A 116,613-nucleotide genomic window follows, 5' to 3' on the forward strand; every position below is an offset into this window, starting at 1 on the left:
TCTGTGGTCGACAGATAAACCCCATTATCGTTTTAAAGAGACAGAGACTAAAATAATCCTAGGACAGAGTTTTTATTTACTTTGCAAAGGGCCTTTCTCTCTGGAGTAGAGAAAGACGGAAATAAAACAATTTACACAAGTTTTTATAGTCTTCAGGAACATCAGAATACACGTCAATAAAGTACCTTGGGAATCAGTTTCAGATCTTACATAACATCTTATATAACATATGTAGTACATAATTCCAGGGTACTTACAGGACCGCCTTCTGCCACCAATAGCCTCCCACCGGCCAGTTCGCTCCCACAGAGAGGGCCTCCTCAGGGTGCCGTCGGCTAGACAATGCCGGCTGGCGACCCCCAGGAGGAGAGCCTTCTCTGTGGTGGCACCTACCCTTTGGAACAATCTACCCCCAGAGATACGAGTGATCTCCGACCTCCGGACCTTTCGTCGGGCCCTAAAAACTCATCTCTTTCAGTTAGCTGGTCTCTCTTGATTTTATGATTTTATGGTTGGTTTTAAATTTTGATATGGACTTTAAATTGATAAATTTTAAACTATGGGCCAAATTTAATTATTTTAAATCTATTTTTAATCGTATTTATGTATAAATGTTTTTATTTTGGCTGTTCACCGCCCTGAGTCCGAAAGGAGAAGGGCGGTATAGAAATTCGAATAATAAATAAATAAATAAATAAATAAATAAATAAATAAATAAATAAATAAATAAATAAATAAATAAATAAATAAATAAATAATTCCACCCTGGAAATTCCCCAATTCTCAACAGAAATACCCCTCAAAAACATCAATTGCGTACTTCCTTTAATTAATGAGGGCAAGTTAACCCAAGAACATATTTCCTGCAAGATAAACATCCTCTAAAAAACACAGGAATTACACACTTCCTTTCTCATGTTCTTAAATGTCAGCTAAATTATATAATCAGGTTATACAAGGTAAAACAAAGCCTTAACATGATTTTAAAATGGCGTAACTCAGGTTATGCTTTTACAGGAATAATTCTTATTTTTCTCACATTTTCCATTGCCAAACAGTTTGTAATATATTTTGTAAAGAAACATAGTACAGTAAACACTTCAACTCACTATCCAATCAAAGACCCACAAACAGTTGCTTGTGCTGTTGTTGCTCTGAAGTTAGCATAATCAAACTTGATGTTCATAATCAGAAGGAGGTTCAGCCAAACAGATTTATGCCTATTAACATCTAAGATGGGAAACAAGGCTTTATTTTTCTTTTCTTTTTTTCCCTTTCTTTTTCTTTTTGACAGTTGTTATTGTTAGTTGAGAAGTCGTGTCTGACCCATCGCGACCCCAAGGGTAACATTCGTTCGTCCTGGCCTTCATGTCCTCTACCATCCTCTGAAGTCCATTTAAGCTCACGCTTACTGCTTCAGTGCCTCCATCCAGCCATCTCATTCTCTGTTGTCCCCTTCTTCTTTTGCCCTCAATCTTTCCCAGCATTAGGCTCTTCTCTAGTGAGTCCTTCCTTCCCATTAGGTGGCCAAAATATTTGAGTTTCATCTTCAGGATCTGGCCTTCTAAAGAGCAGTCAGGGTTGATCTCCTTTAGGACTGAGTGGCTTAGTGCTTTTCCCTACTTTCTTCAATTTAAGCCTACATTTTGCAACAATCAACTCCTGGTGTTGTTTTTACTGACTGTATAGAGCTTCTCCATCTTTGACTGCAGAGCATATAGTCAATCTGATTTCTGTGTTGACCGTCTGGTGATGTCCATGTGTAGAGTCATCTCTTGGGTTGTTGGAAAAGAGTGTTTGTTTTGACCATGGTTTTTTGGTGATAATTCTATAAAGTGCTGTAGGGCTTCATAGAACTGGTCAATTTCATCCTCTTCAGTACCAGTGGTTGGGGCATAGACTTGGACTACTGTGATATTGAATAGTTTGCCTTGGATTCGAACTGAGATCATTCTGTCATTTTGGGGATTGTATCCCAGTATTGCTTTTCCTATTCTTTTATTGAACATGAAGGCTACTCCATTTCTTCTGAGGGTTTCTTGCCCGCAGTAGTATACCTGATGGTCATCTGAATTAAATTCACCCATTCCTGTCCATTTTAGTTTGCTGATCCCTAAAATGTCAATATTCAGTCTTGTTATCTCTTGTTTGACCACGTCTAGTTTGCCTTGATTCATGGATCTTACATTCCAGGATCCTATGGAGAAAAAATATTTGCAGCATCAGACTTTCCTTTTACCACCAGATGCATCCACAGCTGAATTCCTTTTGGCTTTTGCCCAGTTGCTTCATTCTTTCTGGCGCTACTAGTACTAGTCCTCTGCTCCTCCCCAGTAGCATATTGGACACCTTCTGACCTAAGGGGATCATCCTCTGGCATCATATCTTCTTTCTTTTTGGTACTGTCCATTGGGTTTTCATGGCAAAGATACTGGAGTGGATTGCCATTTCCTTCTCCAGTGGATCACATTTTGTCAGAGGTCTCTGCTATGACCTGTCCATCTTGGGTGGCCCTGCAGGGCATAGCTTATAGTTTCATTGAGTTACACTAGCCCCTTCGCCACGACAAGGCAGTAATCCATGAAGGGGAGGAGGGAAATAAGGGACATTTTTTTTTAAAAAAATGTTCTGTTTTCTAGATTGTGTGAGGAAAGCTAATCAATGGCCAGTAAACAGGTTTCTCTTAGCAGAATGCATTGAATGGGTTTCTCACATCTTCATTTATATATATATGCAACATACAGCAGAATTGTATTCTTAAATTGTGAATAGAAAATGTTTATATGAATAGTAATATTAATTGTTTTTCAGGTTTTTGAAAAATATTTTAGAGGCAATGGGATTATTTCTTTTACATTATATTAATAGGATTTTGAATGTACTTTTAATATAACCAAGCAAAAAAAGAAATCAGATAGCAGAATTACGAGCCTATTGTAATATACTGTCTTGACACTCTCAATACAGATGTTTATTAGGCTTAAACAGACAGCCTACTCAAAACCGAAAATGTATATTGAAAAAAGAAAGAAATGGCAGTTCTCCTGTGTTGACAAGTAACAGCTGTATTTGCAGTCTGCTTTTTATTGTAATCATTAAACAACACACCATTTTTATTAAACTTTATACATTAAAGATACAAAGTTAAAAAAAAGAGAAAGGAATGGCAGAAAAGAATGAAAAAAGAACCAGAAACAGAAAAAAATACTGTGTTTCCCTGAAAATAAGACCCTGTCTTATATTTTTTGAACCCCAAAATAAGCGCTTGGCCTTATTTTTGGGGAGGTCTTATTATTATTTTGTGTTGCATGGAGCAAGATGCGGTTCCTCTTGCTGTCTTACCTGATTTCCAACTCTGCATTTAAATATTTTCAGGGAGGGCTTATTTTTGGGAGGAGGCTTATTTTAGCACATGCACTCAAAAGCCCAATTGGGGTTATTATTAGGGAATGTCTTATTTTCAGGGAAACAGAGTATATTAAGAATATCATAAAGAAAAAAGACAGTATATAAAGATGTAACAGAATAACAGAATTGGAAGGGAACATGGATGTCTCCTGGTATAACCCTATGCTCAAGAAGAAGCATCGGAAAAAAATCATCAACAAATACTAAGAAAAAACACACATTCTATTTACACCTTCTAAGAAAATAAAATGGTGATAAGAAATTAATCATCTGGTTCAGGTTTTCCTGACCAAAAAAAGGGCCAAGGAGAGATCCTAGCTGTTTTTCTAAAGGTCTTTAAGGTGTGGACCAATGTTAATATTAAAAATGCCTTGTAAACCTTCTTAAAGTTTATTGTATGTTATTGTGTCAATAATTATTTATTAAAAAGGAAGAATTGCTCAGTGATAGTATGGTCTACAATTTTTGTGTCACTTGAATAATTTTAGCCATTTACTAGAAGTAGCATGCTATAGAACCCATCAGTCAAGGAACTTCAACTAAGAGGTTCTAGGAAAAGAGCCTTCTTTGCCATGGTTACAATCTTGCTGCTGGAGATGATATATGACCCCACCCCCTAGGCCTTCTGGATTGACCTCAAAACTTGTCTCACACAATTGGCTTGGGACCATGATGGGCAGTGGTGGGTTGCCCCTACTTTGCACCGGTTTTATAGAACTGGTAGTAAAACCGGCGGGAGGCTCTGCCCACCGACCCAACATCATCAAAATGCATCTGCACATGCGCAGAAGGGCACATGGCCCCACTGTGAACTGGTAGTAAAGGTAAGTAGAACCCACCCCTGATGATGGGGGTGCTTTACACTATTGTGTGAGCTTTTGTGTGAGGGGAGCTATAGTGATTTAATTCCCTTTTTCAGGAGGGAAGGGAACTTGGTAAAAACCAAGTTTTTATAGCTCTTATACACAGGTATAAAAATGAGGTAAGAAGAAAAAGGTAGATCTTGTATCTTTCTGATAAGGAGGCAATATCTTTCTTATTTTCTCTGTTCTTATATCCACTGGGAGTTGATATCATTTTGACTTCCTAGATATTTGTAAAAGTTAAATCCAACCCTAGCTCTCCAGAATCGGAGGGGGAAGGGGGAAAAAAAGGTATCAAAGGGTACAGTCTCCCATGGGATTGCCAATGATTAACTGTATTTGACTGAAGATTGTAAAACTACAGTTTTTTTTAAAAAAAGAAAGATATTGGATATCTACAACGTGTGGTTCCTATACATCATAAATGCAAAATAGATCTGTCAGATTCATAAATGTCATGTATAATAATTTTGCTGATAGCTGCTGCTGCTGAAGACGTTGGACAGATTCTTGAATGCAAGTGGTGTTTTTTTTTCCCTTCGTAAGAATTGAAAGCACTGCCTGAAAAGCCAAAGTATTGTTTTATTTGTTTATGGTAATCATTGCAACACAAAGTTCAAAAATTTCTCGTGGAATCCTCTCTTAGCTCTTGGCAAGATCATATTCTTATTCCCGTAATACTGTCTTCTCCCAGAATCCTTGACAACAAACAAATATAAAATGAGGAAGGGATGGTAGTAGTTGGGAGAAATCCACTGAGATTGCCAAATTGCCGAACTGAGGTTTGGTAGTTCAGACATTGCCTGAACAGCTATGAAGAGCTGGCTACTCTTGGTTGCTGCTGTTCTTCTCTGGCCAGGCGGCTCTTCTCAAAATGGTAAGTTAAGAAGAAAAGAAATCAAGGGGTTACTAAGGAAAGCAGCTTCTGCTGCGTTCATCAAAGAAGCAATTTCTTTTAGCAAAAGCAAAGAGTTCCATTTTCCACCTGTGGCTTTCTGGAAATTTGTAATGGCAGATTCTTTAAGGATATCATAGACTTACAGTATAATTCTAATCCCCTTCTTAAATGCAAGATTTTTGAGCAACTGATTTGTGTATAGCAAAATACCTTGCATCAGTATTGTAAATTCACACCTGTTGTGAGGGACTTTGCTTCAGTTAATAAAAAAGAGGATAGGATGATAACCAAATGATAACTATGTCTAATAATGCTACTTTATGTTTAATGGTTTATTTTGCTTATAAACAAAAAAGATCCTCAAAAGTTGAAATGAACAGATGTAAAAATGAAATATTTATTTATTTTATTTATTTATAAAATTTGTAAAATTGTATATATTTATATTATATAAATATAATTTATATATCTACCATATTTCTACCATAATTTAACTAAGTACATGCTGTCAGTACGAATCTACATTTCCCCCCCAATTTTTCTCTCGTCTTCCTTCTAGATGAGGTGATTTTATGAGAGCCTCCATTATGCCTCGGGCTGCCCCTATAGTACATGATACATGCATAAAAACATTGATCATCTAGGAACCATAACCTGTTCCAAGGAGACAAGTCAGAAGTTTGAAATTTTAGAGATGTATTTCAGTTGTGTTTGCATCAGGATACATACAAAAGTAATTAGTATATATCTTAATTCACAGTGATGATATGAAGAAAAAGAGGGAAATATTCACATCTCAAGACATTGAAGCTAAGATTACATTTGCTTACATTCACACTAATTGAACCTTTGAGCAAATAATAATTAAATAAATAATTAATTATTTATCACTGTTTTTGGTTGCCTGACAGTTGCCTGGGCCGGGCTTTCTTCTTTTCCCTTTTTTAATCAATTGATTTATGTTTCTTATGTAGGGGGAAAAGTAAGAAAAGTATTGACCCTGTAAACGTAGATCGCAGAAGGTGTTCCTTTCCCAATAATTGTAAAATTAATAAACCATTTGTACAATAGGTAATGATTGCCATCTCGTATCAAGCTGTTACTTTCAAATTCGATAGCTGAAGGGTTAGAGATATTCTACAATTATTTTCTTCCCTGCTTCTGCCCGCCATTGCTGTTTTGAATGAATATTTGTGCTCTCTACACTGTATAAACTCTCTCCCTCCCTCTCCCTCCCCCCTCTCTGCCCCTCAATATCTCACAATTGTATTCTACTATGCTCTATCTCTAAAAAAGATAAGGAAAGGGAAGGGAAGAACAAGGTGAGAGAATTATAGCCTATAGAATAAATTCTCAGCTGGCACCATTTAAACTTGATAAAAAGAAAGAAACTATAGGTAATAGACATTGAAAAATTAATAATAAGAAATGGATTTATTTCTCTGGGGAAAGAACTGTTGCCAGCTTTAACATTTTTGAGTCAGATATTGCTGAGGAAGTATATAGGGAAAGATGAGAGGGTGATTACAATTAACAAAAATTTATTGTTGAAAATCTAATATGTACAATATCAGAAAGATTCCTTCAGGACCACCCATGTTTAGCCACGGTAAGTACCGGCAAGGAGGAAATTCCAAAGAAAAACTTACAAAGAAGTTGCTTTGGGGGGGGGCAAGTTTGCTAGCCCTTCAACCTCTCTCTATCTCCCCATCCACAGAGTTGCTTAGGTTACGCTTCAGCAAGGGAAGGTTACATATTACAGGCAGTCCTTGAGTTATATCTTAATGGAGACTTTCCATCACAGTTATGCAACATGTTATGATCATAAAGTGGATCAGTCATGAGAGTGACTAGATTTTATAAATATTTTTGTGGTGGCCATTAAATGAATTATCACAGTCATTAAGTGAATATGTATTTCTTAAGTATACCAGTGGTTCGCCATTGGTGTGGTTTTGCAGTAAACCAGAAGTAAATGCTTTTTACTTACTTAGGTTTTCAGCAAAACTGTCATAAAACAGGGTCATGTGTATACGGGATGCTTCAATTGGCTGTAAATACAACCCAGTTGCCCAGCACCAATTTAATTTAATTTAATTTAATTTAATAATTTAATTTAATTTAATTTAATTTAATTTAATTTAATTTAATTTAATTTAATTTAATTTAATTTAATTTAATTTAATTTAATTTAATTTAATTTAATTTAATTTAATTTAATTTAATTTAATTTAATTTAATTTAATTTAATTTAATTTATTCCATTTCTATGCCGCCCAACTCCCAAGGGACTCTGGGTGGCTTACAGCAAAAATAATGCGAACAAGGAACATAGAAAAATTATTTAAAAACATTATAAAAACATTTTAAAAACATTAAAAGCCCATGCACACAATTCATGGCTGGATCTCGCAAGATTGCAACAGCGAGATCAACAGCTCCAGGCCTGCTGGAAAAGCCAGGTCTTCACCACTTTCCAGAAGGCCAATAGGGTGGGGGCAGTCCAGATCTCAGGAGGTAACTGATTCCAGAGAGCTGGGGCAGCGACAGAGAAGGACCTCCCCTGCGGGCCCGCCAGCCAGCACTATTTAGCTGACGGGACCCGAAGGAGACCAACTCTGTGGGATCTTATCAGTCACTGGGAGCTATGCGGTAGAAGGCGGTCTCGAAGATAGCCTGGCGCTGAGCCATGTACGGCTTTCAAAGTTAATAACCAACACCTTGAATTGAAACCAACACCAAAGTGTACTCATCTGACTGAAGCAGGGGGTGAGTGTTGACATTTTGAATCTGGATCATAAGCACTCCACAACTAAGTTCCTTGGCATTTCAAATGATCACTAAATTGAGGATTACTTATAGTTAAGTGTCCAGCAAGCATTGGTTTCTTAGTTAAGACAAAAGTGGGAAATAATTATCTAACTTGGGTTTGTTATCTCCAGTTCATGGGAAGTTCATGAGAGTAAATAGAAAAAGTGAGCTTGTCTAAGCAAATAAGATAATTTTATGTAAATATAATTTCAGCATGTGAAGAACCAGATGAGATTGACTTTGGGGAAATTGTGAGTGCTGAGAAAGCCAAGTATCTGGAAAATGACCGAGTGCAATACAGGTGCAACCCTAGCTATGTCTTGGAAGGACCTGAATGGATTCAATGTAAGGGACAAAAATGGACACCTCATCTACCAAAATGCTTGGGTAAGGCATCATGCTTTTTTTTTTTTTACTAGTGTAGACCTGGGAGAAAATGCTGAATTCATCCAGTAGGAGAAGAATTGTAGCTGCCAAATTCTTTGAGAATTGGATTGAATTTGCATCCAGGTTTTCCCTCTGAAGATACAAACTGTGCTGGTGTCATCTTCTTCCATTTGAAAGCTAAAAAAAAAATTAAACTGTTCCAAACTGTTGAATGAGCAAGCAAAATAGTGGATATAACTAAATGATATTCAATTGGAAGCTTATTCAAGGATGCTGAGTAACTGCGGGATACAGTTACATCTGGTAACAGACTCAGTGGTTAATAAAATAGGAAAGTGAATTCTTTTGCTATGGAATTCAGCCAGCTAGAATGCTGTAGAAGGAAAACTTTTCAGTCTAGTAATTACAATTTATTCAGAATATTTACTCAGTTTCCTCCATGATCGTTCCATCTCTATTAATAATACAAAACTAGATCCCATCATCCTTGTAGCTGGTACAGTTGGGTAAATCATCACATTCTTACATCCTTTGTGCAAAAACTGTCTAGGAAATAACAAAAGCTCAGACAATTCAGCACAGTTTGTCAAGAGGTTATTCAGAGGACAAAATACTTCACTGAAACATTTCTGGCCAGGACTCAGATTTCTTTTATCTGACTGGTGCCTTGGTAGTGACTTTTCCTCCAGTTCCCCAAAGTTATTTCTTATGCTTGTTATGAATATTAGGATGTCATTAATTCAACAAACCCCTTCATGAATTACTGCCATGTCATGGCAAAGCGGCTTGTAAAGCTCAAAAGCTATGAGCTAAGCCTTGTGGGGTCACCCAAGATGGACAGGTCATAGGAGAGTTCTGCCAAAATGTGGTCTACTTGAGAAGGAAATTGCCACCCACTCTGGTATCCTTGCCAATAAAACCACATGAACAGTATCAAAAGGCTAAACAATATGATGCTGGTAGTTGAGCTCTTCCGGTTGGATTGTGTCCAATATGCTACTGGGGAAGAGAGGAGGGCAATTGCAAGTGGCACAAGAAAGAATGAAGCAGCTGGGCCAAAGCTGAAATGACACTTAGCTGTGGATGTGTCTGGTGGTGAAAAGAAAGTCCAGTGCTGTAAGAACAATATTCCATAGGAATCTGGAGTGTAAGATCTGTGAATCAAAGTAACATGGTTCTGGTTGAACATGAAATGGGAAGATTGAAAGCAACATCTTGGAAATCAGTGCAATTAAAGCGGATGAGAATCAGCAATTTTAATGGAAAAACAATACAGAGATATAATCTCAAAAATTACAGAACGATCTTGGTTAGAATTCAAGGCAAAGCATTCAACATCATAGTAATTCAAATCTATGCCCCAAACACTGACGCTATAGAGCAGGGTGTCAAACTGGATTTCTTTGAGGGCCAGATCAGCATTGTAGTTTTCTGCGGGCCAGCAAGGGGTGGGTGGGAAGTGGGGGAGATGGGATGGACTTCTCCTGCAGCACTTTGTTGGCCAAAATAGGTTGTGGGGGGTGCATGCCCCCCCAGCACATTTTTGGCTGGCAGAGTGCTGCTGGAGGCCAGGGAGGCCAAAAACAGGCTACACGGGGGGCTTGTGGGGCCTCCATGCAGTCCATTTTTAGCCAGCAGAGGCACTGCGGGCCAGTTCTTTGCTATTTCCAGGCCAGTCCCATGGGCCAGGTTTAAGCACCCCATCGGCTGGATCTGGCCCGCGGGCCTTAAGTTTGACACCCGTGCTATAAAGGCTGAAGATCTACCATACCTTATAGAACTAACACCAAAAAAAGATGTCATTTTCATCATAGTGGATTGGAATTCAAAAAATAGGAAATCAAGATAACCGAAATAATAGCAATAAGAAGTTTGCCCATGAAGTTACAAATGAAGCAGGGCAAAGACCCTGATGTTGAGAACGATTGAAGGCAAAAGGACAAGGGGACAGCAGAGGATGAGGTGGATAGATAGTGTCATTGATCAATGAACATGAATTTGGGCAAACTCCAGGAGACAATTAAGGATAGGGTGCTGGTTTGCTATGGTCTATGCGGTTGTGAAGAGTAAGACATGACTTAGCAACTAAACAATGACATCACAATTCAATAAGGGGCATTATAATATTTACTGGAGAGCTAAAAGAATGCTTTAAAAGTATTGTCTATCTAACCTGTAATGCTGGAAATGTTAAATGGGTAGAAGAACATTGACTGATAGGATATTGACTTGCCCCACTATTAATAACAATAATCTCATTAATGTGAGCAAAAAGACAAAACTAGAAATTGTCCCATTACAACTCGGTTAACTCAAGACATCTTTGCAGAACATTCTGAATTGCGCTGTCTGTTCTTAACTTAAAACAAACAGAACAACATCCATTTGGCATGCTTCTACAAGCCAGTCCTCTAGCATAGGTCTAAAAACTATAGCAGAATCATAACTTGTTTATCATTAATACTGTGATCTAACTTGGTTTATTTGTATTTGGCCTAGAATTATCCATTGCGACTTGTAAATCTGTCTTATTTTCTTAGGGTGGAATAGAGGAGAAACCAATGGACAATTATCTCCCTTGAGAAGATCTATTTTCTTTTCTTTTCTGTTTTATTTTTAGCACCCTGCAGTATCACAAGGCAACAGCTAGCAACAAAAAACTTGTTTGTATTTGGGAGTCAAAGAAAAGCTCAACTTATTCAGAGTAATCATAGCCTGCAATTTCAATGTAATGAAGGATATGTCATTGTGGTTCCATCAGTCAGAAAGTGTGTTGACGGTTACATGGAGTTGCCTTTATGTATCTCTGGTAAGCATGCTGTCAGTATCATGGATTCTGTCAGTGATTTAATCTTCACTGAACTCTCTCACATCTTGGCTTAGAATTTTACTAGTGTAATCTAAATTTTAAAAAATTTGAAGCACATCAGATAGGAGAAAGATGTTCTGGCAATTCCCCAAACATATAAATTGTCTCTAAGGTTCAGTCTTAATTGAACTTCAGTTAAGAATTATGTTTCCTTGTAGTTGAAAATATGCATAATATTGGTAGGAATTTGTATCACAAATTGCAAAGGTTGTATCAAAATATGTTGATGTCATATTATTAAAAGAGAATTTAACTTGGAAAGTATTTGATGGTTAAATTAGCCTATAAATAGAAAGTATACTGTGCTATGCTCACAGAGCTAATGGATTATTTTTATGCTGATCAAGTTGAAGAGTTTAAAATTAAAATATTGGGTGCTTCATGAATTAAGAGGTAAATTGTTAGCATGTTGTTTAAAGCAAGTGAGACAGCAACATAAAGTTTAAAATATCTACATATGATGGTATGAGAATTACAAATGCAATAGAATATACAATAGAACAGATACAATTACAGATCCAACAGAATGAGCGATAATACAACACTGATATTACTATTCAGTTATTTAATCATATCTATGTGTAATAATTTAAATGAAAGACCTTTACAGTCTTTATTAGAACATGATTATGTGTCAGCCTTGCAAAGTAGATCATAGAGGATGTACCATCAGATGAGCTAATTCTACTGTTAAGGTAGGGTTACTTTAACAGAATCTTGCAATCCAAAAGTACATTCCTTCGTCCTGTGCCTTTTAGAGCCCATGAAACTGGGAGGGTCTCTTCTGAACCTCTTGCCCTGTCTATTCCTGGCATGGACTGAGTTGCCTTTTAAACTGATGGTTCCCTTGGTTGCATTTCTTCCCCTTTTCTCCCAAGGTCATTCCCACATACCATTACTTCATATATTTCTGTAGAGATCTTGGCAGTTATCTGAGTCAATATAAAGCAAAAAGTATTTTAACTTATAGCAAAACAAGAGAGAGAGAGAGAGAGAGAGAGAGAGAGAGAGAGGGAGGGAGGGAGGGAGGGAGAGGGAGGGAGAGAGAGATTGTTCTAATAGGTTGTACCTGATTTTATTTGAAAAGTTGGACAGAATGTATAATAATGTTAAACCAATTTCTTTATAATTATTATTTTAAGGAATGTCAACAGTTTCAGCTTCAATTTCCTGCCCCAAAATTTAACAGTGTCAATATAATCAATTTAATCATATTTTATTGTTAATCAAATTGAATTTGAAACATATCAGAAATTTTAAAATACCTTTAAAGTTGAAAATGCTGATATTTCTGATTTATGGGATGAAGACTTGAAATATTTGATAATGGAGTATCAATTTATTTAAGACTTTAAAACATGATAAGTGTTTGTGTTAAGTGTAACTTGAGTTTGAAATGAATTTATGAAAGGATTTTCTTCTGAGCTTAGTGGAACATCTGAAAGACTATTTCAGGACGATTTCTGATTGTAGCTGAAATAGATTTTCTTTGTTGCTGGTGTAAGAAAGGTAAGGGCACATCAATTAATTTGATTTGATCACGGCCAATTTTGGTTTTCTTTTGGAAGAATCTTGTAATAAATCGCCTGATCTGCTGGGAGTTTTTTAGTTTTTCTAAGGGTTTTAATTGGAGTATTTTAATTAACTAAAATTAATTTATTATTTTATTGTGCGATTATTTTATTTTTGTGAGCCGCCCGGAGTCCTTTGGGCTAAGGGAGGCATATAAATTTGATTAAATAAATAAATAAATAAATAAATAAATAAATAAATAAATAAATAAATAGAAATACTGTATATGCAAATGTTTTCATGTTAAAGATGTGAATGCTATTTTACTATTTTGAATTACATTCTAAAATGAAGGCATCTAATACTTTCTTAGGAACTTGGGGTTATATCATGCGTAGCCAAGAAAGTTTGGAAAACTGCTATTACTTTAAATATCAAGAAGTGGATATGTATAACATCAATTTTTAGAAAGACCATTCTTTTCTGTAAAGAAAAATTGATATTGTAAAATTTTGTCATAGATTCCATAATAATGACAGATTTTGTTTAAGTATAATTTGGAATTATATAATACATATAAGGGGTGTGTGTGTATTATATAAATTACATACATACATACACACACATTACACACACACATATACACACACACATTTAAATTATTTAGATCAGTTTAACCTGTTAATTCTTAGAGAAGAAATTCTAAGTTTATTTATTTATTCATCTTCATGCTTTCATATTTGATAGAAAGAGGGCAAAATTGCAGTGGTCCACCAAGAACTGAGAACGGAGACATTACTACTTTATCTGAGAAGCAGTACAAATCTGGCTCTTCAGTAGAATTCAAATGCCAAAGTTATTATGCCATGGAAGGCCAAAAAATATCTTTTTGTGATGATGGGACCTGGACAAAAGTACCCATTTGCCTTGGTAAGCGGAAAAGAAAGTCTTCATCTAATTTTTATGAGCATTTCTAATAATTAAGAATAATGGCTTTCTCTCTTTCTCTCATATAAAGAAGATTTAATTGATGTTTCCTGCAGCAGCCCTCCTTTATATACGATTTCAATTCTGTTAACTTGGGTGAAGTAGCTACTAGATGAAAGCTAAATCTAGGTAAATCTTGCAATAAGATAATATGATGCATTTCGATCCCGACAGCCTTCTCGAATAGGATTTGCTTTCTTTTTCACCTCAGATCCCTGTGTGATCTCCAGGACTGAATTGGAAAGCCAGAAGATAGAAGTTAAAGATGGAATAGAGGTGCCTGACAATATATTTGTTCAACGTGGTCTTTCCATTGAGCTGACCTGTAGAACAGGATATGTCCTGGAAGCAAATTCTTCCCAATCAGCTTTTGTAATCCAGTGTGATGGGACACCACCCGTGATTCCTAAATGCAAAGGTGACTCAAAAAGTTTAATTTTACAATTCTGCTATCACCAATCCAGGGCCAAAACACTTCGGTTTGAGTCTATTTATGATTAGAGCTAAAATAAGCTGCAATTATTTATGTGTTTTACTGGTAATTTTTATCCCATCTTGATGCATTCCCAGCTGGGCTACATTTTTCTATTCTGAAAAGGCCCATTGGAAATTATTGGGATGTAATTGAAATAGGACAATGTGAAAAATTTCAGATTGCTGAAGAGGAGTGGTGCAATGAAAGACACATCCATTGGTGGTTTAATGGCCAAGTTAGTGCAAAAACTGCACTCTTCAGATCCTCCCCCAAAGGTCTGTTGTATCATCAATGTAGGGGTAATCTGCACCAGTGGTGGGTTTCTACCGCTTCACCCCGGTTCCACCCACCCAGACGTCATCATGGATGCTCTGTGCATGCGCAGAAGCACCGCACGTGAGCGAAACAAGTTCACAGTTCTGAACCAGTAGCGAAGGTATGTGAAAACCACTACTTATCTGCATGTCAATATTTTTATATCATTAAAAGATACAGTAATTGCTTTTGCTGATGATAGACTCCATAGCTGAGCTATTGTTTCCATTTTTAAAGAATTTATAAACTACTAGCTGTACTTGGCCACGTGTTGCTGTGGCCCAGTTTGGTGCTTCTGCTGGGCTAAAAGAGTGAGGCTGAAGTTCCAAACTCTCCATGAACATTTGGTGGGCATGGCCCATTCGACGTCACTCACTTTCATCAGTCACATGACAGCCCCTGATGATTAGGGCAGAGAACCGGTTGCTAAAAAACAATGGGAACCACAAATTCCTCCCTCTCTGTCTCCCCCCCTTTATCTTTCTATGTCTCTCTCTCTCCCTGTCTGTATCTCTCTATGTGTGTCTCTCTCTCCCTCTCTCTGTATCTCTATGTCTCTCTCTCTCTCCCCTCTCTCTCTGTATCTCTCTCTGTCTCTTTCTCTGTCCCACCCTCTCTCTCTGTATCTCTGTATGTGTGTCTCTCTCTCTCCCCGTCTCTCTGTATTTCTCTATCTCTCTCTCTCTCCCTCTTTCTCTGTTTATCTCTGTCTCTGGCCCAGCCTCTTCTGTATCCCCCGCCATCACCCTTACCTTTTCAGGCCAGGCCTTCACAGCTCTCCGCACTAGAGCAGAATCTTGGGGGCCCCCTTCATCCTCCCTACACAGATGCTCTCTGAGGGCTCGATGGGGAGACACATAGCAGGGAAGGGAAGGGAAGGGAGGGAGGGAAGGGGTGCGGCAGGGGTTGGAGGCTGTTTTGGGGCTTCCGCCCGAAGGAAGAAAGTGGCAAAGCCAGGAGCCATGTACACTCCACTGGATTCCTGCTGCGCAGTTCTCCTCCCCCACCTGCCAAGGGCAGGGGAATGATTAAATCCCCCCCTCTTCCAGGCAAAATGAAGGAGGGCCGGCCATTCTCCCTCCTGGCCATTTCCGCCCCCGAAGCCTCCCCGGAGCCCCTTTTCTGCCAGAGGCCGAAATTTTCATGTAGGCTCCATGAACTGCCAGAGCACCCACCTGGGAATCAAAGACAGCACTGGTCAAAAGTGACCCCGAGGCTCCACTTGCCTCCATCTCCCACTCACCGACCGGATTCGCATAGCGCCAGTTAGCGGCTGGTCTTTCTGACCTCGGGGCCTGTGGTAGCGTTGGGCCAGACATGATTCGAGCCAGGTGAGGGATGGAGGGTTCCTGCTTAGTGGACCCAGGCAGCCTGGTTGCCAGGTGTTCTTTGGAGGGAGCCCCGAGAGCGGCTGGCGAGAGGGATGGGCAGCAGCAGCGGGCGAGGCTAGTTTGCGGGGTGGCCGGGGGATGGGGAGGTCAGAGCCAGGCTCGGGCAGGTCCCGGCCAGCCCTAGAAGTGCCAGCTGTGAGGGCTTCCTGGTGGGGAGCCAGCTGCCTACCTGCCGAGCCTGGTGGCAGGATATGGCCCTCGGGCATCTCTGCCTTCCAAATGCGCAGTTTCTTGGAAGCAATATGGAGAGTCTAAATATAAGGAGCAGAAATCTGTTGAGCGTAATCAGGGCTGGGAGGCTGCCATATTGGTTTTATGTCCAGCAGATGGCGCTGTCTTTCAATGTTTTCCAAAGTTTTTCATGTTTTTACCTGTCACAGGTGTGACATGTATATAATATAGGTATAGAAAAACATGCCCGTAGTCGAATGCAACGTTGTGTCAAAATTTGAAAGCAATCAGAGAAGAACTTTAGGAGATGTGCGGTTATGTACAAACGGACATTTACATTTTTATTTATATAGATTACCATACCAAAATCTAAATATCAATACCAATAGAAATTCCAACTCCATTTCTAACAAGACTATAGGGAATTCTTTAATTAGTGGGGGGAAATATTGCTGTGCTTCTAATTTTAGCACTAGCAGATATGGGGATGTCTAGTGAAAGACAACTCACAATTTTAGTGGCCCAACCTCTCCCAGAACCAGTTATTCCACCACAGGCATTAGAAGAACTTCATGGAGATGTTTCTTTGTTTATTCATGCATGTTATTTCTGTACCATGTTGATTCTTATGGATTCTAGGCAGTTTACAGATATTAAAATAGCAATAAAATAATCAAAAATTTTAAATTTTAAAAATAGAGCCTTGGTAGTACAGTGGTCTAAAGCATCCTGTTATTAAGACCAGCGGCCTGCAATTACTGCAGGTTCGAATCTCGCCAGGCTCAAGGTTGACTCAGCCTTCCATCCTTTTTAAGATAGGTAAATTGAGGACCCAGTTGTGGGGGCAATAAGCTGACTTTGTATAAATGTACAAAAGGATGAAGGCTATTGCTTAGCACATTGCTTAGCCCTGAGTCTCCGGAGAAGGGCGGCATATAAATCAAATTTAAAAAAAAAATTCAATAACATAATGACTAAGAATAAATCATAAGAAAAATGCACACATGTAGACCTAAATCTCTGTGGTCCTACACTCACTACTAGCTTCAAGAAAACCAGGAGAGTGACTGCCATTCTCTACTTAGGGCAGCTGTTCCTAAGGAGGGGAGCTGCAAGGAGAAGATGTGATATCACTCCCTGACTAACTGAAAGTTGGGGACTCTTGCAATCCAGGTTAGACAAACCATGGTCATCTGGAAAACTCAATGTCATAGATGCCCCATACTCAAGCTATAAATAAGTAATCATGACCAGAGGGACATTGGTAGCCACTGCAACTTTTGCAGCAATGATGTAATGTAGCAGATCTAAGAGTATATATTGAGCATACAGATATTGAATTCTAGACCAGTTGATGTTTTGATGGTATCCCTGGGGCAATGCCAGGAGGAGCTAATTAATTGTTTAATTACATGCCAAGAAGGCGGTATCCACTCTCAGAAATCACATAGATTGATTTTCTCCAGGAAATCTGCCCCAATCTTCAAATCTTCTAGCAATGCATCCATTGCCACAGTAACTGAATTGTTGTTGGTGATACTCTACCTCAGAGTTATCATTATAGATAGAGGGCCGCTTCTAATTCTGAACAGAATTTGAACATAAATGGGACTAGGAACAAGCCCTGCGGGCTCCATCACAGCCTTTGAAAGCCTGACCTCTTTCCTTTGTCGCCATGATCGACAACGTCAGGCAGAAGTGGAACCACTGCCATGTGTAGCTCTTAATTTTACAACCTTGCAGGTGGTTGAAAATGCTAGTGAAATTGACAACAGGACTGAATAGCAAGAAGAGGGGTATCAAATTGTAGTTTTATGTTTCAACTCAAAGCAAAGTAAAGAATAATTATAGGAACTGGCTGAATTTATTTATGATGTTCCAAATAAATAATAGCCAAGAACTACTAAAAGTAATAAAAGCTCCATTACAAAGAATTTGAAGGCCTGACCTCTTTTCCCTGTCACCATTAACTGAAAGTGTAACCTCAGACAGGAGAGGGACTACTACAATGTGGAGCCCCTGATTTGTAACCTTGCAGGTGGCTAAAAATCCTACCAGGCTCAACAGTGGGACTAAAAAGTAAGAATGATGGTATCAAGTATGGGGGTATAGGGGTATCAAATTGTAGCTTTTTATTTCAATTGGAAACCAAAGTGAAGGAGGAGAATAATTACAACAACTTTCTGAATTTATTTATGATCTTTCAAATAAATACAAGGCTACTAAAAGCACTTTTAATCAAGATGACTATTTTCACAGTATATTTTAGAACCTAACTGGCAGTTTTAAATTAGTTGTGCCCATCAGTAAGTATGTCTATTGATTAATATGTTCTTGTGGTGCTATATAGATATTTAAAATAGTAATATTGTTTTCTGTGCTTATAGAAATCAATGCCTACAATCTGATATGAGTGCACGTTTTCCTTTTTTCATATAATATATGATTTATTTTCTCTAGAAATTACATGCAACTCTCCAAGAATATCTAATGGTACTTTCCGACCTCAAAGAACTATATATCATGATGGGGATCTAATTCGAATTCAGTGTGACAGTGGATTTACTTTTGATCCAGATAATGGAGAAAAGGTGGTTGAATGCACAAAGAATGGATGGTCACCTCCACCAAAATGTATCAGTAAGTAGAACTAGTGTACATTACTATGATTGTAGAATGGCATATATATTGAACTTTGTACAAGTGTACTTTTTAATACAATTTTATATGATTTTCTAGTTTTCTGCCAAAGGGACATATTTCATCCAGAGCATTTTAACAGTATTTACATATATATAATGTACTTTTCAGAGTATAAGATGCACCTTTTTACCCCAAAAAAGAGGGTGAAAATCTGGGTGTGTCTTATAGTCCGAATCAGAGGTGGGTTTCAGCAGGTTCTGACCAGAGAACAGTTCTGGAGAATTGGTCATAGCGAAAATTTTGAGTAGTTCAAAGAACCAGTGGTAAAAATTCTGACTGGCCCCGCCTCCATCTATTCTCTGCTTCCCAAATCCCAGCTGATCAGGAGGAAGTGGGGATTTTGTAGTAACCTTCCCCTGGATTGGGGGCGGAATGGAGATTTTACAGTATACTTCCCCTGCCATGCCTACCAAGCCATGCCCACCAAGCCATGCCATGCCAACCAAGCCATACCCATAGAACTGGTAGTAAAACATTTGAAACCCACCATCGGTCTGAATGTAGCTCTGCCCACCCACCTTCGGATATTTTTGGGCTCCGTGTGTCATATTTTTATGTGGTTCCAGGTGGCAGGGATCTGGGTCAGGGCACAGCCTGAGGAATGACCCTCTTTGGGATGGCTTGGGGGGGGGTAGCTTCGGCAAACAAGATGGGCCCCATGGTTCGCAGCTGGTCCGCCCTCTGGCTGCCCAGTGGGCAGCTCAGGGCAAACAATGGCCATGATGACTTCACTCCCCAGCAATGTAAGGAGATGCTGAGCTCTCTCTGTGCCCGGGAGCCGAACTGAGCGGGAGCCCCTAAAGTGAAATGTCCCTCCTTTCCAGCCACTGCCACCCGTTGGCCCAATTCCCCAATGCAATTCACAGAGCTATGTTTCAGGCAGCGGCTGGTTCCCCTGCAATGTGCATCAGGGAACAGGGAATCATTTTTGGATTCGGGGACGGAATTGCAGCACTGCCACGTGAAAATGCTTTTCTCCCCAATGCACATTGCAGAGCTGTGCGCCCTCCTCCTCCTTCTCAGCAGACTCACTTCTCTTTCCTCCTGGCCAGACCCATTGCCTTAAACGCGATGCACTTTTTTTGCTTCTGCGTGCCCCATTTTTGGAATCAGGAAGGAAAGCATTTTTGGGTGGCAGACTCGTGATCCCCTTTCTGATTCCAAAAATGGGGCGTGGAATATCGTGGACCCTACAATCTGAGTCTAGGGCCTGGCAATTATAGTCCCAATCTTCTTCTTCTTCTTCTTCTTCTTCTTCTTCTTCTTCTTCTTCTTCTTCTTCTTCTTCTTCTTCTTCTTCTTCTTCTTCTTCTTCTTCTTCTTCTTCTTCTTCTTCTTCTTCTTCTTCTTCTTCTTCTTCTTCTTCTTCTTCTTCTTCTTCTTCTTCTCCTTCTCCTTCTCCTTCTCCTTCTCCTTCTCCTTCTCCTTCTCCTTCTCCTTCTCCTTCTTCTCCTCCTCCTCCTCCTCCTCCTCAAAATGTTCAAAATCCATATATACAATATATTCTCTGGTTACAGTTCTTTACAGTAATATTCATCATAATCATAATAGTATTTTCTAATGGTAGTTTCATAATAACAGTTCTTTTTCCTCATAACATTGATACATACTAATTAGTAATACTAATCAAAATTAATAAATTACAGTAAACAACCATAATAGTGAGATTAATCTTTCTCTTGTAATCTTCAAGATTCTAACTCCAGTTTCTCTTATTTAACTATTATCTATCATAGTTTGTTTTACTTGTTCCTCTTCCATTCTAATAGTTAATAAATAATTATAAAAAAATTCAATCAGTTTATCCTCTGGTCCTGTTAAAATTTGATCCAACTCTGTTGGTTCTTTTAAAAAACCATACATTTTGGCATCTTTACGGTATCTAGATTGTATCTGTGGATGCGGCCACCATGCTAAATTTATCCCTTGGTTATTCAATTCCTATTTGTTTTTCAATTCCCCCTTCTCATTTAAAATATCTCTATACCTTACAATTTTTCCATGTCCATCACATTTGGATATGCTAGTGCCTCCATCGTGGAGAGCCAGACTGGCATTTTCAAGAAATGTTTTTCCTTGATTTTTGCCCATACTGAGAGTAGGGCATTTCTAATGTAGTGTCCCTGAAAGTATTTATGTGCTATATATTTCTCATGCCATAGAAAGGCATGCCAGTTGTAAATCGTGTCCCTACAGTACACCTAATTGTCTACATCTCAGGATTATCCATTCTTTTAGCCAGGTAAGGGAAGCTGTTTGATAGTATAGTTCCCAGTTTGGCAGCCCAAAACCTCCTGTATTGATAGAGTCTTGCATTAATTTCAACCTAATCCTTGCCTTTCTGCCTTGCCATATAAATTTGGTTACCATTCTATTTAATTCCTTGAAGTATTTCCTTTCTAGCTTTATTGGAATTGTTTGGAACAAGTACAACAGTCTCGGTAAGATATTCATTTTGTCCCAGTCTTTAAGAAAGGAAAAGAGATGAAGGAAGCTGGTTTTAAAGAAGATAGCACTGATTGAAAAATATTCAGTCAACAATGTATCATTGTATGCTGCCCTCATTAATCTTGAAGCAGCTTTTGACTCTGTATTCAGGACCAAATTATGGGAGTAGCTGGAAGTTGCATCAATTGATTATCTCCATTTAGAGGTGTGGAAGTGCACTGATTAGAATTTTCACTGCTCGCTGCCAGGTGTTTGAATCTGATCAGCTCGAGGTTAACTCAGCCTTCTGAGGTCAGTAAAAAAATTTTTGAAAAGTTTTTCAGATTTCCAGTTTTATTTCTTATACAGATAATATAAATTGTACATTTTCTTATACATAATTAATCATACATATACATGCTTTCCTTAAAGAAAGCATTAAATAAGGCATTTTAATTACATTCGGAATTGCTCTTCTACCCTTTCTTCCCTCATTTCACAACAAACCTTCTTCTTCTCCTCCTCTTTCCCTTCCCTCCCTCCCTCCTCTCCTCTCCTACTGTCTCCTTCCTCTTCTCCTACCTCATCCTACTTCCCCTTCCTTTCCTCCATTACTCTCTTCTTTTCCCCTTCTCACCTTCTCTCCTACTCCTGTCCCCTACCCTTCCTTCCTCTCCTTTTCCCTTTCTTCCATTCCTCTCTGTCCCTCTCCTCTTCCTACCCTCTACTCCTCTACTCCTCTCTCCTTTCTATCTTCTTTGCTGTGGAATATTCTTCTTGTTTGGTATCCGAGCAACTTCTGTATTCTAATAGTATACACTTTCTTTCAATTTCTTTTCAGATTTATTCTATCAGTGCTATCATCATAATTGTACATTTATTCTTATTATCTTCTTTCTTTCCCCCCCATCCCCCTTTATCATTTACTCAGGTGTCATCTGGGTTTCTATTTCTTTTTTATCCTGTCCCTCATTTAACTTTCTATTATCTAAATAATTTATCTATCCTCTTAACTTCATATTTTTTTTCTAACAGGGGTGAAATGCTCCTGGTTCAGACCGGATCACCCGATCTAGTAGCGATGGAGGCGGGTGGTTTGGAGAACCGGTAGCAAAAATCCCTCCCCTCCACCATTGCCCAGCTGAGCCACGCAATCATCAGAGGCTTTTTTAAAATTTATTTTTAAAAGCATTTTTTCTACAACCTCTTTGGTCTTTAAAAGTTAAAAAAAAAGCCTCTGATCATCGGGCGGCTCAGCTGGGATCATCAGAGACTTTTAAAAGCATTTTTTCTACAACCTCTTTGGCCGAAGAGGTTATAGAAAAAATGTTTTTAAAAGGAAAAAAAGGCTCTGCTGATCAGGCAAGTCAGCTGGGATTGTCAGAGGCTTTAAAAAAGAGAGAGAGAAAGCCTCTGCCGATCAGACAAGTCACCTGGGATCGTCAGAGGCTTTAAAAGCATTTTTTTACAACCTCTTCAGCTGAAGAGGTTGTAGAAAAAGTGGTTTTAAAAGTAAAAAAAAAGTTGGCCATGCCCACTCAGTCATATTACACCCCCCACCAAGCCACATCCACAGAAGCTGTAGTAACAAATTTTACATTTCACCACTGTTTTCTAACCATATATAAAATCTTCCCCATGTCTTGAAATACACTGATTCCTCTTTATCTCTTATTCTTAAAGTTAATTTATTCATTTTCGCACAGTCTAAAATCTTTTTACTCTTTCCCATACTACCAACAAACCATTCCTTACACAATGTCTCTGGAAGTATCCATGGATCCATTTTTTTTCCATACCATAAGAAAGGATGCCATCCTAGTTGTAAATCATGTCCTTCCAAAGTCAACAGTCTTGTATTTCTCAATAAGATTCATTCTTTAATCCAAGTTAACATCGCCACTTGGCGATACAATTCCCAATTTGGAAGACCAAATCCTCCTCTAATTCTGGAATCTTGAAGCAATTTAAGGTTAATTCTCACTTTTTTCCCTATATTTGTTTGGATTGTATTGTCTGTTTGATGTAAAATGCTACTCCTCTTTTGCTTTGACAAGCCAAAGTTATATACGATGTCTCTAATTTTATTCGCTCCAAAAGTTTTTTATGTTGCTTTCTAATATGCACTTCTTGTAAGCATATAATTTCTAATTTTAGCTTGTCTATTTTATTGAATATTTTCCTTCTCTTTGTTGCTAAGTTTAATCCATTTATATTCAAAGATATTATTTTAATTTCTTCTTCCATTTCTTATTTATTTATTTGTTTTGTCCATCTAGTCATTCTTATCTCCCTTAGTTCCTTAACTTCTTTCACCCTCACTCCTTCTCTTAATGCTCTCTCTTGTTCTTTCATTGTCTCTCTTGGTTGTTCTTTCTTCTCCTCCTGTTGTTCATCCCCTTTTTCTTTCCACAACCTTCCTTCCTCTTGGACATCTATATATTGTTTATAAAATAACTCTGCTTTCTCTACTGAATCTAATCTGTATCTTTGTTCTTGCCAGTTCACCAATATCCTTTCTGGAATCAACCATCTAAAATTTATTTTTCTCTTTATTAAACATTTCATGAGAAATTGATATTCTTTTCTCAGATCTCTCACTCTTCTTGGAATTTGTTTCAGTGCCACTACTTCTCTCCCTTTGTATTTTATCGTCGTGTTTCTCATCAATTGCAATATCCCTGTTCTCAGTGTTTTCTTGGTGAATCTGACATGAATTTCTCTAGGAAGATTATTCTCATCACATATCTTGTGTGCACTCTGTATATCTCATCGATTCTACTTAATATCCCTTCCTTACTTTCTTCCATTGCTTCTGCTATTATCTCTGCAATTTTCTCTGCTAAATTTTCTCCCTTTTCTTCTTCAATGTTTTGAAATCTTAAATAAAAATCAGCTTTATCCATTTCCAGGGTTATAATTGTTTTTTCCTGATTTTTATCAGTAATTGTAAGTCTATAGTCCATCTCTTCAATTTTTTTGTTGCTTTTTCTTTTTCTTCCATTTGCTGTAATCATTGTTCATTTTTCCCTATCATTTCTTTAACTTCTTTCAATTCTCCTACCATTTTTTCCATATTTCCTTCCATTTTTTTCCATTCTCCCATCTACCTTGTCTAATCTTGTCTTAAGATCTTGTCATAGTCTGTAGCATATTTTTTTTAATTCTGTGTTGACTTTGTCTTGATGTGATGCAATTTCTGTTGTCTTTTGCCCTGTAGTACCAGGTGTTGTTGATATTGATGGTAATGATAAATATGTTTTTTCTTCACCTTATATTTTTTCAAATATTACTACCCAATTTTATAATCCAAATACTTGATTTCTTTAAATTCAAAATGCCCTATCAGACTCTTCAGGTTCTTGATACTCTAATCCACATAGATTTTATCCGTAAACCATACAAAAAGCCAAGAACAATCAAACAGCCCAAAAGGGCGAAAAGAGAAGAAAAAAAGAGAAAGAAGAGAAAGAAAGAAAAAAAGGAAGGAAGGAAGGAAAGAAAGAAAGAAAGAAAGAGAAAGAAAGAATGAAAGAAAAGGTAAAACCAGTGCAAAAATAAAAATTCACTAGTCCAAAGCCCAGCTGTTTGCCCAAAATATCCAACCAGGCAATAAAAAGATGAAAAAACATATCTCCCCCCAAAAATATTAAAAAATAGAAAAAACAAAAACCCTGCCAATGAACTCTTTTAAGTCCAGGAAGAGGGAATTTCTACATGAAAAAAGGAAAAGGAAAAGGCATAAAAAGAGAAAAACCAGAAAGAAAAAATAATATTCTAAAATACCACAATTCCAAAATCTTCCAAAATTTATAACTCCATCAAGTGAAAGGAAAAAACGAATAGCTTTCTTTCTTTTTTCCCCCTGCTATATATTCCCCCTTCTGTTACAAAGTCACAAGACTACTTCTTATCAAAATCTTCTTGCCAGTTTCCAAAACATCCCAAGGTCACTCCCTTCTCATCTTTTTATTTATTTATTTATTTATTTATTTATTTATTTATTTATTTATTTATTTATTTATTTATTTATTTATTATCCGCATTTCTATGCCACCCAACTCTCCGAGGACTCTGGGCGGCTTACAACAAGGACAATATGAACAATATACAATAAGAGATGTTAAAAAAAACCATACACACCACTCATGGCCGGATCTGGCAAGATCGCAGCGGCGAGATCAACGGCCCCAAGCCTGCTGGAAAAGCCAGGTTTTCACCATTTTCCGGAAGGCCAGTAGGGTGGGAGCAGTCCGGGCCTCAGGAGGTAGCTGGTTCCAGAGAGCCGGGGCAGCCACAGAGAAGGCCCTCCCCTGCGGACCTGCCAGCCGACATTGTTTAGCTGATGGGACCCAGAGGAGGCTAACTCTGTGGGATCTTACCGGTCACTGGGAACTATGCAGTAGAAGACGGTCTCGAAGATAGCCTGGCCCTAAGCCATATAGTGCTTTAACGATAATAACAACACCTTGAATTGTGACATGAGACCGATAGGAAGCCAGTGCAGCTCACGGAGGAGTGGTGTAATGTGGGAGTACCTAGGTGCACCCCCGACCACTTGAGCGGCTGCATTCTGGACCAACTGTAATCTCCGAACACTTTTCAGAGGTAGCCCTATGTAGAGCACGTTGCAATAATCCAACTGTGAGGTGACAAGGGCATGAGTGACTGTGAGAAGAGCCTCCCGATCCAGGTAGGGTCGCAATTAGTGTACAAGGCGAACCTGTACAAATGTCCCCTTAGCCACAGCTGCCAGGTGTTGCTCTAATCTCAGCTGTGGGTCAAGGAGGACACCCAAATTGTGAACCCATTCTGAGGGGGACAGCTTCTCCCCCCCCGGGTTAAGGATGGACAATCGACATGGTCCTTGGGAGGCAATACCCACAGCCACTCGATCTTGTCTGGGTTAAGTCTGAGCCTGTTGACTCCCATCCAGACTCTCACAGCTGCCAGGCACTGGCACATCACATCCACTGCTTCACTGAAATGATGCGGAGTGGAGATATACAGCTGGGTATCATTGGCATACTGCTGATATCCCACCCCGTATTGTCAGATGATCTCCCCTAGCAGTTTCATCTAGATGTTGAATAGAAGGGGAGAGAGGATTGGGCCCTGAGGCACCCCACAAACGAGGGGCCTAGGGGTCGACTTTTGTCCTCCTATCAACACCGACTGAGACCAACCAGAGAGATAAGAGGAGAACCACCGTAATACGGTGCCTCCCACTCCCAACTCCCTTAGTCAGCCTAGTAGGATACCATGGTCGATGGTGTCAAAAGCTGCTGAGAGGTCAAGTAGCACCACGATAGAGGAATGACCCCCATCACTGGCTCACCAAAGATCATCCATCAGCGCAACCAAAACAGTTTCCGTGCTGTAGCCAGGTCTGAAGCCAGATTGAAAAGGGTCCAGATAATCCGTTTCATCCAATGTCCATAGGAGCTGAAGTGCCACCACTTTCTCTACAACCTTCCCCACAAAGGGTAAATTGGAGACTGGATGAAAGTTTTTTAATTCTGCTGGGTCTAAGGAAGGCTTCTTGAGGAGGGGCCTTACAACTGCTTCCTTTAATGGTTGCAGAAAAGACCCCTCCCTTAAGGAAGCATTAACTACAGTCAGCAGCCAGCCTCGTGTCGCCAGCCAGGAGGGGCATGGGTCCAACAAACAAGTGGAGGAATTCATTGCACCCACAGCCTTGTCCACTTCCTCAGGTGTCACAGGCTCAAACTCATCCCACACAATATGACTAAGACCTGCCCTGGTCATCTCGGTCAGAATTGCCCAATCAGAGTCCAGGTCCATCCGAATCTGAGCGACTTTATCCAACAGAAACTGCACAAATTCCTCAGCTCTACCCTGTAAGGGCTCCTCCATTCCCCCTACATTAAGGAGAGAGCCTTTGTCCAATATATCTCTTTAATTTCCTCTGCAATCCAAAATAGTCTTAAAAGAGAGAAAAAATAAACCCCCAGCTTCGAAACTCCAAACTCAAATTTTCAAATTATATTTCTTTAACCAAAAATGCCTCTTTTCCCAATCTGCTTTCAATTTGTTAAATTACTTTTTCAGCTTTTGTTAATTAGCTTTTATTAAAGGCTTCAGCTTCTTCACAGCTGTTCTGGAGGTGGGGAGGTAGTCTTTTTCCACTCCCTCCCCTCTCTCTTTGCCAAGTTTCTCAAGTAAAATAGTTTTAAAAGTTCAGGAGTTAAATATATAAAGGAATCTTGTTTCCAAGACCACAGTTTCTCACCCAGATGATCACCTCGTTCTTTTTTCCTTCTCTTCTTGTGTTTGGCCACCCGGCTTTTGACAGCTCCTAATGACTGTATTCCCTTGCTGCTGGGTCGGAGGCTGATGCAGACACTTCAGGGAACTTGCGACTTCCCTGTTTGTGCCTGTCTGTGCCTCCGTTCTTCACTGTCCCTACAGGACAGCTATGATCCCTGGGGATCTCCTAAAGCAGCTGAGATATCAGCATTTTCCAGGAGCCCCGGAATTTGCTGTACCGCTGCTGGCACTGGCCACACCCCCTCTGATGTGAGGACCCAGAGTGTTGGGGGCAATATATTGACTCTGTAATCTGCTTAGAGAGGACTGTAAAGCACTATGAAGCAATATATAAGTCTAAGAGCTATTATTATTGCTATTTAATTTGTGCCTTGCACATCAATAAGACATTTACGGTCAGGTACAATATGCAAGAATTTCACTCAAAACCACTTACAACTCAAATGGGAGTTAAAACATATTTATTTTGGTTCCCCTGCTTTTCAATTCTATATCAATGGTATAGTGAGGTGTCCAAATGATATTTCCATCCCCCTAAAGTAGGAGATTAAAGTACTGCCCTGCTGCTCTATACAGATGATGCTATAGTTCTTTCCAGAATAGCAATACACCTCAAAAGTGTTATGAGAAATCTGGTCTCATATTTTGGTCATTTCTGTTTCAGTCTGAAATTGTGGCTTCACTATTGACCCATCATTTCTATTTGAAGGTCTTTGTATTTTTTCTCTAGTTCTTTCTCTTCTTTTTTTCTGTCAGAAGAGAACCAGCCAGAGTTCTTTGTCTTTCTTACCAACAATTGTTAAGTGTGGGTGTTATATAGCAGGTCTTGTCTGTTTGAATTCTAAAGTCCCAGAGAAGTTTAGCTTCTTCTTCTATTTTGTGATGCCACCAGTTCTTGTTTGCAGGCAAGTAGTATATCTTGCAGATCTTCCAATGCATCATTATGGGTATTTTGTCATAACTTTGCTGTAATCCATTTGTGCAATCTTCTTGCAGCAGCTAACTAGGTGATTCGCTGTTTCTTCAGCTTTTTGCCAAGGCAGCACTTGCTGTGTGATGCTGTCTTCCCAACTCTGCCTTTGTTTGTATTTGTTCTTATTATCAGTAGTATGGTTTACTGCTGTCTACCAGATATTTGGCATTTTTATCCACCTAATCCTTATTTTTTGCAGTTGTATTTGTTATTATAGCAGTAGTAATAGTGCTGTTAGTTATATATTTAAGTATCAGTAAGCAGTTGAAAATTTCACAAAGGTTTGATGAACTGAACTGTTGGGGACCCTTTCTTTAGACATTAGCCTTCCTCAGCCAAATTTCTTCTAGGCTTGATATACCTCTGCCTGCCTTCCTATCTTAGGGCAATTGCTCGATTGCTACTGCTTCAACCACTTACCTTCCAGGTGATATTGTTCTCTGGCATCTTCCCCATATACTTGTGTTTTGTTTTTGTTTATTTGTAAAACGTTTTTCTTTATTTTTTACACATACACACATACAAACATACAATGTATTTTTGTTGATCAGAGTATTTGGCCAGTTAACAAATTAAAACAATTTTTAATTTTTACAACTAAGATTACCATTTCTATACCTTCTTTTTGCCATAGTGTTCACTTTCATCTTTTCCCCCCCCAATTTTACCCTTTATTTTCATCTCTAATTTTAACCAAATTCTAATTTTCCTTCTATTCTATATTAAACCCCAATCCATCCTCAGAATAATTAATTTTGTGATGTTACAATTGTTCAGTTCTTACAAGAATAGTGAGCCCACTTATTTTATGACTTACATTTTCTTAAGTAATACAGTCCAACATTTTAATATAATTGGTTATTTCTACCAGTAACTTTTATATTTATATATTCAAACACTTAATGAAAAAGGAAAAAAGAAAAACGAATATAGGCATGGCTGTTCCAATTAGTTCCATTTTCATACATCAAATAATTTCCCCATATGTTCCTCCAAACCACATCTTAATCATTTCTACTTCATCACAATATATCATTAAAACTATTTCATCTATTACAATTTCCTTAATTAAATTTTAAAAATATTCTGATTGTTATCCTCTACTTGCTTCCCCTATGAATTATTTCAAATCCTCACTTAATCATTTTTATACACACCACCATAAACCATTAACAATATTTCAATTATTACATTTTAAACTTATTCATATTTCTCAAAAAAGAAAACAAAACAAAGCTCATCATTATCTAGATTTCAAAAATATAAATGATAATATTCCAATTATTATACAGTTCATTTTCACCATCATATACTTTACCGTTATTACTTGCTACAATTCACATTTCAGTTCTAAATGTATACCACAAATTCCTCTTTCATTTCATTTCCTTTTCTCCCTTTTCAATTTTATATTTATCTTTTTCTTTCCCCTTCTTTCCTGCACTTTAAAATCCTGATCTCTCCTATGTTGCCTTATGTTGCCCATTGTTCCCTCTCTCTTTTTTCTTTTTTTATTTCACCACTGTTTAGCCCGCTGTTTAACCCAATATTGTCATTCTGTATATCAAAGTTCTGAATTCTTCTCTTCTGCCCTATATTTCCTCTTTCTCTCTTTTGTGTTTTTTCACTGTAAATCCCAGTGTAATCATTTAAATTCTTTATATCCTTTCTATTCCACTCTTCTTTCCATGTTTGTCTTTTTCTATCCTCCCTATTTCTTTCATTGTTAATCCCAATGTAATCTTTAAAAACCCCTTTTTTATTATTACTATCCACATATTCAAATACATTTTCACATTTGGTCTCATTTTCTTTATCTTCTTTATCTTCAGCCTTTGTGTCTCGCTTCCTCCTCTTTCTCGTTTTTTATGTCCTCAGATTTTGTTTCCCCATGTATAATTGTAATTATTTCTCTTATTTCCATTTTCTTTTTTTCCCAAAACCAAACATAAAAATAAAATCATCCATTACAATTACAGAAAGTGTATCGACCGGTTACAAATCTTTTATGCTTAATCCCATATTCATCATTTACAAGTTGTCTCATGTTTATCAATCTATTGTATTTCTTTGTATTATTATTCTCATTTGTCATTTAACAACGGCATTTTCATCCCATTAAAAAAAAGAGCTCTTTTCATATATTATATTATTGCCTTTGTTCCATACTTCATAATTCATTTCCATTTTTTATTATCTAACCATTGATAAAACAAATCCCATATCATATAATATTGTTTGTCTTCTTGTTCTCTAATTTCAAATGTCAATTTACTCATTTCAGCACATTCCATAATTTTCTTAATAACCTCATCATCAGTAAGTAGCTTCTCTCCTTTCCAATTTTTAGCAAATACAATTCTAGTTGCTGTTAAAACATTCACAATTAAATATTGCAGTTCTTTGCTATATGTTTCTGGTAAGATCCCCAATAAAAATATCTCTGGTTTAAAGTCAATGTGTTTCTTTATCATTTTTTCCAACCACGTCTGTATCTTAGTCCAATATCTCTTGGCTTCTACACATGTCCACCACATATGGTAGTATGATCCTGGAGTCTGATGGCACTTCCAACATTTTTCTGATTTATTCTTGGACATTCTGGCTATCCTCGTCGGGGGTAGATACCACCTGTAAAACATCTTATACAAATTCTCCTTATATGCTGTTGACATTGTCATTTTATAATTTTGCAACCACAATTTTTGCCATTTCTCTAAATCAATCCCATGATCAAAATTTTTCCCCCAGGCAATCATTGTTTCATTAACTTGTTCTTCTTCCAGTTTTACTTCTAATAGATAACCATACAGTTTTTTAATTACATAGTCATCAGAACTTGTTAAAATTTTATCTAAATTCATCAAATTACTGTAAAAACCCTCTGTCTTAGAATCTTTGTCGTATCTAGACTGTATTTGCATATATCAAAACCAATCCATTTTTATCTCTTGTTCTTCTAATTCTTGCTTCGATTTAAGTTCACCCTTTTCATTCAATAATTCACAATCTCTAACAATTTGTTCCTTTCTAAATGTTATTGAGTGTTAGAATGCTTCAATATTCAATACTTCAATGCTCCGGACGGCTCCTGATCTCCGCTCCTTCTGTCGGGACCTGAAGACTTGGCTGTTCAAGTAAATAGGCTGACTCTGATTCTGGGTTTTATTATTTATTATTTATTAGTTAATTTGGTTTAAAATGGGATTTTGTTGTACATGTTTTTAACTTGTGTTCGCCGTCCTGAGTCCTTCTGGAGAAGAGCGGCATATAAATACATGAAATAAATAAATAAATAAATAAATAAATAAATAAATAAATAGTAGATAACCAGACTGGAATTTTTAAATAATGATATTTTTTGATCTTCTCCCAATTTGATAACAAAGATTCTCGTATAACATGTCTTCTAAAATAACCCTGTGTTTTTGTACTCTTATACCACAAAAAAGCATGCCAGCCCAACAGCAAATCATGTTCTTCTAAGGTCAACAATCTAGCATTTCTTAACGTTATCCATTCTTTAATCCACATCAAATTACTAGCTTGATAGTATAATTCCCAATCCGGCAAACCAAAACCTCCTCTTGTTCTAACATCTTGCAACAATTTTAGTTTTATCCTCGCCTTTTTACCCTGCCAAATATATTTTAACACAATTTTATTTAAATCTTCAAAATACTCTTTTCCCAACCTAATTGGGATTGTCTGGAACAAATATAAAATTCTAGGCAATATATTCATTTTGATAGTTGATATCCTTCGTATCAATGATAATTGCAAGTTCTCCCATTTTGCCAAATCTGTCACTATCTGCTGTTTAAGCTTATTATAATTATTCTTCTTAAGTGTACTACACCTTGCTGTCAAATGTATCCCCAAATACTTTACCTTGCTCGTGACCTGCATCCTTGATACTTCCACCAGCTTTTCTTTTTGTTTTTTAACATATTTTTTGTCAAGATCTTTGTTTTATCTTTCTTTATTTTCAAACCTGCCACCTTACCAAATTCTCCTATTTTGTCTATCAGTTTGTTTATTGATTCAAATGGATCTTCCAAAATAAACACCAGAGCCAGCAGAGCCTTGGTAGTACAGTGGTTTAATGCACCCTGTTATTAACACAGCTGCCTGCAATTACTGCAGGTTCGAATCTTACCAGGCTCAAGGTTGACTCAGCCTTCCATCCTTTCTAAGGTAGGTTAAATGAGGACCCAGTTTGTGGGGGCAATAAGCTGACTTTGTATAAATATACAAAAGTATGAAGGCTATTGCTTAACGCATTGTAAGCCGCCCTGAGTCTCCGGAGAAGGGCGGCATATAAATCAAATTTAAAAAAAAATGCTTGCAGGTTATATTCTTGATTTCAAATTTTCATTCCTTTTATTTCTTTTTCTTCTCTAATATTTCTATTTAGTACTTCTAATGTTAACACAAACAACAGTGGTGACAATGGGCAGCCTTGTCTCGTTCCTTTTTGTATTTCAATAGCTTCTGTCAATTCTCCATTTATCATTATTTTTGCTATTTGTTTATGGTATATAGCTTCTATGGCTTGAATGAATTTTCTCCCAAAGCCCATCTGTTCCAATTGTAATAACATAAATCGCCAATTCACATTGTCAAAGGCTTTCTGTGCATCTAAAAACATCAAAGCCGTTTGCTTTTCCGGGTGTGCCTCATAATATTCCAAAGTGTCCAATATTATCCTCAAATTGTCTCTGATGTGTCTTTTTGGTAAAAATCCATTTTGATCCGAGTGTATAAAGTTATTTAAATATCTTTTAAGCCTTTCTGCCAATATTGTAGCAAAGATTTTATAGTCTGAATTTAGCAGAGATATAGGCCTATAGTTCTTGATTTGTTGTGTGTCAGCATCCTCCTTTGGGATAAGTGTAATATATGCTTCTAACCATGTTTTGGGTATTTCCTTCTTTAACATTACTTCATTCATAACTTCTAGTAATGGGAGACTCAGTGTTTCCTGGAGAGTCTTATAATACTCCGCAGGCAATCCATCCGGACCTGGCGCCTTCCCAATCTTTTGTTTTTTAAGTGCTTCAGTCAGTTCCATCATTGTTATATTTCCTTCTAACATCATCTCAGTATCTTTTGAAATCTGGGGTAAATTTGCCTTATGTAGATATTGTTTAACACATTCTTCCTCTATAATTTCTTTTTCATATAATTTTTTATAATAGTCTTATATAATATTTTTCTTCTCATCTTTCCCAAATCTCATTTGTCCATGTTCATCTAATAATTGGGCTTAGGCTGGTCTATTTTAATGCTAGGTCTGTGGTCAATAAAGCTCCCCTCATTCGAGATTTGATTGAGGAGGAAACCACAGACCTGGCATGCATTACGGAAACCTGGTTGCGCTCAGAGGGGGGGTGTCCCTCTGACTGAATTGTGCCCACCAGGTTTCTGGGTGCTGCACCAGCCAAGGGCCCAGGGGAGGGGAGGGGGAGTGGCAGTGGTTATTAGGGAGGTCCTTAGTCCGCGGGAGGTCACTGCTCCTAAGATTGATGGATGTGAGGCCCTCCTCATGAGGTGGGGCCAGTATGGTCAGTTGGGTCTGTTAATTGCATACCTGTCTCCCAGCTGTGTTTCAACAGCCCTGCCCGCGCTGCTCGACGCCCTCTCGGGGCTGGTGGTGGAGTTTCCCAGACTTATTGTTCTGGGAGACTTCAATCTGCTGTCCTTGGGTGTGGCGTCGGGTGTGGCTCAGGAGTTCATGGCTTCCATGGCAGCTATGGACCTGACTCAGATTATCCAAGGCCCGACTCATGGGGGGGGGCACACGCCCGATCTGGTTTTCGTCTCGGAGCAGTGCTGAGATGAGTTTGGTGGGGGATCTCCTACTATTTATCCCCTGTCATGGACCGACCATTATCTCCTTTGGCTAGGCTTCCATTACGCCGCCCCTCCTCGCTGGGAGGTGGAACCGACCATCTGGTTCCGCCCCAGGTGCCTGATGGACCCTAAGAGGTTCCAGAAGGAGCTTGGGATGATCCATCTCTCTCTCTCCCATGCCCTGGTCATGACCCTGGTGGAGGCCTGGGAAGAGGCTGCTGCTGGGGCTCTGGACTGGGTTGTTCCTTTGCGGCCTCTGACTCGTCGCAGACCCCAATTGGCTCCCTGGTTTACCGAGGAGCTCCGGGGGATGAAGTGGCATAGACAAGGCCTAGAGAGCTGTTGGAGAGCCAGCCGTTCCGAATCTGACCAATTTCAATTAAGGTCGGCCACACGGGCCTACCTGGCGGAGTTGGCGGTGGCAAAGCGCCGCTACTTCGCCGATGTCATCGTCTCCACAGAGAATCGCCTGGCTGCCCTGTTTAAGGTGTCCCGCTCCCTCTTAAATCAGAGGGTGAGGAACGATCCTTTACAGGGATGAGCCAAGGAGTTTGGTCAGCACCTGTCGGACAAAATCGCTCAGATTCGGGACGGCTTGGACTCTGACTGGACAGAGTCAGACGGGGGTGAAACAGCGGGTCCTGTGTTTTGGGAAGAGTTCGATTCTGTTACCCCAGAGGAAGTGGACAGGATCATGGGGAAGCTGAGTGCTGCCACCTGTGTGTTGGACCCGTGTCCCTCCTGGCTGGTCTATTCGGCCCGGGAGGTGACATGAGGCTGGATCCAGGTGGTGATAGCGGCTTCGTTGAGGGAGGGAAACTTCCCAACCATCTTGAAGGAGGCGGTGGTAAGGCCCCTCCTTAAGAAGCCGGCCTTGGACCCAGCTGTATTAAGTCATTTTCGTCCAGTCTCCAACCTTCGCTTTTTAGTGAAGGTTGTTGAGAATGTGGTCGCACGTCAGCTCCCACAGGTCCTGGATGAAGCGGATTACCTCAACCCCTACCAATCGGGTTTCAGGCCCAGGTACAGCACGGAGACGGCACACTGGTGGATGATCTCTGGAGGGCCCGGGACAGAGGTCACTCCTCTGTTCTGGTCCTATTGGATCTTTCGGCGGCATTTGATACCGTTGACCACGGTATCTTGCTGCGCTGCCTCGAGGGGCTGGGAGTGGGAGGCACTGTTCTACGGTGGTTCTCCTCCTACCTCTCGGGTCGAATGCAAGCGGTGTTGGCAGGGGGGCAGAGATCGACATTGAGGCCCCTCACTTATGGGGTGCCTCAGGGGTCAGTTCTCTCGCCCCTCCTGTTCAACATCTATATGAAACCGCTAGGGGAGATCATCCGTGGTTTCGGGGTGAGGTATCATCAGTACGCTGATGATACTCAGATTTATATTTCCACTCCGAACCAACCCAGTGATGCCCTCGACGTGATGGCCCGGTGCCTGGAAGCGGTGTGGGTCTGGATGGGTAGAAACAGATTGCAACTCAACCCGGCCAAGACCGAGTGGCTGTGGGTACCGGCATCTCGGTTCAGGTGAGAGGTACCATCGCTGACTATAGGGGGTGAAGTTTTGCCCCCTGTAGACAGGGTGCACAACTTGGGCGTCCTTCTGGATTCACGGTTGAGTTTAGAAGACCAGATAATGACTGTGACCAGGGGGGCATTTGCCCAGATACGTCTGGTGCACCAGTTGCGTCCCTACTTGGTCACCTCATGGATTGACTACTGCAATACTCTCTACATGGGGCTGCCCTTGAGGACCACTCGGAGGCTTCAGCTGGTGCAAAATGCAGCCGCGCGGGTTGTGATGGGAGAATCCCGATACTCCCATGTTACACCCCTCCTGCGCGGTTTGCATTGGCTACCAGTTGCCCTCCGGGTGAGATTCAAGGTGCTGGTGATGACCTATAAAGCCCAACATGGCTTAGGACCAGGATATTTGGCGGACCACTTACAGCCAGCAATGATATCCCATCGCCCAGTTCGCGCCCATAGAGAGGGCCTACTCAGGGTGCCGTCGGCTAGACAGTGGTGGCTGGCGGCCCCCAGGGGTAGAGCCTTCTCAGTCGGTGCGCCCACCCTCTGGAATCAACTCCCCTTGGAGCTCTGATTAGCTCCTGACCTTCGCACCTTCCGCCGGGAATTAAAAACTTGGCTTTTCAAATCCCTTGACCTGGACTGATGATGGGGTTTTAATTGGTTTTAAGGGTTAATTTTAAATTTTTTTAGATTTTGGTCTTTATTTTATATTGTGGCTTGTGTTTTATTGTTGTGAGCCGCCCTGAGTCCATTGTGAGATAGGGCGGCATATAAACCGAATAAAATAAATAAAATAAAATAAATAAAAAAATTTTTTATTCTCTGTTATTTCAATTTATATGCTAGCCACCTGCCTGGTTTATTAGCATCTTCAAAGTAGTTCTGTCTAGCACTTCTAATTTTTTGTGCTAAATCTTCTTTTTCTTTTAATCCCATTTTATGTTTAATTATGTCTATTCTCATTTTAATATCCTTTTTTGTGGGAATTTTTGTAATTCTTTTTCGTATTCCTTATAATCATCCTCTAATGTTTTATAAGCTTGTCTTTTCCTAATATTTTTTTTTCTTATATAGTCGATTATCAGGCCTCTGGCATAAGCTTTCATAGTATTCCACCGATTTTGCAATGATGTATCCTCCGTTCTATTTTCTTTGAAGAAAAAAGCCAATTCTTTCACCATTTTCTGTACAAAGTCCTTTTCTTTTAGTACTGTAGTATTTAAAGTCCATCTGGATCTTTTCCTTTGTCCTTTCCATCTCACCATCATTGGATTGTGGTCTGCCCAAGTATTAGCTTCTATGTCAATTTCTTCTATGTTCGAGGTCAATTCCTTTGTCATCCATATCATCTCTACTCTAGACCATGATAGGTGTCTATTAGAATAAAATGTATATTGTCTATTTTTAGCATTTCTTTCTCTCTATACATCTTTTAAATTTATTTCCTCTATCATCTTGAAAAAAGATTTCGGTAGAATTCTCCTACTTTGTTTTGTTATCTTTTGTGTATTATAGTCCATTTTCCCATCCACTATTCCATTAAAGTCTCCCATTATGCAGATGTTATCATAGTCCAGTTCAATTAATTTCATATGTAATTTTCTGTAAAAATCATCTTGATTGTCGCTTGGAGCATATATCACTATTAACAGTATTTCCTGTTGTTATCTATTATTTCCACCATCAAAATTCTTCCTTTTTCATCTGTATAAATTTTTTCCGTTGGTATTATATCTTTAATATACAAAACCACTCCTCTTTTCGTACAGTATGGCAATGAGGCAAATAATTTCCCTAGTTTAGGCTGTACCAAAAGTTGTTCCTGTTGCTTTTTAATATGCACTTCTTGTAAACAAATTATGTCCAATATTAATTTCTCCAATTTATGAAATACTTTTCTTCTTTTTGTTCCTATATTGAATCCATTTATATTCATTGTAATCAATTTTTCCTCTTCCATACTTATACTTTATATAAGGGCTTTGCTGCTCTAGTGGATCTCAGTTCACATTGTTCTTTATATTCTACAGTACCTCCTACTGCACCTTCTAGTATACCCTCCACCTTTTCAATCATCACTAGGTCCTCCTCTTGCAGTGGCTCTTCCCTTCTAGGTTCAGCATCCTTTTCTTTTAAGTATTCTGCATAAAATGCTTTAGCTTTATCAATTGAATCTATTTTGAATCTTTGCAATTGCCATGTAAACACCAAACCTTCTGGTGTCAGTCATCTGTAATTCACACCTTTCTGGAGCAGTATTTTTGTTAAAAATTGATATTCTCTTCTCATCTCTCTCAGTCTTCTTGGTATTTGCTTCAGAACCACAATTTCCCTGCCCTTGTACTGCAGTGTTTTTTCTTTTGTAATCTGCAATATTTGTGTTCTAATTGATTTCTTGGTAAATCTTATAAGGACTTCTCTTGGTAATTTATTACTCATTGCATATCTAGTATATACTCGATATGTCTCATCAATGCCATCAAACATTTTTTCTTTAGTAATTTCTAACACTTTTGACACGATTTCGGTCATTTTTTCCATTAAATTTTCTCCTTTTTCTTCTTCTACATTTTGAAATCTTAAGTAAAATTCTGATTTATCCATGTCCCAACCTAATCCACTCTTATCACGTTCAACCTCTTCTAATCTGCTATCCATATCTCTAATTTTTTTATCTCTTTGTTCCTCCTTTTTTTCAATTTTTCCAAGTCTGTCCTCATATTTCTTCATCATCTGTTGTATATCTCTACTTTTCCATCTGTTTCCCCTGTTCTTTGTTCAATTTTCTCTACTTTTAGTTTTATATCTTGTATTCCTTGTAGAATCATCTGCATTGTAGTATCCTTGTCTTTTTCACGTTCCTTCTCTCTTTCCTGCTGCAACATTGCCTGTATTGATTGTTGTCCTTCCGCTGGTGATGAAGAGTGGGTTGATCCAGCAGAGCTAACAACTGCTGCTTTTTTACTCATTTCCATAGGTAATCCAAACCAAAGCAGTAAAATAAAAAAAATCTTCAGGTTCTTCTCAACCCTAATCCATTTTTATGGATAGCAAGTATTATCCCAAATAACCATAGGCAAAAAAGGAAGAAAAAGAAAAAGAAAAGAAAGAAGGCAAGAAGAAAAAGAAAAAAAACCAAGAAAAAAATCAATTTTTAGGCTCTTGTGTGCCCTAATCCAATCGAGTAATAAGGTTAAAAAAAACAAAAACAAAATTAAATAGCAATCTCCAGTCAATAGGGGGGGAAAAGAAGAAGGAAAAAAAAATCTTCAGGCTCTTGTGTGCCTTAATCCAATTGAACAATAATATATTGTAAAGAAAAGTGAAAAAGAAAAAAAGTACTATTTCAAAAACTTAAAAGTACTAAAAGTCTACAATCACAGACCTGATCTATTAAAAATAATCAGAGAGTGAAGAAGTGGAATAATAAAAAGAAAACTTTCTATCAGATTTATAATTTCAAATTTAATTTAAGAGTCCACAACTGTGTAGCATTTAAAGGCTTTCATATAACTCATTCAATTCTTCTTTCAAATTTTAGCCGCCTGCCAACAATATTTTCTCCAAAGAGCATCTGTATAAACAATCCTGCAAACGCTCTTTAATGCTCTTCTATGTTTTGTCTATAAACAGGCTTAGTGACCTTGAAAAAATAATACAGTTGCTACTCTCTCTTATCAGTAAGAAGAAAAAACAAAAAGAAATACAATGTTTCAATCCACTAGATGGCAATGTTTCTTACTTCTTCCACTCTCCCTTTTTGCAGTAAAGCCAATATAAAAGAGTAAAAAAATGATTTAAAATGTGAAAGTTAACCAAATTAATCAAAAGAGTAGATAACAAAACTAGTCCAAAATCTTATAGGCTCAATAGGCACCAAAAATTTAATATTTAAATGAATAAAAGAGGGAATCTTATTTCAAACCAGTCCAGTCAAAGTTAAAAATAAAACTCTCCACAAGCATCCACAAATAAAAATAGTTCACAGTTTTGGAAAATTAATTTAAGTTCAGGCTCAATTCTGCCGCTAAATGTCTCTTATCTTCAATTTCTAATCATATTTGCACTTCAGGGTGTTCTTAAAGTCTAGGTTTAAAAAAAAACAACCTCTCACCAGATCATAACACTTTCACTCATCCTTTTCCGTTTGGAGCTATTCCGACTTCAGCAGTTTGATGGCTTCCTCTTCAGAAACAGAAAAAGGGGCTTCTCCTGGATCAAACCAGGACTTTGCGGTGTCCCTGGGATCAGCAGGATGTGCCCTCCTCTATCACTGTCTCTACGGGACAGTGAGGTGCAATTTGGACCATCCAGAGATGGAGATATCGGTGGTGGTCTCGGAGTGTAGAAACCTACCATTGTCTCGTCGCATCAGCCCTGCCCCTCTCCTCTTATTTCCATTTTCCATGACAAGTACATCGCTTTAATCATTTCTCTAATTTCCTGTACCATTTTATTCTTTTTAAGTTGATATTGTTCCAATTTTAAAAGTTCAGTAGTATTCCTTCCCCCCCCCCACTCAAAGTCAAGCCGCTTGCAAACAAAGGGTTCCTCCCCAAAAGTTCTCACAGCTGTTATCTGTAAAGTTCACAATTTTCCAAAACACAGACCAAGTTACAATGTTCCTTTTTGCTCCTGATGGTGTCTCTCTGCAATCCACAATTTCTGGTTATCTAACAAGTATCCATTTTGTTTCAGTATGTTAACGATCTTAACTAGTTTCTCTTTTTCTTTTTTGGCTTTAAGAATACCAAGTCCATTTTGTAGTTCAGTCCAAATTTAAACAGCTCTTTTCATTTCTTTTTCCCTGTTTACTTTTGTTTTTTTTTTTTATTGCAAAAGTTTTACAATTACATTTTCACCCCTTTTTTCACCCCCCCACCTCCCTCCCCAAACTTCCCGTCCTCCCTAACCCTCCCTAACCCTCCCCCCCCAGACTTCCCTATTATGTACTCATAACTAATAACACTGATATATATACCTGAACCCATCCCTCCCCCTATATAATTTTCCCTCTTTGTCTCTTTACATTAAGATATTTCTAATACATTGTTTTCAAATAAAAGCTATTTGATACTTTCTAGTTTGGTATTTGTTCTGAACATATTCTATCCATCTTTTCCATTCCCATTCATAAGTCTCTTGTGAACAATCTTTTAAATATGCTGAAATCTTCGCCATCTCTGCAAAACTGGCCATCTTCAAAGTCCATTCCTCGATAGTAGGCAAAGCTTCATTCTTCCAATATTTACCTATCAACAATCTTGCTGCTGTTATCATATACAATATTAATTTTATTTCACCCCGTGTAAAACCCTTAACTATACCCAATAAAAACAATTGTGGAGAAAATTGAATTTTTTTCTTCAAAACATTCTGCATGACCCACCATATTTTTATCCAAAAAGCCTTAACTTTCCTACAGGTCCACCAAACATGATAATACGTAGCATCCAAACATTCGCATCTCCAACATTTTGGCTGAACATTAGGGTACATACATGACAACTTTTTAGGATCTAAATGCCATCTATAAAACATTTTATAAAAATTTTCCCTCAGATTCTGCGACTGTGTAAATTTAACATTCTGAACCCAAATTTTTTCCCATGTTTCCAACATCACTGGTTCTTCAAAATTTTGTGCCCACTTAATCATGCAATCTTTAACTAATTCCGTTTCTGAATCCCTTTCTAGCAAAACATTATAAAGCCTTTTAATATGCATTGGACCTTTCTCTCTTATATGTCTAACCAATTCTTCCTCATGCAACATAATACCAGTTTTTTGGTCCTCTTTCCATCTCAATTGTAATTGATTATATTGTAACCAGGTTAAATTAATCCCTTTGTCCAACAGTGTCTGCAATGTCTTCAGCTGCCATCTGCCCGCATCTGTAAAAAGAACCTCTTTATATAAAAACCCCCCGAGTGACATTATATTTGTATTCCACAAGGTATGACCAAGATCCAGCCATAGCGGTATTTTATAATCCCATTTGAGTCGGTGCTTCTTCCAAACTCTCATCAAAGAGTCTCTAAGTATATGACTTTTAAATACTTTATCAACTTTGTCATCATAAAATAGGTAAGCATGCCATCCAAATTCAAGATCAAAACTTTCTGCATTCAATATTCCAGCCTTTTTACTTCCAAACCAATCACTTGTTAAAGTTAAAGCTGCTGCATCATAATATAACTGTAGGTTTGGAAGTTTAAGGCCTCCTCTTTCTGGAACATCTTGCATAATTTTCAATTTCACTCTCGGCTTTTTCTCGTTCCAGACAAACTTATTAAGTCCAGTTTGCCAAACTTTCAGTTGTTTATCACTTTTAAGCACCGGAATCATTTGAAACAAAAACAGAAATCTTGGCAAAATATTCATCTTAACTGCTGCTATTCTTCCAAGTAAAGACAGTTGCAGCTTTTTCCAAGTCTCCATATCTTTCTGAACCTCTCGCCACAACACCTCATAGTTATTTTGAAACAATTTCATGTTTGATTCTGCAACCTGAACTCCAAGATATTTTACCTTAGGTACAATTTCAAAACCTGCCCTCCTTTCAAGCTCATGTTTACGATCTTGTGTCATATTTTTGACTATCATTTTAGTCTTTTTTGAATTCAGTCTAAAACCTGAAACTCTACCATAGTCTTGTATAATGTCGTTCATCAGGATTGTTGATTCCATTGGTTGTGATAGGGTAACCACCAGATCATCTGCAAATGCCTTTATTCTATAATCCTCTTGCCTTATCATTATGCCTTTCAAAATTTTAGAGTCCCGTATTGTATTTAGCAAGACTTCCAATGTTAAAATAAATAAAAGTGGGGACAACGGACATCCCTGTCTTGTTCCTTTTTCAATTTTAAACTCTGTCGTCAAACTTCCATTAATAATAATCTGTGCTTTTTGCTCTTGATAAATTGCTGAGATCGCCTGTATAAATTGGTCCCCAAAGCCCATCTTTTTTAAAGTCTTTAGTAGAAAATTCCAATCCACTCTATCAAAGGCCTTCTCCGCATCCAAAAAAAATCAGCACTGCAGAAATCTGTTTATTCTTATCAAGATATTCCAATAAGTCTATTACTTGCCTTACATTGTCCTTCATATATCTGCCCTCAATAAATCCCACTTGGTCCGCATGAATCACCTTTTGGATTACTGGCATCAACCTGTTGGCTAATACCTTCGCATAAATTTTATAGTCTGTGTTCAAAAGAGATATTGGTCTGTAGTTCTCTGGTTTTTTAGGACCAACTTGTTCTTTTGGTATCAAAGATATATAAGCAGTTGTCCAAGATGGGGGTATTTTGCCCCCTTGTTGAATATTGCAAAATAAATCTCTAAGTTGTCCCACCATTTCAGCTTGTAAAGTTTTGTAATACACTGCGGTCAAACCATCCGTGCCAGGAGCTTTGGCTGTTTTTAGCTGTTTAATTGCTGCTGTTATCTCCTCCTCTGTTATAGGATAATTCATTCTTTCCTTTTGTTGATCAGTAATTTTTGTAACTCTCTTATCCTTTAAATATTTTTCTATAAGTCCATTCTGCACCTCTTCTTTGGCATATAGTTTAGTATAATAATCCACAAAAGCTTCTTTAATTAGTTTTTGTTGAAAGATTTCTTTCCCTCCAATATCAATACTATCAATAGTCCGTATACTTTGTTTTTTCCTCAATGTGTAAGCCAACCATCTGCCCGGTTTGTTAGCGTTGCAAAATGTATTATGCTTCGCATATTGTAAACTTGTTGCAACTTGTTCCGCCATAAGCATTTGAAATTGGTCTTTCAAAAGTTTTATAGCACTTCGTATTCTTTCATCTGTTGGGTTTTTAATAAGTAACTGTTCTTTATTCTTTATTTCCATTTCCAACTCAAATCTTTTCTTTTGTCGGAACAGTCTATGTTTAGAATTCATGTAGATGAGTACCCCTCTCATATAAGCTTTACTTGCATCCCAAACAATTTCAATTGGGGTACCTTTATTCAAATTTATTTCAAAAAATTCTTTCAAATGCTTTTTAAGTTCTATTGTATTTTTTTCATATCTAAACAAGTTCTCATTTAATCTCCAAGAACGTCTCTCAACCTTATCCATCTCAATTTCTATCCATACAGGGCTATGGTCAGTCAGAGTTCTTGGAAAAATCTTTGTTCTTTTTGTCTTAACAAGTAGATCATTTGACAACAGGATAAAATCAATCCTAGAAAAAGATCTATGTCTATCCGAAAAAAAGTGTAGTCCAATTCACTTGGATTATGTATTCTCCAAACATCTTTTAATTCCATATCTTCTTTCATATCAAAAAAAGTCTGTGGTAGTCTAATTCTAGACTTTGCCAAGCTCTTTTTATCTAGTTTAGAATCAATTACTCCATTCCAGTCTCCCATAATTAAAATAGATCTATAGTCCCATTGCAATATTTTAGTATGTAACATCTTATAAAAATAATCCTGTTGTTGGTTGGGAGCATAAATTCCAATCAAAAGAATTTGACCATTTGCTGTGAGCAATTCAATTGCTACAAACCTACCATCTTGATCTGCTTCTATAACTTTCGCTGTTAATTTTTTATTTACATAAATAACCACACCATTCTTTTTCTGCGAAGTTGAAGATATATAATGTGCTCCTAGTTTTGAGTTTATCAAATATTTTTGATCTTGAGTTGTGATATGCGTTTCTTGTAAACATATTATATCATTATTAAATTGTTTCAAATATGTAAATAATTTCTTCCTTTTCTGTGCTGAATTCAACCCATTGACATTCCAAGATAGACACTTAAAGGTCATCAGCCTCTTTCTGGAGCACAGAGCAGAATATTTGAAGTTCATCCGAGAGCTTCGATCTCGCTCCTCCCATAGCTCCACTCTCTTGTACGGTACTCTTAACTGCCTTCTTGTCTTGTCTTTCCTGTTGTTGTTGTTGCTTTTGTTTAAGTAGCTTGGATTGGGCTCTAGTTATACGTTGATCTTTAACTTCTGTCAACTGAATCAAATCCAAAATTGGAGAAGAATCCAACAAGGGCTCACTCAGAAAACCTCCTTCTGCACCTTGCACGTTTTCTAATTCCTGCTTAGACTGTTCTTTCAATTGCCTCTCTTCACTCTCCTTAATCTCCAAAACTGTAGATGTACGTGGAGATGGTGTTCTTTCCTTAAGAATAGTACTGTAAAAGTGTTGTGCCTTCTCCACGGTATTCAACCGATATCCTTCTCCCTTATATCTAAAAATTATCCCAGCTGGTGCGTCCCACCGGAAGGGTATCTGTAAATTTTTCAATTCCTTAACAAGAAAACCAAATTCTTTTCTAGCTTTCAGCATTTTAGGAGGTAATTCTTTAAAAATTTCAAGTCGTGAGCCCCCCACTTGTACAGAAGTGTGAAAAGATTTTTGCAGGATATCATTTCTAATTTCTCTCTCAGTAAAGTATATGACCACATCTCTAGGCAATTGTCTTTGTCTGGCCACCCAAGAGTTCACTCTGTAAATTTTATCTATTTTATGAAATACCAAATCAGGATTAGCTTGTAAAATCTTAGCCAAGGCTTCAGAGCAAACCTGTCTCAAGTCCTGTCTCTCCTCCTCTCGAATTCCCCGAAGCCGTATGGCAAATTCCATCGCCCGGAATTGTATCATAACAATCTCATCTTCAATTCTCTGCATTTTATTGTCAACTTCATCAATTTTATAATCATTGTCTTTCATCTTAACATTAACTTCTGATTTGAATTCTTCAACTTTAAAATCAACTTTCCCAATAAATTCTGCCAGGCCAGACGCCACTTCTGATATTTTTTTGGTCACCTTATTTTGATTCTGTTTCACCATGTCTTTAACTTCATTAATTTCCTGCATAAGTTCCTGATGTGATTTTTGAAATTTATCATCTATCTCCTGTTGAGATTTTTGAAATTTGTCATCCAGAGTTTTAGAAATAAATTCTTTTAAATCTCCCACATCAAATTCTTTTTTCTGGGTTTGTAGCTGTTGAGCAGGGGGAAGTTGCGTTTGATGTTTGTGTGTGGGGGATCCCCCCCCAATGCCTTCCCTTCCTGCTTCTTTGACGCCATCCTGGCTCGTGATCTAGTTTTTCTAAAGAGGAAAGTTCCTTTTCCTTTCCCTCCTGCACAAAGACTTCTAAAAAAGTCCCCCAGATTTGATCAAACAAGGGTTAAAATAAAGCAAAGTCCAATATTGAAAAGGGAAAAAATTTCCCAGTTATTTCTCTTATAACAAGCAAGGCAGCTTAGTAGCAACTTGGAAACTTTGTAGCAAAACAAAGTAACTTCACCAATCCACACTCGCTGGCTCGTTAACTCTGAAGCTAGGCGCCATGTTTTTTCAAAGCACTTTCACTCATTCGCATTTTCTCAGATTGAAAAGTCAACAAAGTGCTAATACTTGCGTTTCCAAATTTCAGGATTCAGGTAGTTTCGCTGTTTATTAAAACTGGTTCTTTCGCTTTAAGTTTCCTGCAGCCGGCTTGTTCTGCAAGAGCAGAATCGTCCCACGTCGCCCGGAGTTCCAGCAGGTTGGGAGGGAGCCACACCTGTTCTCTCCCCAGAAACTTCCCTGGGGGGTTACAGGGGCTCAACCTGTGCCCTGCGATCTCTCCTTCTTCAATCCTGTGGATTTAGAAGTTTTCGAGCCGCTTCTTCGTCTCGAAGCGGCTCTACAGGCGGCGGGGCTGGCGGAGCTTCAAAGAGCGCCGCCGTCGCCGAAGACAAGGAAACCGGAAGTCCCTGTTTACTTTTGTTTATACAGCACTTCTGTTACAAGGCTTATTATCTATTCTCTTTTTATTTTACTTGAAGTTCACAAGAAAGAGGAGAGAAAAAGGATCTAATTATTCCTTTTGGATCCTTTAATCAATCTTGAGGTAATTTCTTACATTTTAAAGATTTTCCACATTATTTCCAAATCGTTTTGTTCAAAGATCAATTTTCTATTCGGGTTCTTTTTTTGTCTCTTTAAAAATATGCTCCAATGTCCTCTTTTCTTCTCCCCATGCTTATTAGCCGCCGTTTTCTCACTAGGGGTCTTCAGGTTTTAAATTTTTTCCCCTTATTATGAATTGGCTAACACTCAACCAGCTCCAAAAACTCTGTCCAATTCACCACTCCTGCTCCATGCTTAGTCCGGTTGCCCCAGCTTCGTGACAGCCGCAATGGCTGCCGCCCCTGCCGCCAAGTCATAGAGAGCTAGCTCTGACCATCAAGGAATTTGCCTGTTCCTCTTGGTCTCCCGAGGTGCCTCTCCTTCACCCCCGTCCCTACAGGATGGTTCCAGTCCAAAGACCCCTTGGCAGCAGTTCGTCAGTCCAGTTTTTGCGGAGCTCATCAGAGCCCACAAATTCCCAGACTGTCTCGCCGCGATGCTTCCAGTCGAAAAACTCCCCCCACCCCCCCATCTAATGATATCCTTTTACCTGAAGGGCACATGTTTCAGGATCTTAAGCTTAGAACTGGAAAGAGAAGAAAGGAGTAAAGGCTTAGGGAAAAAGTTGCACAAATTTTCTTGATGTCAAAGTTTTTGGTGTTTTTTTTTTAACTGTAAAGAGTCATTTCGTAAAATATTAGCTGAGGAAAGCATTTTCTTTTAGGACCAAAGCAATATAAATTAGTCCTCAGCTTGTTATTGATGCAAACCTTGTTAAAAGTTCCTTGGTGATGAATATTTATTTTTATTTATTTATTTTATTTGTCAAGCATGTATAAGATAACAGATATAAATATAAACATCATTATGAATACAGGAAATGGATACGAATAAATGGGGACAGTAGGACAGGGACAGTAGGCACATTGGTGCGCTTATGCATGCCCCTTACAGATCTCTTAGGAATGGGGTGAGGTCAACAGTAGACAGTCTAAGGTTAAAGTTATGGGGGTTTAGGGATGAAACCACGGAGTCAGATAGTGAATTCCAGAATATATCTTGATGTATCAGAATATATCAGAACTCTTGATTATTTAGTATCGTGGGATTCAGCAGACCAGTTAAAAGGTTGCTGTATGAATGAACCTAATCCCTCTGGAATATGAAAACCACACTTGTGCAAGTTTCATCAAAAGCAATACCTGTATGCATCAGCTGAGCTCCTAGGAAGGGATTTGCTGCCTATATACCATTCTACTGTAATTATTCACCACTACTAATCACTAGTTAGCAGCAACAAAATATTTAAAAAACAAAGAGGTACACTTTTAAACTAGAGTGCAGGAGAACATAAGAAAACAGCTAATCATGAGAGACAGATTGAGTGGGAAGAACCTTAGAGGTTTAATTTTAGAAATCTTAGTGATGCTAGGCCCAGGATTACTGAGGAGAAGCCATTCATGCAGGAAAGCACAGAAAATCCTGCACGTTATGATGAAGCTCTTTTGGAAGTATTGCGGATCTCCCACAAGGAAAGAACTGTTACTTTACCTGTGTCTCCAGGAAGGTTAAAAATGTACTTCTTTCTTACTTCTCACTTAGCTTTTCATTAAATATATACTCTAGAGCCAGTTTGTTATAATTGTGAAGGTGCCAATCTTGAAACCAGGAGACTGTGAGTTGTAGTCCTACCTTGTATGAAAGCCACTGGGTAATACGGTGCCAGTCACTCTCTCAGCCCAATTCACCTCATAGGTGATAGAGAAAATAGAAGCTAGAAGTATAACTATGTTTGCTGCCTTGACTCATTTATGAAAAGGCAGGATGAAAATATAATAATCACAATAACAGCAAGAATCATAATAGTTGAATAAGTCACTGTGCAGTGATAAAAAGAAGATAGAAAGAAGTTCAGTCCCATTTTACAGTGTAAGATTGAAGATGTCAAATCAACATCATTTCATTCTCCTTACAGTCCTCACAGATTGTAAACAGAAGAAATAAGGGCCTTTGATTTCCCCTTCAGTCACTGTCATTCTCTGTTCTTTCTTAGATGCAGGGCAGAAATCCAGATCAGATTCTGGTATTGCAACAACATTTAATAAGAAGTTCGTCTCTGATGCCAGTACAAATTAAAGCAAAGCAAATGAACCAATAGAATATTCTGAATTATGGGGGTGCCTTACTTTTTTTTCTATCCCTTTTCTTCAGGAAAGGGCTGTGACTATATCCGTATCGAAAATGGAAGAATGGCTGATCATTTTGAATGGTATAAACCATTTCCAATATGGGAGGGACAATCAATTCAGTTTTATTGTTATGGTGGTTATCTGCCTAAAAACAAGCAAACATGGCAAACAGCAAAGTGCATCAGTTCCCGCTATGACCCAGAACCAAAGTGTTTCAGTAAGTAATTCTTCCTCTTTGCAGTAGATATTGCCAAGTACAAACAAAACAGATCAGATGCTGTCCTGACCTTTCTTTAACTTGGAAGAAGTAGCATCCTATAGAGCTGTGATGGTGAGCCTATGGCATGTGTGTCCGAGGTGACACACAGAGCCATCTTTATGGGCATGCGAGCTGTCACCCAACTCACCTGCAGCTGCGCATGTGTGTGCCCCCCATCTAGTGTCCGGGCCTTCGGTGCACATGCGTGCAATTCAGGGGACCCACCTCATTTTCGGAACTTCCTGCGCATGTGTGTGTGTTTGCACAAGTGTGAGTACTTGTGTGCAGTGTGTGCATGTGCACACACACATGCACAGATGGTGTGATTGCGCACACAGTGCATGGGGGAACCGCGCAAAACCTGTGCATATGTGCAGATGGTGTAGTTGCATGCACAGTGCATGGGGGCGTGCTGTCCGGTTGCATGCGCAGCACACAGAGGAGCCACACATTAGGGTGGATAGCACGCACATGCGCAAAGCGCACAAAGCGTGCAAAGCACTTACCTGTTCAGCACTTGATGAGTAAAAGCTTCGCCACCACTGCTATAGAGATTTCAGCTTGTTTGGTTCTTCTGCCTGCTGGGGTGATGCTTCCACTGCTGTCTCATCTCAAGGGACCCTAAAATTTGTTTTGGAGCCTACAGTTTGTGTACTAAAACCTTAAATGAGAGAGGCAAAAGCTGAGTTTTTTATAAAATATAAATAGCAAAATAGGGATCTTCCTCATCAGCTTCCTCCTCTCTTCACATCTTGTCTGTGAATTAGATACCATGCATAGCATGAATAGCCTTCCAAGAACCATAAATGATGAAACCAATTTGCTCTCTTTTGCTTTTAGAAATCTGTGATCCTGCTCAACGTTTTTATTATGGTCGCATCATTTATCACTACTGGAGCAATTACATAGAAGGTGACGACGTTACATTTGTTTGTGATATGGGATATTCTCCTGCAAACCAGCAATCATCAATAACTTGCACAAAAAAGGGATGGTCACCTGCTCCAAGATGTATCCAGCCAGGTAAGCTTTAGGAAACTCTGCTAAAATTGCCTGACCTGAAATTGCTTATCATGCTGTGTGTGTGAGTGTGTGTGTGTTCATATAAGATTCATATTTCCACAGGGAATTGTGCTCTGACTGGGGTAAAGATATGTATAGGTGTTTATGTATATGCACATAGTTGTGCCTATCATTTATTTATTAAACTTAATGCCCTCTACTACTTAGATCTATTGAATATTTGCAATAAAAAGCTACCTTTTGATTAGAAGAAAAATATTTCAGTTGATGTTTGTTTCCAATTAAAAATTGTTTTCATTATATTTATTATTTTTAAAGAGGGTGTGATGTGTTTTGATGTGTAAAGGGGATTTAAGTTTGTCTCCAATGAAGATCTGAGGCCCAGTATCAATTGTATTGGGCAGTATACAAATATAAAAATAAATGAATAGGTAAATGGCAATTATTAAGGAACAGTAAACTAAAGAAAAGGGTAGTAAACATCAAAATTGCATGATAATACCTTTTAATATATATTTTGCAACTAAAACAATTCACTGCATCTAACACATTTTAAAAACTTAATGTGTGTGAGTGTGTGTGTGTGTGTGTGTGTGTGTGAATGATAATATTTGCATAAAAAGAATTAGTGCTTTCACAATTGTATAATGCTACAGAAGTCTTAAAATATGACTATCCTCTAATTGTTGTCAGTTAAGTTGTATTGTGTCTAAAGGTTGAATTGTGGCAAGTGGACAAAACTTTGTTAATCTAAGACATTTAGTTGCTAATCTGATATTGTCACCCATTAAACTCCAAAAGATTTGGACCAGAATACAGGACATTCAAAACACAAGTGAGAATCTTCGGCCCATGATGCACATGTAGGAATTCCAATACAGACTCAGATCAGGCCACTAAACTATGGAATACATATAGCTTATGTATCAGGCGACCCTGATAAAAGGCCCCCCTGGCCACAGCCATCAGATGTTCTTCCAAGGACAGCTGTGCATCCAGGAGGACACCCAAGTTGTGGACCCTCTCTGTGGGGGCCAAAGACTCACCCCCAATAGTCAGTGATGGCATCAGGTGACTATATCGGATGCCGGGAGCCACAGCCACTCGGTCTTGGAGGGGTTGAGTCTGAGCATGTTCCTCCCCATCCAGATCCGCACGGCCTCCAGGCACAGGGACATCATGTTAAGGGCATCATTGGGGTGGTCCGGGGTGGAGATGTACAGCTGAGTGTCGTCAGCATACTGATGGAACCTCACCCCAAAACCACAGATGATCTCGCTCAGCGGCTTCACATAAATGTTGAACAGGAGGGGCGAGAGGACCGACCCTTGCAGCACCCCACAAACAAGGCGCCTTGAGGTCGACCTCTGCCCCCCTGCCAACACAAACTGCGACCGGTTGGAGGGAAAGGAGGAGAACCACCGCAACACGGTGCCCCCCACCCCCAACCCCTCCAACCGGCACAGCATGATACCATGGTCGATGGTATCAAAAGCCGCTGAGAGATCTAATAGGACCAGGACAGAGGAGCAACCTCCATCCCAAGCCCTCCAGAGATCATCAACCAAAGCGACCAATGCCATTTCCGTGCTGTACCCAGGCCTGAAGCCTGACTGGAATGGATCTAGATAGACAGCTTCATCCAGGTGCTGGGAGAACTGTCACGCCACCACACTCTCAACAATCTTCGCCACAAAGTGAAGGTTGGAGACTGGACGATAATTAGCTAAAACAGCTGGGTCCAGGAAAGGCTTCTTGAGGAGGGGCCTCACCACCGCCTCTTTCAAGGCAGAGGGGAAGAAACCCTCACTCAAAGAAGCGTTAACAATCCCCTGGAGCCAGCTTCGTGTAACCTCCCGGGAGGCCAGTACGAACCAGGAGGGACACGGGTCCAATAAACACGTGGCCGTGCTAAGCCTATCCAGAATCCTGTCCATGTCCTCGGGAGTCACCAGGTCAAACTCCTCCCAGATAACATTCTCAAGACCCCCCTCCATCACTCCGCCTGCACTTACCCAGTCAGAGTCCAAGCCCTCCCGAATCTGAGCGATTTTGTTGTGCAGATATTGCACAAAATCCTCAGCCCTACCCTGCAAGGGGTCTTCCCATGCTCCCAGATGAAGCAGGGAGTGGGTCACCTTAAACAGGGCGGCCGGGCGATTATCTGCCAACGTGATAAGAGCGGAAAAATAATTAGATTTTGCCGCTCTTATCGCCACTAGGTAGATCTTAATATGAGACCTCACCAGTGTTCAGTCGGATTCAGAAAGGATGGTCCTCCAACCGCTCTCCAGGCATCTTTTTCGGTGCTTCATCTCCCTCAGCTCCTTGGAGAACCAGAGAGCTAAATGGGATCGGCGCCGGGTCAGAGGCTGCAAAGGCACAATGCAATCCAAAGCCCCAGCGGCCGCCCTATCCCAGGCGGCCACCAGGTCTTCAGTCGAGTCGTGAGCCAGAGTCTCAGGGAGTGGCCCAAGCTCCATCCGGAACCTATCTGGGTCCATCAGGCGCCTGGGGTGGAACCACCTAATCGGTTCCGCCTCCCTGCAGCAGGGTGTAGCAGTTTGAAGGTCCTTTCAAAGGAGAGAATGATCCGACCATGACAAGGACTCAATGACTACATCCCCTATGTCCAGACCATTTAGCCACTGACCAGAAACAAAAATCAAGTCCAGAGTGTGTCCCCCCATGTGAGTTGGGCCATGCACTAACTGGGTTAGGTCCATGGCCGCCATGGAAGCCATGAGCTCCTGATCCGCTTCTGACGTTTCACCGATGGATGGCAGGTTGAAATCCCCCAGGACCATAAGCCTGGGAGTATCAACCACCACCCCGGTTATTACGTTGAGCAATTCGGGCAGGGCCGCCGCCATGCAGCAGGGAGCCAGGTACGCAACCAGCAGGCCCATCTGCACCCCACGACCCCACTTCACAAGGAGGGATTCACAGCCGGCTATCTGAGGAACAGTGGCCTCCCTCGGATCAAGACCTTCCTTTATCACAACCGCCACCCCCCCGCCCCTACCCTGGGCCCTTGGCTGATGGAATGCACGGAAACCTGGTAGGCACATTTCAACGAGAGGCACCCCCCTCCTCCCCCAACCAGGTCTCCGTAATACCCGCCAGGTCCGCTCCCCCCTCCTGTAACTCTAAATGTATCTCTTCAAGAAGTCTAACTATAGGCTCATAGTATAAAATTATTGTTTTTGTTCATGATTTGAAAAAATAACTTGCAGTCTAAATCTGTGTACCCTTTTATTCAGTGGTGGGATTCATGTAATTTAACAACCGGTTCTCTGACCTAATGATTTCTTCCAACAACCAGTTTGCCAAACTGCTCAGAAAGTTAACAATCGGTTCTCCCAAAGTGGTGTGAACTGGCTATATCCCACCACTGCTTTTATTGTAAACATACAATTTGCATTTTATTTCCTGTCCTCCCAAGAGCTTATGCCACAAATATCCTATAGATGCAAACAGAAAACATATATTATGGATTTTCCCTTTACAGAGAGTTAAATATCCTTAAACTTGCAAAAGGGCAAGAAAACTTGTTGAACATCTGCCATGTTCTCTACACAACATATAATAAGCACAAAATTTACTTCAGATTCAAAAACAAAAACTGTTGAAAGACACAAAGTGCTCACATAGCGACTTGTCTGCAGGGTAGGTAGCCACAACTACAGCACAATCCTGAATAACTATGTATATGTGTTCAGATGCTAGAATCATGAAAGGGTCAGTGAAGCAGTCTGCAAGACCAGATTGTCTAATGTGACCCACTAACCTGGTTAAAAAGCAACTAACTATGTTTGCCAAAATCACTAGCGTGAAGCAGTGAGAGTTTATTTATAGCAACTCATCATTTGCTTTGTGCATGTGCCTATACCTAAGAGGTCATTCCTTGGTGAGAATTGTTGAGCTTAGACTCATGAGAAAAGAATAGTGAGACATTGATAATATTCACTCTTTGATTCCACAGAGACATGCTTAAAGCCACCTGAAGGTGATTTTATTTTCAACACAACTAAGTCTGTTTTCTTTCCTGGAGACAAACTTCACTATGAATGTAAAGAGGGTTTTGAAATCACTAAAAATACCATCGATGACACCGTAGCATGCACTGAAAAAGGATGGGAACCTACTCCTAGCTGTGTGGGTAAGTTAATGAAACACCAGTCTAATTACCCAGTTTTGGGAAATTATAGTTCATCAAGAATATTTTCCTGATGATTTCCATAATGTTGCATTTATATTTATATATACTTAAAAGTATTGTAATCCTAAATTATTTTTCAGAAATTGGCTTTTCAAATAGAAACTAAAAAAAGGAGAATAATTAAATTGTTTATTTAATTTTCTCCCATTTGTTCTTCCAGTAATTTCTAAATATTAGCTATAACTTTCTCAATAATAATCTATTTATCATATATTCACAGATGTTAAATAAATAATATAAATATTAAAATGGATAACCATATCTCATTATAATCATCCATCCATAGTTTATGCCTGGGAGATTCAGCAAGGTGTAATGGTACTGGACTAAATGCAGGGAAATCCAGTTTTAAGTCTTCCCCTCAATTCAGAAAACAGCTGGGTAACCTTGGACCAATAAACATCAGGCTGTGAGACAAGCTGACTGAAAAATAAAAATCCTCATCACCTTATGCATTGACAGTTTTACTGTGTGACTAGGCAAGCACAATGCAAAACAAGAAACACTAGGAAAAATCCTAAAAAGGAAGATACCATCAATAACATGGCCTAATTTAACGATTTTAGGCATTGCCAAAACATGTTTGATTGAAACATAGTCTGATTTAATATCTGATAATAGGTTAATTTACCCATTTCTTTTGCAATTTGGTCCAATGTCCAAGATATCATTTTTATTGAATAATGCAAAGTTTAATATCTATTGAAATATTGTTAAAACAGCTTTTATTGTTTAGATAAAATGGGGATCTCGAATTCCTTATTTGACCTATTCTACTTGACATTGACATTTATTTTCATGGGTAAAAAGGTAAAGGTAAAGGTTCCCCTCGCACATATGTGCTAGTCGTTCCTAACTCTAGGGGGCGGTGCTCATCTCCGTTTCAAAGCCAAAGAGCCAGTGCTGTCCAAAGACGTCTCTGTGATCATGTGGCCGGTATGACTAAATGCCAAAGGTGCACAGAACGCTGTTATTTTGATGGGTATATATGTACAAATCCAATTGATTGATTGAGAAATATTTTTAAAGATTAATCACAAGATTGTTAGTTTCATAAGACTTGATAATCATAATAATTAGGTGCTGCTAAAGCGGAAAATGCTGAATTGTGGCAGTTTTGAAATGGTCCCACTTCTGGAATGTCATTACCCTGTCCCCCACTCTATAAGGAGCCCAAAGGGCAGAGCAGCTGGCTCTATTTCCCAAACACAAGGTCATCTGAAGCTCTGTACAACAACTTTCTCAACCACCTTTCCAAAACAAGGTTAAATACTGGACTAAAATTGTCCAATGTTTAGCAGTGGCTAAAGTCTCATACAGGCTTCTTTAATGAGACAGAAGGGACATGTATCTATAGAGAAGATGGCTGAACTCCCATTCCTAGGTACCCGATCCACTTTGTCAGGTCCAACAGTTCAAACTGCTTCCAAATAAGAGACTTCTTCCCAGGCATCTACTCTGGACCTGCAACAAGGCTGGCATCTAATTGTGAACTTATCTGAGCATTTTTTTTCTAACAGATTCTGAGCAAATTTCTCCATATGCTCCTACAAAACATTTTTCAAACTCCCCTTTATTCAAAAGGACTTGTGTCACCCTAGACAGGGCCATGGAGCAACTATCCTAGTGCATGCAGTAGGGGTATAGAAGCATTGAAGCTTCATCATCCTTATGGCCACACGATAAACCTTAATAGAGGCTCTAACCCATATTTGGTCACATTTGTCCTTTGCTGAGTGCCAGAAATACTCTATACATCTCTCTCTCTCTCTTTTTTTTTTTTTAAAATGATTTATATGCCACCCTTCTCCGGAGACTCAGGGCGGCTTACAATGCGTTAAGCAATAGCCTTCATACTTTTGTATACTTATACAAAGTCAGCTTATTGCCCCCACAAACTGGGTCCTCATTTCACCTACCTTAGAAAGGATGGAAGGCTGAGTCAACCTTGAGCCTTGGAGAAATTCGAACCAGCAGTAAATTGCAGGCAGCTGTGTTAATAACAGGGTGCGTAGACCACTGTATTATCAAGGCTCTCTTCTGTCCGATCATCTCCCTCAGCTTTTTCATAAGCCATGAGAAATGGCAGGATTCTTGAGAGGAAAGATTGCATGGTTGCTATCTGATACAATGCCTTAGCCCCCCTCCCCCACCTCTTATTCCAACCAGTGACCAAGTCTTTGGATGGACCGTAAAGCAGATGAGCAGGAATAACCACCCAGCTCTCCTGAAACCTATGTATCCATCATCTAAGACACCAATCTAATGGACCCATAGAGGCACTTGAGAATCCCATAGTAATCAGGGTGTGATCTAAAACACTAGAAGCTCTCCCAATTCCAGATCACACAGCCACTACTCCAAAGGAAACCAGATCTGGAGTGTGATAATTATCCCATGTTGGGCTCTGGGTGATCCGAGATAAGCCCATGACCATCAAGATTGGCATGAACTCCTGAGCCATCTGATCCCACTCCCAGAGAAGGCAAATTGAAGTCCTCTAAAGTCTGGGGAACCACACTTTCATCCTAGAAATGGAATGAAGGAGCTCAGGTAGGGAGTTTATTGTACAGTAGGAACTACAGCAACAATCCCAGTTAATCACTAGAGTGCAATTTACTGAACAGGGTCTCACATCTGGTGACATGTAGAATAGTGCCATCAGAAGCCATAAGGGATTCCTGGATGACAATCTACTGGGAAACTCTGAGGAATATATAGTCGAACTCATATTGCACTTAAGGAATATAAAATATTGTTTATTTTATATATAAGCATGAGTGTCTCAAACTTTCTGGCAAGCAGTTTCATTCTGAAATAACTTTATTCTATTTTGTTCAAATTTGTATAGCCATAGTATGTAATATTCCATTTTTGGAAAGTGGCACAATTGAACCAAGAGAGGACATTTTTCAGCATAAAATGGTGGCACATTTTAAATGTAATGAAGAATTCACAAGAGTTGGCTCTGAATCTGCACAATGTTATCACTTTGGATGGTCTCCACAGCCTCCAATATGTAAAGGTAAAAATGGGCAATTTAAGAATTATTACTGTATTTGAGGTGGGAGGAGGGAAATTAGGGGATAGGTTTTTCTAAAAATATGGTCTGTTTCTTAGATTGTGTGAGGAAAGCTAATCAGTGGCCAGTAAACAGATTTCTCTTAGCAGGATGCATTAAATGGGTCTCTCACATCTTCATTTATACATATACAACTGTATTCTTAAATTGTGAAAACAAAATGCTTATATGAATAGTAATATTAATTGTTTTTCAGGTTTTTTTATATTTTAGAGGCAATGGGGTTATTTCTTCTTCATTGGCTTCATTGGCTCCCCTTGGGGTACACCCGGAGGCTCCAACTGGTGCAGAATGCGGCCGCGCGGGGGATTATGGGAGTGACGGGGCGCTCCCATGTGGCTCCTCTCCTGCGTGAGCTGCATTGGCTTCCGGTGGACTTCCGGGTGCGCTTCAAGGTGTTGGTGATCACCTTTAAAGCGCTCCATGGCTTAGGGCCAGGGTACTTACGGGACCGCCTTCTGCCACCAATAGCCTCCCACCGGCCAGTTTGCTTCCACAGAGAGGGCCTCCTCAGGGTGCCGTCGGCCAGACAATGTCAGCTGGCGACCCCCAGGAGGAGAGCCTTCTCTGTGGTGGCACCTACCCTTTGGAACAATCTACCCCCAGAGATACGAGTGATCTCCGACCTCCGGACTTTTTGTCGGGCCCTAAAAACTTATTTTTTTCAGTTAGCCGGTCTGTCCTGATTTTATGGTTGGTTTTAAAATTTGATACGGATTTTTAAATTGATAAGTCTTAAATTACGGGCCAAATTTATTTAATTATTTTAAATCTATTTTTAACTTTATGTATAAATGTTTTTTATCTTGGCTGTTCACCGCCCTGAGTCCGGAAGGAGAAGGGCGGTATAGAAGTTTGAATGAATAAATAAATAAATAAATAAATAAATAAATAAATAAATAAATAAATAAATAATATTAATAGGACTTTTGAATGTAATTTTAACATAACCAAGCACAAAAAGAAGTCAGATAGCAGAATTACAAATCTATTGTAATATTAAACTGACCAGCTACACAAAATCAGAAATGTATATTGCAAAAGGAAAGAAATGGCAATTCTCCTGTATTGACAAGTAGCAGCTGTATTTGAAGTCCATTTCTTTATTGTAATCATTAAATAACATACAATTTTTTATCGAACTTTATAAAAGATTACAATTACGACAGTAAAAATACAAACTAAAAAAGGAAAATAGAAAGTGCAGGAAAAAATGAAAAAAGAAACAGATATAGAAAAGAAAAAATATTAAGAATATCATAAAGAAAAATATATAAAGTAGTAACAGAATAACAGAGTTGGAAGGGAACTTGGAGGTCTTCTAGTATAACCCCCTGCTCAAGAAGAAGGATACAAAAAGAGATAAAATGATCAACAAATAATAAAAACATTCCATTAACACCTTATTACGAAAATAAAATGGTGGTAAGAAACTCGTCATTTGAGAAATCTGGTTTTCCTGACCAAAAGGCAGAAAGGAAAGATCTTAGCTGCTTTTCTAAAGGTGTTTAAGGTGAGGATCAATTTTACATTGGGGGAAAATGTTTCAAAAAGGCTGGCGCATCCCTCAGAAAAGCAGACAACCTGGGTGCCATAAGATGACATTATTCATTGAGGGAAATCAGATCAATATATACACTTGGGAGCAGTTGGCCCTGCAAGTAGCCAATCCTATCCCATGTAGGGCTTTATAGATTGTAACTAGCACTTTCAATTGCACTTTGAAGCCTATTGGGAGCCATGACAGCTCACAGAGTATATATGTCATATGGGCAAAATGAGAGACGTACATAATTACCCGCATCATTGCATTCAGGACCAAGTGAATTTTCCAGAATTTTCATAGTCCCATGTACAGCACATTGCAATAATTCAATCAGAAGGTTACTAAGGCATTAATGACTGTGAGAATTACCCCTATAAAAACTAAAGAAGTTGACCTTGATAGAGAGAGAGAAGAGCTGTTACTAAGTCAGCGAGGAAATAAAAATTGCAGAAGCCCAAATGAGGGGGCAGATGTACAAAAACCAGTTTAATTTACACAACATATAAAAGAAGGAGGAGGGGAAAGACATTCAAATCTGCAAGTTAGCTATATGCAATATTAATAAAATGCATTCTAGCCTTCTATGATGTCTCTTTCTTGGTCTGAGTCAGGATCAGTGGTGGGTTGCCCCTGGTTCAGACCGATTCACAAGAATTGGTAGTAAAACCGGTGGGAGGCCCGGCCCACTGCCCCGGATGTCATCATGCGCATGTGCAAAAGCTTCTGCGCATGCGCATAAGCAAAGCATGCACACAAGTGAAGTGAGCGCGCACACACGTGTGATCCTGTTGTGAATCGGTAGTAAAGGTAAGTAGAAACCACCCCTGGTCAGGATCAAGCACAATTGGTATGCAAGATGAAGCTTTGCAAAGCTCCCCAGCCACAGTTGCCACTTCAAACATGAGCCATGTGTGCAAGAAGTATGAACTGAACCCAAGCAAAGAGGTGCAATTCCACTCAGAGTCAAGGTTGATATCTTTCCAGGTCTAAGACTGATAAGGTAAATAACCCATAGCCACTTGATCTTGTTTAGGCTGGATCTAAAATCTGTTCTTCCCTATTCAGACCCTCACATCCATCTGAACACTGTGACAAAACTGTGACAGTTTCACTTGAACAACTAGGGACAGAAATGTACAACTAGGTATAATTAAAATAGGATAATATTGCATAGAAATTGGTGAATGACCTCCCCCAACAGCTTCATAAAGATCTTTAGAAAGGGATGGGGCTAAGGCTTTAGTCACCCAACTAAGCAAGAGGTTCAGACTACACTGTTCCACCTTACATTGACTGGAACAAGCCCTGGAATAAGAAGAAACATCTCAATAAGTGCCCCACTTCCCAAGTTCCTAAACTAGTCCAGAATGTTACTGTGATTGAAGGTATCAAAGGTTCCTTTTCTTTCAGCCATGGATGACTCAACAACAAAAGCTACTTACTTCTGAGTTTTGTTCAGTATTTAATCTGAAAGAGAAAATTGTCTTTGCTCTGATATTTAGCCAACCGGCCCTCTTGGGATTCCTTCTAGGCATTTAAGATAAATGTTTGACCATGTACAGCATTAATTTTCTTAAAATGGAACACTTGGTTCTAAATATAACTTTCCTCAACTTTCTAATACATTGTTCATTCCCATGTTTTATTCATTCATTTTTCCCCTGTTGGTTAGTACCAAGTCAGGAGAGTTGATCCTCTTCTAACTTTCCACATGCTTTGAAGACGACAATTATTGAAAACTCACATGTAGACTTTGCTGAAAAGCGTTTCTAGCTATTACTACAACTTTATATGTCTTTGTTCACCTGTCTTTGCACCTTTTTGAGGGTAAGGGAGGAAATGAGTAACAGATAGCAATAGTAGACACAAAAAATCTACTTAGTTATGTTTTTAAAGTTATTTCTAATATATACTCTTGGACACCAGATCTATATTGACATTTTTAACAAACATTGTCTACTACTGTTCTTCTACTGCTTTTGGTCCTGAGTTGTTGTAATAGTTGCAATAGATATAACAATAATAAAATTCAAGCATATCCCTGTGGGACTTGAATAAACACTCAAAATAAAAGTGATATTCTCTTTTTTTAAGAAAATGTTAAACCTTGTCCGGCATTACCTATCATTTCACATGGCATAGTTACTGGTGAACCTAAAGCAGTATTTCAGCATGGTGATCAATTGGAAGTTCAGTGTGAGATCTCATTTGCACTATATGGATCAAAAATCATAGAGTGTGTGGATGGTGAATGGGCACCCTTACCATCATGCAAAGGTAAGCAGCAGCTGCTTGAAAGATGTCTTCACAAGAAGAAATATAAGCAGACAGACTTGTAAATGTAACATGGAAGTTTCTTGCACTTATCTGGGAGGGGGAGTGATGGTGGGAGTGTTCCATGGTGTGCAAACTGGAATCTTCCTTCAGAACAGATTCCAATACATTATTCGAAGAGAATGGAAAGGGTGAGATTACTTGCCAGTGTTTAAGTAACAAAATTATAGAGGAATTAAAGTGTTCTGATTTAGTCTAATAATCTCATGAGTCATGAATATATTCCTGTGTTTAGTTCTAATACTTGAGTCTTTGTTCCTTCCAACAGGAAGTATAAATTGAGAGCTGTCCTTCTCTCTGTAGCATTTCCATGGCTCCATCAGAACAAATAGTAAACTCAGACATTGCTAGAGGTAGCATGATATTCGGAAAATTTGGGACAAAGTATTGGAAATAAAATGAATGTGGGCTTAATGTAGCTAGCTGGTTCACCAATTCATGTTAAAAATACCACCTCAGATTTTGAGACTTCAGTGTTGCAAATTAAATGACAAAAAATTGCAGCAAATGATTTAAATAATTAGCAATAAAAATATTTAAGTCATGGTAATATAGTACAAATTGAGAGTTAGCAGTAGAATGTGGATGTTCACATATATTTGCCTCCTTCATTTGACCAGAACTTTCTGTCAGAGATATTAAAGGCCTCTAACAAAACTGAAAAAAAATAAAAACTGTCCATAATGTTTTATTTTTATTTATTTATTTATTTTTTTATTGCAAAAGTTTTACAATTACATTTTCACCCCTTTTTTTCACCCCCCCACCTCCCTCCCCAAACTTCCCGTCCTCCCTAGCCCTCCCTAACCCTCTCCCCCAGACTTCCCTATTATATACTCATAACTAATAATACTGATATATATACCTGAACCCATCCCTCCCCCTATATAATTTTCCCTCTTTATCTCTTTACATTAAAATATTTCTAATACATTGTTTTCAAATAAAAGCTATTTGGTACTTTCTAGTTTGGTATTTGTTCTGAACATATTCTATCCACCTTTTCCATTCCCATTCATAAGTCTCTTGTGAACAATCTTTTAAATATGCTGAAATCTTCGCCATCTCTGCAAAACTGGCCATCTTCAAAGTCCATTCCTCGATAGTAGGCAAAGCTTCATTCTTCCAATATTTACCTATCAACAATCTTGCTGCTGTTATCATATACAATATTAATTTTATTTCACCCCGTGTAAAACCCTTAACTATACCCAATAAAAACAATTGTGGAGAAAATTGAATTTTTTTCTTCAAAACATTCTGCATGACCCACCATATTTTTATCCAAAAAGCCTTAACTTTCCTACAGGTCCACCAAACATGATAATACGTAGCATCCAAACATTCGCATCTCCAACATTTTGGCTGAACATTAGGGTACATACATGACAACTTTTTAGGATCTAGATGCCATCTATAAAACATTTTATAAAAATTTTCCCTCAAATTCTGCGACTGTGTAAATTTAACATTCTGAACCCAAATTTTTTCCCATGTTTCCAACATCACTGGTTCTTCAAAATTTTGTGCCCACTTAATCATACAATCTTTAACTAATTCCGTTTCTGAATCCCTTTCTAGCAAAACATTGTAAAGCCTTTTAATATGCATTGGACCTTTCTCTCTTATATGTCTAACCAATTCTTCCTCATGCAACATAATACCAGTTTTTTGGTCCTCTTTCCATCTCAATTGTAATTGATTATATTGTAACCAGGTTAAATTAATCCCTTCGTCCAACAGTGTCTGCAATGTCTTCAACTGCCATCTGCCCGCATCTGTAAAAAGAGCCTCTTTGTATAAAAACCCCCCGAGTGACATTATATTTGTATTCCACAAGGTATGACCAAGATCCAGCCATAGCGGTATTTTATAATCCCATTTGAGTCGGTGCTTCTTCCAAACTCTCATCAAAGAGTCTCTAAGTATATGACTTTTAAATACTTTATCAACTTTGTCATCATAAAATAGGTAAGCATGCCATCCAAATTCAAGATCAAAACTTTCTGCATTCAATATTCCAGCCTTTTTACTTCCAAACCAATCACTTGTTAAAGTTAAAGCTGCTGCATCATAATATAGCTGTAGGTTTGGAAGTTTAAGGCCTCCTCTTTCTGGAACATCTTGCATAATTTTCAATTTCACTCTCGGCTTTTTCTCGTTCCAGACAAACTTATTAAGTCCAGTTTGCCAAACTTTCAGTTGTTTATCACTTTTAAGCACCGGAATCATTTGAAACAAAAACAGAAATCTTGGCAAAATGTTCATCTTAACTGCTGCTATTCTTCCAAGTAAAGACAGTTGCAGCTTTTTCCAAGTCTCCATGTCTTTCTGAACCTCTCGCCACAACACCTCATAGTTATTTTGAAACAATTTCATGTTTGATTCTGCAACCTGAACTCCAAGATATTTTACCTTAGGTACAATTTCAAAACCTGCCCTCCTTTCAAACTCATGTTTACGATCTTGTGTCATATTTTTGACTATCATTTTAGTCTTTTTTGAGTTCACTCTAAAACCTGAAACTCTACCATAGTCTTGTATAATGTCGTTCATCAAGATTATTGATTCCATTGGTTGTGATAGGGTAACCACCAGATCATCTGCAAATGTCTTTATTCTATAATCCTCTTGCCTTATCATTATGCCTTTCAAAATTTTTGAGTCCCGTATTATATTTAGCAAGACTTCCAATGTTAAAATAAATAAAAGTGGGGACAACGGACATCCCTGTCTTGTTCCTTTTTCAATTTTAAACTCTGTCGTCAAACTTCCATTAATAATAATCTGTGCTTTTTGCTCTTGATAAATTGCTGAGATCGCCTGTATAAATTGGTCCCCAAAGCCCATCTTTTTTAAAGTCTTTAGTAGAAAATTCCAATCCACTCTATCAAAGGCCTTCTCCGCATCCAAAAAAAAACAGCACTGCAGAAATCTGTTTATTCTTATCAAGATATTCCAATAAGTCTATTACTTGCCTTACATTGTCCTTCATATATCTGCCCTCAATAAATCCCGCTTGGTCCGCATGAATCACCTTTTGGATTACTGGCATCAACCTGTTGGCTAATACCTTCGCATAAATTTTATAGTCTGTATTCAAAAGAGATATTGGTCTGTAGTTCTCTGGTTTTTTAGGACCAACTTGTTCTTTTGGTATCAAAGATATATAAGCAGTTGTCCAGGATGGGGGTATTTTACCCCCTTGTTGAATATTGCAAAATAAATCTCTAAGTTGTCCCACCATTTCAGCTTGTAAAGTTTTGTAATACACTGCAGTCAAACCATCCGTGCCAGGAGCTTTGGCTGTTTTTAGCTGTTTAATTGCTACTGTTATCTCCTCCTCTGTTATAGGATAATTCATTCTTTCCTTTTGTTGATCAGTAATTTTTGTAACTCTCTTATCCTTTAAATATTTTTCTATAAGTCCATTCTGCACCTCTTCTTTGGCATATAGTTTAGTATAATAATCCACAAAAGCTTCTTTAATTAGTTTTTGTTGAAAGATTTCTTTCCCTCCAATATCAATACTATCAATAGTCCGTATACTTTGTTTTTTCCTCAATGTGTAAGCCAACCATCTGCCCGGTTTGTTAGTGTTGCAAAATGTATTATGCTTCGCATATTGTAAACTTGTTGCAACTTGTTCCGCCATAAGCATTTGAAATTGGTCTTTCAAAAGTTTTATAGCACTTCGTATTCTTTCATCTGTTGGATTTTTAATAAGTAACTGTTCTTTATTCTTTATTTCCATTTCCAACTCAGATCTTTTCTTTTGTCGGAGCAGTCTATGTTTAGAGTTCATGTAGATGAGTACCCCTCTCATATAAGCTTTACTTGCATCCCAAACAATTTCAATTGGGGTACCTTTATTCAAATTTGTTTCAAAAAATTCTTTCAAATGCTTTTTAAGTTCTATTGTATTTTTTTCATATCTAAACAAGTTCTCATTTAATCTCCAAGAACGTCTCTCAACCTTATCCATCTCAATTTCTATCCATACAGGGCTATGGTCAGTCAGAGTTCTTGGAAAAATCTTTGTTCTTTTTGTCTTAACAAGTAGATCATTTGACAACAGGATAAAATCAATCCTAGAAAAAGATCTATGTCTATCCGAAAAAAAAGTATAGTCCAATTCATTTGGATTATGTATTCTCCAAACATCTTTTAATTCCATATCTTCTTTCATATCAAAAAAAGTCTGTGGTAGTCTAATTCTAGACTTTGCCAAGCTCTTTTTATCTAGTTTAGAATCAATTACTCCATTCCAGTCTCCCATAATTAAAATAGATCTATAGTCCCATTGCAATATTTTAGTATGTAACATCTTGTAAAAATAATCCTGTTGTTGGTTGGGAGCATAAATTCCAATCAAAAGAATTTGACCATTTGCTGTGAGCAATTCAATTGCTACAAACCTACCATCTTGATCTGCTTCTATAACTTTCGCTGTTAATTTTTTATTTACATAAATAACCACACCATTCTTTTTCTGCGAAGTTGAAGATATATAATGTGCTCCTAGTTTTGAATTTATCAAATATTTTTGATCTTGAGTTGTGATATGCGTTTCTTGTAAACATATTATATCATTATTAAATTGTTTCAAATATGTAAATAATTTCTTCCTTTTCTGTGCTGAATTCAACCCATTGACATTCCAAGATAGACACTTAAAGGTCATCAGCCTCTTTCTGGAGCACAGAGCAAAATATTTGAAGTTCATCCGAGAGCTTCGATCTCACTCCTCCCATAGCTCCACTCTCTTGTACGATACTCTTAACTGCCTTCTTGTCTTGTCTTTCCTGTTGTTGTTGTTGCTTTTGTTTAAGTAGCTTGGATTGGGCTCTAGTTATACGTTGATCTTTAACTTCTGTCAACTGAATCAAATCCAAAATTGGAGAAGAATCCAGCAAGGGCTCACTCAAAAAACCTCCTTCTGCACCTTGCACTACTTCTAATTCCTGCTTGGACTGTTCTTGCAATTGCCTCTCTTCACTCTCTTTAATCTCCAAAACTGTGGATGTACGTGGAGATGGTGTTCTTTCCTTAAGAATAGTAGTGTAAAAGTGTTGTGCCTTCTCCACGGTATTCAACCGATACCCTTCTCCCTTGTATCTAAAAATTAACCCAGCTGGTGCGTCCCACCGGAAGGGTATCTGTAAATTTCTCAGTTCCTTAACAAGAAAACCAAATTCTTTTCTGGCTTTCAGCATTTTAGGAGGTAATTCTTTAAAGATTTGAAGTCGTGAACCCCCCACTTGTACAGAAGTATAAAAAGATTTTTGCAGGATATCATTTCTAATTCCTCTTTCTGTAAAGTATATGACCACATCTCTAGGCAGTTGTCTTTGTCTGGCCACCCAAGAGTTCACTCTATAGGTTTTATCTATTTTGTGAAATACCACATCAGGATTAACTTGTAGAATCTTGGCCAAGGCTTCAGAACAAACTTGTCTCAAATCCTGTCTCTCCTCCTCTCGAATTCCCCGAAGCCGTATGGCGAATTCCATCGCCCGGAATTGTATCATAACAATCTCATCATCAATTCTCTGCATTTTATTATCAACTTCATCAATTTTATAATCATTGTCTTTCATCTTGACATTAACTTCTGATTTGAATTCTTCAACTTTATAATCAACTTTCCCAATAAATTCTGCCAGGCCAGACGCCACTTCTGATATTTTTTTGGTCACCTTATTTTGATTCTGTTTCACCATGTCTTTGACTTCATTAATTTCCTGCATAAGTTCCTGATGTGATTTTTGAAATTTATCATCTATCTCCTGTTGACATTTTTGAAATTTGTCATCCAGAGTTTTAGAAATAAATTCTTTTAAATCTCCCACATCAAATTCTTTTTTCTGAGTTTGTAGCTGTTGAGCAGGGGGAAGTTGCGTTTGCTGTTTGTGTGTGGGGGATCCCCCCCCTAATGCCTTCCCTTCCTGCTTCTTTGAAGCCATCCTGGCTCGTGATCTAGTTTTTCTAAAGAGGGAAGTTCCTCTTCCTTTCCCTCCTGCACAAAGACTTCTAAAAAAGTCCCCCAGATTTGATCAAACAAGGGTTAAAATAAAGCAGAGTCCAATATTGAAAAGGGAAAAAATTTCCCAGTTATTTCTCTTATAACAAGCAAGGCAGCTTAGTAGCAACTTGGAAACTTTGTAGCAAAACAAGATAACTTCACCAATCCACACTCGCTGGCTCATTAACTCTGAAGCTAGGCGCCATGTTTTTTCAAAGCACTTTCACTCATTCGCATTGTCTCAGATTGAAAAGTCAACAAAGTGCTAATACTTGCGTTTCCAAATTTCAGGATTCAGGTAGTTTCGCTGTTTATTAAAGCTGGTTCTTTCGCTTTAAGTTTCCTGCAGCCGGCTTGTTCTGCAGGAGCAGAATCGTCCCACGCCGCCCGGAGTCTCAGCAGGTTGGAAGGGAGCCACGCCTGTTTCCTCCCCAGAAACGATTCCCTGGGGGGTTACAGGGGCTCGACCTGTGCCCTGCTATCTCTCCTCCAACAATCCTCAGGATTTTGAAGTTTTCGAGCCGCTTCTCGATCGCGAAGCGGCTCTTACAGGCGGCGGGGCTGGCGGAGCTTCAAAGAGCGCCGCCGTCGCCGAAGACAAGGAAACCGGAAGTCATTTTATTTTATTTTTATTTATTTATTGATTGATTGATAATGGAGTTACACTGGGTACATGAAACAGAGCAGCAAATTGTTAGAAGAAGCTAAATTATTAATACCTTTATGTAATAATACCTTTTCTGCTGGTTTCAACAGAGGAAGTAAAAACTTGTGGACGACCTTCAGCAATTAAAAATGGATATTTTCTCAATGTTAAGTCATCCATATACAGGCATGGTGACACCGTGGAATGCAGATGCCTACAACGATATTCCATTATTGGGACCAACCTAGCTAAGTGTCTTCATGGGCAGTGGGAAGTACCTTCATGTCTTGGTAAGCTAATAAACCTACAGAAATGAATTTTAGGCTTGTCTTGGAATACATCAGTATTTATTATTGACATGATTGCTCAGAAGTGTGATTCAATGGGATAACAATGGGAATTGCTGCTAGGAAGTATAGGTTATATTGAATTGGTTTATGCCAGTATGGTTCACAGGCATCTTATTTTTCCTGTCTGATCCCTATTTAAAGAGGATTTTCATAGGGCCTATGAAAAAGCAATATTTTAGTGCTTTTGAAAATGATTCAATCTGAAATATAATCCTGGTGGGATTATGTCTTTACCGTTAGACAAGAAAAATCAAATGCATAGGTATAGAATAGGTGGCATGTAGCTCAACAGCAGTGGACAACCACTTAAATATGAGTCAGCAATGTGCTGCAGCTGCCAAAAAAGCCAATGAAGTCCTAGGCTTTATCACAGAGGAATATTATCAAGGTCACATGAAGTGTTAGTACTGCTTTATACTGCTTTGTTAAGACCATATTTGGAATACTGCATCCAGTTTTGTTACTTTGATAAAAAAAAAAGATGTTGAGACTCTAAATAGGATGTAGAGAAGAGTAGCAAAAATGATTAGGGGACAGGAGGCTAAAACATACAATGAATGGATGCAGGAACTGGGCATGTCTAATCTAACGAAGAGGAGGATTAGGAGTGATGTGACAGCAGTGTCCCAATATTTGAGGGGCTGTCACAGAAAAGAGGAGTCAACCTATAGTTTTTATTGAACGGTTTTTTTATTGAACGGTTTTCAAGACAGTCTACCATAGATTAAAATTCCTATGTTCCTCACAATAGGGAAGATCTATAACTGGTAGCCTTGAAATTCAGAGTGGGAACAGAAAGGAAAGGGATAAGATTATCCAGGTCTATTGATTTATTGGTTTGTTTGTTTATCAATCCAACCTGTATGCCGCCCATCTCATTAAAGGCAACTCTCTGCCTTATCTCTCTGAAATTTAATTTGAGGAGCACATCAAATCTAAAATCCTATATAGGAGAGTAGAAAGAGATGTCTATAATCTGTTAATCAGAGTAGATAACAGATGAATAAACCATATATTGATCAGTATATTTTTGATAGATGTACTTGGAATATAAAGTCAGATAATCTAGAAGAAGAATGGAGTATATACATAGAAGGAAGAATAATGGATTTATTATATAAATACTTATGTAACAATATTTGAATTGTTAGTTAATCCACGAAGTTGTACACGTCCACAGTATGCAGTCTTTCAACCAACTGTTCAGACTTCAAAGCAGTTTAAGATCAACCAGTTTGCAAAGTACCGCTGTGGTTCCAATCTGCATCAAACAAAATGTGTAAATGGATTATGGCTTCCTGAGCCACGGTGTAAAGGTATTGTTTGCATGCTATGTACAAGTTTATAGTTTCTTCAATAGGATGACGTTAATCATATCTAAAAAATAAAAGTGGGGCACACCTGAGAACTGTCTTCCTATGTAACATCTTTTGATGGCACACAGTTTCTTCTGCAACACCCCATTAAGGTCCCATGAGCTGTGCATGCTTTGTCTAATCTGATGTGCAATGAGAAAAGATAATTTTGCCATGTAGAAAAAAATCCTTCTCAACAATCCAAGGATAAAAGGAAATACAGCATTAGTCTTAAAATCAGTTGGTTTCTTCCTTAGCAGCTATTTTGTTTCCTTCACAGCAGCCAATCCAGCTCAGTTGTGGAACACAGATTACTAGCCTACATTGGACAGCATACTTTTTGCCGACTTTTCCCCATTAGGCAAATTCAGTGATAAAATGTCATTTGTCACATTACAAAGGTTCTTCGCTTTGAGTCTTTTGTGTCTTCAGCAACCTAAGTGAATTTACATAGAACAAATCTAGTACGGAATTCATCTTTGACTTTTGCTACTTGCATGGAGACATCCATACAGATTTCTTGACCTAGCAAAAAAAAAACCTCAATGGAAGAAGTTTCAGAATTTCTGCTGCTTAAGAGGACCATCGGATCATTACATCACTCCTAGTTAATTCCCAAAAAATATTCAATAAGGAAAAATCATTCATTTTTTTCTTTTTATTGATAAATATTTTGTTGGAAAACAATACATACAGTATATTCTGTCCTTCTACAAATTCTTCCAAGTCAGTTAATTTACAATAAATGTAAAAAAACCTATAAATTGATAAGAAACATATTGCAATAAAATGTAACTATTTTAACATTCAGGTTACAAACCATGTCTTCATTCCTTTCTAAAGATGTAGGAATCTTTGAGGCATCCTAACTACATTTGCATTAATTAAATCTTATTTTTGTTCAGTTCGTAGAGAAGCAAACATTGTAGTGGATGGGTAAACTTTGCCTGGATTAGATGAATGATTTCAACTAGCTACCTGTCTTTGTGGTAATTGGTGGCCTTTCCTCATACTATAGTTCAATATCAGCTTGTCCAGTTTAATCTAATTTATGATCAATCCTGCAAACTATTTTTATATATGCCAAAGAGCAATACAATTAAATTTCACTAGTGTATAAATGTCATCGCTACAAAGCTTTGATGGCTCCTTCTGCTTCACCAATTGTGGCCTTAAAGTAAAACAATCTTGCAATAGTGACTTATATTGCTATTTTATGTAATTACCGTCTTTCCCCCAAAATGCGGCCTACCCCGAAAACAAGCCCTAGTTCGATTTTTCACGACTGTGCCTATATAAGCCTTATTCCCCAAAATAAGCCCCAGTTAAGCCCCCTCCACCATCTGGTTATACAAAGTGGGGCAAGGCACATGTGTAAAAATCAAGCTAGGGTGGGGATGTGGGGTGGAGCTGCCCCACACTCACTTACCTTAAGACGGCCACAGCCAAGCCTCCCACACCCGGATAAATGTCGCACCAATGTCCGACTTCTTCTGTGGATGCTTGTGGCTGCTCGCAGCTGGAAGCCATGTGGGGCATCATGCTGGTGCCGCCAGTCACGGCAGGACACTGCAAGGCTCGTTGTGCCGGTGCTGCTGCTTGCAGCAGGGCACTGTGTGCCACATCCTGCCACTGCTGCCACTCACACGTGCAGCCTCACACCATGAACAATGGCATCAGCACACTGAGCCATGCAGGAGGCCTGGCTGCGATAGTCCTAAAATAAGCGGGTAAGACATCCCCCAAAAATGGGGCCCAAAAGAAAATAAGACCAGGTCTTATTCAGTTAGAACAACACTACTGTGTTTCCCTGAAAATAAGACCAGGTCTTATTTGTAGACCTGGTAACTGTTTAATTGGTTTTGATCTTATATGTCTTTTATTATAGTTGTTTTATAAGTACCATTGAGAGTTTCATGATTGTAGTAAAGTTCTAGTGTGATAACAGGGAACAAATGGCTCTTTTGTGAGAGTTTTCTGGTGAAATGTTTAAAGATGAATTATAAGTACTAGGTAACAGCAAAGGGTTAGAATTGGAAGAAACAGACATCATGATTTAAATTTGGGTCCTGAAATATTAGTTTGTGGAAAAACAGACTGGAGGATATGAAGACAAATGTGAGAGCAGATAGCAGAAAAGAATGATTGAGAGAAAAATGGATAAAAGATTTGCTATCGTCTGATAGGAAATGATATCTGTAGTTTTGTTGTTGTTGTTATTTGTTCCCCAGTTGGTCAATCCTGGCATTCTGTATCATTGTGGAAAGGGAAATCTATGTAACAACGACTGGAGATCTAATCTGAGCATGCTGTTAGGTGCTAAATCTTGGAGAAGATTTTTTCAGGATGAAGTGATTAGTCAAGGATTCTCCTATGCAAGCAGTCTACCTCATAGACAATGAGAGACTGGCAAAGGAAGGAATAGCACATAGGGCCTGTCACTGGTTCCCAATAGATTTCTGGGTCAATTCTTAGTGTTGATCTATATAGTTTGGGACTTGGATACCTGCAAGTCTCTAATTGCAGTCAGCCAGTTTACATGGACAAAGTGCTAGTGGAACTCAACTTCCATGAAATGATGGGGGAGGACTGAGATATAAAGTCACTGTTTCTCAATAGTAGTATCAGTCTTATGGTTATAGCATTTTTCTTTTGGAAAATGTTCCAAACTGATCTCTTTCACAGAACATTTATGGACTAATTGCATGTCCTGTATCTTAGATTTATTGTTAAGGAAAATTAAGGACACTATTATTAGTGTCCAATTGCTATTTGACTTTTAAAGTGATTAATTTTTGCATGCTGTTAATTCTTTTTTTTTATTGAAAAAGTTTTACAAATACATTTTCTCCCCAGTTTCCCCCCCCAACCCTCCCTGACCCCCCCTAACCCTCCCCTCCCCCCAGGACTTCCACAGAATATAGTCCAAATCAGAAACATATTTTATAAAACTTGAACCCCTCCACCCCCTATATATTTTTCACATCTTCACAATTCAATTATTCTATCACTATATAATACATTCAGTTAAAAGCTATCTGATATTTCCTAGTTTGATATTTATTCTGCACATAATCTATCCACTTTTTCCACTCCCATACATAAGTCTCTTGTGTCCGATCTTTTAAATATGCTGAAATCTTCGCCATCTCTGCAAAACTAGCCATCTTCAAAGTCCATTCTTCAATAGTGGGCATAGCTTCATTTTTCCAATATTGACCTATCAGTAATCTCGCTGCTGTTATCATATACAATATCAGCTTTACTTCACCCAATGTAAAACCCTTAACTATACCCAATAAAAACAATTGTGGAGAGAACTGAATTTTTTTCTTCAAAACGTTTTGCATGACCCACCAAATTTTTATCCAAAAAGCCTTCACTTTCTTACAAGTCCACCACATATGGTAATATGTGGCATCTAAGCAATCACATCTCCAGCATTTTGGTTGAACATTAGGATACATACACGATAATTTATTAGGATCTAAATGCCACCTATAAAACATTTTATAAAATTTTCCCTCAGATTCTGCGACTGTGTAAATTTAACATTCTGAACCCATATTTTTTCCCATGTTTCCAACATCACTGGTTCTGCAAAATTTTGTGCCCACTTTATCATACAATCTTTAACCAGTTCAGTTTCTGAATCCCTTTCTAACAAAACATTATAAACCCTTTCAATATGCATTGGACCTTTCTCTTTTATATGTCTAACCAATTCTTCTTCATGCATCATTATACCAGGTTTTTGGTCCTCTTTCCATCTCAATTGAAGTTGATTATACTGCAACCAGGTTAAATTAATGCTGTTAATTCTTATCATAAGTGTTTATCTGCAAAACACTGTCAAACAAACAAATATCTCCTGAAATTTAAGGCAAATATTGACTGACAGGAATAAGGATAGAAGCCTGTGGATCAGCAGAATCTTATGGCTGTGATACACAAAACTAGTTCCCCATGATCACTTGAGGACATCAGCAGTCAAGAAAAATGAGAGCCACAAATTTCTGTAAGACTCAGTTGCCAAAGAGAGAAGAATATCATAATCAAATGTATGGAAAGTTTCTAAAAATCTAAAGACTACTTGAGATTATGATATTTTATTTCTTTATTTGCCAGCTCTGCTACACAGCCATTTACCAACTGGATGAAGAAAGCCTGATTTAAAATAAGTCCTGATAATTGTATCATACAAATATAATTAGAATTTCAATCTCTTTGTGATTATGGCATTCTCAATCGCAGTAAACAAGAGATTTGACATAAAAGCCTCCTAAGAAAATATTTAGGATTAATCTTCTTTGGGTGAAATAGAAATGAGATAATTTTCAGCCCTAATCCTAATCAAGTTCTAATCATAAACTGTTTTGTTAAAGGAATCTGCCCTTCACCACCTCAGCTTCCCAATGCCATCAATATAGCTGAGATGAGAATCTACAAGAGCGGAGACGAAGTTAGCTTCAAGTGTCAAGAACATTTCCTTCTTCGTGGCCCACAAAAGATAAAGTGTGAAAATGGAACATGGCAAACACCTCCACGCTGTCTTGGTTTGTATGCTCAGTTTTACCTTTATTTTAAAGAAACTGGACATTATAGATAAAGTAAATATCGCTTCTTATAGATAAGAAGCAAAAAGGTCAGGAGAACATTCAGAGCATGGTTTATGGAATTCTTCACAGCCATTTATCCACAGTGGCCTCTCTATATATGCGTGTGCTCCAGGGGTGGGTTCTACTTACCTTTACTACCGGTTTGCATGGTGCCCACGCACTTCTGTGCATGCACAGATGGCCTATGATGACATCCGGGTCAGTGGGCGGAGCCTCCCACCGGTTTTACTACCAGTTCTTGTGAACTGGTCCGAACCGGGGGCAGCCCACCACTGGTGTGATCTATTCCAAGGGACTGATCAGGTTCTTTTGCACATTGTACATTGTGCCTTTGTCTTTCTCTGAGAGTCAGATCAGGGTTTATTTATTTATTTATTTATTTTGTCACATTTCTATGCCGCCCAACTCCCAAGGGACTCTGGGCGTCTTACAACAGAGAATAAAACAATGCAACAATATCCCATACAAAAGTTAAAAGAAGACATTAAAACATTAAAACATTAAAATATTTAAACACATACACTCCAATTTGTAGCCGGGTCTCGCAAGATCACTATAACGAGATCAACAGCCCCAGGCCTGCCGGAAGAACCAGGTCTTCACCGCTTTCCGGAAGGCCAATAGGGTGGGGACGGTCCGGACTTCAGGAGGTAATTGGTTCCAGAGAGCCGGGGCAGCCACAGAGAAGGCCCTCCCCCGTGGGCCTGCCAGCTGACATTGTTTAGCTGACGGGACCCGGAGGAGACCGATTCTGTGGGATCTTACTGGTTGCTGGGAGCTATGTGGTAGAAGGTAGTCTTGAAGATAACCTGGTCCTGAGCCATGTAGGGCTTTAAAGGTAATAACCAACACCTTGAATTGCGCCCAGAGACCGATGCAGCTCGCAGTGAATTGGTGTAATGTGGGTGTATCTAGGTGCACCCACTATAACTCGCGTGGCTGCATTCTGGACCAACTGAACACTTTTCAAGGGTAGCCCCATGTAGAGCATGTTGCAATAGTCCAAACCTGAGGTGACAAGGGCATGAGTGACTGTGAGGAGAGCCTCCTGGTCCAAGTAGGGTCACAATTGGTACACCAGATGAACCTGTGCAAAGGTCCCCCTAGCTACAGCTGTCAGATGTTGTTCCAATCTCAGCTATGAGTCTAGAAGGACACCCAAATTGCGAACCCGTTCTGAGGGGGGTACTTTCTCTCCCCCCAGAACCAAGGATGGATAATCAACATAGACTTTAGGGGGCAATACCCAGAGCCATTCGGTCTTGTCTGGGTTAAGTCTGAGCCTGTTTACTCCCATCCAGATCCTCACAGCCTCCAGGCACCAGCACATCACATCTACCACCTCACTGAACTGACGAGGGGTGGAAATATACAGCTGGGTATCATCAGCATATTGCTGATATCCACCTTGCGTCGTCGGATGATTTCACCCAGTGGTTTCATGTAGATATTAAATAGGAGGGGAGAGAGGACCGAGCCCTGAGGCACCCCGCAGACGAGGGGCCTAGGGGACGACCTCTGTCCTCCTACCAGCACTGACTGTGATCGACCAGAGAGATGGGAGGTGAAGCACCACAACATGGTGCCTCCCACTCCCAGCTCTCTTAGTTGCCCCAGAAGGATACCATGGTCAATGGTATCGAAAGCCACTGAGAGGTCAAGTAGCACCAAGATAGAGGAATGACCCCTGTCTCAGGCTTGCCAGAAATCATCCATCAGCGTGACCAAGGCAGTTTCTGTGCTGTAGCCAGATCTGAAGCTGGACTGAAAAGGGTCCAGATAATCCGTTTCATCCATTGATCGCAGGAGCTGAAGTGCCACCACTTTCTCTACAACCTTTCCCACAAAGGGTAGGTTGGAGACTGGACGAAAGTTTTTTTAATTCTGCTGGGTCCAGGGAAGGCTTCTTGAGGAGGGGCCTTACAACCACTTCCTTTAATGGATCCCTCAAGGATGCATTAACTAAAGCCTGGAGCCAGCCTCATGTCATCTCCTTGCTGGCTGAAACCAGCCAGGAGGGGCTTGGATCCAACAAACAAGTGGAGGAGCTCATCTCCCCTACAGTCTTGTCCACTTCCTCAGGAGTCACTGGCTCAAACTCCTCCCACACAACAGGACTAAGACCCGCCCCCGTCATCTCGGTCGGTATTGCCCAATCAGAGTCCAGGTCCATCCGGATCTGAGTGATTTTATCCAACAGAAACTGCACAAATTCCTCAGCTCTACCATGCAAGGGCTGCTCTGTTCCCCCAACCTTAAGGAGGGAGCGAGTTACCCTAAATAGGGCAGCTGGGCGAGAATCCGCAGATGCAATAAGTGCGGAAAAATGTGAACATTTTGCCGCCTGTATCACCACTAAGTAAGTCCTAACAAAGGCTCTCAAAAGTGTTCAGAAGTGTTCAGTCGGATTCGGATTTACTGGTCCTCCAGTGTCACTCTAGACGTCTCTTCTGGCGCTTCATCTCCCGGAGCTCCTCAGTAAACAAGGAGCTTTCCTGGATCCGCTGCCATTGAGAGGCCGCAAAGGCACAATCCAGTCCAATGCTCCAGATGCCGCCTTATGCCAGGCAGCCACTAGGGTTTCGGCCGGACTGTGGACAAGGGAGTCAGGTATTTCCCCAAGCTCCTTCTGAAACCCTTCAGGATCCATTAGGCGTCTGGGGTGGAACCACTTAATCGGCTCCACCTCCCTGTGATGGAGGAGTGGCGTCTTAAAGTCCAATCTCAACAGGAAATGATCTGACTACAAGGGAGAGACCTCTATAGCCCTTAATTCCAGATCATATCTCCACTGCTCCGAGAGAAATACCAGGTCGAGAGTGTGTCCCCTCCTCATGGGTCATACCCTGAACTACTTGGGTCAGGTCCATGGTTGTCATGGAAGCCATGAACTCCTGAGCCCCATCTGAAGAATCACCAAGTGATGGTAGTTGAAGTCCCCCAGTACCATAAGCCTGGGGAACTCCACCACCAACCTGGCTATTGCCTCTAGCAGCACAGGCAGGGCTGTTGTCATGCAGCTGGGAGGCAGGTACATCAACAACAAGCCCATCTGAACCCTTGAGTCTAACCTCAAGAGGAGAGACTCACACCCAACAATCTCCAGGGCAGGGATCCTGCGAGGACAAAGGCTCTTCCGGACAATAGCTGCCACCCCTGCCCTGGGCAGATGTGCCCAAACCCATCTGGGCACATCTCAGAGAGGGGAACCCCCCCGCCCGGCCTAGCCAGGTCTCAGTTATACATGCCAGGTCAGCCCCCTCCTCCAAGATTAAGTCCCGAACAAGGGGAGCCTTGTTAACAACAGACCTGGCATTAAACAGCAGCAGCCTGAGGCCAGGGCCCTGACATCCCAAGTCACCAGGTATAAGAGGTGAGCCCAGTGAACCAGAACCAAAGGGGCCGGAACAAGTAATTGCTTAGAGGTAGCGAGTCCTAGTTCCCCGAGAGCGGCCTACTCCTTGGCTCCCACCATATCTACCTCTCCCAGTCATAACCGTGATATTCCGGCTCTCCATCCCCCAGAGATCCCCTTCCCCACCTCTTTGGTCCCCCACCTCCCCGGCAAACAAGGCATCCCATTCATACCGAACCGGGGTTCCCATCTGAGCCCCGATCTGCTTCTGCTTGTACACTCAGCAGAGGAAACTCCATTCCCTTCCCCCGGCTCCCTCATTCTCCCTAATTCCAGCCACTCCAAACCTGTTCCTTCCATTCTAATAATTAAATTCTAACCTATCCCTAACCCATTCACACCCACAAACATACACATCCTCTCAGGATAAAATTAATATATCCAGCAACAAATGAATATCTCGCACCTCGTCAGCGTAACAGCAAAAAGTTCCTCCGAGCTCACCCAGGCTTTGTTAGGGACGGTGATAGCATTGTGATAAGATGGCTTCACCTCACCGGCTCGCACGAAGACACCATACTTGTTGCAGCCCACGCCAGAGAAGAAGTGTTTGGAGTCCACCGCAATGGAGGTCCCTTCAGGAAACTTGCTGTAAAGGCCTCCTCCTCCTCCATCACCTCCTCCTTTGCCTCCTCCGGGGCCCCCGTCACCACCGCCCTCCTCGTCTTCATCGGCGTGTAGTTGTCAATCAGCCTAGCCAAAGTGTCGCGGAACTCAATGAGGTCCCAAGCCAGCAAGGGAATGGCCCGGCCACTTTGGAGGCCTGAAGGCCCCCAGGGAGACCGGACTTGCTGCTCCTGCACCTGGGTTGGTACATGGATGCTAAACCTATTTCTCTACATTTCTGCTTTGACCTGTGTCTGTATATGGTGGCAGGCATAAGGGCTGTATATGCTCTACATACTCCATTATGAGGGAGGGAGGAGCTTATGATGGAAGGGTTGGCAGCATCTTGAGTCTTTCACAACTACTTCTCCATTAGTGGCTGCTTTTTGCATAGAGATTTGCTTTTTGAATCATGTTTCATTAAAACAGATTTGCTATACAGATACAATAAAAATGATATTGATTTTTTTATGTTATGATATTTTATTTCTTTCATTAACAAATCTTCCTGTGGTTCCTGTTTCTAGATTTACGATGTAAATCTCCTCCTGAAATTGACAATGGTATAATAGACATTGGGAATCGCACAATATTTTTACCTGGTGAAACTGTGGAGTATCGTTGCTCTTCAGGTTTTGAAATTAGTCAGTTAAAAACTGTAAGATGTGAAAATTTGAAATGGTCTGAGCTACCCGTTTGCAAAGGTAAGAAATAGTAATTTTTTCTATTGAAATGCCAACACTGGGTTTGAGTTCTAAAAAAAGTTATCCATGCATTTTTTTTTCATTCCTATGCTGATATTAGAAATGGGACAATGAAGATGCATAAACGAGGAATTTGGAGTTTTTGTATAAATATTGAAATTTCACAGGTCTTAAAATGTCACATTTTGAACTCAAGCATTAATCTCATGTGAAATATCATGTATACTTTCAGAACTGTTCTTATCAGAGCAGGATTCTGACTTCAAAATCTCTCTTATTCACAATTTATAAAAGACTTAGAAAGTGTCATGTGAACATCATACAACTGCACCATCCCTCTGTTGTTCAGGCAAAAAAGCCCCAAAAAACACCACAACCACTATTATTTTTTGAGGTGAACCTGCAAAATAAGGGTCACTGCTTTAATAAATCAGCTCAAAGATTGCCTTCCCTAAAGGCCTCTTACCACTCCAGAGAAGAGATGGTGAATGTATATAGGTTAGGCAAGTGCCATATGATAATAATAATAATAAAAAAATGCAAAGTAAGTAACAGTGCAAAGCTTCTTTTTTTTTTGCCCTGTCCATGTCTAATCTTCACTAGCATAACTTTATTTATTTATAAAGCACTTTATTTTCAGTGCTATTCTGGCTGCCCTGTTTTCTTTCCTAGATACCTGCTAGAATTGTTGGGCCTTTTTAAGCAGGAGACCATTATGCTTTCCCTGGGAAAAACAAAGACCTTTCTCTCCAATCTACAGGAATCATTTCTCACTAAGTCTACCGGAAATACATACAGTCTCTCAAAAGTTTCTCTTGCAAGACAGGGTGGAGGGACAAAGCTTGGGGGCTCAGACATTCGTTTTTGGGTGGCTTGAATGCAAAATTGATGGTTAGAGGATATTGCAGTTATGGAACTAAAGGTGACAAAGGCTGGAGCATGTCATGCTAGTGTGTGTGTGCGTGCACACACTTGTATAAGATTTTACAAAAAGGAAAAGACAAACCTAAAAGAAATAAGAAGAATAGGTCCAATAATTAAATTTAATGCATAATTCCTAGCTTGACTTCTTAATTATTTTTGTCAGTATGACCTGGTGCTTGAAGCTAAAGTCAGCTGCTGGCTTTCCTCAATTGTTGTTAGCTTTTTGTACATTTGCTTTCTATCAGGGCCTCAATGGGACATAACTTCTGTCTTCAGTTCAATGCAGAGGTGAAATCTAAATTTTTTTGCTACTGGTTCTGTGGGCGGGGCTTAATTAGTGGGTGGGGCTTGGTAAGGTGACTGGGTGGGCGTGGCCAAGTCAATGTCACTTCTTTGCCCTTTTTTAACCTACAAAACACAACACAACACAACTGGCTCACCCACAATGTAAAAGCAGCTGTGCTAGACTCAAAATGGCCCCGCAACAAGCAGGAACCTCACACAGCCACAAAAAGCCCCCCAAAAAACAACTTTCACACTTTACACACACACAACACAACACAACTGGCTCACCCACAATGTAAAAGCAGCTGTGCTAGACCCAAAATGGCCCCTGCAACACAGCCACAAAAAGCCCAAAAAACCAACTTTCACACTTTACACACACAAAATTCCACATACAGCTTTGTGAGATTTTGTGTGTCTGTGTAGTTAGAGTGAAACACTGCAGAAACACACTAAATCTCAGAAAGCTGCACAAATATTATTTTATTTTAATTTATTTTTATTTTTATATAATAGCAGCTAAATTTAAAACTTCCTAAACTTTAAATGGCTAGGTCTAAAAAAAAGAACAACTAAAAAAACCCCCAATTAACTATTTTTTTTAAGCTCCCAAAGGGGGAAAAAACTTACCCAATAGAACAGGGGTCTCCAACCTTGGCAACTTTAAGACTTGTGGACTTCAACTCCTAGAATTCCTCAGCCAGCTTTGCTGGGAGTTGAAGTCCACAAGTCTAGGGACTTCCGGTGGCACCGCAGGCACCGAGGACACTCTTCTTTTGAGCGCCAGCCCCGCGATCTCATAAAGCCACTAGAACAGCGCAAATCAGCTGTCTAGTGGCTTGGAAACTTTCTCCCCGGGAAAAGGGGAAGAAGAGAGCAGACGGGCGTAGGTAGAGCTCCTCAAGGAGCCCCAGGAACAATTCTGGGGCTCGAAGGGTGAGAGCTCCCTGGAAGCCCGACAGAGCTCCGGATCCGGGACGTTTCTGCTTTAAGCAGAATAAGACACCACGACCACCCCTGCAAACAACGCTTGGATTAAACATCATTCAGAAGCAGGCTGAGCAAACTCAGGAGAGATTAGAACTGCAAGTACTGAACTTTAACTCCAAATGTGTATTACTTCCTTCTGACTTATTAAGGGGAGAAAGTGAAACCAAGATGGCAATTGAGCTTTAATGGGGCGTGAAAGTGAAAGTTAAAAAGGAAAGTTTTTTTTTCTCAGCGAGGGCAGCCCCTGTGCAAAATTAGAGATTTGTGCTTTTTTTAAAAAAGGAGAAGATTAAAGAATTACTTAAAGACTGATTTCTGGATTTGGTGGATCTATTGTTCTGGCAGCTGAGTAAATTTAAATTGGAAACTAAAGATGGCTTCAAAACAAATTAAGGCTATTGTCCCCAAAAGTGCTGGGTCTTCGCCATCTCAAACGTCCAGATTGCAATCTCTCTCTGTTCCAACGGAATCAACAATATTAACACTTGAAATGTTGCAGGAAGCCGTCAAAACACAAGCTTCTGATATAGAAAAAAAATTGTTTCAATGTTTCAGGAGCAAACACGTGAGGTTGCTGAAGAAACTGAGCAAGTCAAAGAGACTATCCAAAAACGAAACCAAGAAATTAGAGAAGATATTATCTTGGCAGTACAAGGATTGGCAGGACATATTGAAGCAATAGATGAAAAAGTGGAAGAAATTAAGCAGCCTAATGAGAACCTTGAAAATAAAATGGGGGAGGTCCAGGGCAAGATGGAAAGAGTAGAGGCTGATGTGATAATGATACAATATAGAGACATGGAATTTTCTCTGAGAATAAGAGGCCTCAAGGAAAATAAGCAAGAGAATTTGAGAGAGATCTTTTCAGAAGCATTTGCACAGATAATGGGAGATCAAAAAGCAAATTTTGAATGGCAAATTGACAAAATTTATCGTGTCAATTCATGGATGGCCAGACAGAAATATCTACCAAGAGACATTGTAGTTTATTTTACAACAAGAAGATTACGTAACAAAATCTTACAAGTCACGTTTAAAAATAAACTTCAAGTGCAGGGGCAGGAGGTTTTAACATTGAAAGAAATCCCCCACAAAATGTTGAGAATCAGAAAGGAGTATTCCTTTCTGGTGGAAGAACTGAGAAACTGACAGATACAGTATAGATGGGAAGTTCCAGCTGGTCTAGTGGTGAACTATTCAGGAGAAAGATATCATCTCAATTCAGTGTGGAAGGCAAGAGATTTCTATACCAATGTGTTAAAGGCTGGATGCCCACAGCCCCAGGAAGCTAGAAGGAAGACGGAAATAGAGGGGGCAAGAAAGGGGGAGAAAGACGAATTGTTGGCACAGGGCCAAAAGGGTGATTTGCTTATCCAAGAAGAATTAATACAATTTTCGACTACTGTTCAAGCTTTGGAGATAGAAGAACCTAAGGATCAAAGACAGACTCGAGCGGCAGCCAAGCGTCAAGAAGACTTAAGAGTGCAGCAACTTCAAATGATTCAAGACACTACAAAAACAGAAGCAGTGGGAGGAGCAAGACCAAAAAGTAAAATGCATGGAGATTTCCAGCAGATGCTCCAAAAGCTTCAGGGGGCCAAGAATGGCAACTAAATTTTTGACCTGGAATGTTAATGGCCTAAATTCACCACCAAAGAGGAGAAAAATATTTCACTATTTGAAACAGTTTAAAAATGATGTAATTTGTTTACAAGAGACTCATATTAGAAGTAAAGCTCAAAAATACTTAACAAATGCAAGGTTAGGTATACATTTTGTCGCATCTGCTCCCGAAAAGAAGAATGGTATAGTTATATATCTAAAAAAAGACTTAATTGCCAAATTAATTGAAGCAGATAATCAAGGAAGATTTATAGCAATTGAACTTTTAATAAAAGGAGAAAAAATACTTTTAATTGGAGTCTACGCACCGAACCAACAGCAGGAAAAATTTTATAAGCTTTTACATTCCAAATTATTACAATGGGATTATAAATCATGTATTTTATTGGGTGATTGGAATGGAGTTTTGGACACTAAAAAAGATAAGAAGGGGCTCTTGCAGAACATTTCAACGCGTGCTAGATTGCCAAAATCGTTTTTTGAAATGATGGAGGTTATGGAGTTGAGAGATATTTGGCAAGAGAGAAATCCTGGAGCAAAAGACTTTACCTTTTTTTCTGATAGACATCAATCCTTCTCTAGGATTGATTTTATATTAATCACAAATGATTTTTTTTCCAGGGTGAAGAAGACGAAGATTTGTCCAAGAGCTTTAACGGATCATAGTCCAGTTTGGATGGAATTAGAGAATGGAATGGGATCTAGGAGATCTTGGAGGTTAAATGAAAATCTGTTTAGATATGAGGAAAATGTAAAAGAATCCAAAAAATTTATGAAAGAATTTTTTATTATAAATATGTATAAGGATACATCTATGGAAATGGTTTAGGACGTAAGTAAAACATATATGAGAGGTATTTTGATATATTTGAATAATAAATATAGACGCAAACAGGAAAAAAAAGGAAGGACTTAGAAGAGGAAATTAAAAAAAAAGAACAAGCTTTGATATTGAACCCAGCAGATAAGAAAATAAAAGAAGCAATTAATTTATTGCAACAGCAATTTAAAATGTTAATGGCAGATCAGGTCGCAACTAATTTGCAATATGCTAAACATAATATTTTTTGCAATCCTAATAAACCAGGGAGGTGGTTAGCATATTTGCCAAGGAAAAAACAAAAGTCACGGACTACAGAGAAAATAGAATATAAAGGTAAAGAGGTTTATCAGCAAAATATGATTAAAAAAGCTTTCTTAGAATTTTATACGAGATTGTATGCTAGTGACAAAATTCAAGGTACAGATATAGATAGATATTTACAGAAAGAGAATATTCCTGCAATTACAAAGGAGCAAAGGGAGGGTTTAAATCAACTAATAACCACTGAGGAGATTATGTTTGCAATTAAGCAGTTGAAAGTGGGTAAAGCTCCTGGGATGGATGGTTTGACAGCTGCTTCTTATAAACATTTGCAGTTAGAAATGGTGGGACCACTTAAAGAATTATTTACTAATATACAATCTGGAGGAGATGTACCCCCATCTTGGAGGACAGCTTATATTTCTCTGATTCCAAAGGAGGAGCAAGACCACACCCAGCCAAAAAGTATAGGCCCATATCACTTTTAAATACAGACTACAAGATTTTTGCTAAAATATTAGCAAATAGGTTAATGACAGTCATGCAACAAATGATTCATAATGATCAAACTGGTTTCATAAATGGTAGACAAATGAAGAGTAATGTAAGGCAAATGGTTAACTTATTGGAGTATTTGGGGAAGAACAACCAAATCCCTGTAGTGCTGATATTTCTTGATGTGGAGAAAGAATTTGATTGATTGAATTGGCAATTTTTATTGAAAATAATAGAAAAGATGCAGTTTGGAGAACATTTTATAAAATCTATTAAGGCAATATATCAGAAACAAACAGTGCAAATAATAATTAATGGTAGTTTAACAGATACTTTTAATATAGAAAAAGGAAGAAGACAAGGATGCCCTTTGTCTCCATTATTGTTTATCTTGACTTTGGAATTTTTGTTAAGTAAGATACGTGGGTCGGACAAAATAAGTGGAATTAAGATTAGGCAGTATGACTATAGATTACGAGCATTTGCAGATGACTTGGTTGTTACTTTAACCCAACCATTACAGTCGGTTGCAGGTTTAATGGATATAATTAATCAATATGGACAAGTATCTGGATTCAAAATAAATGCAGGGAAAACGAAGATAATAACTAAAAATATGACTATCAATCACAAAGCAGAATTAGAAAGATTAACAGGATTTGAAATTGTAAAAAAAGTTAAGTATTTAGGGGTCTATATTATGACATCAAATGCAAAATTATTTAAGCATAATTACGATCCGTTGTGGCAAAAAATACAGAGAGAGATGGAAAACTGGAAAAAATTACAATTATCCTTGTTAGGAAGGATAGCAGCAGTAAAAATGAATGTTTTGCCTAAGTTTTTGTTTCTTTTTCAAATGATACCTATACTTAAAAAAGATGAGAATTTGAAGGTATGGCAGAAGGGTATTAATAATTTTGTCTGGGCAGGGAAGAGACCGAGAATAAAACAAAAAATAATGCAGGATACACGTGAAAGAGGAGGCCTCAAAATGCCTAATTTAAGATTATATTATGAGGCAGCTGTTCTATCAGCAATGAGTGATTGGATGAATTTAACAGAAGAAAGAATATTGAATATTGAGGGATATTATTTGGTTTACGGGTGGCATGCTTACTTATTATATGATAAGAAAGTGGACAAGACTTTTAAAAGCCATATATTAAGGAATGCTCTATTGCATGTCTGGAAAAAGTATAAATATAAACTAAACGAGAAGTTACCATTGTGGGCAATACCCAGACACGCAATAGAGAATATAAGTGTAGAGCAAAGGCAGGATGTGATTACATATAAAGAGCTTCTTAACAAGGAAAGGTATACTACAATTAAAATCTTTGAATCAACTAAGAGAAGAAAGGACAATTTGAACATGGTTTCAATATGTACAGTTGCAAGCTAGATGGAGAGAAGATCGGAAAATTGGTTTTTTGCAAAATGAGGAGAATTTGGTAAAACAGATTAGAGACCAAAGTCAAATGCATATAAAAAGGTTGTATAATGCATTGATAGAAATAGATTCAGAGACGGAGTTAGTTAAGGACTATATGATAAAGTGGGCACAAAATATTGAAGAACCAATAATGATGGAAACATGGGAAAAAATATGGGTTAGGAATGTGAAGTTCATGCAAGCCCAAAATTTAAGAGAGAATTTTTATAAAATGTTTTATAGATGGCATCTGGATCCTAAAAAGCTAGCCTGTATGTATCCAAGTGTGCAACCTAAGTGTTGGAGATGTGAATGTGATGATGCCACATATTATCATATATGGTGGACATGTAAAAAAATTAAGGCATTTTGGATAAAAATATGGTGGATTATTCAAAATATTCTTAAAAAGAAGATAAAATTTACACCACAGTTCTTTTTGTTAGGTATAATTACAGATTGTACTGTTATAGAGACTAAGTTGATTTTAAATTTAATAACAGCAGCCAGACTCTTGGTGGCGCAGTACTGGAAGAAGGAAGACCTGCCTACTATTGAAGAATGGACATTAAAAGTAGTGAATTTAGCAGAGATGGCCAAAATTTCAGCGTATTTGAAGGACCATTCAAATGAAAGATATATATTGGAATGGAGAAGATGGATTGACTATATTCAAAACAAATATCGGACTAAAAAGTTTCAAATAGTCTATGAATGAAATCTATACTTTTTTTTTGAAATATGATTAGTTAGTTGTAAGGGGAGTTAAAGAGGAAGAGGGAGTTTGGAGACCACAGAAAGTTAGCTTATTTTAGCTTATGTTTGTTATGTTATACCCTGTTTTTGCTCTGGGAAGTCCGGGGGGTGGGTGGTTGGGGGGAGGGGGGTTGGAGGGAGAGGGGAGGGGGTGGGGAGAAAATTGTTGTATTGATTATTAAAACTTTTTAAATAATAACAAAAAAAGAAGTCCACAAGTCTAGGCAGGAAGGCAGAAAGAGCTGCTCACCGATGAGCTTGATTGCAGGCAGGGAGATTCAGTTGCTTGCTAATGCATGAATTGTGATTGTCATGCGATCAGCAGCTAAGATAAGCAACCTGGAGGCTGGGAGGGGGGGAGAAACATGGCTCTGGCGATCCAAGCTGAGTTGTCTGATTAGCAGGCAACTCAGCTGGGATGTCAGAGCTTGGCTGGTCAGAGCCATTTAAAAGGAAAAAAAGGCTCTGATGATCACGGGGCTCAGCTGGGCATGGGGGGCAGGGATTTTTGCTACCGGTTCTCCGAACTACCCGCCATCATCGCTACCTACTCGCCCGAGCCGGTCCGAACCGGGAGTGTTTCACCCCTGGTCCAATGGTCCTTCAGAACCTGGCCCCTGGTACCCTCCTTTGAAGATAAAGAAAAACTTTATTTAAAAAAGGTTTTAATACTTATTTTAATAATTTATATAGTTGACTATCTCACAAAAGTGACTCTATGCAATGAACAGAAAGTTAAAACTAAAACACAAACACTATATGAAAATCAAACATATATGCACAGTCTAAAAATCACTCTATTTCTAAATTAAAGTATAGAACTGAACAAATCAATCAGCAGATTTCTATTAATTTGCTTTTAGAATGTTGTTTTAATAAATTCCCGAAATACCTCAAAATCTTTTTTGTGGTTTCTCTTTGAGAAAATCAGGCCAGAGAAGCATTTATGCAATTCTAAAACCAAACTTTAATCAATTTCTTCAGTTTTTTTCCCTTGCTAAAGAAAATGTATTTAAGTATATGCATAATACAATTATACTTAAATCATGCAATATTAATGTATGCTCTTATGACTTAATTGTATAGATTATCTAGTTCATTTAGTGACCGTTCAAAGTTACAATGGCATTGAAAAAAGTGACTTATGATGATTTTTCACACTTACAACTATTGCAGCATCCCCATGGTCACATGATCAAAATTCAGATGTTTGGCAAGTGGTTCAAATTTATGACAGTTGCAGTGTCCTGGGCTCATGTGACTCCTGACAAGCAAAGTCAATGGGGAAGGCAGATTCACTTAACAACCGTGTTACTAACTTAACAAATACAATGATTCACTTAATAAGTGTGGCAATAAAAGTTGTAAAATGGGTGAAACTCACTTAACAAATGTTTCACTTAGCAACATAAATTTTGGGCTCAATTGTGACTCAAGGACTACCTGTATTTAGAATTTTATTTTAAAAAATGCATCGGACTTCTGAAACAGACAGTCTCCTATGAATAAATTCTTTGCAAAGATTAAGGTAAACAGGTGAACAGGGCTCTTGCATCTTAACTTTTTAAAACTGTTATTGATATGCTTATTGTTTAATATTTAAAGAAATCTTGGCATAAATTGATTTATACTGAAAGTTGTTTTTTCATTTTTTTCCCCAGAACAGTCATGTGGTCCAGCCCCAGTAATCCCCAATACTTCACTGGAGGAAGAAGATAGCGAACAATATGATTCTGGAAAAATAATAAATTATATATGCAATCATGGATTTGATACTAAAGAATCTACTAAAATAACATGTAGAAGAGGACAATGGGTAGGATTCTTTACTTGTAAAGGTACAGTAATTTTATTTTTGAACTTCTCAAGGTAATTGTTTTTGAAGCAACATTGTTGAAAAGTGATGCTTAAAAGAAAGAGGCCAAACTTGCTGTCTTTCAATCTATGCAGACTCAGACAAACAGGTATTTGTTGTTCCAGAGATTGAATGATTCTTTACATTGTGTGGGCAAAGAAGGCTAGACTAAAATAACCAATGGAAGCATTATTGGAACTGATCAACATGTGAACAATATTGTGACTTTAGCTGGCCTAATATTGATGATATATTTTGTCATAGTTTATTTTTGGCCTATATTCTCTTGAATCAATTCAGAAACGTCCTGCTTATTTAAATGCTCCCTTGATTGTCATGCTTGCTTTCTCTCTAATACCTCGATTATCATATTCAGCAACCAACTTTCAACTCTACACAAAATCTTCCAAAATTTCAAGCCAATTTTCCATTATTTCATAATTCACTTATTTTCCTCCAGGGTACCAAGGCCTAGTCAAATACTGTAACCACTTATCATTGAAAGCACATTTTAAAATTTCTCCTGATGTAGCATCAAATTTTCCCATCCCTACCATTTTTCATCATTTTCTGCCTTTTTCTGACTTTTCCTTTGATGCTAATATCAGTAGCATTCAGTTCCATACCTTTCAATTCCATCCTTCAATTTATCCCTATTATTTGCATTATAACTTCTATAATGGGAAGGAGGACTTGGGCGATCATCTTCAGGGCCATGTGGAGGAATTTGTGAAATATCTGATGGGAAAAGTTGCTTGTATCTATTCTCAGTAGGAGACCAAACATAGAGCAGGTCCATTAGAGATTCCCAGGGAATGGGCTTACCCAGGTATCTGGGAACAGGTTGATTCTGTTAGATCTGAAGAAGTGGACAGGGTCCTTAGAGCTGTCAGTGCAAGTGCCTGCCTATTAAATTCATATCCCTCCTAACTGGTGAAAACCTCCAGTGGTGATCAAGCAGTGGTATCACTGCAGAAGGGGGCATCCCTGGGATCTTTTAAGGAGACATTAGTCTGTTCCCTCCTTAGATGCTGTGGGTGACTGGATGGGGGACAATAGGCTTGAACCCTGATAAGACTATGTTGCTATGGCTTGGAGCTTGGGATCTGGGAATTTAAAATCTTCAGTTCTGGATGAGGTTGGGGGTTACAACCTGTGGGTTCTTGTAGACTTACAATGCCTGCTCAACGGCACATGTAACTTTTCTGTTACATGAGTTGCACTAGTTTGCTTCCAAGTCCAATTAATATGTTAGTTATCATCTTTAAAGGCCTTCATGGCACAGGGGACTATGTCACCCCAGTGGGATTGACCCACCCCACTCACTCTGGCAAAAGGAACATGCTGCAAACCTCCTCAGTCAAGGAACTTTGCTAGCAGGATCTGGTAAATGATCTTTCTCTGCCATGCCTCCACAATCTGGAAAATCTTGCTGTTGGATATGAGATACGCCCTCACCCTCTAGGCCTTCTGGATTTGCCTTAAAACCTGGGTCAGCCAATTGACTTGGGGCCATGATGGAGCTCTTTACACTGGAAGTGACTGGTGAACTAAGAAAGAAGATTCTACCACTGTGATGCTTATGTACTAGTTCCTAGTTTTAATCAATCTCTATTAATTTTAATGTTTATAATTTTTTAATGTTTTTTCTATTCTTGCTTTTATTGTGTTGCAAGCCTCCTATCACTTCAATACTGAGATGGATAGCACAACATCCAGTACAACTACACAATTGATTTGTGCAGAGTTTGAACAGTTATTAATGGAAAATGGGTAATAAAAATAAGAACACCTTGTGGGGAGATGCCGTTTGTCCGAAAGCAATTGCTATTTGTTTAAATACAGATCTGACTTTAGGTACTAAGAAAGTAATGACTATATTTTCTGAAGTTGAAAGACAACACTAAGGACAGCAGTAGTAATCATTTTCTGCCTATCAATTGACCAAGCTGTATGATATTGTTACTTTTTAAAAATAAGAATTAGTATAATTTTGAATGATAGTATAAGTTGAATCTCTAGGGAACTAACATTATTATTTTTTAAATAGGCTAAGTATGGATGAAGACTCTGTTGACTTAATCACATCTACCCTATTTAGTCAATGTTGAAAAAGAAGATATGAGGTGACATTGTAAGAGAAGTTGCCTGAACCTGGTCTTCTCCTAATCCAGATATTCAGTATGAGGAAATTTGGAAGAAGGGGACTAAAATGTTTTTCTTCTTCCTTCTACACATGTAACATTGTCTTGCTTAAAAGAGTTTTAGTTCATGACTGATAATTAGTTCATGAGAGACAAAATAAAATAAAAGGGGGGGGGAATCCATTTACATAGATCTCTAATCATTTTAGCCTATTGCAACATAGAATTTCTAACCTAAATTTTAATTGCTTTATCAAATGAATTCCTCAGTGTAAAACTTTCTATTTGTCATCTGATCTGTGTCCTTTTTCAGCTGCTTGTTCAGCAAGTGAAGAAGATTTGAGAGAACACAACATAAGGCTGAAGTGGGACAACGGGGATAAAATATATTCTGAGGATGGAAATGTAGTGGAATTTGTATGCTTAAGAAACTACATACCACATCCAGATACCAGATCATTCAGAGTTAATTGTGTGGATGGGAAATTTAACTATCCGCATTGCATTCCTGTATGTATATTTTCAGAAAAATACTTTAATTCACCAATATTAACATTTCTTTCGCTTGTCTATATCTATATACCTATATATCTATATTTGTGCATTAAAAAAAATCACTTGAAATATTTAAAAGACCTAGGTCTGGCAGCTAAATTTGTTGATGTAATGTTTTCTAAGGTAACTTGGTCTTCTGCATTTCTTCTAAATCAGAACACTTCTTAACAGACTTGATTTAAACATTGATCATTGATAGACAGACTTGAACATTGGGTGCTATCTAACAAAACGAAATTCCATGGTGAAAAAAGTAAGATTCTACATTTAAGCAAGAAAAACAAAATGCACAGCCATAGTGTAGGTGGTACCTTGCTCAATAGTAGTAATTGTGAGAGGGCTCTTGGAGACAATAATTTAAATATGAGCCAGCAGTGTGCTGCAGCTGCCAAAAAAAATCAACACAGTTCTAGACTGTATAAACAGAGGGATAGAATCAAGATCACGTGAAATATTAATACCAGTTTATAATGTCTTGGTAAGGCCACACTTGGAATACTGCAAACAGTTTTGTTTGCCATGATGTGAAAAAGATGTTGAGATTCCAGAAAGAGTGCAGAGAAGAGCAATAAAGATGATTTGGGGACTGGAGACTAAAACATATAAAGAAGGGATGCTGGAATTGGGTATGTCTAGTTTAATGAAAAGAAGGGCTGGGCTGACATGATAGCAGTGTTCCAATATGTCAGGGAATGCCACAAAGAAGAGGGAGTCAAGCTATTCTCCAATGCAACTGAGGGCAGGACAAGAAGCAATGGTTGGAAACTAATCAAGGAGAGAAGCAACCTAGAATTAAGGAAAAATTTCCTGACAGTTAGAACAATTAATAGGTGGAAAAACTTGCTCCAGAAGTTGTGAATGCTTCAACACTGGAAGTTTTTAAGAAGAGATTGGACAACCATTTTTCTGAAATGGTATAAGGTTTTCTGCCTGAACAAGGGGTTGGACTAGGAAACCTCCAAGGTCCCTTCCAACTCTGTTGTTTTGTTAAGATTCATTTGTTAAGCACTATGGGGACGGGGTTAATACTTAAAAACAATGAGGAATGGGGCTGGAATGCTGAATCTGCCAGCATTTCATCTCTTCTGGTCTGTTGATCAATCCGGACAGATTCCAAGATGAAGACCTCTATGTTAAACCCAGTGGGCTATTTTCACTTATTTCATTGGTCGCAGTCAACAAATTTAGTTGCCTCAAAATGAATGGTTCCAAATGAACACACATACATTTTACTTTATTTATTTCATTTGCATTGATATTGAAATATTCTCCTGGCTTTTGAACTTGCATATGCAACTTACTCACTTGTGTGTCTAGATGCATATTTATAAATACCTATCAGAAGCCACAGGACCAGAAATCCAGTGGGCTATTTTCATTGATTTCATTGGCCTCAGTCATCAAATTTAGATGCCTGAAAAAGAATTGTTCCGAATGAACACTCATACATTTTACTTTATTTATTTCATTGCATTGATATTGAAATATTGTCCTGTCCTTTGAACTTCCATATGCAATTTACTCACTCATGTGTTTATATGCATATTTATAAATACCTACCAGAAGCCGCAGGGCCAGAACAAAAAGTAAAATTACTAAATTAGTAACACTTGATAATAGCAATAGCAAAAGCTCTTAGTCTTATAGACCACTTCATAGTGTTTTACAGCCCTCTCTAAGCGGTTTACAGAGTCAGCATATGGCTCCCAACAATCTAGGTCTTCATTTTATCAACCTTGGAAGGATGGAAGTCAACCTTGAGCTTGTCGGGATCAAACTCCTGGCAGAAGGAATGCAGAGGTAGCCTGCAATATTGCATTCTAACCACTGTGCCACCACGGTTGTGTAATCATACATTATACATTACATGTAAAATGAGATATCCCACGAAATATTTCTAAGCTTAGAATAAATGGAAAAATAGATTGAGCAAGAACACTCTCTGAAATGAATTGGACCAGATTGATTGATTATCTATTAGTAAATGAGATTCTATTGACTTCCAGAGACTACTAGATCTAACCTAAGAATTACTTGCTTTCTGTTGAAAACTTTAGGGTGCACACTGATTGAATTTGTTGTACTGAGCACAATGAAATCAATGAAAAGAGCTCATTGGAGTTAAATTAGACTTTTCAGTCATTTCATTCTCAGGACAGAGGGATCTCCTGGTCTTCAGTTTTGGAATCTGACAGGATTCAGCATCAGATTAGAAGAGATGAAATGATGGGCAATGTTTGTGCCTCCTTGTCCCATGCCTCTTTGTTTTTAGGTATTAACCCCACTCCCCATAGAACTTCTTTCCCATTGCTCTAAATGGAAGGAATTTCATTTGGATCACAGGAATCCCCCATTATATGATGAGTTTGCATTTGAAATTGCAATTAATACAAATGCTATTAGTGAAATACAAATTTTGCTGAAATGTACATGTAAATATCAAATATATGTATAGTGTACATTTTATTGGAAATCTTCCTAGTTAACAAAAAATGATTTTTTTCTTGGCATTGCTGTGCTACAGTTCCCAGTATTCTTCTATTGGCTGTGTTGTCTGAGGATATTGTGAGTTTGTTTATTCACTGCATTTGTGTTCCATCTTCCCTCAAGTGTATCCACTGTGAGGATGAATTAAAGTTTGGTAACATCTAATTCCCCATTCCTATATTTAAAATGTTGGTGTTTTGAGTTCATTCTGACTGCCAGAGCTTATATCCCAAAATATAGAGAATGCCCAATAAATTATTACAGTCTGTTACATGTCATTGTATCAAAAGTAATCTTAAAAAAGATAGAAATTGCTCAGTGATAAAATGGGCTAGAGTTCTTGAATCTCTTGAGTAGTTTTAACCATTTGATTTAAAAACGGTGATACTGACTTTCAAAATTGTCTTGGCCATGTTGTCTCAAAAATAATTGCAGGCTGCTTTCTGCTGCAGATCATATGAATGAGTTTAAAAAATAATTACATAAAATGTACAGATGCAAATTTATTTATTACTTACTGTTCACTTTTTATTTTAGAGAACTGCGTAAATGAAGAACAGGATATATACAGCACCCTTTAAACCAGAAGATGAACGTCTGAAATCATGTATCGTTCTCTTTAATATAACCACATGAAGCTGGATTGTATACAGTTATAAATGGTGGATCCAAACCTAAAAGCCTACTCTGTAAAAGACAGATTTTACCAACTGAAATTACTGTGAAAATGATAACATTTAAAAACAAGTTTATAGAACATCTTTAAGGCAGATATATTATATATATTATAATATAACCTTATAAATATATTTTTTAAATGCATACTGAGTGAGGAATGTAGATTTTCTTCTATATATATATATATTAATTGTAAACATTTGATTAATCTAAATTATCAATCAACAGCGCATCTTAAAGGAATGACAATAGATAATTGAAATTGATGTTTTTGCATACAGTATAGAGGTGTTAAGTTCTTTTAAAAAAATTTTTAAATCCATTAATCATTTTTCCTGCCAAACAATTTGTAGTATATTTTGTAAAGATACATTTAATACTGCAGTTTACAGTCTAATTCAAGATCCAGAAAGAAATTGGTGCTCTGGAAATGTTGCTCTGGAAATAGCCAAATGTATTTTGATGATCAGAATTTGATGGAAGTCCAGCCAGATGGATTTCTATACTTGTTTTTGTTTTGCTTTGCTTTTGATTGTTTGTTTTTACAGTATGAAATTATATAATTATAAGTAATTAAAAATTAAGATAAAGTTTAGAAATTGGCACAGGCCTCCCCAAACTACATTCCTTCAAAAGGTGTTATTTAACACAGAATGGGCTAGAATTTGCCATGTTATAAATTCAGTCTGATTCATTGCTCTATACAAAGTGAACCCATTCAAAGCAAACCTTGTAGCACCTTTTTGGATTGCCAACTCCCTTCATATTTTTCATTACCCTAGACTAACAAGGCTATGCTTCCTTTAATGAACAAAGTGAAGGGAACTTCATAAGGAATTTGATGTGTCCTTTTTGAATATGATAGAGCTGTTTGGTGGAAACTTATACAGAAGTATAAGATGTTATCTCAATGGCCTTTTCTAAACATTAATTGATTTGCTAGATTAGGTCAGCCGCTGCTGCAGTTGATGGAATACAAGTGGCCCTCATTTAGCATCCACAATTGGAGCCAGCAATTCAGTTGTTACAAGAAATAGTTGCTAAGTGAACGATTGTGTGACTGCAAACTTATGTTTATGGTTTTACTTCAGGCCTATCAAACTGGCAGCCCACGGGCCGGATGTGTCACATGCAGGCCACACCCATGCAAAGGCAAAGAAGTCCCAAAATGTCCTGATACATCACGTGACACGATCGAGTTTGACACCCGTGCTTTATAGCATCAGATGGATATGACCCCATATGCCCAATTAAAGAGAAAGGTTTCTGGAACTTGACTCACAAGGAAGCCAGATAACAGGGCAGATCTTGTAGCCTTTAATCCTGGTCCCTCGCCCTTTGGAATATTCACTCTGATGCTGGGATAATTCACAAGAAGAGAATGTTTATAGTTGCATTCATTTGAGGGGAAGGGATTACAAGAGAGTAAGCAGGCACACCAAGGGAAGCATACTTTGAAAAGCATTCACTCTTTGCCTAGTGCAATTCATGAATCATTTCAGAGGCAAAGAAAAGCCTTTAGCTGAAACCTGGTTAAAGCATCAGTAGCAGTGCCAGACAAAGGGTTCCAATCAACTAAGATGACAAAACTGAACCAGTTAACTTGCAGTTAGCATTTTTCAGGGACGTGCTACACCGGGAAGAAAAGCAGCTCAGAAAGAATAACCTGTTTAGTCAATCTCTCCGCTCTGCAAGAGGCGGAGAAGAAAAAAATGGACCAGACACAGGACATCTACTAACTGACAATATTGCCAAACAAATGACAGGCAGAGAGATTCTGCAAAAGTTGCAAGAGATTTCTACCCAATGAAATACACCAGATCAAGAAATCAGCTCCATGGGGAAAACAGAACTAATTTTTCGTGAGATAGACCATAGTAGCAGTATCTTGCAACTCTGCTTATCTTTTACCTTCCCTCCTTACAACCTTCTAAGTCAGGGGGAGTCAGTTTGATCCTTTTCTTACTAATTACCATATTTTTCTGAGTATAAGTCGCACCTTTTTCCCTAAAAAAAGAGGGTGAAAATCTGGGTGCGACTTATACTCCGAATGTAGCCTCGCCTAGCTTCTCAAACGGAGGTTTCAGAGGCTGAAAAAGCATCAGAAAAGAAGCCCCCAAACAGAGCTTCAGAGGCTTTTATTCTGAAGCTGTTTCAGAGGCTTTCAGAGGCGGGAATTTTTTTTTTCTGAAACTGAGTTTCAGAAGTTTCAGAGGCAGAAAAAAAGGCAAAAAGAAAAAAAAAGGTACAGAGCTCACAACCAAGGAACCTGTTGCTAAAATTCACCTCTGGGAACAACTGATTGGGGGTATTCCGGGAGGCAGATGCACCTGCCAATCAGCTTTTTTCTTATTTTCCATCCCAAAAACAAGGTGCGTCTTATATTCTGGTGTGTCTTATACTCCGAAAAATACGGTATCTCCTTTCTTGGGCTTTATAAAAAGTTTCTGCCCTTGTTATTTCTATAATTGTTTCTGAATATTCTTTTTAAGGTCCTCTCCATGATTCCCCATAGCAAAGGATGCAATATTCCAGGGTAAATCGTTTACCTAGTTGGTCCAGCAATATTGTTTGGGCCCTATTGGTTCAAATATTGAATTGGAACTCTTTCACACAAACACACACAAACAGATCAATGTCATAGGAATCTATGATGGGTGAGCATGTGGGGCCTACATCTAATACTATGGTTAAATCTTTATAACTGCATCACATGTGTGGGAATCATTAGAAACTGCTTAAAGGAAGATACAACAAAAGGAAGTGATATTTCTGCTTTTAAAGAATAGAAGGCTGAGTGAACTAGCCAAACAAAGGCATGCCACTGCTTTAGCTGCTCTGTTTGATAAATTAAAGGATCACAAGTATGCCAAATGTGATCCTCAGCTTAACATGGCAATTGGGACCAGAATTTCCATCACAGAATGGCAAAGTACAGGTAGTCCTTAATTTATGACCACAATTGAGCCCCAAATTTATGTTAAGAGAGGAATTTGTTAAGTGAGTTTTGCCCCATTTTATGACTTTTCTTGCCACATTTGTTAAGTGAATCACTGTAGCTGTTAAATTAGTAACAGGATTGTTAAGTGAATCTGTTTTCCTCATTGTTTGTCAGAAGGTCCCAAAAGGTGACCACATGCACCAGCACACTGCAACTGTCATAAATGTGAGTCAGTGGTCAAGCATCCAAATGTAAATCACATGACCATGGGGATGCTACAATGGTCATAACTGTGAAAAACGGTCTTAAGTCACTTAGTGATGTTGTAACTGCTTCTTTCTTCCAGGTTGGATGAAGTAGGCTTGCAAAAATAACATGCACTGTTCAGTATGAACAGAGGTTCAGACCAGAGTTTTGGTAAACATTGCAAAGTTTAGTGTCAAGAAAAAAAATTAACTCTATATGACAATGAGAACAGACACACATTACAACATTAAAGTATCTTCCACTCCAACTGAGCTAATTAATATTCAAGGGAATTTCTGTGTGTTCCTGCACTAGAAAGGAACACCCTTAAATGAGAAAAATATCTAAAGAACTGAATATGCTTTTCAGCAATAGCATTTAGACTTATATATCACTTTACAGTGCTTTACAGCCCTCTCTAAGCGGTTTACAGAGTCAGCATATTGCCCCCAACAATTTGGGTCCCCATTTTACCCACCTTGGAAGGATAGAAGGCTGAGTCAACTTTGAGCCTGGTGAGATTTGAACTGCCAAATTGCAGGCAGCCGGCAGTCCGCAGAAGTAGCTTGCAGTACTGCACTCTAACCACTGCACCACTGTGGCTCACTACTGCACCACTGTGGCTGACTCATTTTAATATTAAATTATTAAATAATAAAACATGTATAATATTTCAATAATATTTTTTTTTATTGAAAAGTTTTACAAAAGGTTTACATATTCCCCCCCCTTCCCTACCACCCCCACCCCCTCTCCTTCCCATCCACCCACCTCCCCACCCCCTTCCCAGAACAAATTACAGGGTATAACTTTCAACAATCATAATCCATCCTAATCTAGATAATTATAACATTTAACATCTCTTGTTCCTTCAATTCCCTAATTACTCTACTAACTTGATTACCTAAAAAACACACCAAATATCTATATATTCATTCATAACCTATCTGCAACTTCTTATTCTGGTATTTACTTTGGATATAATCTATCCATCTTCTCCAATCCCTTAGATATCTTTCATTTGAATGTTCTTTCAAGTACGCCAAAATTTTTGCCATTTCCGCTAGATTTGTAACTTTCATTGTCCATTCTTGGATTGTAGGTACGTCTTGCTTCTTCCAATATTGTGCCACCAACAGTCTTGCTGCAGTTCTTAAATTCAGAATCAATTTAGTCTCTATAACCGTACAATCCGTAATTATACTCAGCAGAAACAGCTGTGGTGTAAATTTTAACCTCTTTTTAAGAATATTTTGTAAAATCCACCAAATTTTTATCCAAAACACTTTAACCTTTTTACATGTCCACCAAATATGGAAATATGTGGCATCCTCACAATCACATCTCCAACATTTTGGTTGTATATTCGGATACATGCGAGATAGCTTTCTTGGATCTAAATGCCATCTAGAAAACATTTTATAAAAGTTCTCCCTTAAATTTTGCGCTTGTGTAAATTTCACATTTGTTACCCATATTTTTTCCCAGGTTTCCATCATTATTGGTTGTTCAAAATTCTGCACCCATTTTATCATACAATCCTTAACTTGCTCTGTTTCCGAGTCTATCTCTATCAATATATTATACAGTCTTTTTATATGCATTAAACTTTGGTCTCTAATTTGTTTTATTAAATTTTTTGTGTAATACCAATTTTCTGGTCTTTTCTCCATCTGGCTTGTAGTTGTACATACTGAAACCAAGTTTGAATTATTTTCTCCTCTTTCAACACATTCACAGGTTTTAGTTTTAGTATACCTCTCTCCATATTAAGAATATCTATATATGTGATTACATCCTGTCTACTTTCTATACTCATGTTCTCTTTTGCGTGCCTGGGTACTGTCCATATAGGTATCTTTTCATTTAACTTAAATTGATATTTCTTCCAGACACGCAATAAAGCATTCCTCAATATATGGCTTTTAAATGCTCTATCCACCTTTTTATCATACACTAAATAAACATGCCAACCATAAACCAAATCATGCCCTTCAATATTCAATATCCTTCCATTTGTTAAATTAATCCAATCACTAATTGATGATAAAACAGCTGCTTCATAATATAATTTTAAATTTGGCATTTTTAACCCCCCTCTTTCTCGCGTATCCTGCATTATTTTCAATTTTATCCTTGGTTTCTTGCCTTGCCATACAAACTTATTAATGCCTTTCTGCCATTCTTCCAGGTTGGCATCCTTTTTTAGTATTGGTATCATTTGAAAAAGGAATAAAAACCTAGGTAAAACATTCATTTTTATAACTGCTATTCTACCTAACAAAGACAATTGTAATTTTTTCCATTTATCCATTTCAACTTGTATTTTATGCCATATCAACTCATAATTATATTTATACAGTTTACCGTTGGAAGATGCAATATGAACACCTAGGTATATAACTTTTTTGACTATTTCACATCCCGTTACCCTTTGTAACTCCTCTTTTTGATTTATTGTCATATTTTTAACTATCATCTTTGTTTTTCCAACGTTTATTTTAAACCCAGACACTTGACCATACTGTTTAATTATATCCATCAAAGCCTTTGCTGATTCCACTGGATGAGTTAAAGTCATAACCAAATCGTCTGCAAATGCCCGTACCTTATATTCATAATCTCTAACTTTAATTCCCTCTATCTCATCTATATTACGTATTTTGTTCAACAACAGTTCTAAAGTTAATATAAATAATAATGGCGATAAGGGACATCCCTGCCTCGTACCTTTTTCAATTTTGAAAGTTTCTGTCAAACTGCCATTAACAATTATCTGAGCTGTCTGTTCTTGATATATTGCTTTTATAGACTGCATAAAGCAATTCCCAAATTGCATCCTGTGGGAATGAGGTAGCCATGGTGTATGTGTAGATCAGACTGGTTGGTTGGAACACATATGCGGAGCCTGGCACCGAAATAATTTGGAGATCATGAATCATTAGACTGTTTAAGTTTTGTTTTTGCTTTAGGTATTGCTTTCCTAGAAATCATATGATTTACTGTAGGGATTGTAGGATATGAAACTTATGTCCATATATGGGGTAAATATGTAGTAACTGAATACTTTCCTTTTAGTCACGAATGTAATATGAGAATGTATAGCTGTAATCATGTCTTCTGATACGCCCTACACCCTTTAATAAAAGAGAGGTCTGGAGTCAGCTCGAGGCTCTCTCATCCCGAGAAACACCTGTGCCTGTGTCTTCTCTAATCTGGACCCCTCATGGGGAGCCCACCAGATGATCGCAACAGCATCCTATAAACCACTCTCAATAAAAATTGCCAGTCCAAACGATCAAAAGCTTTTTCCACATCTAAAAATATAAGCACCGCAGGGATTTGGTTATTTCTTTCCAAATATTCCAATATATCAACAATTTGTCTTACATTATTTTTCATTTGCCTCCCTTGTATAAAACCAGTTTGATCCGCATGAATCATTTTTTGCATTACTGACATTAACCTGTTTGCCAATATCTTAGCAAATATCTTATAATTTGTATTCAATAATGATATAGGTGTATAATTCTTTGGATGTGTCAAGTCTTGATCTTCTTTTGGAATTAATGAAATAAAGGCTGTTTTCCATGAAGGTGGTACCCCTTCACCCAACTGAATTCTATTAAACAATTCTTTAAGAGGTACAACCATTTCCAATTGTAGATATTTATAGTACACAGCTGTTAATCCATCCGTACCAGGAGCCTTGCCAGTTTTTAACTGTTTAATTACTAAGAGGATCTCCTCCTCTGTTATTAATTAGTTTAACCGTTCTCTTTGTTCCTCTGTAACTATAGGAATATTCTGACTATCCAAATATCTCTCTATATCTACACCTTGTATTTTATCTGCAGTATACAATCTTGCATAAAATTCTAAAAATGCCTTTTTAATCATATTTTGGTGATAAACCTCTTTACCTTTATACTCTATTTTCTCTATGGTACGAGATTTTTGTTTTTTCCTCAGCATATATGCCAACCATCTACCTGGTTTATTTGCATTACAAAAAGTATTATGTTTGGCATATTGTAAGTTGGTTGCCACTTGATCTGAGAGCATCATATTAAATTGCCCTCGTAATAGGGTAATCTCTTCTTTAATTTTCTTATCCCCTGGGTTATGTATTAACACCCTTTCTTTTTTCTTGATCTCTTCCTCTAATTCCCTCCTTTTTTCCATCTGTCTATGCCTATATGCATTATTCATATTTATCAGTACTCCTCTCATATATGCTTTACTAGCATCCCATACCATATCCATAGATGTTCCCTTATTCATATTAAAAACAAAAAAATCCTTCATTAATTTTTTACATTCTATTACATTTTTCTCATATCTGAAAAGATTTTCGTTTAACCGCCAAGATCTCCTAGATCTTTCCCCACACTCCAGTTCCATCCAAACTGGATTATAATCCGTTAAAATTCTGGGACAAATCTTTGTCTTCTTTACCTTGGAAAAGAAATCATTTGTAGTTAGTATAAAATCAATTTTCGAAAAAGATTGATGTCTATCTGAAAAAAATGTAAAATCTTGTTCTCTGTAATTCCGTTCACGCCAAATATCTCTTAATTTCATATCCTCCATCATATCAAAAGAAGATTTAGGCAGTCTGGTTCGCAATTTAGTAGATTGTAATAGTCTTTTCTTATCAATATTAGGGTCTATTACTCCATTCCAATCCCCCATCAATATACATGAATTATAATCCCAATGTAGTAATTTTGTATGTATCAACTTGTAAAATTTTTCTTGTTGTTGGTTAGGAGCATATATCCCCATTAAAAGTATTTTCTTCCCTTCTATCAGTAACTCAATTGCCAAAAATCTTCCTTGTTGATCTGCCTCAACTAATTTAGCCATCATGTCTCTTTTCAAATAAATCACTATTCCATTCTTTTTTTCCAGGGCAGATGCAACAAAATGTGTTCCCAGTTTTGCATTTATTAAGTATTTTTGATCAGTTGTCTTTATATGTGTTTCCTGCAGGCATATTATATCATTTTTAAGTTGTCTCAAATGATGAAATATTTTCTTCCTTTTTGGTGGTGAATTTAAACCATTGACATTCCAGGTTAAAAACCTAGAGGCCAACTTCAGACTCTCGAAGCTTGGCAAGAACTGCTTGGTAATCCTCTTGGAATTTCTTTTTCGGTCTCGCCCCTCCCACAGCTTCTGTACCAATATTCACATTTTCTTGTGATAAGGCCTGCTCTTGTAGCTTTTTTAACTCTTGTTCCTTACGTTTAGTAACTGCTCTGGTTTGTCTTTGATCTTTAACTTCTTCTTGTTTTTCAACTATATCCCATGCTTGGACAGCACTTGAAAGTTGCAGTAATTCCTCCTGCATACTCATAGCTCCGCCTTCTGCTTGCTTCTGCAGATCCTCCTTCCTTCCCTCTGTTGCCTCTCTTGCTTTTTTAACTCCCACCGATGGTGGGTGTCCAGCCTTTAGTATATTAGTATAGAAATCTCTTGCTTTCCATATTGTATTAAGGCGATATCGCTCTCCTGCGTAATTCACCGTTAATCCGACTGGAACTTCCCATCTGTATTGTATCTGTCAGTTTCTAAGCTCATCTTCAATAATATTCTTGAGGATATTGTGTGATGCAAATCAACTCTGGGATTTAATGACTAGGACATTCCGAAGAAAACATCAGAGATATGATACATTTTTGTGTCGATCGATCAATCTATTCAATTTAATTCAATCTGATAAAGGATCTGAACCAAACAAAATGATTAAATGGTACATAAACATCAGCAACAGAACATTTTTCTAGAGACCCACATGAACCTATTACTCAATGGAACTCAGAGTCATTTGTTTATAAATACTGAGAGATGATATTCAAAATCTATCCAATTTAATTTAATTCATTAATTGGTTACTCTTGAATATACTACACACACACACACACATACACGTGTGTGTGTGTGTGTGTGTGTGTGTGTGTGTGTGTACAGTTAATATTTCGGGTTTCTTCCCGTGTAATTGTGAACATATCCCTAAAAGGGTAGAAGCGACGTTTCGACAGAATCTCATCTGCCATCATCAGGCTTATGTGAAGGGTCTTTTGCTGTAACTGCTGTTACTATTTCAAATCTGGTGCTGGTAATCTGGGATGGCTCCACCTTTTCATTCTGATTGGTTGGGAATCTCAGTTTGTGTTTATTGGTTTGGCTTCCGGTGTATGGTCGGTTTTTCTCCACCAGGTGGCAGGGCTTCATCTTTGTGGCTGGCTGGAATGTGTTTTGGCTGGAACTTTTGACCATAGAGGCCTTTTGATTAACACTTGATCTATGTTTTATATTTTGTGTTAAGATTCGTCTATCTATGAGAGCAGGTTTCCAAATAGTAGGCAGACGTGAAGTGTCATCATGTTTATTCATGCAATATGGTCTTTTCTCTATTTCTATGGCTATACTCAACATACTCTCCTCAGTGATTACTTCCCCCCTTTGCATTAGTTCAGCCCTGGTTGCATTAAGTTTCAATATATGTTTGCTCATGGGGACCCCTGGTCTGAGTCTAGCAGAGTGGAATTCCCTGGATATCCTTGTTGTGGTTGCTCTGCTCTGACTATAGAATAAACCGTATAATTTTTGCATGATCTCATACACAGTTAAATTGTTACCTATGCTAGGATACATAGTGGGTGGAATACTGGTCAACAATAGATAAAATGCCTTGTGGTGAGCAGTCAATTTCAAATGACCAGGGCCTCCCTGGAGGTTTGGAAATTAAAAAGAGTACATTTTCTTTCATAAAGACAATCTGTAGCTGCTGGCTCCATTCTAAAAGATTCCCTCCATCTATCTGTAATTTTGGAAAGTTAACAGGCATTGTCCCAGAATTGTTTGAATAGTTACTCACTGAGGGTAGCTGTCCATGGTTTTGTAAATGAGGGAACTCACAATAAGGCACGGGTATGCATGTTGTCACGCTGTACTGATTTGTCTCTATGTTCCTTTCCTTTCTCTCAGTAGGTGAAGATGTTGTTACTCTGTACTGATTTGTCTCTATGTTTCTTCTCTCTCTCTCTGTAGATGAAGACTGGGCATGCACGAAGCTCATTTGGCACTGGAAGTCGTAAGGTGAGGAGCTCTCGGCTGTGGCTCCTGCATCTAGGCCCAGGCCTGCTGGAGGGGGGTCGGATTCGCCCCTGAAGTACCTGAACTGGGTGCTGGATGTCCGGAGACACTCCTGGACAGCTGGCTCTCTGCTGGACATCAGCAGGAGGCCGATGTCGCGGTCGTCGGTCGAGGACTTCTGATCTCAGCGGCCCGGCGGCGGCGACGGCAACAGCAGCGGTGGATCCGGATCGGCGGATGCTGGTCACTGGGAGAATGAAGAAGCCCGGAGGTGGTCGCAACATGGGTGAGTAGCTGGCTTGGTCGTCTTCCCTCAGGTCTTGCAGCAGCAGCTGGAAGGGTGGTGGGTTCGAATCCTGCCGTGGGATCGGCCCGTGGGCGGTCAGTGTGCTGGGCTCGTTGCGGAGGTGCGTCCTTCTCATTGGGATTGGCGGGATGGGTGCTTCGCCCTCGAAGGTCGGTTTGGTGTCCCTCTGGTTCCTGGAGGCCTCCTCGCGGCTCGCAGCTGGCTCGGGAAGTTGGAATGTGGAGCCAAAGGCTGCCTCCAGTGTTTTGATCGCTTTTTCTACTTCGAGCTCGGTAGGCGAGCTCCTGGTATCTTGGATTTGCCCATCGTAGTCATTTTTTGGGCATTCTCCATTTGATTCGGGGTCCCCGCTGGTTCGTGCCATTAAATTTGAACCCAGGCTTCCTATTGGTTGCTGGCCATTCCAAGATGGCCACCGGGAAAATGGCGCGAAAGTGGGCTCGTACCGGTCCGGGGTATTGGGCTGGAGGGACCCCTCTCTTACCGGTGTGTTGGTCTCCTGTGCTTGTTCCTGGGCTTCCATTGCTGCTCCATGGCTTCTCAGGAGACTTTGGAGTTTCGCAATGAGCTCGCCGTTGCTGGCAGGCATTTCCATCACTTCTAGTATGGACAGTCAGAGTCTATCTTCCTCCTGGGCTGTGCTTCTGTTGCGGTCACTTGCTGCTCCCATCTGTCCCTCATCTCTGGGTGGTGAGTCCGGCTCGAAGTCCTGTCCACCTTCAACTGGGATGTCCTTTGGTGTGGCACCTTCGGATGCCAGTAGTTCAGCCATCCTTTTGGTGAATGTTCTGGTGTTTACTCTGTTCTCCTTTTTAGAGTAAACAGCTCGCTCGGTCATCATTCAGAGTTATGGGTAACCATCCTCTGCTACCATATTTGTTAAGAGTGATGGATCTAACCCAATAACTCGCAAGACACAGGTACATCTTTTCTTCAATTCTTTATTGCAGGCCTGGACTGTTCCTAGGCCCATTCATCTAATAGTCACTGACTATGGTCTATCTCTTGCAGGTATGCATCTGGAACTGCTGGATGGCCTCGTGGTGAGTTCTTTTATACCCAAGGGGAGGAGTCAGAGGTAAGGTGGCATGATGGGATATGTGGTCATGTTAACCCTTGCATGGTCATGGTGGGAAGTGGCAGGGGAGAATTAGACATTTAACCTGACACATACATTCAGAATTGTTGTTGTCAAAGCAAGGTTCTGACTTCAAAGTCTCTCTTCTTCAAAATTAAAGAAGAATTCAGAAAGGTTATTTGGACATTACGCAACCAGACAATTCCTCTGTTGTTCAGTGAAAAAGCCTACTTTTTTCAAGATGAACCTGAAAAAGAAGTGTCACTACTTTAATAAATCAGCTTCAAAGATTTTCTTTCCTAAAGGCCTTTTTTACCTTCCAGAGAAGAGATGGTGAGTGTAGATAGTTTAGGCAGGGGCCACAACTTCAACAAAAGGATGCAAAGCTAAGCACAACAGTGTAAAGCTTTGGGAAGCCTTTTCTTGCCAGTCTGTGTCTGGGGCTTCACTAGTATAACATTCCTTTGAGTCTTTGCCTTCAGTGCTATTCTGGCTGCCCTGTTTTCTCTCCTGTGTGTCTGCTAGAATGGCTTGGCCTTTTTAAGAAGGAGACTATTATGCTTTCTTTGGGGGAAAACAAAGATTAGATTTTCTCTAATCTACAGGAATCACTTCTCATTGGGAGAGCAAAAATACATACAATCTCTCCAATTTTCTCTTGAACGACTTGGTGAGGCACAAAGCTTGGGGGCTCTGAGGCACTCATTACTATTTGTCTTAAATGCAAAGTTGCTTGTTATGGGAGATTGCAGTTACAAAAATAACAACAAAGGAGACAAAGGCTGAAAGATGTCATGACGGTTTGTGTGTGTGTATGTATGTGTGTATGTGTGTAAGAGTTTAGATACAGTAAAAGAGAAACCTAAAAGACACAATAAGTTCAAGAAAAGAAAGAAAAAAAATCCTGTTATGAAATAGTATGACTTCCAAACTTATTCTCTCTCTCTCTCTCTCTCTCTTTCTCTCTCTCTCTCTCTCTCTCTCTCTCTCTCTCTCTCTCTGTCTTATCTAACAATCATCTTTCTCCATCTCTATCCATCCCTAATCTCCATCTATCTCCATCTATCTAATCTATTTTGTATGCCACCCATCTTGCCTGGACTGACTCTAGTTGTCTTACAATCATTCAATCATTATATTAGAAATACTATTGTCCCTCTTAGCTCTCCCAGAAATCCCTTCATCCCTTATTTAATTTTCACCTGTTTCAATAATAAAATTTATAAATAGTCCTTTCACTTTTTTTCTTCTTTTAGCAAGAGGGCCATAAAAGGTGTCTGATCTTTTTAGAAAGCAAATAGTTTTCTCCCTAATCAGAGAACTCAGTTTTGCCATGATTTATGACTCAGTGACTCATATGGTTAGAACACTGGGTTGACAATCTGAAAGCTCACGTTCAAAGTGCTGCTCTATGATGGGGTGAACTCCTGTCATTTGCTCCAGCTACTGTTCAGCTAGCAGTTTGAAAGCATGCAAACACAAGTAGATAAATAGGTACCACTCCAGTGAACACATTAACAGGAATATGGTGGGCAATGGTGAGAAAGGAAGGAAGGAAGGAAGGAAGGAAGGAAGGAAGGAAGGAAGGAAGGAAGGACTGAAAGTCACTTTTGTCAACCCAATGTCTGTTTGGCATGTGCTTTCTTCCAAAGCTCCTGGTGCTCTACTTTAAAGGTGCTGGCAACATCCCTTCAGATCTATGTTGTTTTTAAATGAATGTAAACCCACTTATCAGCTAGATCAAGGCTGTCAAACTCCTGGCCCATGGGCTGGATGCATCACATACTGGCCATGCCCACGCCCACTTTAGCGAAGGGGAAAAAAAAAGTCCCAATACGTCACATGACACCGCCATGATGACGTGAGTTTGACACCCCTGAACTAGATCTTCGGTGTCATCTCTGCCACACTCTGCCAAGTGTATCTCAATGACAGAGATATTGTTGGGAACATAGTATATTTTTAACATTAAAGCTATAATCTTGAAAACTGCAACACAATGAAATTAAAGAAGCATTCCAGACAAGTACCACCTTTTGTCTGATTTCTATTGCAGCAACACAAAGCTTATTTACCAAGTTGCTGATGTAGGATTTGAAGTCTTCCAAAAGGAACATTGCCAGGTGATAATCTGGTCTTCTAGCTAAGTTGCACAATAAGGCTGAAATGACCTAGTGAATTTACAGAGTGAATGGTCCTATTAAATATACATGCACTGGATACCTCTTATTGTTTCTATCTTATTTGTAAGAAACTTGCTAGAGCAGTGGTAAACTTCTTAACTGCCAGCGACAGAATGATAACCATCAGAATTCATGCCAAGCTTCTCAATATCACAGTTACCCAAGTCTGTGCCCCAAAGACTGCTTCAACAGAGCTTGAAATAGAGGGTTTTTGTGCCGTGGTCTAAGAAATTCTGATACAATTGGTACAAATATATATATAACTTTATTGTCATTGTATGTATATTCACAGTATACCCATACAACGAAATTCACTTAACACCCAAAGACCAGGCCCAACACACATAACAATCCCCAAACACACCCCTATCCACCACAAATTCCCCGCCTCTGAACCACCCAAACATCCACACAACAGACCAAGTAATGCTGTCCAACAGCTCTCTGATGGTGGCCCTTTAGTTCATTGTTGAGTGCGATTATAGCTCTGGGATAAAAACTATTCAGAAAACATGTGGTCTGAGTTTTAATTGCTCTGTATCTTCTGCCAGAAGGCAACAGTCCAAAATCATAAATACGTGGTTCAAACAAGTGCCACTTATACACTTGGACCTCACCAAATGGACTTCGCCATAATCAGGTCAACCTTATGCAGTCATTAATAGTAGTTTTCACTATTTTGTTTAAAAATGGTGATACTGACTTTCAAAATTGTCTTGCCCATGTAGTTTGATACATTAAAAATTATTACAGGCTGCATTCTGCTGCAAATCAGATGAATCGGTTTAAAAAAGAATTACATAAAATGTACAGATGCAAATTTATTTCTTTATTCTTCACATTTTATTTTACAGACCTAAGCAAATGAACAATAGGACATATACCACACCCTTTGAACCAGAAGATGAATATCTGGAGTCGTATATTATTTTTTTTTCATATGATCCCATGAAGCTGGATTGTATATACACAGTTATAAACAGTGGATCCGAATCTAAAAGTCTATTTTGTAAAAGATAGATTTTACCAACTGTAATTACTGGGAAAATAATAACATTTAAAAATAAATTTACAGACCACCTTTAAGGCAGATAAAATTTTACAGTATAACATTATAAATAACTTTTTAAACATGTATCTGGAGTGAGAAATGAAGAATTTTTTCTATATACTGTAATTTTACCTTTAAACATTTGATTCATCTGAACAATCAATCAGCAGTCCATCTTAAAGCAATGACAATAGATAATTGTAGTTGATATGTTTAGCATATGGATTCTTGAATTCTTCAAAAAATAAAAGAAATCCAAAAATGATTTTTATTGAGAAACAATTTGTAATATAATTTGTAAAGAAACAGAGATGCACAGTAAACATTTCAATTCACTATCCAATCAAAAATCCCCAACGATTGCTCCTCCTGGGGTTGCTCTGGAGTTAGCAAAATCAGAGGGAGGTTCAGCCGAAAGGATTTCTGCCTATTCTAAAATCTAACGTGGGAAAATCACAAACAGATATAATGCTTTGTTTTTCTTTTTTGCTTTGTTTTCCTTTTTTTCTGTTTGGACAGTAAGATATTGTATAAAAATGTACTTATTTAATAAATTTATTTATTTATTTAATAAAATTTATATGCTGCCCATCTCACCAGCAAGTGATTCTAGGCAGTTTACAATCAGATGATGCAATCAGATGAATTCGGGGAGGTCTTATTTTCGGGGGGGAGGCTTATTTTAACGCATGCGCTTAAAAGCCTGATTGGGCTTATTATCAGGGGATGTCTTATTTTTGGGGAAACAGGGTAAGTAAAACAAGATTGAGCTACATCTTAGAAATTGATGCAGGGTTTCCAACTACATACCTTCAAAATCTATTATTTGACACAAAATGGGCCAAAATTTGCCGTGATATAAATTTAGACTGATCCATTGAAGATGTTCTGCACAGAAAATAGGCATCGGACTGCTTGGTCCATGTTTTTCCAAGCATGGCCAGAAGGCAGGTTTAGATTTTGTAGAGCTGTTACTCTGCAGAGACACTATTAAATGTGCCTTAGCTACTGGCTGTGGTCCAGCACACACACTATTATTAGTGCCTCAGCTACTGGTGGCTGTGAAGTTCTGCAGTTTAAAAACTCCTGCCTGCTTTTGAGAAATAATATGGCAGCCTCAGATTCCAAAGAAGAGTTTAATGGTTCTGCAAGCCTTTTTACACCACTGGACACACTAACATCTGGCAACTCAAGACATATTTTCATAGAATGCAAGAAAGCCTGTTGTCTAGGTTTAAATAAAGAAAACGTTTACTTCAGGCCCATCTGATGCTTACCAAGCTGCGAGATGGGGAAAAGATCATCTTTATCTTTCAGCAAAGGACATGCAGCAGGTAAGTAACTGGTTTTTAGTTACTGGTCAGTAAAGCATGGTGGTAGAGATAGCACAATGTTTTATATTTTGCAGACCCTGAATCAATACCACATGATGGATTCTACTAGTTCACACCAGTTAACTTTCTAAGCAGTTTGGAGAACCAGTTGTTAGACAAAATCTCCTTCCCCCCCCCCACTTTATAGGGTTAATCCTGTAAGGAATTATAACATTCTGGTGTTGTTTCTAGCCTAATCTTTATTGCCCTGCTTACAGAAACTGCCTTTCCATTAACCCTTACTATATTCTTGGCAGTACACCTATACTTACTGTCACCTCCGGAGCTTCTCCTGAGTTTTTTTTTTCTTTGCTTGACTTTCTTAAAGAGGAAGAGTTGTTTTAAGCTTTTACACTGCTGTTGGGAGGAAATACTCCCCTGTTGGAGTTCTTCCAGCTGGGATGCAATGATCAGCACTTTGAAGAAATAATTGAATAACAAAGCTGCCGGAGCTGCCGGAAAGAAGCTTTTAATGAGAAGGAACCAAAATGAGTGACATTCAGCAAGGCTTCTTGACTATCTAGAAAGATTGACATTCAAAGGTGACTTTACATACCCTTTCTGACTTTTGGTCTAAAACTGTTTTTTGATGAAGTTTAATTCTGTGCTTGGTGATGTTTAATCCTTTGTTTATTGATGGGATAATTTTCCCTATTCAGCTTTGTTTGGAAGGAAAAATGTTAATCTCTGTTCCTGAAAAGAAGCAGCTCCAGAAATCTGGCTAGTTCCTGTTTCTATTTGTTCTGGTAATTCGTTTAACAAGCAACAGCTACTGTGTTTGCTCCTTTGCTTCATTCTGGAGATCTTAAATGACCTCTCTGCTAAAGGGTTTCACTTTATGAGCAAGAGTTGTCTGCTGATAGTTATTGCATTTAAACTATTTTAATTCCTCAAGGTGCTCTGGCACCCTCACTGATTTGTAACTCCAGTTTGCAGGTATTTCTAATCTAATGATTTGTATTTAGGAATTGGTATTCTTTGCTTTGCAAGCAAAGAAGCTTTTTGTATTTTTGTACAGGTAATCCTTGACATACAGCAGTTCATTTAGTGACCATTCAAAGTTACAATGGCACTGAAAAAAGTGACTTATGACTGTTTTTCACACTTACAGCTGTTGCAGCAAACTGTCATTAGGGCAAAGAAGCAATGTCAAGTTGGCCATGCCCACCCAGCCACATGAAGCACTGCAGTTGTGAAATGAGTGACATGGTTGTTAAGAATGCTGCAACAGGCATAAATGACAACCGGTCATAAGTGCAAGGACAAGTCAAAAGTACGAGGACAGGTCAGAAATAACTTTTTGCAGCCCTCTGGGTAGTCCCTATGCGCATAGGGACTACTCAGAGGGCTGAAAAAGTTATTTTTGACTGGTCCTCGCAGTTTTGACCAATCCTTGCACTTACAACTGTCCTCACATTTTACGTTTTGCACCCTATCTTGTCACCGTGGTAAAGGGAAGCACTGTAGTTGTGAAATGAGTGACATGGTTGCTAAGAATGCTGCAATGGGCATAAATGGGAGGATGTTCGTAGGTGCGAGGACCGGTCAGAAATAAGTTTTTTCAGCCTTCTGAGTTGTTTCAAGTAGGTTTAATCATCAATAAAAGCATCTTAACAAGCCATCATTACAAGTATATATCTACATATGATAGGAACCAGAAATACCTCACAGATGCAGCTATAGGCAGCTACTCGAGAGTCAAGGAATACATCTCAAACTAATCCTGCCAAGACTGTAGACATAACCCTTGTAACATCTTTCCTTTTTCATTAATACAACTGTCACATTTTGAAACATTAAAAACCCCACTAACCCCATAAGCATTACATATATACATTAAAATGATATAAAACACTGTATTACTAAAGCACTACATTGTGAACCATACGAAGTTCCGATGCAAGCGACTGTAACATCTTCCCTTCATATTAACACAACTATCACATATTAAGACATTATAAAACATTGTGAAACATGCAGAGTTCCGATGCAAGCAACTGTATCATCTTCCCTTTTCATATTAACACAACTATCCCATAATAAAACATTAAAAAACATTGCAAAAGTGTTCAAATTGTAAAAAGGAACAATATCAACACTTTCTACAAATAGAGTCTGTTAGATTATAGAAAAAGAACAATATCAACACTTTCTACAAATTGAGTGTATCAGGTGGTCGTGAACAACAGTCAACTGTGAGTAACAACTGGCCCTCTTGTGCCAACGGCTCTCTTTGCACTCTGGGCTTCTCCGTCCTCACTGGAATCACTGGGCTCTTCTCGCCACTTACTGGAGGGTCCGGCACTTGACTGCTATCGGGTATACCCGCTTGCTCCGAGCTCTCATCAACATTAATCTGAGGTCCCACCCCTGTGCATTCCTCATTGTCTATGGGTAAATGCGGCATGTTAATATCAGATACATCTGGCCTGTCCACAGGATATGTAAAGTCTGGCCACTCAGCTACACGCAAGTCTACCCAATTGCGACGATACAAAGTTCCTTCAACATCCACCAAATAGGAATGTGGAGCCACTTGTTGTAAGCAGCTACCCATTTTCCAGCGACCTATTTTATCTCCAGGCAGCGGTTTCACCCGAATCTGCTCCCCAATCTTCAATTCTGGCAAATCTCTAGCTGAGTTGTCATATCTTCCCTTGACCGCTTGTCTCTTCAGCCGTAACTTTTCTTGAACCCTTTGTATCACCGAGGGCTCAAGCAGCCTGTCGGACACTGGTAGTGATGTCTTTAGTCTCCTTGCCATCAGTCTATGCCAGACTACTGTCCATGCCCTCAGATAAGGTATTTCTCCAATGTAGAATGGCTTTCCACGGGTCTTTACCTTCAGTGTGAGCTTTCCTACATAGATTCACAGCTGATTCAGCTTTGCTGTTAGCTTGGGGATGACGCGGTGACGCAGTGAAGAGGTCACATGCTCGAACTCCCACTCAGGGGCAAATTAAGATAGTCTGCTTGGTTAACTTTAGCAAAAAAAGTTTGTTCCTGTTGCATCCAGCAAACTGTCTGATGCTCATGTTCTCCTCCAAGTGTCACCTGATCTAATGTAGCACTACTCAGGGTATCACTAATATACATTTCACATCCTGGCTTATAGACAACATTTAGGCTGTAATTCTGCAAACTAAGCATCATGCTCTGCAGACGTTTGGGAGCACACAAAAGGGGCTTCTTGAATATGGCTATTAGTGGCTTGTGATCAGTTTCAGCTATGATTATATCCTGGCCGTAAAGATAATGATGGAAAAGTTGGCAGGCAAATACAATACTTAAGCACTCCTTTTCAATTTGAGCATAGTTCAACTCAGCAGAAGAGAGCGCTCTGGACGCATATGCGATCGGCTGACCTTCTTGCATTAGGCAACATCCTAGGCCATTTTTGCTCGAGTCACTTTGAATGGTAACAGTCTTTGTAACATCATAATATTTTAACACTGGAGCAATAGTGACCAAGCGTTTTATCTCCTGTACTGCCTGCTCATGCATGGGGAGCCAATGTCAAACTGCATCTTTGTCCAGAAGGCGTCTCAATGGCTGGCACACCTCCAATAGGTGCGGCAGAAATTTTGCTAGATACGTAACAAATCCGATAAATCTCTGCACTGATTTAACATCAGCAGGTGATGGCATCACCACAATGGCTCTAATCTTTTCTGGATCAGCTCGTGAAGACAAAGTATGCCCATGGAAGCAGATTTCGTGCACCTTAAATTGCAACTTTTTTACACTGAGCCTTAACCTTACCTGCCTAGACCAATCCAATAGTGCTATTAACTTCTCATCATGGTCAAAAAGTGAATTTGACTTCCGGCGGTGACGTAGGGTCGAGGCGGTACGGGAAAAGAAGAGCTCTATTCCCAGTGTCGGATTTCTAAGTTTTTGGTGCCCTTTCGGGCAAAGATCGGTCCTGGAGGGGAATCTTCAGAGGAGGCGAGGAGAGGTGCGATCTCCAGGCCCACCAAGAAGGACCCTCAGTTCAAGCTTGGAAGAAGTCAGCCGGTGCAGCTGACTCAGAGGCCCGAAGCCCCGAGCGAGACCAACGGGAAGCAGGAGAGTGAATACGGTGCTGAGAAAAGCAGTGTGAGCAGAGTAAGAAACATTAAGAAATGATAGAAGAAAGAATGGAATCTTTAGATTTAAAAATGATGGGACTAAATAAAGAATTAGAAAACAATGTGGCGCAATTGGAGATGGAAAGAGCTGCATTCTTCTTACCTTTTCAAAATGTGGTGGAAGACAGAGAGGAGGACCTAACATTTGTAATGGCGGAGATGATAGCAGAGGCCCTCCAAAGAGAGAAGGATGAAATAATAAATGAGCTGGACGAAGTATACAGAATCCACACTAATTATGCGCGACAAAACAAATTACCCTGGGAGGTACGTGTAAGATTCGTGAGAAGGAAAGTTAGAGGCATTGTGTATAAAATAACAAAAGATGAGCCTATGTTGTATAGGAACAAAGAAATAATTACACTGAAACAAATTCCAAAAAGAATAAGAAACCTATGGAAGGATTATTGGTTCCTGGCCACGTTACTAAATAAGAGATTTATACCATTTAGATGGATAACGCCAGAAGAAATGTTGGTAACGTGGCAGGGAAAGAAAATAAGGGTGGACTCACAAAGTAAAGTAAGAGATCTATATGATGAAGTGATGGGTATTGAAACATCAAGTAATAGTAAAGAGGAAGTGGGATGAAACACTAAAGGAAAACAAAGATGAGAGTGTGAAAGACCACTAAAGGAAGGAGAAAAGAGGAGGAAGGAGAGATTCAGGAGGAAGAAGGAGTACAAACAAGGGGGGGAAAGAAACAAGAAGAAACAAAAAAGAAACAACAGGAAAATAAATAAGAAATGGAACAGAGCCTAAAAATTCTATCGTTAAAAGTAAACGGTTTTTGTTATGTATTGATACATTTAAGCGGGAGTTTCAAATATTTAAGTGTTGCTGATTGGCTGACAGTCACTCCTGGAGTGTATATAAGGAAGGCTGCTGCCAGAGAGTTTTTGTTGAAGTCTCACTCTATATTAAAGAGCTGTTGTCACTTGCTTGCTTGTGCCTCTCATTATTCCCGTGCTACAACATTGGCGATGAAGGTGGGATTGAGGCCACAAGAAGCAAACCAGTGAGACCCTCGAGCTTCAGCTAGGGTGATGAAGTGAACTACAGGAGACATACTGGCATGTCTGCCTACGTTCCGCCCAAGCCCTTCGATCCTGCTCGCGAGAAATGGGCATCCTACATGACGAGGTTCAAGTGCTCCCTCGAAGCCAGCAACATGCAAGGACTCTCCGCTAATCAGAAGAGAGCCCTATTCCTAAGTCACTGCGGACCGGACATGTTTGAGATGGCGGAGTCCCTCTGCAAGGCAACGCCAGTTCAGACCGTTCCCTGGGACACACTGATGGCGACTCTCCGAGCACACTACACTCCGGTGCCCTCCAAGTTCATGCAGCGCTACGAATTCAGACAACACGTGCAGAAAGAGGGAGAGCCGGTCAGTGCATACATGGCAAGCCTTCGTAAAGCCGCAACGCATTGTGACTATAGAGACTTAGACGACGTGCTGCTCGAGCAGCTAATATGCGGCATTTGGGATACGAGACTGCAAAGGCGACTGCTCGCTAAACCCAACTTGACACTGGTTGGAGCCCTAGACGAGGCCAGGGCTCACAAAACCTCTACAAAAGCCACTGATGCCTTGCAGCGACCATTGGCAAACAAAGACACTCCCAAAACTACACCAGTGCATTGGGAGGACGTCAGATCCAGCTCAGAAGGAGAGTCCAATGAGGACATCTGCCACACCGAGCACAAAAAGACAGAAGTAAACAGTCATCAGAAAAACTGTT

General features: G+C 38.9%; 1 protein-coding gene, 1 long non-coding RNA gene and 1 pseudogene across 2 annotated transcripts; 2 read left to right on the plus strand and 1 right to left on the minus strand.

The window, feature by feature from the left end:
• Positions 1–4,947: 4,947 nt before the first annotated feature.
• Positions 4,948–94,544, plus strand: LOC148114674 (complement factor H-related protein 5-like). Its single transcript, XM_087890053.1, has 18 exons — positions 4,948–5,148; positions 8,194–8,367; positions 10,988–11,176; positions 13,496–13,678; positions 13,947–14,153; positions 18,548–18,727; positions 48,981–49,175; positions 50,058–50,240; positions 54,226–54,402; positions 57,314–57,487; positions 61,185–61,367; positions 68,206–68,385; positions 69,597–69,761; positions 74,186–74,356; positions 78,968–79,144; positions 88,398–88,574; positions 91,049–91,245; positions 94,315–94,544. The coding sequence occupies exons 1-18, from the start codon at positions 5,085–5,087 to the stop codon at positions 94,324–94,326; spliced, it is 2,988 nt and encodes a 995-aa protein (XP_087746179.1). The 5' UTR covers positions 4,948–5,084; the 3' UTR covers positions 94,327–94,544.
• On the minus strand, positions 51,124–53,311 carry LOC148114675 (uncharacterized; annotated as a pseudogene).
• An 11,335-nt stretch (positions 94,545–105,879) lies between the features above and the next one.
• On the plus strand, positions 105,880–109,630 carry LOC148114676 (uncharacterized). Its single transcript, XR_015732880.1, has 2 exons — positions 105,880–106,131; positions 109,169–109,630. It is a non-coding gene; the product is annotated as an uncharacterized LOC148114676 (long non-coding RNA).
• The last annotated feature ends 6,983 nt before the right edge of the window (positions 109,631–116,613 follow it).

The sequence above is a fragment of the Pantherophis guttatus genome, chromosome 3 (assembly GCF_059756535.1).
Source record: "Pantherophis guttatus breed Tessera chromosome 3, ASM5975653v1, whole genome shotgun sequence".
NCBI classification, from domain to species: domain Eukaryota; kingdom Metazoa; phylum Chordata; class Lepidosauria; order Squamata; family Colubridae; genus Pantherophis; species Pantherophis guttatus.

What these genes read in the sequence shown, in the direction of transcription:
- LOC148114674 (XM_087890053.1), top strand. Translation starts at nt 5,085, where the DNA reads ATGAAGAGCTGGCTACTCTTGGTTGCTGCTGTTCTTCTCTGGCCAGGC. An exon ending in ACCCTTACCATCATGCAAAG is followed by an intron (nt 61,368 to 68,205) that starts GTAAGCAGCAGC and finishes TGGTTTCAACAG; the next exon opens with AGGAAGTAAAAACTTGTGGA. An exon ending in TGAGCTACCCGTTTGCAAAG is followed by an intron (nt 79,145 to 88,397) that starts GTAAGAAATAGT and finishes TTTTTTCCCCAG; the next exon opens with AACAGTCATGTGGTCCAGCC.